This window comes from Hylobates moloch, unplaced genomic scaffold (genome assembly GCF_009828535.3).
Source record: "Hylobates moloch isolate HMO894 unplaced genomic scaffold, HMol_V3 SCAFFOLD_21, whole genome shotgun sequence".
In the NCBI taxonomy this organism is placed as follows: Eukaryota; Metazoa; Chordata; class Mammalia; order Primates; family Hylobatidae; genus Hylobates; species Hylobates moloch.
Window position 1 is genome coordinate 20543534 of NW_026652296.1, and position 144179 is coordinate 20687712.

The following is a 144179-nucleotide window of genomic DNA, read 5'->3' on the forward strand; positions in this document are numbered from 1 at the left end:
GTACTTATATGTCATTGACCAGAACTGAGTCACATACCAGATTAATCTCAGTCAAAGGGAGACAGAATTTTCATATTTGATTTTGACAAGTTATAGTTCTGTTAGCAAGAAAGAGAAGAGTGAGTGGTCAGTGATAACTAACCAAAAGATTATGCTTTAACGACAATAATAATGCCAGATATTATTTACAGATTACTCCTGTATGTCAGGCAGTCCTGTAAGCATGCAACACTCAGAGTCATTTAATTCTCATAACACCATACAAGATCAGTCTCCCTACTTAATGGAAGAGGAATTTCAGGCTCTGAGAGGCTAAAGTACCACAGGCAGAAAGTGGCAGAGTGATTTGAATCCAAGTCATTGACCTGATTTATTAAGCATTAACTATGCACTATTAATTATTCCAGACACCGGGATACATAATCTCTTTCCTCCAGCAGTCCAGAGTTCAATTAGCCAGAGAGAATCAAAAGCTGATGGCCCTTTGAAAAAGTAACTATATGTCCTTTGAAGCATATGTTATAAGCTTCTCTTGGCCTTATGGGAGTATTTCCCAATGATTCCCGTTGTCCTGACTTTGTCAAGGTAAATTTCCACTATATGAACTCCCAAATGTAAATACCTCCTAGGTATCTGTACCCTTCATCTGATAAGAAAAGGTTTTTGGTGTGGAGAGCTTTCCCAAGGAAAGGACATTGCTCTTTGTGTTTACAGGTTCTGTCTGCCTCTTTGGAATTACTGATACAGTATTAGGTTGGCCTTAAAAATACAAATATATACTTTTTTATTTCTTATAGCATTGCACTGGGTCCAGATCACTGTAAGCCCATAGCCTTTAATTTCTTTTTTTAGTTATTATTTGAGGATTTACTTTGTTCCTAATATTTCACTGTGCATTCTATAAATGTCATTTTACTTAACACAATCCTGGGAACTATGTTTATTACCTGCCCACTTGTATGGATGTAAAAATTTTTCAAAACTTTGGAAAAAGTTTTGTGGCATCCAGCCTTGCTCGGTTACGAGCAGATTAATGAATTATCTAGATCAGAAATATAAGGAGGAGACAGGTCTAGAAAGATTCACATCTGCATAAAGTAGTCTAATGAATCTGATTGTATACTCACTGACTGTGTAGACTCTGACTGTATAGTCACTAAAGACAAATTTCTCCAAGAAGCTCTGAGATAAAGCTTTGCCATCTCTAGCCTGAAGAACCCAGTGAAGAGCTCATGGCTTTAAATCTGACATAACTGGGGTCTTTTTTAATGCCATGGTGGACAATGGGGCCCTAGTTCTCGGTGGGGCACCATTTCTTCTTTGTGGCTATTTATTCTGGTCCATTTTAAAATTTCTGCTACCTTTCACTGAGGACCCTGCTAGGCTGGGTTCATCCTTAGACAGAGGAAATGTGCAACAAATAGCTCTTCCCTTGGCCCATGTGTTCTCCACCTCCTGGTTTATTTAACCGTGGCTACTCTCTTCATTAATAGCTGTTTACAGTTCACAGAGATACTTGTTGGGCTTGGCAAAAAACCGTCAGCTCTATTCATATTCGGTCTCTGACCCAAGGCAAAGTTTCATATTTGACAATATTTTGCTTTGTAAGAATAACTAGTGAAAAACAGTTAATTAAATAGTCTAGGTTGTTCCATTGAGAATAGATAAAAGCATGTGGGCACCTTGTTAACCTATTGCTTCTTGAAGGACAGTAGCTTGCGGAAGAGGGTCAACCCAGATACAGATAAATATAGAAGGAAAGTGGGAAAACATGGGAATGTAGATTCTCCCATGGCTGTCTTCATCCTCAAATAAATATTTTCATGAAAAAGAGGAAGACACCACCACTAAATACCATGCCCTATCTTCAAGTTTCTAAGATTTTGTTTGTTTGTTTGTTTTTGTTTTGTTTTTGTTTTTGACAAAGACTCACTTTGTCGCCCAGGCTGGAGTGCAGTGGTGCAATCTTGGCTCACTGCAACCTCCACCTCCTGGATTCAAGCGATTCTCATGCCTCAGCCTCCAGAGTAACTGGGATTACAGGTGCACTACCACGGCCAGCTAATTTTTGTATTAGATGGGGTTTCGCCATGTTGGCCAGACTGGTCTCGAACTCCTGACCTCAAGTGATCTACCTGCCTAGGCCTCCCAAAGTGCTGGGATTACAGGCGTGAGCCACTGCGCCGGGCCTAGTTTCTCAGGCTTATAGGCATATTATAGCCACCTCGGCTGCTTCCCTGACCCTGGGGAGGAATGGTCAAATCCAGACTTGGATTAACTTTGTCTTAATCCTGTTTAGCTACAAGTCTTAAAAGGAAGGCCAGCCCTTGCGAGGGCAGCATAAATAAGCCTCATGCCTTCAATCAGACAGCATGGTACAGTTATTTGCAAGTCTTGAAAGGGCCACTTAATAGGACCTTCGTGTCCTTTTGAGCCAGCTGAAGAGAAAGTGCTGCTAAACTGCTGGATTGGCAGAGCTAAGTTTATACAGATGGAAGAGTTAGCAGAGACCACAGAACAAATACCAGCAACCAACCCATTTCACACTTCTGAAAAAAGAGAGAAAGGAATGGCAGAGGCTGGCCAAAGCAAACAGGCTTTGGAAAGCTTGAAACTGTGGGCTGGAATTTTCAGTTGTTCCTCGTCTTTTCACACTCATTTTGGGGAACTTTCTCCACTCAGAAGAGCAGAAACTTTTTGCATTTACACTTCTTGGGTTTTGCCTCCTGCGGAAAAAGGGAATTTAGTTCCCAATAGCACAACAAGCTTTTCCAACATCATCAGCACAGTTTTTCTGGAGTCTGAGCCTTTTGTGGGGGACAGGGAAGGTGCCATTCTTTCCAGAATTTCTGTTGTTGGGGTTCCCTTAGCTTGTCTTTTTGTGTATGCACTGGCTCTTAGTCTTTTTTATTTTCTTTTTATTTTTCTTTTCTTCCAGGAAAGAAAGCTATTTTCTTTTATTTTCCCCAGAGTGTGCTGAGACATAAAACCTCCCCACAATCTGCTACCTCACACAAATACCCTTCAGTTTCCACTGAAGCACTTGGGTGCTTATCAAAATGTATGCTAAAGTAAACACGAATGTTGTTGCTGCCTTGGGGATGTGTGATGTTTCTAGCTCCAACCCCAGAAGAACTGAGGACAATATTTGGAGACAAGAATTAAAGAGAGATTTAGCTTGAGTGGCTGTGAAATGGGCAGCTGCCATCTCTGGTGTGGTTGCATAGAATTTATGGATAGTGGTTGGGAGAAACTTTCCTGTGGGCTGGCATTAGAAAAACCAGTGGAACAGCTTCAGCTAAAATGCTTGGTTTGAGAAAGTAAGAAAACTCTGTGCACATAGGACAGACCATACTATAATCATCTTAGCTCTGGATCAGTTGGAAAATGGCTGTCAGAGAAGCTTTTAACGGGTTAAGCAGGTTACCCAACTAGTTTACCAGAATGTGTAGATACGTGTCTGCAAGGAAAAATTCTGCAACTGTGTTTAAAAACAGTTCCATCTGTTCCTATGTATTAAAATACTTACATGGGGAAAAAAAAAGAGTAAGTGCAAAGATAAGGATTAGACCCTTTACACAGCAGATTGTTTTAATTCAAGTTGGTAATAGTGGATGACCCAGAAGCCAATAAACAAAGGGCCAGTGGAAATTAGGTACCACCAAAGGAGAAAAAAAGAGCAGCCTGAGGGAAGCCTGGGGATATTTCCTGCTGAGCTGCTTCCAACTAGATGATACCTACCAAGGCTGGTACACACAAATGTGTACATGGCTTTTTGTGTATGAGACATGGGGATGGACCAAGGCAAAGTCCATTAGAGAAAGTACTGACATCTCGATGACTTTGAACACAAAGAAAGAAAACTTTTCCTTGGAGGTAGCAGAGTAAAGAGATAATAAAAATCATCTAGGTGGCTGAAATCAGAGTGAAGGAGGAGTCCAAAGCAGTACATTTGAATGAACACATGGCGTTCAAAGGTTTGGAAACCCTTTGAGCAAGCGAGCAAAATAACAACATATGCCAGGATTTTAACTGACCAGGATTCAGAGCAGAGGGGATGTATCAAGGTAGGATAGATGCGATATCCTACCTTGGCCTTAAGAGTTAATTCCAATGAGTTAAGTCCCTATTGGTTTTCCCTTGTGAGAAAGTTTCCCAGTGAGATACATGTAGGTTCCATTGCCAGGTAAGGAATTGTAATGCCAATGTCAAATGGGGCAAATGAGCCTTGGCCTGAGTCACACTCTCCTGCCTACTAAGGGAAACGAGGCCTGGAACACCTTTATCTGTAGTAAGAAATCTTAGAATGGCTGTTGTTTTATAATTGACTGAGATCAGGAAAAGTAGGCATGATTCATAATTCTTTTTTTTCCTTTTTTTTATTATTATTATACTTTAAGTTTTAGGGTACATGTGCACAATGTGCAGGTTTGTTACATATGTATCCATGTGCCATGTTGGTGTACTGCACCCATTAACTCGTCATTTAGCATTAGGTATATCTCCTAATGCTGTCCCTCCCCCCTCCTTCTATGCTTAGCTTTTCCTCAACGTGCGCTCTTGATCAAGTCAGCTAATTCTGATAAATCTCAGTTTCTTAATCTGAAAGCTAAAGTTGTTAGAGAATTCCATTAGAGCTATTCTGGAGCAGGACAACTTTGCAAAACACAGCTTCCTGTGGCATCTCCCCAAATGCAGCTGATGGTAAGTCACAATGTGCTAGAGGGACAGGTTGTGGTAAGGCAGCCAGAGTCTTGCCAGCCTGTCCTCACTCACCAGTTGTGATGTCTTAGGCTACATAGAACAAAGTTTTAATGCCACTGGACTCTACCATTCTACAGCATTGCAGTGCTAATCTCTGATATCAGATTACCAGATTTCAACATAAAGTGAAACCTTGTTAATAAAATCTGAATCAATCTTAGATATTTTCCTCTTGGGGTAGCTCTCATCTCATTCTAATCTTTCCTAGCTCACAGATAAGGGAGCTAAGAGAGGGGGTCTATGGGCTACTGTCTCTCACTTTCCATCAGTTCTTCTAGCATGACCACCTGAAATCACCATGTTATATATTTACATGTTACATATATATTTTTGTATATATATAATATAAACAAAATGCAGGATTTGGGATAGTATAATATAAACATAATATAAAGATAAATACAAATATGAAATATTTACTTGTTTTTTCTTTCCTTTCTTCACTGGAATGCCCGTTCCATGAGAAGAGCCATTTTGCCTATTTTGTTCACACCTAAATTGCCAGTCTTCAGAATAGTATCTGCACGTAGCAGATGTTACATCAATGACTATGGAGTGCATGGACGGATATCTGATTCTGGTTTCCAGAAAGTCTTTCACTGACCTTTCTTTTGCCATCTTACAATGTAAGATTCTACCTGGGATTCAAACCTGAATCTTCCCCACACAATTCTTAATTTCCTTCTCACATATTGAAATTCTACTTTTGGTCAGTATTATTCAAGCCAGTGGCCATTCTCTACCATGCCTAGTGACATTCCTAGGGGTATTTGCACAGCCAGATGAAGTCTGAGGTTCCTTAAAAGGCATTTGACCTCCATCTATTAACAGCATCCTCTGTGTGTGTGTGTGTGTGTGTGTGTGTGTGTGTGTGTGTTTTTTTTAGACAGAGTCTCACTCTGTCACCCAGGCTGGAGTGCAGTGGCAGGATCTCGGCTAATTGCAACCTCTGCCTCCCAGGTTCAAGTGATTCTCGTTCTCAGCCTCCCGAGTAGCTGGGACTACAGGTGCACACCACCATGCCTGGCTAATTTTTTGTATTTTTAGTACAGATGGGGTTTCACCATGTTGGTCAGGCTGGTCTCGAGCTCCTGACCTGAGGTGACCTGCCCGCCTCAGCCTCTCAAAGAGCTGAGATTACAGGGGTGAGCTACCGTGCCTGGCCAGTGGTTTTTATCTTTCATTTCTTTTTTAATATGGTGCATCACATTGATTGATTTGCATATGTGAAACCAACATTGAATCTTAGGGATAAATCCCACTTGGTCATCGTGTATAATTTTTTTTATGTATTACTGAATTCAGTTTGGTAATATTTGAGGATATTCATCAGAGATATTGGCTGGTTCTTAGCACTCACACACAATGGTCACTACTTGAGGAATGGATATGTTAATTTGTTTGACTGCATAAATACATTTATGTATCTCTTATATATTTAATTTGTATATCTTATATATGTAATTTGCTTCACTATTGTATGCATATCAAAACATGATTTGTATACTTTAAATATATGCAATTTTTATTTTAGAAAGGGCACATGATCTGGTTAGCATGAATCCCATCCAGGTGCTGAACACAGGTCGGCCTCAAGAAAGGGACTCAGATCTGTTAAGCCCTTCCTCTTCCCCTCCTATTCCCTGGGCTAGGCCAGCCACTTTCTTCCCTTCTGCTGTCAGTCATCCTCTCACTGGGTGTCATGTTCACTAATGATTGATGCCACTCCCAATGATCTATGGCCTTTCATACAGCATTCCATACATTTTGAGCATCTACTCTATAATCACTGTGTTAGGGGTTACATGTACAACAAATGAGTCAAACAGTCCCTCAGTCCAAGGAGCTTAGAGAGGGTTTCAAGTTTTTATAATCATGGTCCACAGTAAATATATGTAGACAATCCAGTATACATGGACACACACATAGACATACTGTTTCAAAGTTATATGAAACTATACTTGCCTGGTGATATTTTCCATTCTATTCTAGAGTGGTTTATTTCATTTTATTTAATTAAAAGACCTGGTTATGACCCACTAAATTGACCTCACTACCCTGTTATGATTTTCAGTTAGTACAATTTATTAGGTGCAATTAGAAAACCTTTGCTCTAGAAAAGGAGCTTCCTAGAGTCATTATAATAGAGTAAGAAGCATGAACAAGGAAATGGAAACCAGAAAAGAAGTGTGACTCCTTCTAGAAAGATATCTTCTAGGGCTATGCTTCTAAAACTCGAACATGCACATGAAGCCCCCTGAGACTTATTTAAAATGAAGACTCTTATTCAGGAGCTGGGGAGTAATGCCTTATATCCTGTTTCTTAATACACTTTCAAGAGATGCTCGTGATGCTAGAGCATGGACCACATTGGGAAAAACGGGTTTAGGAAGTAATGTTAAAAGGATGATCAGGAATTATCCAGAGGATAGAGGGAGACAGGAAGGGCAACGTGGTAGAAAGCACGTTAGCAATGTTTCCATGGGTTACATGAGGAATAGCGAGCAACCACATGGTCTTAAAATTACCAATGTGTGGCCGGTCGCGGTGGCTTACGCCTGTTATCCCAGCACTTTGGGAGGCCAAGGCGGGCGGATCACGAGGTCAGGAGATCGAGACCATCCTGGCTAACACGTGAAACCCCGTCTCTACTAAAAATACAAAAAATTAGCCGGGCGCGGTGGCGGGCACCTGTAGTCCCAGCTACTGGGGAGGCTGAGGCAGGAGAATGGCACGAACCAGGGAGGCGGAGCTTGCAGTGAGCCGAGATCGAGCCACTGCACTCCAGCCTGGGCGACAGTAAGAGACCCCGTATCAAAAAAAAAAAAAAAATACCTATGTGTGTGTTACCGTGAAAGATAGGGCCTGTGTCTAGCAGTAAGGAGTTAACTAGGGGAGCAACAAACCACACTTTTTGCACAAGGGCAAATTGAGGAAAAGGGAAGCAAAATTTACAGGTCATCCTTTAAAAATAAATTATATTTTCATTTTTATTATGAAACACAATATCAGCAACTGCAATTAGAACTCTTATATTTCTCTTTCATGGGTAGGAGGTGGGTAGGGCTGGAGATGAGAAGAACCCTAAACTCAGCAGCAGGTGCTGCACTGTCTGACCACAATGCTGAGACTTGGAGCACATTTTATGTGAGATGAAACCTGGGTGGGCTTGGAGGGAGCTGTGGGTTGAGCAGTTTGAGGTTGGAGGTGGCAAATTTTGTGTCAAGATAAAAAAAATAGCCTCCTATCCTGTGATTCCTAGGTACCAGGGAACAGATTTTAGAGAGGGGAGGTTCTGAGTGAGTCACAAAGTATGAGGTGGGAACAGGGATGTGGAAGCAAAATACTAAGGGAATATTTGAATTTCCCTCTTTACCCCCACCTGTACGAGAATTAAGGGCTGGACTCCTCACGCCCCCTTTTCCAATCAGTGGTTTTCTTTGTCTTACCATCCCCTTCTCCCAGGTCACTCAAAGAAACTCTTATAAGCTTGGTAAGCACCAGTTTAAATGCCACATTCCCAGTGTCAGCCTGGGTTTGTGACTCAGCCTTGTGGTGAGGACAGAAACTGAAGTCCCATCTGGCAGGGACGATGGGAGAACTGATTGAAGTTCATGGCTGCAGACAGATTTCTCAGCGCAACAACTTGAATATGTAGAGCCCGGTAACTTAGATGTTCCTGTGTTCTTTATTTAGTCCATGCTCGTTTACTCACTACTGTCGTTGGAAAGGCCTTGCTTTAGGGGCAGTGATTATGATGTTCCCTCCAACAAACCCAGTTCCAGCTACCAGTGAGCTTATGGATTCTTGCAACTGTGGTATATTTTGGGCTGAATCCTAACATAAAGTGCTCCAAATGTGGTGTGTATTTTACTTTTTACTCCTAACTGGATTGGGAAGTTCATTAAACAGAGCTTTCCTGTTCTCCCTTTGTTCATAAAGAATGATTGAAGAAGTCGAGCTTGTATAAAAAGAATTTGTCCTCATGAAGATGAAGAAAACATGTTTGCGATCCTAACCCAGATCCCGAAGCCCGGCCAGCATGTGCTCACACGGACACTGACTCCTGGCGTATTTATCCATTGTTTGAGTTGGCTGGGCTACAATGAAGAGAGCCCAGCACTTGGAGTTTGAAATATTATTTTCTTCCTTAAAATGTGGCTGGAACATACCACAACAGAGTTATCTCCTCGAATGTGGTCCCACTCTGTCATATAAGTGAGTTCAAAAGACTCACAGTGCCAAACCCAGAGTTTTACACATCTAATTATTTTTTAAAGCCCAAATAAGTAGATTTTTAAAAGCTATTTAGAGCCTACCTGCTTTGCGTGACCCAAGAAAACTCATGTAATTGCTCACACCTTGATAAAATGGGGACCGGTAATTACAAGGTCCCCCAAACCATTATTGCCTTTTGGTTTTCTGTCCCAGAGGCTCACCACTGTGCTGCTGAGCGACACAACTTAGACACGTAAGCCCCTCTCTGATATCCCCTCTTCATGTAGTTCCCTGTCCCTCCTTTCTTCTGGGTGATGGCCCCTTCCCTATAAGCCTCTCTGATAGTCTAGTGCTATGAGGCACTTCCCCTCTCATGTGATCCTGGGCAAGTGCCACCAAAAAAACTTGTATGTTACTGCCTCTCATGGTCATACCTTTTCCCCTCATCAGCCCTCAGATCTCTTGATCCTCTTACAGACTCCTATCCCAGATCCACTGAGTCAAAATATTTGGGAGGGGTGCCTGGAAATGTGCAGTTTTTAAGAACCTCCCCAGGAGATGTGTGTTTCTGTCTGTGTGTACATGCATGTGTCCGCATGAGCACTAAAATTTGAGAACCATCGGTTAGAAGATTTGGCTTGCATCCTGCCTCTGGCACTTGTTATTTGACTTTTGGGAAATTCGCATTCACTCCCTGAACATCAATTTTCTTTGCCTGTATAAGGTTAAGATGATGATGTGTATATCAGAGACATCTGTAGAGACAAAACGTGATGGGGTGCGTGAAGTGATTAGAGAATGGTCCACGCATAGGTGTGGTATCTGCATCTTTCTTCCTGTTCCTGCTTCCTTCTGATGCTCTTTGGACCTAGCCCTTGTCATCCTAAAATAATCTCTTTCTTACATGAATTTTTGATTCATCTAGGCCTTGTCAGTGTACCAGTTCTCTTGTAAGTTTATTTGACATCCTGCTATGCCTACCTGACTTTAAATCTTTTAATTTTCCTGTTCCTCTGCTATTAGATCTCTCACGTAACTGCATTATCTAATGCTATAAAGTGTCCGAGAGCCAGAGTCAGATGACAAATGCTGCACAAGGTACATATTTGTATTGTATTGTTACAGTCCTTATCACTAAATTCAGATGGGACCCAAATGCTATTTTTATATAAGATTTTGTTCAGTTCTACTCCAGCGTCTACTGGAGATTTCTGGTTTTGCTAAGTACATTTTCTCCCTCCCTGCTTAGAATCATCTACTGAAATATAATTATTTTTAGCAACTTCGCTGAGTTGTTTGCAGTTTTGTATGTAAGTCTTTGTTCTCTGGGGACGTAATAAATACATGGCCCAGTGTCCCAGTGAATGCAAGGAGAGAAGTGTGAAGTCAAGGTGTGATTCCCTAGTGATGGTTGCTAAATGAGATCATTTACCAAAGGTGCCTTTGTTCACTGTAGAAATCTTTAACCCCTGATGCTTGGATCTTGTAACTTGTTTTTTGTTTTTTTGTTTTGTTTTGTTTTGTCTTTTTCTTAACATTGAACACTCTCGTCCAAAGAAGATGTCTCTGCCTTTATTTAATCTCTACTCCTCACTCTTCTCCAAATTTTATTAAAAGACACAGCAGGCACCAAATACACATGAAATATCAAGAATTGTTTTTCCTTCTAAGGTCAAGGCCAGAGACAGATGCAATGGAAAACCAAAAATAAAATTACATGTGAATTTGACTGTAACACAATGTGACTAGAGTGGGGAAAATGATAATGTAACTCTGGTTTCGTATGTTAACACTGATAGTGAGCAACTGGGAGATGACTCATATGAAAGTGTGCTGGCAGAAGTCAGTTTGTGTAGTTCCAGGGATATGGGTAAATAAAAAGATGAGTTTGAACTATAAAGTTGTTGAATGAGGATAGACAGATATAAAACACAAATAAGGGAATCTCGTTTAGAGAAACAAATTGGGTGGCCACTATGAAAAATGACCAGTAAAAAAAGGTTTTTAAGATGGGTAGTTCTAGAAACTTGACCGGCAAATAAAGAAACACTCCACATCAACTTTCTAAATGGAGACCAGATGGACCAGTAGCTTCCTAAAGAGTTGCCTAATTTGTACATCCAGAGCAAAGTCTCAAGAAATTAGAGAAGGAAAATTCTAACTTTTTAATGTCAATAAGGACAAAAATGGAAACAAACATGTACACAGTAGTGCACTCCTGTGAGTTTCTTTTCTTTTCTTTTCTTTTTTTTTTTTTTTTTTGAGACAGAGTCTCCTTCTGTCATCCAGGCTGGAGCGCAGTGGTATGATCTCTGCTCACTGCAACATCCGCCTCCTGGGTTCAGGCAATTCTCCTGCCTCAGCCAGCTAAGTACCTGGGGTTACAGGTGCCTGCCATCATACTCAGCTAATTTTTGTATTTTTAGTAGAGATGGGGTTTCGCCATGTTGGCCAGGCTGGTCTCAAACTCCTGACCTCAGGTGATCTCCCTGCCTCAGCCTCCCAGAGTGCTGAGATTACAGGCATGAGCCACCACACCCGGCAACATGTGGCTTTAGGGAAAACCAGTCTATTTTGGTCTTTAGTCTTCTCTGTGAAATGGGGATAAAAATAATTCTTTATATTTTCACGTTCAGCTGAGATGGAGTAACAGGGACTGGATTTATTCTTTTACCTGAAACAGTCAATAGTAAACAGATTTTAAAAACTATATAGATTATATAATCCAATAATTTGCAAGCCACTGGACATCCGACAGTGAAGGGCAGTGATCTCTGAGGGATGAGATCCTTCAAATTGTTTCTGCCATGAGAGAGATCCAAGGCCATACATAAGAAGGAAGAACCCAAACAGAGGGTAGTGGCCTCCCTGAGAAGAAGACATGGAGCACAGAATCCAAGGAGGCCAAGAGGGCTAGAATATCGGAGAAGAAAGAGCTGTTAAGAGAATAAGCACTCCAGAGATCTAGAAAGGCATCCCTCAGGTATTAAACTGAGTACAGATGAATGTGTGTGTGTGTGTAAACTACCTGAGGTCAGGAAAAGAACCACCGAAAGGGATTAGAAAGCTGATAGTGTTGACTATTCTTAGCAGCCCAACCAGAAACCTCAAGATTCATGAGGCATTTGGCAGAGTCCACAGAAATGTCTTGCCTCAGTGGTGGAGAGTAATTATCACTACAGTGAACACTGCTCTGGTCCCACATAATATATATTAAAAACCATACCCTCAAAGATTAAATAATTTCCAAGTAACTTAAAGCACCCCAGAGCAAAGTTCAAGAACATTTATGAGAATACAAAAAACATCTAGCATTCAGCAACATAAAACACACAATTCCTGGCATTCATTCAAAAATTATCAAGCATTCAAAGAGCAAGAACAAAATGAGAAAATACACTTATTAGAAACCAACCCAGAACTGACAAAATGCTAGTATTAGCAGAGAAATGGCAGCAAAACAGTTACTATAACTGTATTCCAGATGTTCAAAAACCTAAGAGGAGATATGGAAGATATTTAAAAAGACCTAAATAGAACTTGTATAGATAGATAGAGTTTTTTTCTTAAAACTTGAACTATTAAAAGATAATTGATTGTTTAAACAAAAATAAAAAGATTGTATTTGGGGATTTAATATCGTGCCACCGCACTCCAGCCTGGGCGACAGAGCGAGACACCATCTCAAAAAAAAAAAAAAATATATATATATATATATATACACACACACACACATATATATATGTAAAGTGTGTTATAGCAATATTCTAGAGAACATGAGAAGAGAAATTTAGATGTATTCTTGTAAGACTCATATCATACATGCAGTGATATGATATCACTTGAAGGTAGACTGTGATACATTAAAAGATGTATATCATAATCTGTAATGAAACCACTAAATAGCAAAAAAAAAAAGTTGTAGCTAATGGTAATCCAATAAAAGAGAGAAAAGAAAATAATAGAAAACATTCAATTCATTCAAAGAAAGTAGAAAAAGTGGACAAAAGAAAGAGGATATGAAACAACTATAAAACAACAATAGTTTTGAACCTAGTCATATTCATAATCAAATTAAATTTAAATCGTTTAAATATCCCAATTAAAACGTAGTTTTCACACTGGATAGACAAAAAGAACCCACTGTAATCTACTTACAAAGAAATATACTTTAAATATGAAGACAAATATTTAAAATAAAAAGGATGGAATGAGATATAACATGTGTTACTATTTACTAGTGTTAACATTTATTAGTGTTAACATGTTAACACTAATAAAAAGAAACCTGGAATGACTGTATTTGTATCAAAGTAGATTTCAGAACTAAGAATATTAACAGAAACAAAGTGTTCATTTTATAACAATATAGTGGCTGAATTATCAAGAGAATATGATTCTAAATGTTTATGCCCTTAAACATAGCTTCATCTAAATGTTTATGCCTTTAAACATAGCTTCAAAACACGTGAAATAAAAACTAATCAAGGACATCAATGAGAGATTTGTAAGTTGACAATGATAGTTGGGGATTTTAATGCTAATCTCTCAGAAATTGATATAATAAAATAGATAGGAAATTAGTAAGTATGTAGAAGATTTCAACAACACTATGAAGCCACTTGACCTCGTAGATATTTATAGAGCACTCTACTCAACAGCAGCATAATGCACATTCTTTTTAAGGTCATTCAGAATATGCAATAAGATAGAACATATCCTATGCCAAAACAAGTCTCAATACAGTTAAAGGATTTAGGTCATACAAAGTATGTTCTCAGAACACAATGAAAGTAAACTAAAATCAGTAACAGAAGGATTTTTTTAAAAATCTCTAAATATTTGTAGATAAAATTACACACTTCTAAAAAAGCTGAAAGAAGAAATCAAAAGGAAATTAAAATGTGTTTCAAACTAAATGAAAATGAAAACACAACATATCACAATTTTTTGGAATGCCACAATGGAAATACCGGGGGGGAATTAATAGAATTAAATTTCTATATTAGAAAAGAAGAAGGATATCAAATCAATACTTCAGCTTTCAACCTAAGAAAATGGCAAATGAAGATTTAAATGTAGAATAAATAGATGAATAAATAAACAAGTACACAAATAAATATGATAGCAGAAATAAACAAAATAGAGCATAGAAAAACAATAGAAAAATATCAGTGGAACCAAACCTTGATTCTTAGATATGATCAGTAAAATTTATAAAATTCTAGCCAGAGTAACCAGAAGAAAATATTGAAGACTTTCATTGCCAATATAAAAAATAAGATGAGCTTGCTGAAGATTCTACTGGTATTAAAAGGATGATAAGGAAATATTGTGAACAATCCTCTGCTAGTAAATTTGAAAAATTACAATAAATGTACAAATTCTTTGAAGAACACATATTATTAAAGTTATTCATAAATAATTAGATAATCCAAATTATCCCTATAGTTAGTAAAGTTATTTAAATTGTAGTTAAAATCCTCACAAAGAAAACTCGAGACCACAACGGTATTACTGGTGAATTCTGCCAAATATTGGAGAAAGAAACAATACCAATTCTATGCAAACTTTTCCATCATATTTAAAGGGAGAGAACATTTCCCAAATTATGCTATGAAGCAGCATGACTCTGACACGTGAAAACTACAGTACAAGAGGTGAAAACTGCAGACCAATATCCCTCATGAAGATACATTTAAAAATTCCAAACAGAAAGTCATTTGAAAAGAATAAGTAAAATTGTTTTTATTCACAATTACCATGATTATGTTGAAAATCCTATCTGCAGAAAGTAAATTGAACCAATAAATTAGTTCAGCAAGATTGTAGGAAACAAGAACAATGTCAGAATCAACTGTATGTCTATATACTAGAAACAATTAGAAATAAATAAAGTAAATAAAATAATATCAATAGTCACCTTCAACATATAACATACATGGGCTAAATCTGACAAAAAAATAGTGACATATTGTGTTCATATGTCAGAAATCTCAATACTGTTGAGATGTTGATTCTTCCCAAATTGAGCTATAGATTTTATGGAATCCTAATAAAATCCCAAGCAGGATCATTTTGTAAAAATTGACAAACTGATTCTAAAATTCATTCAGAGATGCCAAGCACCTAAAATATTCAAGACAACTCAGAAAAAGAATAAAGTTGAAGCACTAATACCATATGCTTTTAAGATATATTATGAAGCTACAATAGTCAACACAGTGTAGCAGTGGTGTAAAGACTGACAAATAAATCAACAGTACTGATTAGAGAGCCAGAAATAGACCATACAAAGATGGACAATTTACTTTTGGAAAATGTGCAAAGGCAATTTAGTGGAGATAAGATAGTATTTTCAGCAAGTGATACTGCAACTATTGAATGTTTATATACAAAACAATAACATTTTACTTATACCTCATGCCATATTAAAAAAAAAAACTCAAAATTGATTATAGATCTATATATGAAACTGATATGGTTTGAATCTGTGTCCCCACCCAAATCTCATTTGAATGTAATCCCCCAGAGGAGGGGTCTGGCGGGAGGTGATTGGATCATGTTGGTGGATTTCTCATGAATGGTTTTGTAGCAACCCTTGGTGCTGTTCTCATGATAGTGAGTGAGTTCTTAGGAGATCTGGTTGTTAAAAGTGTGTAACCCTTCTCTCTTGTCTCTCACTTGCTCCTCATCCTGCCATGTAAGATGTTTCTAAGGCTGCCATATATGTGCTGGTGATAATGTGGAAGGACTAGAACTTTCATACACTGCTGGAGGAAATAAAGAAGAGTATAACCATTTTGGAGAACAGCACAGTGTTTCTTAAGTTAAATATACATCCACTACATGATTCTGCCATACCACTCCTATTTGTCCAAGAAAAACGAAAGCATAGGTTTACACAAAGACTTGTATGCAAATGTTCATAGAAGCTTTATTTGTAGTAGGTTAAATATGAGAAAAAAATAATATGTGCATCAAGAAATAAGTGGATAAACAAACTGGAATCCATAAGGTGGAATACTACTTAGTAATAAAAAGAATGAACTACTAATACATTCTATATAACACAGATAGGTGTCAAAATAAATATGTATAGTGAAAGAAGCTAGACAATGTATGTGCTATATGATTCTATTTATATAACATTCAGGGAAACGTAAACTAACATATAGTTCTAGGAATCTATTGGTGGTTATTGGAGAGAGAACCAGAGGGAATGAATGTTTTCCCAGATACCAATCTGACAGCAGGCTGGCCACATGTCAGAATTACCTTTATAAATATACAGATTCCTAAGCCCTTCCTTCAGAGATTTGTACCCATTTGGTCTTGAGTGAGTTCTCATAATCTGTTTAAATAATATGTTCAGGTTACTCTGATATCAACCAGGTTTGGGCAACTCTATCTAAGTTGTACTTTATTCTCTTCCTTCCATTAGTATATGTCTTTCAGAGTCGAGAGTAGTTTAAACCCCATTAACTTTAGCAAATGGAGATTTGGATAAATCCCTCTCCTAAGGTCATCCATTTAAAGGAGATGTCTACAGAAGACCTCAAGGATCCTGACTCTTAACTGGAAACACCTGACCCCTTGGCCCAGGAATGTGAATCTAATTTGAGTGTTCCTAGGGTAACCCAAGTCACCAAAGTAGACCGACCAGGGACTCCCACCTTTCTGAGAGTTTTCTTGCAACTCTGCTCTGTATTTTATTTTTTCCAAATAAATATACTGCAATTCTTAATTCTTAACTTCTCATCGTAGGTGGTTAGTCAACCTTCATTTTTACACAAATTATGATTACAATGTAACTGAATTTGGCTTGGAAAATTCAACTGGAAATAAATAATTCTATTTGTTATTGCTTGCAAATTGAAATCAACAAGATTGTCTGGTACCTCTTTATTATCTTGCCTCATTGTTTCTTGGCAGGTCTTCTTTTTTTTTTTTTTTTTTTTCTTGAATGTGCTGTTTATTCCAGTGAACCTCAGTTATTCGTTGCAGTTTCCAGGGATAAAATGCAGCCCTTTTCCCCCAACTCCATGTCTAGAGTTTTTAGATCAGCAAAATGCCATAGGTTCTTTGAGAGACTTTAGTCTTGCATTTGGGTAGAGGTGTGTCTTGAACAAAAAGCCATGTGTGACCACATTACCAACATATTATTTAGGAGGAGCTGAGAAGCAGATCACAACTTCATCATGACTCCTCCCGTTCTGCCTCCAAGTCATGCTGGTTAAGGCAGTATCACCTTTCAGGCTGACACAAGCCACCAGCCTAACTTACATTTCTCTCTGTTTATGTAGTAGGTCTATCTTGTATTAAGAAAGTAAATTACTTTCTAGGGACATAAAAGATCCTGTTTTGAGCAGGAAAAACAAAAGTAAAAAAGTCCTGCCTCTCCCACTGGTCACTAGTCTACATTCAGAATCATGAGCCAACAGGTAAGGTCACATCTGTGAAAACCTAAGTGAATGAACCAACATGGTTCAGAGAACAAAATTCACTCTGATAGGCCAGTAAGAGGTAGATGGTACGGAAGAAAAATACAAAATGACTCTATTTAGTGCAGTGCTAATGGTGGGCATTACAATCACAGCATGTGCTTAGTGTGTTCGCTTTACTTGTTAATTACAATATCCCTGTCAACCCATAGCTTTGTCTAAAAAGACAAAGCTAGTTATCTCATCTGTCAACCCAAGCTGCAGAAAGTCACTCCTGGTCAGTGCTTGGAAAGGAGAGAGTTTGCACGTGAAAAAAATCCAGATGTCACAGCTAACTTGTGTGGCCACAAGCATAATATTAGTCATCAGAAAGTGGTAAGGGACCAGAGGTCCTTACCTCTCAGGAGGGATACAACTGTTTACCCATTCAGCAATATATGTGCTCCACATTTATAGAGTTTATAGAGTGCTCGCTGCATGCCAGGGCCTGTGATACAATGGGTAATAGGGTCTGGGATATGGAAAACTGAATCCCTGAATTTGGTTAACTGTGGGGGATTCCTTTCAGGAAAGGGTTATGCTGCTCAACTGAATCTCTGGATGGTTTATTTGTTTGTTTGTTTTAAAATATCAGGAAAATTTAGACAATCTGTGGTTGAGAAAATTATATTCTGTCAGCAAAAATAAATAATTATAAAAATAGTGTGCCTTTGTCATTTTAGCAGTAATAATAATACCAATAATAGCTAACATTTATTGAGCATGGATTATAAGTGGGAAATTATATCGATTGTTTCACTCTCAGGTAATCCTCAATACTCACCCTATGAGATGTTAAGTGCTATTGTTCTATCTATTTTTCAGATGAACAAATGGAAGTGGAGAGGAGTAGAGTGACCTGCCTAAGGTCACAGCGCTAATAAGGGTGGATGCAGACTCAAGCTGAAATCTGCCTCATAGTAAAGCCCCAGGTCAGTTGGGGGAAGGAGGAAAGGTTTCATTTCTTCCTTTTAAAGAGTGTACTGTGCTGTTTGTGACAAAGGCCAGTACAATCAAGTAAGGTCTGAACATGTGGGAGTGTCACATGGTTATAGTTTCATCACTGGCTCTCAGGGAATCCCATGGGTTAATAATCTATTCCATTTTGTGGCACTTTGGAACATTTGAGGAGAAAGTCTCTCTGTGAACATAAAACTAATCATTGCATATCTGAAAGCTCGCTGGAAAAACTTAAGCATTTCAACAAACCCCCTTCACTTTAAGTGCATTCAGCATTTTGCTCCTCAGAAATGACTTGTAAGTTTGTGCTTTTAATTATTATCATTCTCCCCTGAAATTACAGGCAAAGCACTCAGTGATATTTGAAACATCAATTACTGGCCTGCAGCCCTCTGCTACTGTTTCTCTGCCTGCTGCCAGGGCTGCAAATCCATTTTTTGCATTTCTTTCAGATTTTCTGAACAAAATTATGGAAAATCGCTGTTGGCACATGGCATTTTTCCACAATGGTCAGAGTTATTGTGCCGTTATGTGCTACTTTGAGAAGACATTCCAACTTAAAATGCCAGCTTCAAAACTATCGGGATGTTTTCTCCAATCTGGGCTTTATAAATTTTCCACAGGAAAAGGCTAAGAAGTTTGCCCTGGCTTTGCCTGGATCTCCTGCCGAGCGTAACTACCCACTTGTGATGGTTCGTGTTGCTGATTTTTAGCTCATCTCTGCTTTGAGTTCTCTTATCTGGATTTCCTTTCTGTTCTCTCATCGCAATTGCTCACCCTGCGTGGCCATGCATCCATGGCCTCTGGAACTCTGAGGCCTCCAGAGGGCAATCTATTGGCAACCATTTTGAATTTTTCTTCTCTGCCACTTCCTTTCAGGCCGCGGTCTCTGCAGTCATGTTCCAAAGGCAACTCGAACTCAAAATCCCCAACTAGGCTCCACCTTCTGTATCCCCCATGGAGGATCACACACAAATAGGAATTCTGGGAGTTGTTCTCAACTAGTTTCTCTCTCTGAGACCACACAGTCACGCTGTCTCCAAGACCTGTCAATTCTACCTCAAATATCTCTCCCATATCAACTTCTTTTCATATATATATATTTTATTATACTTTAAATTCTAGGGTACATGTACACAACCTGCAGGTTTGTTTCATATGTATACCTGGGACATGGATGAAGCTGGAAACCATCATTCTCAGCAAACTTCTTTTCTATCACTGACTTTTCTTTTAGATTTTACCACCTGGCTTATATCTTGCCACTAGTCTTTTCCTTCTTTAGTGTATCTTCCACATTGCTGACAATGGATTTAAAAATATATATTTATTAGTGGACAACAGTTATTAAAATCTACCCTGTACCAGATACTGAAATAGGCTCTAGGGAAATAGATTTGGTGAGTGTATAACCCCGTCTTCTAAATGCTATGAACCATTGTTATTCTATTGCTTAGAAAGAGCCAATGGTTCAGCCAGGCGCGGTGGCTCACGCCTGTATTCCCAGCACTCTGGGAGGCCAAGGCGGGTGGATCACCTGAGGTCTGGAGTTCCAGACCAACCTAACCAACAGGGAGAAACTCTGTCTCTACTAAAAATACAAAATTAGCTGGGGGTGGTGGTGGCGGCGCATGCCTGTAATCTCAGCTACATGGGAGGCTGAAGCAGAAGAATTGCTTGAACTCAGGAGGCGGAGGTTGCAGTAAGCTGAGATTGCGCCATTGCACTCTAACCTGGGTGACAAGAGTGAAACTCCGTCTCAAAAAAAAAAAAAAAGAAGAGCTGATGGATCATCTGTATGAAATAAAATCACCGGTCTTTAACAGAGTTGGTCCTCTGCGACAATGGTGACATGGTTCTGATGTGTTGCTCTAGTCACATCTCTCTCATTTCTTTCAACATACCCTATATTCCATCTGTGCTAACCCCTGTTTCTTAAACAAAGTGGACATTTTTTTGATCCCAAATCTTTACCGTACTATTTCATTGCAACCTGTACCCATCTTTCACAGCTTAGCAAACACAAATGCCAAGTTACTTTTTTAAAGCTTGATTCAGATTCTGCCCTCCTATGAAGACTTTCTATTCCTACTCATCTGGCTTCCAGATCCTCTGCACTCTAATTGTACTGCGTTCATAACTCTGGAAAATCAAAAGGGGGTGGAAATGGTGGGGTAATATAGGATGTCAATAGGGAGCACAAGCCTTGGGGTCAAATGGATCCAAGTTCCGTTACTGACCAGTAGGGATTTTATGGAGTTGCTTATTTTATCTAAGCCTCAGTTTCTCCATTTATACATTTGTAAATATGAATATGGACATCACAGAGTTTTTAATAGTATTTAATGAACTCATTCACATAAAATGTCTATCTTAGGTAAGTGCTAAATAAATTACAGCATTTATAATTGTTATCACCATTGCCATTTTTATTATTACAGTGTAGCTTACCCCATGTTATTACAATTAGTTTTGGGTCTCTCTTTCCTACTAGATTGTATGTTTTTACAGTACAGGAACCATCTCTTTACTCTTTTTACCTCTTTTTCTCCAGTGCCTAGAATAGTGCCTGATTCATTTTAGGTTCACAATTAGTGTGTGCTAAAATAGCAAATTAATCTTTATCTGGAAATCCGCAGGTACTTCGAATTCAACATGTAAGAAAGCCAGAGTCATTAGCTTACCCCAATGCATGCAAAGCATCTAGAACAGTGCCTGGCATCTAACAGTTGTTAACATATAAGTGAATTATATTATAATTTGAATTATTCAGCCAAAACATTGATGAGTTATTCTCTTGATGATGTGTAAGAATTACAAATATCAATTTCTGTGGAAGATAAGACATTTGATTAAACTGTTCAAATAAGAGTTTCCTTGAATATCCATTTTAAAAAAATTATCTAAACTGCATATTCTCCAGGTTTGGCTTCCAGGAAACTCTACTAGAACACTCCTATTACTTAAACTTAGCTATTGCTATCCGCTAGCTGGAAGATGGGAACATAGAGAGGCTGTGGGCTCTACCTTGTTCAAGAAAGCCCTGTGGTTGATTTATGTATGTTTTGAGATCTAGGCTAAACTATAATTCCTACATTTCATAAAACATAGCTGCAATCATATGCTATATGTCCTCTTGATCTTACCTCATCAAAGGTTACCCCCAAATTCTGCATTCCTAATCACAGCCTAGCAATACTTCTAGGTACCTCTTCATTTCACTGATTGATCTGCACACTGTACGCTATTATTTTCTGTGCCCTGCATGTACTAATTATATTTTCCTATGGTGCACTGCTGTAGGCATGCATCATCTTTCACTCTTGTATGGGCTGAGGACTGGCCCCTTCTGATGTATCCTGCCAATGTTTTTGAAAGAAGTTCTTTAATGTATAAGGCAGCTGGAATAAATGGTTTTTTTGGACTCAAGGAAAAAGGAAACATAGATCTATCTTGTTCCTGATATATAAGGAAGACAAAACTACTAGTTTTTCTGAAAGTATGTGAAATTCCTAGAACAGTGCCAAACAGGTAGCGGTTACTAGAATGAGCTGTATGTGTTTTTTTTTTTTTTTTTTTCCTTTTTAGTTCTACAAATTTATGGGGCACATGTGCAATCTTGTTACATGCATAGACTGTGTAGTGGTCAGGTCAGGGCTTTTAAGATAACCATCATCCAAATAATGTACATTGTACTACATTAACCTATCCTCCTCCCTCCCACCTCCTCACCCTTCTGAGTCTCCATTATTTATCTTTCCACTCTCTACATCCATGAAAACATATTGTTTTTTAGCAACCGCTTATGAGTGAGAACATGCAATATCTGTCTTTCTAGGCCTGGTTTGTTTTGCTTAAGATAATGACCCTCCAATTCCAGCCACGTTGCTGCAGAAGACACATTTTTATTCTTTTTTATGCCTGACTAGTATTCCATCATGTATATATACCATATTTTCTTTGCCCAGTTATTCATTGATGGAAACTTAGGTTGATGCCATTGATGCCATATCTTTGCTATTGTGAATATTGCTGTAATAAACATAGGAGTGCAGGTATCTTTCTTTTCCTTTGGGTAGATACCCACTAGTGGTATTGCTGGATTGAATGGTAGGTCTAATGAGTTCAAATGAGCTTGCATTTGGACTGAGAGAGAGGACAGATGGCAACACAATGTTTTCCACTTCCAGTCCTTCACATACACTGCCTTCTTTACCTGACAACAGAGGGAAAGCTGACTAGGACTTCTATTCCTACTGTCTAGTATATATATATGTACACACACACACACACACACATACACATATATATAAAATTTTAGTGGATATTTTCACTCTCTCCAGACTAAAATTTCTTTCAAAATAGTTTTTTTACTTGGTGAGACAGAGTCTCATTCTGTTGCTCAGGATGGAGTGCAGTGGTGTGATCTCTGCTCACTGCAACCTCCACCTCCAAGGTTCAAGCGATTCTTGTGCCTCAGCCTCCCGAGTAGCTGGGATTACAAACACGTGCCACCACACCCAGCTAATATTTTGCATATTTTGTAGAGATGGGTTTTCACTATGTTGGCCAGGCTGGTCTTGAACACCTGGCTTCAAGTGCTTCTCCAGCCCCAGCCTCCCAAAGTGCTGGGATTATAGGCGTGAGCCACCATGCCTGGTCCTAACATTTCTGAATAGGGAAATCAGTATTTAAATTTTGCTGTGTTAGAGGGAGCCTGAAAATGTCATATAGAAATAGTTTGACATGCTATGATTTTACTCATTCATTTATTATTGCAAAAATAGTTCTTGACTCTTCTATGGATCAGGCTCTCTGGTAGGCACCAGTGACAAAAACATGGTAAACAGAAGGCTACCTACTTCACAGGGATGAGGGTGAAGTGGGGCAACATGTGTACAGCACTTAGCACAGAGCCTGGCATGTAGGAAATACATGTCAGCGTTTTCCCTTGCTAATGTGCTCCTGTCTCAATGTGAGGAAAGATGACTATTTTTCTCAAAGGGAGGGCAGATACAATGGAGGCCACAGATGTTCAACAATGACCTGCCCAAGCCAGTGGCTATGATTTGCCAACTGGAGAATGCATCAGCTCATCCTTACATTTCTAGCAGCTCCACAGTACCTGGCCTAAATTATATATGTCTCTAATTATTGACCTAAACTAAACTAGATTCACAGATGAGAAAACCTCTGCTAGCTCCTGTTGACAGGAAAAACTGTAACATGGAGCTGCCGGTTTCTCATCCTTTAATGGAGTCGCTCCTTTTCTGGGAAGTAAAATAAAATACAACTCCAAGAGGAATACATCTATAGTTCTTAGAGAAGAGTATCAGTATGCTTTGCAGTATGCTGCAGTTCATAATATTCAAATTATTAGCAAATAAAGATTATTATAATTATTAACTGTGAGTGGAATTATTTGCATATTTTAAAACAATTCTTTTCATATTAAATCATAGAAACACCTTCTCTCCTCGCGAATCAAGAAGGATTATTGGGATGACAGGTTTTCACCTGGCTTTATGATGCCCATTTTGGGAAGGGAGCAGTTGTTGCCTGAGCTTGTATTGGGAGCCTGGCTTCCTGCCCTAGAGTCCTGTCTTCCTTGTGCATGGGTCTACATGCTCAAACCTGTGGCCTCAGACCTGCCCAGGCACACACTCCTGCTTTGGCCCTGAGCTGGGATTCTGGAAGGAGTTGGCTGATTCACATCCAGAAGAGCTTGGATCTCCCAGGGTCTGTTTGTGGTTCACCTCATTCCTTAGACCATCTGATTCTTCCCCAATTACGGTCTCACTTTGTGTCCTCCAACTTCAGTTCTATTGTACTGTGCTTATAAGTTTCTCCAGGTCCATATTCTAATCTGAGGCTTGTGCTGTGTTCCCCGGTTGTATGTCCTGAAGGTAATTTCTGATTCCCCTTGTTGCCCAGGCACTGAGTTTTTATATTTCCAACCTCTGACGCTTTATTTACCGTGACAGTCCCTGCAACTTGATCTCTCAGTGTCTGTCTCTTCATGCCTGAGCTTTCCAATAAGGTTGAATGGGAAAAGAAAGGGGTTTGCTCACCAGGGTAGTTTCTGGAAAGTGACTCTGCCTGAGTAGTTATTTGGGTGGTGGGGAATAAGTCAACAAGTGAGGCATTGACTTGATTCCCTGGCAACCTCTCTTTAAAAGGATGAATGCTTGGTTTGATACTTGACCTACAATATAAAGAAGGTCACAGCTCACATTTTTGCCCCTAAAAAGGAATTACTCTTCCAAAACCCCAGAGGAAAGTAGAGTCTGGCTTTCTGATTATACGTTTCATTGCAGTGCAGTGATGTAATGTCATCCATGATAAAACTAAGGAGCTGGGCTTGAATTGAAGTCAATTGAAGCTTACAGGCTTAATCCAGGTTTGGGTATTTCAAATTTGTCCAGCCATGATTTCTGGGGCAAGTATTTGAGGTTAGAATAGCTTATGAGTGACATGGACCATTGGTTGGTTTCTTTTGCAATTCAATGGGCCACTAAAAAGGAAACTTTGCTCATATGGTTTGAAAAGTGTCATTTTGAAGGGAAAACTGAGCTAATCCCTGCATCCTGACAGTCTTGGAAGGAAGGCTTTTTCACTACCATTTTATCAGAGCCTAAATGAATGTAAACAGGTAGAGACTGTCTTAAGGATTATGAAGGGCCTGGCAGGTTTGGTTTTGTGTGAGGGTTTTGGTAATCCCTGGTTTGTTTAACTGGGTGATTCTGGGTCAGGGAACAGTTGACACAAATTCATAAAGACACATTTACAAAGGAAGGTCCTGTGCTTTGGCCCCAACTCCAGGCAGACAGCTCTGTGTGTTCACTGTCCCCAGTCCATCCTGGCTCCTCCCTTAAAATGCACAGGCCTCTTTCCTCATGATAGCATCCAAGGTGGCTCACATTGGGAATGTATTTCCACTGCATTCCCCTGAAAGTGATGGGGAATTTATTCAAACCTAGAATAGTATTTGAGGATAGGAAATCCTCTTTGATTGAAAGAAAAACTGGATTTTATGGCTTGATATGAACTAAAATCCTTGTTGGGTCTTAAAAACATATATGTAATGATGAGACATTGTGTACTTTTTTGTTAATGAGTCTGATATTCACTAAACTAGATGGAAGTTTCCATTCATGCACATTCCATACATAGTAGATTTGGTCTTCGGAGCAGGGTAGAGACAATGGTAAGTAAACTCAAAATATCCTAGGTTGAAGGAATGGTACAACAAACAGTATAATGCTAGAGGCAACAGGTGTTGTCAGGGACTTTAAGGAAGCGTGGCTGTGGCAGAGATCCTATGGGGAGAGACCCTATAGAGAGAAACCTTTGAGGGAGAGAGTCTCTAGGAAGAAAGGCTGCAGTGAGAGAGCTTCTAGGGAGATAGTCTACAGGGAGAGACTCTATAGGGGGAGACTTTATAGAGAGATATCTAGGAAGAGAGTCTATAGGGAGAGAGTCTATAACGAGAGAACATATAGTGAAAGATCCTATCGGGAGACAGTCTATAGGGAGTGACCCTATAGGGGAAGGTTTTATAGAGAGAGACCTTCTAGGGAGAGAACCTATAGCAAGAAAACTTCTAGAGAGAGAGAGCCTACAGGGAGAGAGTCTATAGGGAGAGAGCCTATAGGGACTTAAAGCTGGAGAAATGAGCAGAGGTTAGATGATGGAAGCCTTTCATTTCACTGAGGACTTTCAAGGACTTTTCTTTTGCACCATCCCCCACCCCAAACTCCCAATCTTCCCATCTCTGATAAGTTAACATTATGTTAATATTATTTAACATGAAATGTCTTAGAAATTAGACACTTTCTAATCTTTAACTCCGTAATTGTTCCTGCTATACCTGGGGGCTTCTTATCCTAGGGCTACTCCTAGCTCCAAAAACCACTCATTCTTCCTGAATCTCCTCAAACACTGGAAATCCTGGGTCTATCACTTCTCGCCTTTGATGCTACCTACAGGAAAGTCTCGATCATCCAGCTTAAAAATATTCTATAGTATCTGGGTGTCTTTCTGTTTGTCCTTCTAAGACTCAGGTATTTCTGGACACTTAACGGCCAGGTGGCTTAAGGATGTCAGCGGTGCCTGTGGACACTGACCAGTGCTGACCGCTGAGAAGGGCCAGCTGTCCTTTGCAGGAAGACCCGGAACATTCCTCCTTCCAGCAAACTGCCTTCCTCTGAGCCCCACCAGCCTCCCACTGGCATTTCCTTCCCCTAATTATAACCTGAGTTGAGTCATCGGGTATAGCTGGTGGTGGTTACGGTTTAATGTCTGCTCTAATAGTTACTTAGTCCTTGGGAAAAGTAAGGAAAGTGGTTGGTTTGAAATAGCCTAATTCTCCTCAGGACTGAGGTCATTCACAGAGGTTCATTAAGAAGACACAGAATATCCTTAAAAGCCACTAAAGAAACAGTGCTCAGAGTTTCCATTTAGCCATCCCCCAAATATCCGTCTAATTTTAATTCAGATAAGTAATCGGAGCACAATAGAACCACTGAAAATGCTGCTTACCATTAGAATGGGGTTTATCTGTAATTCCTCGGTGTAAGCTTTGTCTGTTCTGCCAGAAAAAAAAAAAAAATCTAAATTAGAGATTCTAAAACTTCCATGTGTCCAACATTTATTTGGGATAGTTATAAAAATGCAGGTTCTTGGGCCACATTCTCTAGGCGTCTATGATTCATTTGGTTTGGTGGTTGGGCTTAGGAACCTGAATTTTTAATAATCCTCCAAAATGATTGTGATGCAAGAAGTTCATGGCCAGATTGAGAGCTAGGGTAGCAGCTGTCTTGGTCCTTGTATGGACTAGGAGCTGGCAAAGTGCTGCAGTTTAAATGTATAAATACTTATAATAAAATATATTCTAAATTATGAGGGGATAAAAGGGTCTAGGGTCTAATTAACAAACAATACAGAATCACAAAGGAAAGGAAACAAAATGCAAAACGGGCAAACACTAAAACGAAAACAAAGTCAGAAACCAATAACAACAAAAGGAAAAAAGTACTTTGGAAAAATATATACAAAGCAAATTACTGTTTTTCAACCTGGGGCGATATAAAACTGCAACTCTTTGCTATTTAAAAGAAACATAGCTAAAATAAAGATATTTCAGTACAGTAATTTACCAATATGTTTTGTATTCATTAACCCAGTGATTGTCCATTTTAGACATTTTTTCCTAAGAGAACAATTATTTGTGTACACAGATACAAATACATAAGAACACTCATTGCAGCATTATTTAAAATATTAAAAAATTAAAAACAATATATATTATATGTGCAGGATTAAAATGTCAACATCCATAATATAAAATGCACTGAAATGATTAAAAATATGTGATAAGAAATTTACTTAATATTCTGAATTTTTCTTGAGTCACTGTTAGTCAAATAGAGATAACTAGATTACAGAAGTATAAGTAGAGTTTATCCCAGATAGTAGTGGTATCAATGGGTGGGGACCATGGTGTTTTTAAAAAATTGTTTTAAATACTTGTGATATGGTTTGGCTGTGTCCTCAACCAAATTTCATCTTGAATTGTAGCTCCCATAATTCCCACATATCATGGGAGGGACCCCGTGGGAAGTAATTGAATCATGGGGATGGGTCTTTCCCGTGCTGTTCTAGTGATAATGAGTAAGTCTCACAAGATCTGATGGTTTTATAAAGGGCAGATTCCCTGCACACACGCTCTCTTGCCTGCTGCCATGTAAGATGTGATTTTGCCCCTCCTTTGCCTTCTGCCATGATTGTGAGGCCTCCCGAGGCTTGTGGAACTGTGAGTCCATAAAACTTCTTTTTTTAAAAGAAATTATCCAGTTTTTGGTATGTCTTTATAAGCAGCATGAAAACAGACTAATATAACTTGTAAAATTTTCTACAAATAGCATGCATAAATTTTGAAAAAAAAATTATCTAAAATAGTAAATAACAAGATGTTTGATTTCAATATACCAGACATATGCAAATTAAAATTTAAAAAGCAAATGCTTCCGCAACATAAATAACAAAGGTTTTAAATTTTTCAATTGAAAAAAGGAGGATTCTTTTATTTTTATTGTAGTTTAGGAATTTTGCTAATCATTTTTCTACTAATAAAGTACATTAAAAATTAGAGCATAGACAAGGAAAGAGGTTGTCTTGTAGGTTGATATACATATATTCACTTATAAGCATGAAGTATATTCATATGTAAATCTCCTGTGCAGTGAAAACAAAGAAATGTCTTATTTTCCATTGCACAAAGAACTTTTAGAACTTGCTTATCTATCACAGCACCTTCCAAAAAGCAAAAATTCATAATGATATAACATGAAAATTTATGGACATCAGCCATAGCTATTCTCCTAGGAATATTCATATATTCAAGTATTTAAATATAAACAAATAAATTTAGTACATAACTTAAATTCATGCACTAAACATTTAGTTCTAGTGTTTGGAAAAAGACATAGACACACATATTGAAATAATTAAAAAAAATTTAAGAAAACATAGTATTATTTCCTAAGCCAACAGTTTGAAAAAAAGATTTCAAGGTGGATGGTCTTCTAGGTAATATAGGTGGCCAAAAATAACATTAGATATAATGTTTATGCAAAAAAAACTGCGAAAAGAAATCTACTTCCAACAACGGTGACACAGCCAAGTGTGTTTTCGCCAGTGAATTACAAATTTTTGAGGAACAGATAATTTTAATTTATACAAACTGGTTCGCAACATAAAAGAAGAAGAAAAGCTTTCCAATTAATTTATCATAGACATTAAGATGTGGGAAAGATTGCACAAAATCAAAACTACAAGTCAAAACAACTTTTAAATATTGATACAAAAATCCTAAGTAAAAATTTTGAAAATAGAACCGAATAGTATATTAAAATAATTCTATAAAAAGGTTTATCTAGTGCTGCTAGAAAGAGAGGACATTTGCCAATAATAAATATAAGCACATTAGTAGAGCAATAGAAAGTGCCATTTCAGTGTTACTCAAAGTGTGATCTCTAGTGTGCAAGGGAGAACTTGATAAACACTGATTTCTGGGCCTCAGCCCCAAAGATCTCAATTATACTAGTAGGGAGGGGGAGAGTGTTGAAAACGTGCATGTCTAGCAAGTTCCCAGGTCATGTTGAAGCTGTCAGTCAGGGACCACACCTTGAGAAGGTCTCAACTTTGGCTGCAAGTTGAAATCACCTAGGGAGCTCATAAAAATACTCATGTCTGAGTTACAACACCAAATATTCTGATTTAATCATCTGGGCTGTGGTTTGGGTATTTGGAGGAGGTTGTTTGAAATCTCCCCAGGTGATCTAAATGTGCAGCCAAAGTTGAGACCCACTGCTCTAAAAGCATTAGCCAAACCAAAGGCTTTGCATGATCTTCACTACAAATGTATACTGGTGATTAAACATGTCATTCCCTTCCCTACACAATCCATCTTAAAATATGTCATAGACATAATCACGATTATTTTTTATGAAGCAATTGCTCTATACAAGGTGGTTTACATGTCCTATCTCAAATGCTTGAAGGGACTCTTCAAAGTCAACTTGGCTTTTCTTACCACTGGTTAAACAACAATGGAAACAGCATAGAATGACTAACCTTTTAGGTTTTCCCTGAACTGAGGGGTTTCCAAAGATGTGAGACTTTTAGTGCTTAAACTAGTAAAGGTCTACATAAACCAGGGTAAATTGATCACCCAAGGCTAACAACGTGCTCACAGTTATGTGCTACTAAGGGGCACAGACAGGAGTGGAAGGCAAGTTTGTCCTGTGTTCTGTCCACTATACAACACTACCCTGGGTAGCCCTGGGGGAGGGATTTAAGGCACTACTCAAACTGGAGTCATGGCGAATCTCCATTGCAATGCCAGGGTGAGTAATTGGTAATAGCACTTAGGTATAGATTTCAGATATTTTTCAGTATAGGAAGACAAAGTTCCCTGAACCAAATACATCATATCTTTGGCAGTGGTTCTAGAAGTGGGTCCTACGACCTGTAACCACAGATCCGTAAGCAAACTTGGTAAAAATGCAAATTCCCAGGCCCTACCCCAGATATACCAAATCACAAACTCTGGGGTTGGGGCCTGCAATCTGTATTTAAGAATCCCTCCAGATGATTCTGACACAAAGTATAAGAATCACTGACTTAGATGGAAGGGATGAGAATCGGGATGTTCCTCAGATTCCAATGTTTATCCAGGGATGAAAAACACAGTTCCAGACCTCAGAGCAGAGGTTATTAGGCTAGGCTGCACATTAAAAGCACCTGGAAAGCTGTTAAAGATGCCCAGCCTGCTAGACCAATTAAACAAGAATCTCTGGAGTGGTATCAATATTTTTCACATCTCTCTGGATGATACCAATTTAGAGCCCAGATTGGGAATCTCCGCCTTCTGCCCTTTAAAGCTGTAGAATTCCACAGTGAACCTAGCAGGTGTATTTTCTCATTGCTAAATGGCACAAACTTTTCTGAATATGGGATCCTAGACTTGTAACTGGGAAAAATGCTAACCTAACTACATTCGGAACCTGTCAGTTACCTAAATCTCCCTAGGTATATCTATTAAGAGTGAGTCCATGGAACTTTCTGGAAAATCAGGTAGGAATATATCCTTTGAGGCCATCAGATTCCTTTGGAAGATTTGGAATCCTTTCACATGGAAAGAAAAAGTCAATAAATATATAAGATCCAAAGGGGATTTTTCCATGAAAAGACACAGATTGTTAAGAGGGTATGCCCAGAGCTGCCCCTTTGCTGAGAATATTTCTGGGCTTGGATTGCTGATTTGAACACAGCCATGGGCCTCACCTCCTGGAGCCAGTCCTGCTGGACAGTGGACATTGCCTTTGTGGGCCAAAACCTCCCATTTAAATTTCCAGAAATAATGTTTAATGTTTCAAGACTAGTAAGCAGTGACAATAGGAAAAAATAACCTTTACTTTTTTGGGGGGGGTCAAGAAAACTCTCGAAAAGGAGAATTGTCTGAAATGAATTCTGCATTAGGCAATGTTGTGGTAGAGCCTGGAAAGTACTGGAACTGAAACTCTTTCATTTCTTTTACTATCCAAGCTGTGAATTTCAAAAATAACAAGTCATTATAAAAGTGAAATATAAGATTCATCACACCCACTGTTTTAATCATTTTTAAAACTTCTATAACTTTAAGTAACTAAAATATTTTTAGTAGTTAATGCTCACTGAATTTTTAGTGCTTCCTGAACATAAAATTGCATTAATATTACATTCTAGGTACAGTACTAGGTATTTTGCATTTATTCATTCAATATGGACTGTGTGCTAGAGACTGTAATGATTGCTGAAGAGCTGGAGATTAATTACATACTATTCCTGCTTTCAAAGAGCTTATAGTTTAATGATATAATTGATGTATGACGTAGTGTAAACATTGAGGAGGGGTTCACAGAAAAGGTGCTTTGTAGCTGGGCATGGTGGCATGTGGCTGTAATTCCAGCTACTCGGGAGGCTGAGGCAGGACAATTGTTTGAACACAGGAGGTGAAGGTTGAAGTGAGCTGAAACAGCATCACTGCACCACTGCGCTCCAGCCTGGGTGACAGAGTGAGACTCTGTCTCAAAAAAAATAAAAAAGAAAAGAAAAGGTGCTTTGTCCAGTTTGGCAGGGGCAAAAACCAAGATAAATTTATTGGAAGAGGTGATACTTTATCTGAATCATAATTATTAGTAGCAATCAGCCAGAAAAAAGTAATTTAAATACATTTATTTATCTTCATAACAACTCCAAGAAATAGGGGTTATTAGTCACATCTCACGTACCCTTTAAAGTAAAATGTCCAGGCAACAGAGTTAATGTCATGGAGCAAATTTTGTAGGAGGACATCCATCCTAGCTAGCCAAATAAGGATTAGTTATCTATCTATGTATCTATGTATCTATCTATGTATCTATGTATCTATCTATCTATCTATCTATCTATCTATCTATCTATCTATCTATCTATCTATCATGGATCGAATTGTTCCCCCCGCAGGCCCAAAAATTTATCAATTTGTGTGTTGAAGTCCTAACCCTCAATGTGACTGAAGGTAAGGTCTTTAAGGATGTAATTAAGGTTAAATTAAATCATAAAGGTGGAGCCCTAACCCAATAGGACTGGTAGCTTTGTAAGAAGAGGAAGAAATACCAGAGATCTCTCTCTCTTCACATGCAGAGAGGACAAGCCATCTGGGGACATAGAGGTGAAATGGTTGCCAACAAACCAGAAACAGTGGCCTCACAAGAAGTCAGCCTTGAGGGTAACTTGATCTTGGACTTTTATCCTCCAAAATTGTTTTTAAAAAAAGTTATTGTTTAAGCCACTTAGTCTGGTATTTTGTTATGGCAGCCCAAACAGATTAATACACTGTCTATATGGATAATATGGCTTAAACAGATTCTAAAAGGTGTAATTAATTTAAAAATATATAGTTTATTTATGCATAATAACCTAGTATTAGTGCATTATAGTTTAATATGTATATGATAAGAGATAGCATTGATCTCTAAGGATAAGAAATGTAGGAATGTGCGTTCCTGGTTTCTGATTCTGGGATCTACTTTCCCTCTACAGAAGGACCTTCCTTGTTTCTATCAGCATGCACAAAGGTGGACCTGGCACCAGATAGAAATAATCTCTTAGTTGATGTTCTTGACATTAACTAAATTGATCATTACATATGGCCAATCAATTTGAACATATTAATTCAAATGCTAGAAATGGAGCATCTGAGAGTGTTGGAGAAACCATGGGTACATGTGGGAAAGCCACACAAGATTTGAGAGTGACAGCATTTTAACTACCAGCTGAGTGCCGAACCCTTGCATAGGGGACCTGCGGATCACTGTATTTTCACATCATTTCACGTCCAGCCTGGAAACATACCTGATCCAGATGGAATATTCCAGTGTAACAAGTAAAGAAACTGATAAAAGGCTTTTGTACTTTCATGGATTTTAACCTCACATCTCTGATGAGGGTAGAGTGAATATATTTGTGCTAGGGCTAGTGAAAAATATCTCTTGATATTTTTGGAAGCTGAGGTCTCCCAAAGTTGACCATCTTCTTACAAAAGTGTCTTTGGAAAAGTCACTTAAGCTTTCTTAGCCTCACTTTCTTTAGGTAAAGGGTTATTTTTATCTATCTCAAAGCATTATTGTTAAGGATCACATAAATAATAAGAGAAATTAGGAGATACTTTTAAAATGTTAATTTCTCTCTCTTCCTTCCCATTATAGATCGTGATCATAAGCTCCTCAGGTTTAATCTTTCTAATGCTTTCATAAGTTTATTCTACCTAAAATAGTTCACCTAAAATATGCATTCTTCCTTATTAATGAGATTTGTATTTGGCCTTTGAATAAGCTGAATGTTGTGTAGCAAATGGGCCAGGTGGTAATCAAGCTTTCAGCCTTATTATTGAAATCAGTGAAATATTGACTTATTTGTAAAATCATCAATAACTTTCAGAAGTAAGATGCTTTTCTCAGATGCTCAAATTTGAATTTGGCATTGAAACAAAATGTAAAGCTTTTAAAGCAAAATAAATTTTTATAAAATGTTGTCTACCACGCCTCTTCCCAGAATGATGCAGAAGACCATATTGTATAACAGAAAGATGAAAAAAAAAAGCCTGAAATGATTGTTGGCCTTACTCAGAATTCTAAATATGTAGTTTGAGTTACTCTAATAATTCAGAATTTCAAAGGTCCATTTTATTTCAAAGAAAACCTCTTAGCCTAATTTGGGGTGGATGGAGAGGGCTGCTCTCTCTGGCCAGAAGTCTCCAAGTATGATTTATTCTAGCAGCATTTCTGTGAGATGTTTTCCCCTTCTTCCAAATTTTGTGGAAATGCCAAGACTCTTTCTTTTAAAACTCAATACAATTTGGCTCAGAAACATAAGGCATGGGGAATAGGATACCAGTTATTTAACTCTACACTCCTTCTCTCACCCCTGACTAACCTCTTATTTAAAAGATTTAAAATAATTTTCCATATAGAAAACATTTTACCTTTTGATTTTTTTTGGATATTCCTTAAAAACCACCTCTAAAGTACTGAAATGTAATATAGTATGCACAGGTGAAAACTACTTACTCTTTGAAAACAGCATTTCTTTTGGCTCAGCCAAAAATACAAAAATGTTTTCGCTTACTTCCCACTAAAGAAAAAAGCTATTTCATGAAGTAAGTTTCACCTTTGAGGAATAACCTTTAGCTGTGAGAAGTCACCAACTGTAAGTTAATATTTGTGCACAGCCCTGGCTCTGCATCATAAAACCTAGCTAAACACATCTGCCATGTAATATTTGTGGTGTAGCCAGGGGCATAGTACTACGGAAAGAGCTTCGATTTTGATCTCCTTGGAATAACTGTGAGTCTTGGAAATACCATGCAAACTCTCTCAATTTCAGTTTCCATATCTTAGACATGGGACTCCTCTCCCCACTTTACTTGAACTCTATGATGACAAAATAAGAAGCCAGGCAAAAGGCAAGTTCTCCACCAGTGCCAAGGGCTCTCTCTCCTTCATCTGCCTGCCTTATTTTCTACATCTAGATCCAGCCCATGATCTTACCTTAGCATTTGTAGCAATGCTGTCCTTCAATGATGTCCATGTCTCAGTCCCCAAAACCCGTCCCCAAAATATATCTGAGTATATTATCTTACATGGCCAAAGAGACACTGTAGAGGTGACTAAGAATCTTGAGATGAAAGATTTCCCTGGATTATCACAGTGGGTCCAACATATTCTCAAGGGTCCTTATAAGTGGAAGAAGGAGGTTACACAGCAGCACCTGGCGATGATGTTCTGTTGGCTTTGAAGATGAAGCCAGGGGTCTCAAGCCAAGGAATATAGGAGACCTCCAGATGCTGGAATAGGCAACGAAATCAATTCTCCCTTAAAACCTCTAGAAGAAATGCAGCACTACTGACACCGTGGTGTTAGCCCTGTGAGATCCATTTCAGGCTTGTGATCTCCAGAACAGTAAAATAATCAAGTTATTTTGCTTTAAGCCATGAAGTTTGCATTAATTTGTTGGAGCAGAAACAGGAAATGAATACAGCACCTTTGCAGGGCCAAAAGCTTTGAGTAGCTATGGAAGGTGCAAGCACTGGCTGTTTATCTACTTAGATAGGTAAGATGAGGTTGATGGGACAGTAAATGCAATAGACAAACGAAGGTTTCTCTTTCACAGGCAAGAAACCTGAGTTTTCCAGAGCAGAGCACATAGTTTGATGTAGACAAAACATGTAGGCACCTTTTATTTTTTCTTCAGCAATTTCATTAAAATGCCTATTGTGTTTTTGCAGATTTGAGCAAATATGACTTCTTTCTGAAAATATGATCCTACAGATAGCAATAGTACCTATCTTTCAGAAGTCCAGAGACACCCTCTAGTGAGGCAGAAATAGAGGGTGTCTCTGGACTTCTGAAAGATAGGTACTATTGCTATTTAAAAAAAGTTTAACCTTTTACAACACATTCTGACTGAACCCGACGTAAATCCACAAAACATGATCTTTGTAATTTTGTATCTCTCTGGGGAAGTGTTCAATCCAAGGAAAATTCAAGTGAAACTCTCTGGATTTGACACTTCGGCCCTGAACTATGGCTATTTCAAGAGGTTTCATGATTCTGAAGTACAGCAAAATCCGACTGTGTTCCCATTAAGGGGCAGGGAGACACACACACACACACACACACACACACACACACACACTGAGAGAAGGGGGTGGGGAGAGAAAATTACCCACCTGGGACTAGAGGAGAGAAAAATCCTTTGCTATTTTGTTGTAGGTATTTCCTCAGAACTAATCAGAGCAACCATCCAAAGACAAGCTTGTTTAGACATCTTATCACTTGGTCTTGAAACATTTTTTTATGAAATGCTACAGAAAGTGTTAGCATATCCAATTAGTGATGATATGGTAGAGTTGGAAAAGTGTCATTTGCCTGGGTGGTCCCGAAACTTTTTCTGGCCTTTTAGCCAATGATATTTATTTTAATAATAGCTCAGAGACCAAGAGGCTTCTCCTTTTCCCTCTTCATGAACAAATTGTGAAGAACTCCCCTATTTCTTATTAACATCTCTGGAATATGTGTGTGGTGGTTGCAGAAGAGTATTTCCTGCTGAGGGTGGATCTGAAACACTGAGAAGCGGCCTGCAGCTCTCTGAAGCAACCTCATGCAGGAGAACAATCAGACTATTTCTGTCTGGCTTTTAGGGCCACAAGAAAAGAAGTAGAAAGAAATAGATGATGACTCACTGAAAGACAGACTTCTCTAATATGAAGAGTACTCTGATTTTTTTTTTTTTTTTGTAATCTAGCTGGAGCTAAGGATTCTGTGGTCCTGTTTTGGTGCCCTTATCAATGCATGTAACTGCCATAGGTGTAGGGTTAGAAGATGGCTTCGCATGTCACACATTTGGTAAACCCACTATAAATGCAATTGAAGTAGTTTTAAGTTTCTGGAGACTGTGGGTATTCAGACATAGGTCTGAAGACTGCTTGTCAATGATGTTCTAGATAAAACTGAAAACTCTGAGGGGTGTATGGACTGTTTTATTTATTCAACTTGTCATCAAATGTTCATTAATTTACTATGCGCAATGCTCTGTGTTGGATATTGCACTGGTTTAAAGATCTACCTTAAAAGTTCATCATTTTATTATTCTATTAATTTTGGTATGGGTGGGAAAGGAGAATGATCATATAGAAGTAGGAGTCAGTCACATCTTTCATGATGCTGAAAATAAAGTCTCATGAAGTAGTAGATAACAACAGTAATAATTGCCATATGGCCCAGGCATGTATATGCATCATATGATTTAATCTTTCAACAGAACTTTGCAGTAAATATAATAACTGTTATTCTTCATGTAAGAAAATTGAGGCTCAGAGACATTGGATAAATGCCCCAAGATCCAGTGCTAGTATCATCTGGAGCAAGTATTCTACCCAACATATATACACTCATAGGTACGAAGTTAGCATGTGGCCCTTTGGCTAGAGACTTACAGAATGATGGAAATGGAAATATAGCAATTACTCACAGCATATTTATTTGAAGGCAAATGAAATTCCCTCCCAAAATTAGTTAGCAGCAAGGTATTCATTTTATAAATAGAGATTTGCAAAGTCTTATCTGGGATGAGCTTAGTGATAAGTCAGTTGGCACTGGGGGCTCGCAAGACATTACTTATGGCAAATTGGTTGAAGCACAAAAAGTTGTTCTTAACACTGCCTTTTTGTTGGTGACTTCAGAAGCAGCTAGAGTTAAAGGTATGTATGACATTTCAGTACATTAGGAATTTTTGGAAACAACAGGGAAGTATACTTCAGGTACAATCCCCCAGCACTAGGCCAAGCACTTTCATGTACATCCACTGATTTAATTGCCTCAGTGGTTTCAGAGGGTTGATGTTACTAACCCCATTTTTGCGGAAGGAACATTAAAATTCAATATTTTGTTCTAGACCACAGGGATTATTAGACCTTCTGAAGCTGGCTGTTTGATTGCAGGCTTGCAGCTTATCCCTAGCTATGCACTTATAAAATATGGTAACTCAAACTGCTTTTCTGGGTTATACTGTGGTTCTAACCCCTCTTTTGTAATAGTGTAAATTTTATGGAAAGAGATGGTCTAAATTCCAAATAAAAATGTTGAAGGATGAAGACTTCTGGTATATGGCTAGAACCAACTTTGTTTTTGACCAAAGAGATTCAAACGCCAACCCAATGGAGAGGAATATCACCATTCATCACGCTACACTAAACCATTTGTCAGGGCATCTATGGAGGGAGCCCTGGGCACCACTGAGTAGTAATGGTATGCAGACCATCAGGCTGAGCTTTGGATACCAGGATATGGGAGCCCTTGACCTCACATCTGTGTTCCATCCCTACAGACTCTGTCTCAGGCCTTGGTAGGGAAGGAATCTGCAGGCAATAAAGAAATAAAAGCCCTAGATTAGCTCTGGTTCCATGCCACGCTCTTCTCCAGGGGTGGTATTGAGTAGCAGCTCCTGGGCCACACATGCAGGAGAGAAACTGATGTGAAGATGTGACTCTTTTGGCTGTGGCTGCCTAAGCAAAGCATCCCTGTTTGGTATGTGACATGCTTTCCACATTCCATTTTCTTCTAATGATTGAGCTCTGCTGGAAGAATAGGATTTGCGTTCTCATTGTAGTGTCTGCTTCCTCAGAAAGCCCGAGAAGCTACAGTTCCCCAGTGAGGCTACACATGGAAAAGAGATTAGGCTGGGCACAGCTTTAGGGCAAGGCCACATCAGGACTCTCGCCTTGACTGTAAATGTCTCTGCACTCATCTCTCTGCCTTTGGCTTCCATAGTCAGTCCTCACTCCCCAAGCACCCCTATTCAGAAGCAATATTTTAAAACAAGAAAATCAATGAACTTTAAAACCTCATGGAGAGCAAAATCAAAACAGGGCTTAAAAATCTAAGGAGACCAGACATTTGAGAAAAAAAAATTTCAAAGCACAAAGCCAGCTCAATCTCATTTGTAATGGGTCACAGTTTATTAGGAAGCCAATATGAAACCACAAGCAGGGACTAGCCCTGTCCTACTTTAAATGGACTTTCCATTTCCCTTGTAATGGTCAAAATGCAACTAGGTTAAAATGGACTTATTTGTGGAATTTCTCCTTTCACAATTAAAAAAAGCAGCAAAGTATTTTACACATTTTAGTTTAAGTATTCAACCTTAAATACTTGTTTCTTTTGCTTTACATTAATTTATTATCAGTATTAAATACATTTATTGTTTTAAATTTATTGCTGTTACTTTATTAGTAGTAGTATAAATAATAGTGCTAGTAGTGGTAGGTGCTTGTTCTAGCTTTGGGCCCAAATCCGTATCTGATTTCATACACACACACACACACACACACACACACACACATATTCTAGCCCAGCTCACTATGATATATTTCGGAGATAATCTGCTGATTCAGAGTCACCTATCTCAGCCTCCTTACCCTTAGGTCCTACCCTAATCCCATTAAAAAAAAATAAAAAACTAATATGTACACATGGAAAATAAATAAAATAATAGAACATAATATGGGGTAAAAAGCAAAAGTTTGTGTCATTCCTTTAATTTTTACTCCACTTAGGTAACTATTTTTTATCATTTTCTCACATATTATTACATATTAAGTACCTATCCACTCTAGCATATGTAGACAAATGTTCTCATTATGATCATTTGGATAATTTATTCACACACACACACACACACACACACACACACACACACACACACTGAGAGAGAGAGAGAGAAAGAGAGAGAGAGGTTATTTTGCATCTTGCCTTTTCTCTCTTCTGAACACTATATTTTGAAGAAATTTATCAATCCATATGCATGTTTTATTTTTAAAATATCTTCCCAGTATTTAATTACAAAGATGTACCTTAACTTATTTAACCAGTATACTATTGATGGAAACTTAGGTAGCTTCCTTTTTAAAAAAATAAATTAGAAATTATGGGACCATAAAAATGTATCTGTATTATTATTATTTTGCTGTGCAAATAAATGTATAGAATAATTTCTGCTTTTCTTAAAAAAGTAGGCTATGAGCGATCCTTGCTTCCCAGATGAAAGACTGTCTAGATCCTTCTTAATGTAGCGGACAAGGAGAGTAGCAACAGAAATACGTACATGCATTGAAGAGGAAAACGCCAAGCAAGCAACTGATTCTAAAAGAGGGATCAAAGACTATACACAGAAAGGAGCAGGAGAAAAGGCCCAGGGAAGATGTGCTTCAGTTCCGTTCTATTCATAATACCTTCAAGTCCTCCATGGCCGCCCAGCCCTGGGAACCTCACCATGCCTCAGGCTCCTGGAGACCTCCTCTATCTTCCCGGGGGTGGATAGAAGAGGCTTGAGTAGGGGAAGCCTTGAGCTCCCCCTAGAGGCTGGAGAGCATAAGCCAGGCCAGAAAATACACACCATAGCAAATTAAAGGACATGTTTCAAAGAAAAAATACGCCAGTATAGAACAGCTGGTCACATGCATGCCTCTTCCCCTGGTGTCTTAATTTACGTGCATACATTTTCCATAACTGCATTGATGGCCTAGCTTCAATTTTGTATTCAACTTCCCCCACGCCCTTAATATTACATAGTAAATGTTTTTCCATGTGGCTACATAATCTTTCTAATTACCATTTTAATGACTTTATAATACTCCTTCCAGTTCACATATTGTAATTTATTTAACCACTCCCTATTGGTGGACATTTTAGATTGTTTTCAGACTTTTAATAATATAGAAAATGGTCCATATAATATCTGCTGTTTTCCCCTTTTTAAATGAGTTTCTTAGATTAAATAGTGTGTCACGGGGTAGGGATGATATCATAGCTCTTAATACTCTTTGATCTTCTGATTCCATAAGCAGGAATGCTTCTGATAAGGTACCAAGATACTAATTTGGGTATCTGTTTATTGTTATTATTGTTGTTGTTATTCTTGTTATTGTTTTACTTCTGCAAGTGTCATAATGTAACCTACATTATGCCTTAAGTACATTATACATGAGCCTTTCACATTCTACTAATATTTCTCTACTTTCCACACAGCCAAACTCATACATTTAGCCATGGGTTGATCATTTTTTCATTTAATATCTTTTGAGAACCTAATATTTATCAGGAATTTGCTCTAGAATCTTGTTTCCTTGGTAACATTGCAATTCTTATAGAAAACAGGAACAAAGGATGAGAATGCATCATATTAGCGAACTCATTTTGTAAAACTCAAAAAAAAATACTTTGCAAAGTTCTAGTTATCAAACTTAAGGAAAATGTGGGTTGGAGAAAATTTGCTAACACGCCCCAGCTCTGTGCAATGCATAAGGGCCAAATAAAAAGAGAACTGAGGCTGGGCGTGGTGGCTCATGCCTGTAATCCCAATACTTTGGGAGGCTGAGGTGGGTGGATCACCTGAGGAAAGGAGTTCGAGATCAGCCTGGCCAACATGGTGAAACTCCGTCTCTACTAAAAATGCAAAAATTTAGTTTGGCGTGGTGGCACAAAAAAATTAGTTTGGCATGGTAGTGTGCACCTGTAGTCCAGCTACTCGAGAGACTGAAGCAGGAGAATCGCTTGAACCTGGGAGATGGAGTGAGCTGAGATCATGCCACTGTGCTCCAGCCTGGGCAACAGAGCGAGACTCTGTAGCAAAATAAATAAATAAACAAATAAATAAATAAATAACAACTGATAAAGAGTGTGGAGCTGGTTGAAGCAAAGCATTGTTGGGTGGGTAGGAATTTACCAGCAGATAAGGGATAACAGTGGGGTCCTAGAATCAAACCGTTTGTGTTGAAATCCTAGCTCTGCCCCTTAAAAACTGTGAGGTCTTAGTAATTTATCTTTTCTCTCACCCTCCCTCTTTGTTTTCTTACCATTTCTCTTAGGTTTGTATTCAACTTTTAAAACTCAAAGAAAATATCACCTATAAATTTATGTTCCTCAACTTCTTCAGGAAAAATAAAACTCCCTCTACCCAGTGTTCCCAATCCATTCATTGATATATCTCTATCATAGCCCTTATCACATGATCACTGGAATGCACAGTCTTTGCAGGGAAGAGGTCACATCTTCCTCCTCTTGGTGTCTCCAGCATCTAGCATAGTACCTGCCACGTGTTAAGTACTTAGAAATGTTTGTTGAATTTAATGACTTGAATTGAATGTTTAGGTAATTATAGAACACAAACAGGAAGAAATATTATGTAGCAATTAAAAGGATAATTAGGAAAACTGAGTAGCTTGGTGGGAATATGTTTATGATATGTTTAGTGTTAACATGCAAAATGATACCTGCATTATAATTCTCACTCTCGGAAACTTCTCAGGCTAGATACTAAGGAGACAAAGAAAAATGTGAAAAAAATATTTATCTCTGAGAAGCTCCTGCTATACTGAGGGAGGCAGGTGTGTGTAAAAATGATCACGGGGTAGGGCCAATAATAGCAGTGTGCATGAAGTACTGACAAGGAAGGGAGCTGAGTTTGTCTGGGGAAGTTTGGTGAGGTTGACAGGACATTCACTGTAGGCTTTGGAGATTAAGTAGTTGTTAACAGACAAGAAATCAGAGTAGGATTTTCCTTAAAATGGGAAAAATACAAGAGAATAAACATGCATTGCATTTCAGAGGAATAATTAGACATTTCCATGGGGGCTGGTAAGAGATGAGACAAGAGCATAATGTTGAGTTATATTGCAGGTGACTTGCTAAGGTGTTTGATCTTCAACATGTAGACAGAAGGGAGTCCTCAAAGGTTTTGAAGCAGCGGAGGAGTGGCACAATGATTACATTTGTTTTTATGACAATAAACTTGGCCAAACCAAAAGGATGGGCCAGAGTGATAAATACCAGGACAAGGACACCAGAGAGGAGGCTACAGCTACCTGCTTCAAGTGGGATATAAATCGACTTAATAGTGAAGCTGGAGCTGGAGCTGGTGGGGTGGACTTGACATATCTTCAAAGGAATATTAGATAAGACTTAGTGACTTGTGTGATGATGGGAGGTGAGTTGAAGAAGGAGTCTAGAGTGATGCATGGGGAAAGACAATGATTTGGAAAAAAGTGTAAAAGGAGCAGATCTCTGGGAAGAGAGATCATGGAAATGACAGAGTGGGCAGATGTTGGGTTTAGTTTTGGAAATGTTGAGTGCATGGTGCTAGTGGGATTTGCATCCACAGAAGCCTGACATACAGTCAAACAAATGATTCTAGATTCTTAGGAAAATAACTCTGGAAAGAGATGTCCATAAACTGGGGCGAAAAAATAATCCCACATCTTCAATATCCATGTAAAACAGGATGTGTGTTATAAATGAAAGTATTCTGGATGTCTGACTGCAAGTCGAGGCTCTCCTTCAGCAGATGTGAGCAAATTACTTAACCTTGTTAAGCCTCAAATTCCTCATCTACAAATTGGGATAATAAATCTTGTCCCAGAGGGCAGTGTGAAAATCGGATGAGATAAAGCAAGAAAACATCTGCAGGAGGACCTGATACGTGTCACTTCCACCCCCACTTGCACTTTGCCCTTTCTCTCCCACAGATGATCTCAGAACAAGAGTAAAGGGCTTGAAACAGAAACCAACACAGTTGTCTTTAAAATAAGCATCAAATAGATCTATGTCCAATGATGACTGATTTTTCTAGTGCTGGTCTACTTCCTAATGTCAGATATTAGTAAGGTTCAGGGACCAGATCTTCTCTTGAGTGGTACCTACACTATTTTCCAATTTAAGATTTCTCTGAGATGAAATACAGAGTTTCTCAATATGATCACCATCTAGATATAATCCGTATCAACTTTCCTATATAGTAGCTTTATTTCTCTCTCTTCTCTGCTGAGAGTAAGACCTTGGGTTTCTCTTGCTGATTTGAAGTGAGTCATCTCTATGTATTTTCATACAATATGATAATACCAATAAAATGATAATAACTTTCATTTTGAGAACTTGCTTTATGTTAGTACTTTAGGTGCACCAGTTCTTTTAACCTATGCAAAAAGCCTTCATGATTTTATGTTTTACTCATTATGAATGATGAGGCTGGGGTCTAGAAAGGTGAAGTGACTTGTCCGCAATTGCACAGAAAGTGAGTGAAGAACCTAGGATTTGGAAAGAAACCATGGGAATCCACTGTGTAACCACTACCTCTCAATCAAGATGGCATTTTCTGTCCCTCAGGGAGGGAGAAGGAGTGATAAGAGATGCAAGAAGTAAGGAAGTGTTGTATGTATATGTGTTTTAATTGCTGTTCCTCATGAATCATAAGTCACTCTTGTTTATCAAGGAAGGCACAAGGACGAGCAAACAGAACGGCATTTATCTATGATTAAAAAATTATGACCATTTATATGCAAATGAAGTTTGGACCTATGCTTCTGGAAGACTGAAGGGGATTATGCATAGTCATAAATTTGGGGCTTTCCTTCTTTTCCACACACTCCCAGGGCATGTGTTAAGGTTCAGCAGTGTTCTCCAGGGAGACGGGGAACACGATTGATGATCTTGGTTCGTTTCACAAGATACAGTCACAATTAGTAGCTATGATCCTGCCCCTTCATGCATTTGCCACAGAACCCTTGCCAGTCTCCCTGATCAAATGGTCTCTGCTCTGTGAAGTTTTCTACAGGAATACTTTGGTTTCAGCAGAGTTAGTTGCGTTTTTTTTCCAGGGCGCTGTAATGGCACAAATCAGGTTAACTAATTCATTCATAGACTCATTCATTCAACACATGCCCATTGAACACCTTCTTGTACCAGATACTGTCCTAGATACTGAAGATAAAGTTCACATCTGATTCTAGAGCAAACTAGAGAGATGAGGTCACTGTTCTTCCATGAAGCATACTTGACTGAAGGAGACAAATAAACAGGTAAACAAAAACAATACACACAGCAGAATTACAGGAAATGATTTGTGCAATGAAGAAATAAAAGCAGGTGGGTGGTCACGGAAACTCTTCTGAAGAAGGTTTTATGAATAATAGCCTGAATGAAGCTAGAGAACAAGCCATGGAAAGATCTAGGATCAGAGACCGAGGCAGTGGAATTGTAATTTGTGCCAATGTGCATGCCATGTGAGGGCAGAAACTTTGGTCAGTAATAATGGAAATGGTGATGACCATGATGATCTTCAGTATTACTCTTGAGCATCTATCAGGGTTTAGTTACCTTGCAGGTGATTTGTACTCATTTATTCTTCACAATAGCCCGTGGGAGGTGGGTATTGCTGTATATGATTTGCAGATGAAGCAAAACCCTTAGAAAAATAAGGTGACTTGCTCACGGTCACACAAGCAGTAAGGGGAATTAGCTGAAACTCAAACTCCAACCTGTTTCCAAAGCCTATAACCTTCAATGGCCCCTTGTTTTTATATTCCCAGAACCTAACCCTGGGGTCTGACACTGTAGAGACACAACAATACGATGTTTGAGTGAATGGGTGATTTCGTTATCCTCAATGCCGCATAAATGCCATCTCATATGACTATTTAAATTTCGGGCAGGCCTGAGGCTGTGGTGCATTTAGACATTTGACAAGTATTGCACCTGTGAGAGGATGGTGGGATAAAGCCTAAGGCCCTCAAAGGTAAGTAACTTTAATGTTGAAAGTCAAGTATAGATATGAAATGAAGCATGATGACTCTGTCTCTACTTCCTCTATTGTACGTACATCTCTTTAGGAAGAGGAGAATTTTCTTGTTCCAAATTACCATACACACACACACACACACGTGTCAGAGACACAGTCCTATTCTCACAAACACAAAATATAACTAACAAATAGATGCAGTTGTACACAAAGATGCACGTGGTCATGAAGGATGCAGAAACTCAGGCACACAAACATGAAGCTGACTTTATGACCACCAGTTTGGCTCTAAGTTCCAGGGTCAGTTCACAGCAGCTGGGAGAAATTTCCATGTCTCTATTTTTGTTGCTTCAGCAACAGCCAAGTTCTCCAAAGTTCTTTTCTCTTGGGGCCACCCAACCTCCAACTGCTTCTTCCCCTTTCTCAGCTTCTTTCAGAGGGGATGACTTTCTGAGCCCTTTCTGATCTCCCCGGTAGAGTCAGGTGGCACAGCTTTCCTGAAATCCCTGCTCCTGTCTTAGGGCCTTGACACTGAGTGGTCCCATGCCTGGGATGCACACCCTACACCCCATGGCTCCCTCATCATTTTCCAGTTTTGCTCAAATGGCCCCTTCTAAATGAGGTCTGATTTTCCCAATTATTATTGCAACCTCATGATGATAATGATGACGATGATATAACTATTACTATTGAGCATCTATAAAGGTCTAGGTACAATTTTAGGTGACTTGCACTCACTTATTCTGCACAATAGCCTTGCGAGGTAGGTATTGTTGTGTTTGACTTACACGTGAAGCAAAACCTTCAGGCAAATAAAATGACTTGTTCAAGGTCACTCCTGCTGCCCTTTCCTCTACTTTGCTTGACTTTTCCTTCATTTTATAGCAATTACTATTTTCTAACAAACTAAATAATTTACATACTATGCCTTATTGAATGTTGTCTTTCTTCCATCCTCCCCTACATACACATGTTAGAATAAAGCTCTACTTAGGTGAAAATATTTCTCTGTTTTGTTCCCAAGCACCAAGCACAGTGTCTGGCATGTAGAAGAAATCAATAAGTATGTTATGAATGAATGATTGAATGAATAATTACTGAGCATCTAATATTGACCAGACCTTGTATTGTCATTTCACCTATGCTTTGCTCTGTGAAATAGAGATCATCACCAGTTTGCAGATGTAAAAACAATTAGTCTTAGAAAGGAAAAGCAACTTGCTTAAAGTCAGAGAGCTGGTCTGAAATGAGATTTTAAAAATATATACTGCTGGGTGGAGCGCAGTGGCTCACACCTGTAATCCCAGCACTATGGGAGGCCAAGGCAGGCAGATCATCTGAGGTCAGGAGTTCAAGACCATCCTGGCCAATATAGTGAAACCCCGTCTCTACTAAAAACACAAAAAATTAGCTGGGTGTGGTGGCGGGCACCTGTAATCCCAGCTACTCAGGAGGCTGAGGCAGGAGAATCACCTGAACCTAGAAGTGGAGGTTGCAGTGAGCTGAGATCGCACCATTGCACCTCCAGCCTAGGTAACTCCATCTCAAAAAAAAAAAAGGAAAAAAATACATATATACACACATATGTATAAAAACTGCTGACTCCAAAGTGCTACACAACATCCATTCTTTCCACCCAAGGACATTGTGGTCAGCTCAGTGACACTGAGATCCTTTAAGTGATCCTAGAGGAAGGTGTCATTCCTTGCTGTGCTCATGTCCTCAGGAATATGACGTTGGCTTGATGGTGAGGAATTTTCCCTCTTCCTATTCTTGTCTCTTGTAGCCAACTTCTGGATCTGACCGCTAGAACAGTAATCCACAGACTTCTCTAGAATTGTTTCTTGGATGTTTCCTGTGATTTCTGGAAACCTTGGGATCTCTGTGCTCTTGGTTGGCTGGTCACATGCCACGGCCACCTGACAGAAGGACTTCTGGACCAGAAGATTCTGAAAGTCAGAGAGACCGCATGCAGAATTTCCTCCTTTCACTGGAGCTTCTCCCTTCTGGGCAATCCTATTAGTCTCTGTGGCCACAGCTGGAGCTATCTCATCTAGAAGCTGCTTTTAACTCATCCTCATCAGTTATGCAAGCACCAGCATTCAGAGCCCCTCACACAGGCTGGAGCCCTGCAAAGAGACTGGTGTGGAGGGAGACAGAGATTGAGGAAGAGAAGGAGTGGCAGAAGGAATACTTGACACTATAATGATGATTTCTTGATTTTTTCCTTCTTTGCCTGAACCCATGTCCCTTCCTTTCTCCCAAGTTAGAAATCTGGAAGTCACCATTAACTTCCTCTCATCTTCAGCTCCATACCAAAGCAACCACTGATCCCCCTCTTTTCTTTCTCACATTTCTTCACCCGTCTCCTCATCTGCAATATAACAGCTACCCTCTTGCTCCCGGCCCAAAACATCTTTATCCTGGAACCCAATACTTCCTTCCTAATTGTTCTCCTGGCCTCCAGATGTGTCCCTGTCCAACCACAAATGAAGTATTCTGACCAGGTTCTTCTGCTACTAAAACTGTCAGTGGCTCTTTACTGTCCCAAGAATCACATCATTTTCACTGGGTTAAAAGGCCCTGTGTGAGCAAGCTTGCAGCGACGTTTCTAATTTCATCTCTCTCATGCCTTAGGCAGGCTGGTTTCTGGGGATTCCCATCATGTGCCCAGCCTGTTCTGTCATTCCCTCATATTTCTGCTTCATCTGAAATACTAATCCTCTATTTCTGCTTGGCCGACACTCATCATTGAATACTCAAGTCAGGGGTCGACTCGTCTATTGAAACATCCAGACATCTGCTGCCACTGTCCCCTCTGCTGGTACCTAAATAGTTACTCCTTTATGGCATCATTCAAATATCCTCCCTTACACCTTATACATAGTTCCAGTGTCACCCTCACTGGACCATGTGACCCACTGAGTCAGTACCTCCATTTATGCTGTGAGCTCTAGGGCAAGAGCTGTATTGATCTTGTCTTAACTTGGCCAGTTCTTGACTCGGGACATGGAGCAGGGGCTGGGTTCTTTCTAGCAGTGCTTGCTGTTCTAGAGGCTAGTGAGAGTGATAAGAGGGGCTCATAAAATAGCAGGCTAGGCCATGTGTGGTGGCTCATGCCCGTAATTCCAGCCCTTTGGGAGGCCGAGGCAGGTGGATCATGAGGTTAAGTGATTGAGACCATGCTGGCCAACATGGTGAAACCTCATCTCTACTAAAAATACAAAAATTAGCTGGGCGTGGTGGCACGCACCTGTAGTCCCAGCTATTCAGGAAGCTGAGGCAGGAGAATTGCTTGAACCTGGGAGGCAGAGGTTGCAGTGAGCTGAGATCATGTCACTGTACTCCAGCCTGGTGACAGAGCAGGACTCTGTCTCAAAAATAAATAAATAAATAGCACACTAAATCATTTTAATAAAACCCAAATTCTTCGGAGAAAGGATTCAGGTAGGGACTCAGGCATAGAATGGAAAGATTTCTCTTTTCAGTGTACCCTATCAGCTGACAGGTCAAGAGGTTTCCTTGATAATAGTTCTTTGAGTAAATCACTGACCTGAGTTTTCTGAGAAAAGGGAAACCTCTCCTTTCTCTAGTCCACATGTAGTAGAACTATGGCACAGTCTTGCTGGACTTACTTGTCTCCAATTACTTGTTCAGGTATAGAAAGAAGGGGAGGCTGAAATGTTTGGGTGCCACTCCAACACGTGTGCAGCAAGTCTTCAACAGCACCCTCTCTCAGGGTCCACTTCATTTGCATTATATTTGCATGTGGCTCTTCAAATACCCAAGGTCCAGCCTCCCCATGTTTGTCCCCCCAGGAGTCCACCTCTTTCTTCCTTTTCCCTTGCCAAAGGCATCTGGCAGGTTGGTACTCTTTTCCATAAAAATCAAGATACAGGAGAAGGAGGTTCTCTTAAATGCTAGAAATTTGGGGTGGCACTGCTGGGGAACAGGGGCTTGCTAACACTTGGTGGTGGTTTTCTGGAGTTGACTTTCTTTAATATGGGTACATCCCATGAGCTCAGTGAGTTCAGCATCCCTCCCAGCAGGGCTGGGGTGATATTTTCCCATTTCCTTCCCCCACATATATAAAATAGTAGATCCTGTGTGGGAAGAAGGCAGGTACCTCATGACTTTGTTCCAGTTGGGAATGCAGACTTTAACTTAGAAGTGTCTTCACTGCTGGGGAATGAGCCAGGGAAGGAGGTTCATTCAGCATGTGTCTGGAGGTTACTAGATCCTTTCCTAGATCCAGGTTTCCTGGAGTACTCTGTCCTGATTTTAGGGCAGCAGAAGGGAAACTGCTGAGGGAGAGTCTCAGACCTCACTCTAATCAAAGCAAGCAAGAAAATGTAAATGCTATTGCATTCCTCCCTTCTACTCTGGGGCTGACTTTGTCTCTTATTTATTTCTCTGCCCCAGGGTGGTACATGTCCCTCAAATTTTGTGGCTTCTGATCTCACCTGGATCTTCTTGCCCGGTAACCCTCTGTGTCTGATCATTCAGTAATAATCTTACTATTTGATCGAATTCTGACATCTGCGTAGCCTTCTCCAGGTGTGGCTGAGTAAGCTCTTTATTACTAGGGAGAACCTGGCCCTTCAAATTCCTCTGACATTTGTTGCATACTCAGTATTTCTGAAATCTCATTGGAAGCCATGCATTTCTCCAGAACGAGGCTGCAAAAATAATCTCCCCAAAAGTGTTTCTTTGCTCATCATTAAAATTAAAGCCTCTCATATATAGGCCAAGTGTGGTGGCTCACGCTTGTAATCCCAGCACTTTGGGAGGCCAAAGTGGGCAGATTATTTGAGGTCAGGAGTTCGAGACCAGCCTGGCCAACATGGTAAAACCCCCGTCTCTACTAAAAATACAAAAATTAGCTGAGCTTGGTGGTGCACACCTTTTATCCCAGCTACTTGGGAGGCTGAGGCAGGAGAATCGCTTGAACCAAGGATGCAGAGTTTACAGTGAGCCAAGATTCCATCACTGCACTGCAGCCTGTGTGACAGAGTAAGATTTCATGTCAAAAAAAAAGAAAGAAAGAAAAAACGTCGCTCATATTCAATCAGGGGTTGTTTCAGAAAGATCAGAAGCTAGTTTTGGGCATTTAAAAATCACTTCTGGGCCGCATCTGACAATGGTATAATAAATATGAAAGGAGAGGAATATTAAACTTGAGAGACTGGAACTGATTTTCCTGAAGTCACCTAGTGAGTCACAAACTGGAGGAGGAAGATTGAGGGCCAGGGACCGGCTGCTGACCAGGCAGAGGGTAGCAGTGAGATAACTTAGGTCAGGAATGGAATTGAAGTGCATAGAAGGGGAGAGACATCCTGGGCCTCCAATAAAGGAAGTGTCACAGAAGGAGACCAGTTCACCTGCATCTGTGACTAGCCCCAATACAGCATTTCCTGTCTATCGTGGGCTAAGTGCTGTTAATGCCCTGGCACATTAATCTTCAATATAATCCTTTAAGGTGGGAAGACTTGCCACTGGAATTTGAACTCAGGACTTTCTAACCCCTGAGACAGAACTCTTTACTGCATTGCCCTCTCTTTGGGCTGCAAAAATTTCAACCCAAGTGTTTAGGGTCTCATAAGCTCAGTGGTTTCTTTGTCTTCATTTTTATTGTTTCTGGTGTGTGTGTGTGTGTGTGTGTGTGAGATAAATGCTACAAATATGAACTCTCGTAATAGAGAGAAATCTGCTTTCACTCTATTAATGGCATCACTAACCATTTATTGATTTTTAAAAGGGAAATTAGAAAAAACATTGTTGAAAATTGTTGCTATTAAGTCATATTGGAGAGCTGATGCACGTGTCTCTATGAGGATGAGGGTGCGTGGAAATATGAGTCAGACACAGAGAATAAGAGATCTTGGTGTTTGCCACTGAAAGGTCACAATGATAGCTATAGCAAATTAAGGTCCACTCATTGAGCGTTTAAGCAATCTTTTCTTTCATATGTATCTAGACAAAGTATAATAGCATGATGCAGCGGAAAGAGCCGACGTTTAAAATCCCTTGTCTTTTACTAGCAAAATGTGTGACTTTGGGGAAGTTGCTTAATTCCTGTGACCTTCATTTTACTCAGCTCTGCTATTTGGATAATAGTACCAACTTTGTTGAGTTTTCCTGAAGGCAAAATTATCATATAAAGTACAGCACAGCCCGGAGCACACTGTGAGCAGTCATTACCTGCTGCATTCTTCTCCTTCTCCCTAACCCCTCTCCATTTATCAGAAGCTGAGTGTTTTCTTTCTCATTTTTGGCATAGGAATCCTGTGGCCCTACTTTTACCCTGAACTCCATGTTGTACACCCTGGAAAATGTGCCTCCTAATGCCTTGCTTTTATATATAAAAAGGAAAGTGAAATATTTGTCATCATCCTGCTGGCTCTGAGTTTCCCTGTGGAGGGGGACATTGGGAGATCCAGGACAGATTATTTGATATCTTGGTTTAGATGTGGAAGCTAAGACCTCAAGCAAGATGCTGAAAAAAGACTGTGATATACGTAAAAGGGTTAGAGTCCCTCGATGAGAAGTGAACAGGACTTTGGGAATCTCTGAGACAGGGGAATGGAGAGGGGAAAATGTAAGAGAAAAGAAGAGACCTAGGAAAAATTGCCAGGCATGAAGCAAAGTTCTTCTTGAAAATGTGACCCAAGTATCTAATATCCGATTTTAAGTGGTTTTCAGTGCTATTTAAATAAACGCAACAAACACCAGTTTGTTGAAAGTAAGTTGGTATGCAAAATCCTTGGAACAGTTCCTGGAATATATTATTACAATTATTATTACAGGCATACCTCATTTTATTGTGCTTCGTGTTATTACATTACAAATTGAAGTTTTGTAGCAACCCTACATTGAGCAAACATACCAGAGCCATTTTTACACAGCATACACTCATTTTGTGTCTCTGTGTCACATTTTGGTAATTCTTCCAATATTTCAAACTTTTTCATTATTATTATAACTGTTACGGTGATCTATGATCAGACATCTTTGATGTTACTATTGTAACTGTTTGGGGGCACAAATTACACCCATTTGAACTTAATGACCAATGTTGTGTGTATTCTGACTGCTCCACTAACTGACCATTGCCCCATCTCTCTCTCTTTCTCTCTCTCTCTCTCTCCTTTCTTTAGGCCTTCCTATTCCTGGAGGCACAATAATATTGAAATTAGGTCAATTGATAGCCCTAAATGGCCTCTAAGTGTTCAAATGAAAGGAAGGATCTCTTATTTTAAATCAAAAGCTAGAAATGATTTAACTGTTCAGTGCAGAAGTCCTGTCCAGAGCTGAATTAGGCTAAATGATAGGCCTCTTCACCAAATGGTTAGCCAAGTTGTGAATGCAAAGGAAAAGTTCCTGAAGGAAATTAGAAGTCCTACTCCGACGAACACAGAAATGATAAGAAAGCAAAACAGGCTTATTGCTGAAATGGAGAAAGTTGTGGTGGGCTGGATAGAAGATCAAACCAGCTACAACATTTCCTTAAGCCAAAGCCTAATCCAGAGCAAGACTCTAACTCTCTTCAATTCCAGGAAGACTAAGAGAGAGAGGGAAGCTTCAGAAGAAAAGACTGAAGCTAGCAGAAGGTGGCTCATGATGGTTAAGGAAAGAAACTGTCTTCACAACATGAAAGTGCAAGGCAAAGCAGCAAGAGCTGATGTAGAAGCTACATCAAGTGATTCAGAAAGTCTAGGAAATATAATTGATGAAGGTGGCTGCATTAAAAAACAGATTTTTCATGTAGATAAAATACATCAGAACAAAGTGCCATCTAGGACTTTCATTAATAGAGAGGAGAAGTCAATGCCTGGCTTCAGTGCTTCAGAGGACAGGCTGACTTTCCTGTAAGAGGCTAATGGAGCTGGTGACTTTAAGTTGAAGCCAAATGCTCATTACCATTCTGAAAATGCTAGAGGCCTTCAGAATTATGCTAAATCTGTTCTGCTTGTGTTCTATAATGGAAAAACAAAGCCTGGATGACAGCACAGCTGTTTACAGCATGATTTACTGAATATTTTAAGCCCACTCTTGAGACCTACTGTTCAGAAAAAAGAAAGATGCCTTTTAAAATCTCACTGCTCATTGACAATGTACTTAGTCACCCAAGAGCTTTGATGGAGATGCACAAGGCTAATGTTGTTTTCATGCCTTCATTCTTCAGCACACAGACCAAGGAGTAATTTTGACTTTGAAGTCTTATTATTCAAGAAATACATTTTGCAAAGCTGTAGCTGACACAGATAGTGATTTCTCTGATAGATCTGGGCAAAGTAATTTGAAAATCTTCTGGAGAGGATTCACTATGCTAGATCTCCATTCCTGATTGATGGCGGAGGTCAAAACATCAACATTAACGGAAGTTTGGAAGAAGTTGATCCTAACTTTCATAAAGACTTTGAGAGGTTCAAGGCTTCAATGGGGGAAAGTAACTGCAGATGTGGTAGAAAGAGCAAGATAACTAGAATATAAGCATGCCAATGTGACTTGAATTGCTGTAATATCATGATAAAACTTAAATGTGTAAGTTACTTCTTATGGATGAGCAAATAAAGTGATTTCTTGAAATGGAATCTACTTCTGGTATAGATGCTGTGAACATTGCTGAAATGACAAAAAAAGATTTAGAATATTACATACACTTCATTGATAAAGCAGCAGCAGGGTTTGAGAGAATTGACTCCATTTTTAAAAGAAGTTCTACTGTGAGTAAAATGTTATCAAACAGTGTCACATGTTATGGAGAAATCTTCCATGAAAGGAAGAGTCAATTCATGCAGCAAATTTCATTGTTTTCAGGAATTGCCACACTCACTCCGACCTTCAGCAACCATCACCCTGATGAGTCAGCAGAGGAGGAGGAGGAGAAGGAGCGGGAAGAGGAGGAGGAGGGAGGAGGAGGAGAATAACAAATGTTGGAGAAAATGTGGAGAAACTGGAACCCATTTGCACTGTTGGTAGGAATGTAAAATTGTGCAGCTGCTATGGAAAAACCATACAGTGGTTCCTCAAATGATTAAAAATAGAATTACCATATGATTCAGAAATTTCACTTCTGGGTATATATCCAAAAGATTTGAAAACAGAGTCTCAAAGATGTATGTGTTCAGCCATGTTCACATGTTCACAGCAGCATTACTCACAATAGCTAAAAGGTAGAAGCAACTCAATTGTCCATCAACAGATGAATGAGAAGCTCAAATTGGTCTACACTTGCAGTGGCATATTATTCAACTGAAAAATGAAAGGAAATTCCCCATTTGTGACAAAATGAATGACCCTGGAGGACATTATGCTAAGTGAAATTAGCCAGTCACGGAATGACAAAGACTGTATGACTTGTTTTTATTTTTATTTTTTTGAGACGGAGTCTCAGTCTGTCACCCAGGCTGGAGTGCAGTGGTGCGATCTCGGCTCACTGCAAGCTCATATGCAGTCATAGAATAGTCAAATTTATAGAGACAGAAAGTGAAATGGGGGTTCTCAGGGGCTGGGGGGAGAGGAAAATGGGAAACTGTCATTTTAACAGGTACAGAGTTTCAGTTTTGCAAGAGGAAAAATGTTCTGGAGCGTGATTGAACAACATTATGAATATACTTCACATTACTGAATTGTGCACTTGAAAAGGGCTAAGATGGTAAGCTTTTATGGTAATTTTTTATGTATATTTTACCACAATTTTTTAAAAGCAAAGTTGATTGTATTACAATTTTTAGAGGAAAACTGATAGATTGATTTAGTTCCTCTCCACTTTTTCTACTTTGAACAGGCTCCCTCTGAGACCATGGATCAGGCAGTATGGAGGGGCATAGAGGGGGCTGAGGCATTTAGGATGGTCACCTGCACTGGAGAAAACAGACAGGAATAGTTTTCCCCCATCAGACTTTCTATAGACAGACAGACTGTCCTGTCAGCCTCATGGAGTATAGTAATTGCCCCCACTCAGCAGGTGGTGCTCCCCCAGGAGATTGGCCAAGGAGTCATTGTGGGATCTGTCATGTCCTATAGCCCTGCACTGGGGCTGTACAAGTGTCCTCTCCTGCTTAAGTTATTTATATAGGTGGCTGAAAATGCTTTGCTTGTACAAACTAGAAACTATTAGATTAGGCCAGCAGAGACAGCCAGAGGCAATCTTTTAGCAAAGTGAGTGGGATTCAAAGTAGGCATGGAAAGCAAATATTATTTCACTGGGAGTCGATTAGAGGGAGCTCTGCGGATGAGCAGTAACTGCTTTGTTAATTTAGCTGGGGGAGGTGAGTAGGGCCAGGTAGGCACCAGCTGGGTTGGAAGGTAAGCAGCCTGGGTAGAGATGGTAATTCAGGGGTAGGTCAATGCATCAGGCACCCCTCCACACACACTCCCCCTCCTCCTTATTTAAAGTACATGATGGAGCTTAGCAGCTGAGAAGCCTGGTTTGCTCTAAAATTTCTCATTTTAATTCAGGCAAATACTCTATAAATCCAATGTATCGGAAAGCAAACACTGAGGCTAAGTAAGAAGGTCCATTAGATGGAGTGCTTAGTTATAGGGCCTGAGCGTGTAAGGGGGTGGACGGGGAGGCACAGAAGGAGAGGCTGAGCTGCAATGCAAGTGTGGAATGTGGGTACTGAAAAAGAGGATCTGAGGAAGGTGGGCCCTGCGAAGGGTGTGAGGTAGAGTGGAGAGAAAAGGGAGATTTGGGGATTACAGAGGGTAGGTCAGTTTGGAAAAGGCTGGGTTAGGAGACACTTGGAACTTCTAGTGAAAAGAGGATTGGAAATGAGGATTCAGATGAAGTTTGATATTTGGGGCTTAGGAGAGAGGGTCTCTGAGAGAATGAGGGAGGGCCAGAAGAAGACATTAATTTGCAAACTTCTGTGTGCATGTAGTACTGGCTACCTTGTCAGTCAAATTGTAAGGAGTGAGGGCCAGGGATAGACTGGGGAATTTGGATGATGGCTCATTTACACTGTTTTGCAGTAGGGCTACTGGGAATTTTATGAAAATGTCGAACTTATCCAAAGGTGGCTGAATTGCCACCAAAAATCCCGGGCATCAGAGCGTCCAAAATAAAAATGATACTCAGGAACTCCTAGGTGTTGTGTCTCCCAAGGAAGCCCACAGGAAAGAAGAGGGTCTTCACCCATGGAGGTGGTGTGCATGGTAGTTAAGGCTGTGGGTTCTGGAATGCGAACAATGTGGATTCAAGTTCCACCTTGATCATGTACTAGCTGGGTGACCTTGGAAAAGTCAACTATCCTCTTTGAGTCCAGTTTATTAACCTATAGAATGGGAATAATTATACTTCCTTGGAGGTAATGGTAATACCTCCTTCAAATGAAGACAGAATGTGATAATGCAGGTAAGTTTAGCATGATGTCTGGCACAAAGAGAGTGATAGATTAAAGATATATATTTTAAAATTGATGTTATGAGAATAATTCTCAAAAACAATGGCTCCAAATCACCCACAGGTGCTCTCTGTATTTGTGAGCAAAAGTTCTAAAGGAAGGTGAAAACTGTTCACAGTGTGGCTGGGCTGGAAATACGGACTTCCATGCTTTTTCTCCTTTTCACAGTAGTTCTGGGAATCTTTGACCATAAAGTCTTCATGGTTATTTGCTATTCAATGTTCTTCAAATGACTTTTACAAAAAGGGAAAGAGCCAGGTATAATGATCAGCCACTGGAGTCTCTCTTGGATCCTATTAATGTCAGCACTTTTGCTTTTCAGTAAAGTTAAAGATTCGTTAAGGTGATCTTCTCAACATCCCCTTCCAACTTTAAGGTTTTTGGAAGAGATATTGGAAGTGTCTTAAATCATTAGCACAAGAGAATGAGAAACACAATTGATAATGGCAATAACTACCATTTACTTAGCCTTTTTCATGTGTCAGATTGATAATTTTTAACTGTTTTACGAGGCTGTCCTCAGTTAGGGATCATCACAGCCCTTTAAGGTAGGGACTATTTTTATCACCGTACAATGGAAAAAGAAACTGAGCCAAATGGAAGATCATGCTTGGCTCAGGATTATATATCTGCTATGTGGCAGGGCTGAGATTTGAATATGTTCAACCAAATCTGAAGTCAGATTTCTTGATATTAACCACTCCATGAACCTGATGACTGCCATCCTCAAACTTCATAATTAGAGGCCAAAATGTAGACAAATCACAAAAGCCTTTATTGTTAGGTGAGAGCCTGGTTTCTTAGGAAAAGATGATAATTAATCTCCTGTGATAAAGGGAAAGGCAGATTTGATTTTTGCCCAAAATGAAGTTGTCCTAATTGTTACTAATATACACTGCTTTGGACCCTTAATCAATGATGTTAGCAGTTTTCAATGTTAATTTAATTAGTACAAGAGAACCTGCCGGTAGAAATATTGGATAATTAGTGTCTTAGGTAATGGCTTATGAAGTACCCTGTAAAAGAACTCCAATAATCACAAATTCTCAGCAGAACTTTTATCAAAGCACAATATTTAAGTGGTTAAATCCTTGATTGGATGTCAGTCTGATAAAACTCTGGTTAGGGCATCAAAATTACCATTCCTATTGCACTGCTCTGGTTTCTAAAAGATAAAAAGTGAAAGAGTCATATATCTGGTTGTTCTAGAAAAACATTTCCAGGGATGACCTTGGAAACGTAGAGATTTTTTTCAGAGGTGATGCTTGAATGACAGTGAAGATCTAAGGATAATTCACTCAGATTCCAGCTCCAGAGGAAATATAGAACTCATATCATTTGGTCTTGGATAACTCTATGGGAAGAAATTTTGCATGGAGAAACTTTCAGGTAAATTCTGATAAGCATACAGCCAATATAACTAAGAGGGGTCTGGGTAGCTCCCAGTGTATGAATGAGTAGGATTGATTTACAGAGTATGTTCCATGTCTTAGAGAGAATGGCTTGAGTTGTTCTAGTGACAATGGTTTATAGTCATTGCAGAGAATGTCAGAGTAGGAATATAAAATAATTCCTGGGCCATGTTTTGTGGGCCACACATAATTCCTAAGCAGATAGGTAAAGACACATTATGAAGCCTGATTATACTGGTCCAGGTAAAGTCCCTGCCTACACAAACACTTGATAAAGCATGTGCCACCTTAGACTCCGGTGTATGTAAAGGAAATGACCTTAAACTAGGCCATCTAAGCCAAATGAACTTCAATTTTTAGAGACCAGAGACTGTGAGAGAAAGAAAATACTGCATGTGTGTTGGCCAGCATGATGCTTCCCTCTTTACCCTGTGGATTCAGAGTTCAGAGAGGCTTGGCTTTGGATACTCTAGAGCCTTTTATGAGGTATATTATACCAAAAATTTAGAACCCCAATATTCTATTGGAATTATATGCTGTAGCTGTGCCCTAGGGTTAGCTTATATAAATGCCTTCCTGTGTTAGAAAGCTAAAGCTTGAAGATAGGCATTTCAGATTCAGTGACTTCAACTTTAATGACAACTGGCATCTAAAATCCAAAATATTCCAAAATAAACTCAGCTTTTTTTTTCTTTAAAACTGAATTTCCTCTTAAGTTCTTTTTGTTGATGGGGTAGTGGCTATACCATCTATCCAATACCAGAGCTAGAAATCAATGAATTATTTTTTGCTCCTTCTCTCCTTTACTCACCACTTATGTGATGAGTATGGCTGAAAAAAAAAAAAAACATCTGCAGAGTTTGTTTCTTATACTCTTCTTGTCCATCAATAACATCACTGATTCATTTAGTCTTCATCATCTCTTGCCTGGACTATAAAACAGTTTCAGAGCCAGATGGGACACCAGCTCTGCCTCTCCAACCCCCATCTGGCCTCTTCACACTCACTGGAATCAACAATCTGAAACATAAATATGACCTTGTCATTTTCATTTCATCTCCTTAATGAGTTTTCATGACCTACAAGATAAAGTCCAAAACATTTGGCAAAGCATTTATGACCCTTCATGACCTGGCCCATGCTTAAACCTCTAACATCTTATGACCTCAAATATATGCCCCACCTTCATGTTATTAATTAACTATACATGGCATTCAGATTTTTGTTACTGGGCCTTTTCTCTTTTCTTCCTTTTTTCTTTTTCTTCTCTCCATCCTTCCTCTTTAGGCATACGTTTTCCTCTTCTACTCACATGACCTCCAGGAAGCCAACCCTCACCAACCTTCCCCATCCTAAACCCACGTAGATGTTCCCATGGACGTTTTCTTAAGATACTATAAATAGATATCCCCGTTACAAAATCATCTTTTAACTTTCTGATTAATGTATCTGAATCTCCTTATAGACTGAACTCATTGTAGCCAGAAACCATGCCTTATGTTTTTAATCATGAACACCTAGGACAGAGCCAAGCAATTAGCAGATACACACCATATGTTTATTTCACACATAAATTAATGAATATTACTGAATAATTTATCCAAGGCCAAAAGAAGAACTTAAACCGTACCTCTGTCTTCATATTTAAAATTGCATTATTTTTATTGTACCTATTATCTTGTTTAAATATCAAGCTCTGCCTTGATTTTTGCCTTTAGAATTTGATCATGTGTGAGCATTTTCACCAGCCACTAATGAATATGAAATAAAGGCACTTTTAAGAACAAGCACACACATTAAACACGGCAGAGGAAGGTTAGTGCTGATAGGCTATCAATAAGGAGACTGATAAAGAATGTATTTTAGAAAAAAAAATATATTCCAGAGGATAGTCTGTGAAGTAAGAAGCAATACTGAACAAATAAAATTGTAAATATGCATGTCAGTATAAACCAATAAAATATATGCATGCAAATATGATTATTCCCATACAATAATTATAAAATAATGTTCAATTTGGAGGTTTAAAAAGACAAGGTTTAAACAGTGGGCAAGGATAGCATTTAATCTGAAAAAACTACAGCTGAACTGTAAGAGTTTTAATATTCTTTTATTAGTTACAGGATTTAATATATTGATTATCTTTAATATTTATATAGTTAAATATATCTAACTAAATATAATTTAAATATATTTGAAATGTAAAACTTCAAGGGTAACCATTAAAGCCCTAGAGGTAATGTTCATAAATTCTAAACCAGTAGCTAAAACATAGAAGGAAGAAAAAAATACAGTAAAATGCAAAAGACATAAAAGCCAATACAATGAAAAAGATGAAACATCAAAGGAAAATAGAAAAAGTGAATCAGTAAGAATCAAACTGGCAGAAAAAGTTCAAATATGACAAGAATTTCAATAAACTAAATATATAAGCATTTCTATTAAAATGGACATTTTTAGATTGGATTTTTAAGAAAAACTCCAATTATGTACTACTTCCAAGAGACACAACTGAAACTGGAGGACACATCATTGTTTCACGTAAAGTAGACTGACCCCCACCAAAAAAAACCCTAGAGTACTTATATTAATATAAGACAAAATAGAGTTTAAAACAAAACATATTATGAAAAATAGAGAAGTTTATACTATAATGAGAAATGATTCAAATCACTAGTAAGTATAATAATTCTAAACTAGTGCACACATAATAAAAGATCCCCAAATACATACAACAAAATTGATGAGATTTGATAAAGAAATGGTCAAATCAGTCACTGTAGTGGAAGATTTCAATTCAATTTTTGATAGGTAAAATCAATAAAAACCTTAATAAAAATATGGAATTAAAACAATTAGGACAATAAACTTCTGTTAGTGTTCACAGCTAACTAGGGAATAAGAATTTTTCTCAAGCCCCCAGGAAATATTTGTTAAAAGGTATTATACCATAAGACAATTCTAAAACATTTCAAGAAATTGATATCTAACATAATTTTTCGAGACAAAACAGAATCACATTAAAAGGTGATAATAAGATATAAACTTTAAAACACACTTATTAATGTATGTATCAATAAGAAAATTATTTTAAAAATATAAAACCACTTAGAATACTAAATATCAAAATTGTGAGATGTAGCAACATTTGCTAGGATTACATTTTTTATGAGAAAAATTTAACATAAATAACCTAAATATTTAGCTCAAGAAGTTAGAAAAGAAACAATAGAGTCAAATTAAATGAAGCAGAAGGAAGATGAACATACAGAAGAAATAAATGAAACTGAAAACAAATACAGAACTGAGAATATAAAAAAACCAAAGGTTTGCTTTATGACAAAGCTAGTTAAGAATTCAAATTTCTGGTGAAGAAAAAGAAAAAGAGAGATAAAACATAAATTAACACTATTAATAAATAGTAGAGGGGAGAACACTATAGATGCAAAAGAGATTAAAGAGAAGTAATAAAATACTGTAAGTAGCTTCATGCCAATACACCAAAAAACATAAAAAAGACAAATTCCTAGGAAAATATAACAACAAAATTGACTTCAGAAGAAATAAGAAATCTTTAATTAGACCATAACTATTAACATAAGACTATTAAAGTAATTGAAGAGAAGTTAAAAATCTTTTAATGATGAAAATACCTGACTCTGATGATTTTAGAGGTGATATTCACCGATCTTTCAAGGAACAGATAATTCCAATCTTATACAAAGTCTTAGAGAGAAACAGAGGAGGATTTCTTAGTTCATTTTTTAAAGCTGATATTACCTTTATACCAAAGCCAGTAGACGATAACCTCATTCATGCACAAGAATGCAGATTTTAGCAAACAGAATCTAGTAGCGGTTAAATAACATAGTTCATAGAAAAAAATGGCTGTTTTCTTATTCTAGGAATGTAAAACGGTTTAACATGTTAGCATATCAGTACATGTAATCCATGTAAGTACATGGATCAGTACCATGTACTTACATGTACCATCAGTACATGTAAGAAGAAACAACGTGTCATATAGCCATTTCAAAAGATACACAAATAATATATGAAAAAATTAAATGTGGATCCTTCATTTAAAAAAAAAAACCTTTATAAATAGGGATAGAACTTCCTCACCTTTATTTTAGAATAAAATAAAAATACTGAAAACCACCCAAGATGTATAGCTTAATGATCTTTTTTAATGAGGCAAACCTCCTTGTAATCAATCGCCACCCCTAGGTCAAGAAAGAGAACTTTGCTAGCCATCATGGAAGCCCCACCATGTGCCTTGTTTCTATAACAACCCTTGCTCTCCTCTCAATGATAACCCTTATTCTAATTTTTATCACTATTTACATCTTTACTTCTTGTTAAAGTTATCTAGTCCTGGACACTTTGGTTTAAAGAAAACATATAATACATCATTTAACTTTTTAAAATCTCTAGGTCCCCCTTCCTTTCCTTTCTTTATAACTTGTCTGTGGAAGAACCCAGGACATTTAACCTGTAGAATCCTTCATAGCCTGGATTTTGCTGAGGGCATCCTCATGGTGTAGCTCAACATTTTCCTTATCTTTTGCATTTCCTGTATATTGGCAGCTGGATACAGAGATTTAAGTCCAATCTCTTTGGCAGGACAGATTCTAGGGGGTTATATTTTTTTTTACCGGGAGCCACATAATGTCTGTTTTCTCTTTATTGTGATGCTAAAGGTCACAGATGTCCAATGCCTTTATTCATTACTTTATTACAGATTGAACAACAGAACTGTTCTACTTCCATCCTTGGGTTTTCTTTCGTTAGTTGAAGTAACTTTCTTAATGGTCAAGTGTGACAATCATTTCCTTTGGACTAGAAAAAGATGAGAAGTTCAATGTTTATATTCAACATGGCTCCAGGGTCCTAGCCAGGGCAGTAAGACAAGGAAGAGAAATTAAGACAAAAAAACTCAAAAGGAAGGTACCAAACTAGCATCACCTGCAGATGATATCATTGTTTACTTAGAAAATCAAAAGAATCTACAAATTATTAGAACTAATACGAGAGTTGATAAAAAGTTAGTTGGCTTTAAAATAAAAAATAAAAATTGTTTGCTTCTCTATACACCAACAAGAAACCGTTGGAATATGTAAGTTTTAAAACTGTCATTCACAATTAAAATTAGAAGTCAACTCAAAATATGTCACATAGAAATAAATAAAACAAATGTGTATACTATGTCTGGAAAAGTATAGGAATTTATTGAAATAACTAAAAATAGACAAGATAGAGAGTCATACTATGTCTCTAGATTGGAAGAGCCAGTGTCAGAAATATCAATTTTACTCAAAGTAAATCTATAAATATTCTCATTAAATCTAATGGGGTTTGTCATGGAATTTGGCAAACTATGAGATTTATTTTGAAGAGCAAAGGGTCAAAGCAAGGCAAATTCTTGAAGAAGAATAAGATAGGAGGGTTTGCTTTTTCAAATACAAATATGAAACCATAGTAATTAAGGTAGTATAATATTTGTTCAGGGACAGACAATTTGGCTGGTCGAACAAAACAAGATTCCAGAAACAGACCCACACACATATAGAAAGTTGATTTGTGAGAAAGGAAGTATCCTGTACCCTTGAGAAACAGAAGAGTAATTCAATAAGTGTGCTGAGACAATTACTATACCTGTCAGGATAGGATAGGTTATAATTAGGAAACAACCCTCACATCTTAGTGGCATAAAATAACAAAGTCTTACTCAGACTATATGTCCAACCTAAGTTAGTGGGAAGTGGATTGGATTCTATTCTTTGTCGATGTCACTCAGGGTCACAGGTTGATGGAAGATTTAACTTTTTTTTGACACTAACATCTCGACATAAGCCTTCAGGGTTCTCCATGCAGCAGAAAAACAAGGCTGGAGGGCTCAACACTGGCAATTATTATGTTCCTCCTTCCAGAAGTGACAACATCACTTTGCTTTAGTTTGCCATTGTGTAGAAAATAATTTCTTAAACAAAAATAGAACAGTAAGAAAAAAATTATGTTTATTAACAGACATATGGAAATATGTCACATACTTGGGATATTTTATCTTTAACAAAAGATTAATACTTATATTTCAAAAGCACAATACACATTAGTAAAAAAGTGATGAAGGCCGGGCGGGCTGGCTCACGCCTGTAATCTCAGCACTTTGGGAGGCCGAGGCGGGTGGATCACGAGGTCAGGAGATCGAGACCATCCTGGCTAACACGGTGAAACCCCATCTCTACTAAAAATACAAAAAAATAGCCAGGTGTGGTGGCGGGCGCCTGTACTCCCAGCTACTCGGGAGGCTGAGGCAGGAGAATGGCGTGAACCCGGGAGGCAGAGCTTGCAGTGAGCTGAGATCACACCACTGCACTCCAACCTGGGCAACAGAGCAACACTCCAACTAAAAAAAAAAAAAAAAAAAAGGTGATGAAATCAGGAACTTTCATTAACAGAGGCCACAAAGAAAGTGACAATACAGGACACAATCTTCAAGATTTGCTATCTAACAAAAAGTTAAAATCCAGGATATATTAAACAAATAAACAGATCTTAACTCATGACATTAATAAGAAAAAGACAGAGAAGGGGGGAAAAAAAAGCTCCTGAACAGATATTTGACAGAAGAAACACAAATTATCCATAAATCAATAAAAATGTGTCCAATCTAATTATTAATCTAGGGAATGCAAGTAAAGACCACAAGGAGATACAATTTTACATCCTCTGGATTGAGGTGGGGTGGAAAATGCATAAAAATCAAAAGTATTTGAGAGAAAGACACTGACAGGAAATCCCCTAAAACAATTGATGAGGGTGTAAATATACACAGTTATTCTGATAAACGAATTGGCATTATCTGGTAAGCTTGAGCATTCACAAATTCTAGCATATAACAATTCTACTCTGAAGTATGCATGTTAGAAGTCACCTTGTACATTTGAACCATGAAAATATTTGAGAATTTTCACAGTTAATCTGATTGGAAAAAGCCTGATCATATGAATAGTACCTGGAACAAAATTGGGTTGCATTTATGTAATGTAATACTTTACATCAGTGAAAATATATACAGCATTGCTATGTGCAAGATAATATGTATTACTTCTGAAAGTTCAGAAATAAGCAAAACTAAACTATATATTGTTTGAGAATAAGTATATAGTCTCAAACATATATACTTATGTGGTAAAATTATATGCACAAGTACATGTGTACATATGTGCTAAAATTGTATATTCGTATGCTTGTATACCTATGGATACCTCTGGTATACCTATGTGCCTACCTGTGGTGTACACCCATTATATACACACCCCCCCCCCACACACACACACACATATGCCAGCCAGCATGGGTATGTTAAACACAAAATTCAGGATAGGTGTTAATTCATGGATGGAAGTCAGTGGTGTGGGTGGGGACAAACATTTCAATAAATGCAGATTATTAGTAATATTCTAGTTCTTATTTTAGGTTAGTAAGTTAATAGATACTAGTTTTATGATTATGCTTAAGAACATAAAATATTAGTATATTAGTATTTCACATTAAACATTATATTAATATATTACATATAGTAAAAAGTCAAAAATAATTAAGTTTAAAATTTACAAACAAAATAAGAAAGATGGACTGTGGATTTGGTGAGTAGCAAGGTAGCAAAGGCCCTGCATCAGAGATGGCAAAGAGGGTTTACATTTCCTCTTGGGAGGAATTCAGGGTCTGAGATAGTTGTGGCAGGGAGGTGGATGTGGGATGGGGGTGGGGGAAAGTGCTATGCTTGATTAGTGATGTCTGCACGGGCACGGAGATGAGAGTGATAGACCTGTGCAGCAGGCTTATCATTCCTGCTCTAAGTGATTTATTCCAGTGGAATGAGGTTTTGTCTTTATTGAGGGCATGAGGAAGGCTTGAGCCTGTTGAAAACATAGAGCTGGATTTTTTTACTTTCCTTGGAAATCACGGCCCTGAACAGCTTTACTAAAGCTGGTACATTGGCAGTGGTTTTGTCTGCCCAGGAAGAAAAATTAGTCACGGATAAGCATGTCCCATGAGAAATAGAAATTCATGGCCAGGAACACATCTTCATTTGGGGCTTTCTCTGTGAAAACCTGGGACTCATGGACTTCTGTATCTCGGTCTCAAGCCCCTTGGTTTACAGATTCCTCCTAACTGCATCCGGGGAAAATAAGAAGGCAAAAAAAGAAACCTTGGGAGAAGAGGCAGAAAAGGAAGGGTAAGAAAAGGGAAAGGGAGTCAGATACTGAAAGGGCAAAAAAAAAAGAAGGGGGAGGGGATCTTGAAGTTTAAAATCTATATATAAAAATTAAAAAAATAACTGACTTGGGAGAAGGGTATAGGAAAGGAGAGCGTGCAGAGGAATTATTGATTAGATCCCTTGGGGTGACATAAATCAGCTCTTGATTAGGTGTGAAATGTTGACAGGCCTGAATTGCTTACAACGAATTAATGGCTGTGAGGGGCTCTGAAATCCTGGGATGAAAGCAAAAGGCTTTGTCTAGAAAAACAAATGGCATCCACGGTGTAAACTTTTTACTGTTCCTATGCACTCTAGATGCTACACAGAAGAGCCTGCCCTGTCCTTAACCTGGGACGCTATTTGTAGATCACTCCTAAGGGTGGTGATTGCTTTCCTCTTCTGTCCTTATGTCTGTGCAAACTCTAAGACTCCTAGGAAAGCTCAGCTCTGCCTGCCTCATTGAGGAGGCAGGAGTCCTCGGCAGGCAGGGGCATTGAGGCTCCAACATCAGATCTCAATCTATTGAGGATGTCTTATTTATTCTGGTTTCAATTTATTGTTTTTAGCTGTTATTGTTTCTAAGCTTAGATTCTCCCCTGTTCCGGTTGGAATACTATCTACTTTAGCCAGTGGAAAGTATTGTGGGTCTCAATGTATCTCTGGCACTTCAGCTAGTGGGTGGAACCTGCGCTGCCAACCTACTGCCAGGTTAATAGCCTGTGATTGCCTTTTCCAGAGAGCTTTTCCAGACCAATGGCTTAACTACCCCCTCTCCCTCCCAGTTCAGTGGCAGGGTGGGTAAGTGCTTTCTCCCCAAACCACTGAACAGAGGCATCCCAGACCCAGCCAGGACTTTCATTTTCCTCTTGTTGTGAGTTGCGACCAACCCAAACAGCTACAGAACAATGTGGAGGGGGTTCCCCTCCATTTCAGCGCTCCCCTTTCTGCTTTTGTGCACACCAATCTGAAAAGCACACCAATCTGAAAAGAGCATCCTCAGGGAAATTCAGAGGTGAATTGATCTGCAGTTGAGGCAGGGCAAGGCAATGTGTTAGCTTTTATTTTCTGGAGGAAATTAGTGAGTACTATAGCTATTTTCACAAAGGGCATGTACCAGGCAGGAAAACGCAGGTGTAGACAATAAAGCAAGGATAAAAGGGAACCCTTTGCATGGGTTCCTGAATCCAAGTGAGAGAAGCTCCTGATGAGGAAGAGACAGGCCAGCTGGGGGCCTATTCAGATGGTGGAGAACCTCACCCACATGTGGTGAAAACTGTACACATCTGTATGACTTTGCATACAACCAGGAAAATTTACACGTCTCTGTGTAACTTCGCATGTACTTGCAGAAACTTCAACACAGTTGGAGAAACTGTGTAAACCTGGAGAACTGTGAGTGCAGTTGGGTAATCTCTGTAGCCAAGGGCAGAAACACAGGGCTACTCAGCAAAGATATACCAAGTGCTGCTCAACAAAGGCAAAGATGCTTTTTCACAAATGACTGAAAGGAGGCACATGTCTGTGTGGATTATGAAAGAATTTGACACATGTATATTGCAGAATTCAAGACAGAGCCTCTTGAACTTTCTTGCACATTACTATCACCTGGGAAGGGTGTTTAACATACAGGTACCAGAATACCACCATGAACTACCAAAGCTGATCTTTCACTTTGGGGCCCAGAGAAGTGCCTTTATAATACAAGTCCTTCAGAGAAGCAAACGTACAACAAAATTTGATGAGCTAATTCGGGAATGGTGTTAGTTTTGAAGACAATAGCTTCTTCTCTTTTCTCCAAGTGATTCTGAACTTGCTAAAAGGATCATGATGATAAAATCAGAGGAAACTCTGTAGAGATTATATCTCTGATGGCCCTGCAGTTTGTTGTAGGGGGATCAGATCAGATTCCCTGGTCTCTCATCTGCTGATCTCTCCAAGCCCTCTCCCTAGGAAACGATCTCCTAGTGGATATAACAAAGGAAACCTCAAATCAAACATTCATATAACTAGACCATAATTGTTGGCTTACTCATTGTTTTCTTCCACTAGACATTGAGTTTGTATTGTCACTGGCTGGAGGAAGTACGCTGTCTTCATCCCTGTCTCCATAATGCTTGGCAAATAATGTATTGGTTGGAATAGTCTGACCACACTACCTTTTTAAACAGAAATTATTTCATTTCACTCTTATGACATCGTTTGAAAATCTATGGTTATTATTCTCATTTTATGTTAAAGAAAGTTTAGCTCTAACGTTGTTAGTCCATGTTCCCATTATCTTTCAAGAGATAGATCTGGGGTTTGATTCCCGGCCTGCTGGATGTCAATATTTACAATTGCTCCCCACTAACTCTTCAAGTCACTGACACATCAATGAAAAACATAATAAAACACTTCATTCTTGTTCATCTTCTTTTCATTTAGGAAGACAAAAAAGGGAAGCAAGTTTGATTCAATCTTTCTTTAAAGCTTCTCTGGCATCTCAGCAGTGAGCTTCAGATATTGTGGGGGGAGAAACTGATCAACACAACTAAACATTTAACTTCCCAGCATGTCATACCATTTCATTTCACGCTCTACTAATAGGGTGCCTCTATTCTGGGAATGAAAGATTTACAAAAATGAATATATAATTAAAAAATTGAATTTACAGTAACATCTAGCATTTGTTACCTTCCCAAAGTGCTTTTGCATACAGACTCTCATTTAGAGTATCCACTAAGCGGATTCAGATAATGCAGTTTGTCAATTCAAAAGTGAAGGGATGATTTTGTAAATATTCAAATACACTCAAGTTTCTGAAAAAAAAAAAAAAAAAAAAAAAGAAAAAGAGTGACATGCTTACTCCTTGACTCGTGATTTCACCATTGAGAGCCTTCTATGTGCAGGCCCTATAATTTCCACGAGTCTCATTTAATTTTTGCAACTACTTGGTGACGCAGGTATCGTTATGCAACCCTCAGGTCACCATCGCTGTGAGGTGTCAAACTTTAATTAGATCTTACTCTGAGCTTCTAGGAAAACATGCTTTACTTAAAAGGCAGAGACCCCCATCACTCACCATCAGCATCTACATGAGTCTTACATGCACATTTAAGATGGAGTCATAAAACCAGCTATAAATAAGGGAGGGAAACACAAACAGGGCTTTCAATTCAGGGTCTTGTCAAGTGTCCACTTGCATTGGGTGGACGAATATCTTTCAAAAACACAATAAAGGGAATGGAAATGAACATATTGCGAGTTTTTTGTTCTAGGAAAGGTTAGTTAAGTTGTACTCAGAGAGGTTAGTTAAGTTGCCAAAGGTCACACAAGTATAAAATAGAAAATTTGAAACTAACACCTTGAGCTTCTCATTGACTTCAGGGTGTATTCCCATAAGCAAAAGCTGCCTCATGGTAAGGGATTTTTAATATATCAGGGTGCTAAATCTAATTAAATTGGACTTTAAGCAAATCCCTTTCAGAGGAGGACTCTTAACAAATTATATGAAAGGGGTAGTGCCAGCGAGAAAGCCCTGTTTGTTTTTTTATGCATGACTTACAGAGAAAAGACACAATTACCAGGAGGTAAAAGAATAAAATGATGTAAAAAGAATAAAAAGATCACCAGACAGATCAATAAACAAGCAGCAGAAAGAGTAAGATGAAAAGAGAAAAACAGATCTTCATGCAGTATTTGTCTCTTATCACTACTGTAATAAATTACTGGGAATGTAGTGGCACAAACAACACAAATGAATTAGCTTACAGTTCTGGAGGTCAGAAGTCGGCAGGGGTCCTAATGGGCTGAAATAAAGTTATCATCGGGGCTACATTCCTTCTCCAGGCTGTCCAGGAGAATCTCTTTCCTTGCCTTTTCCAGCTACTTGAGGCTGCCCACATTCCTTGGCTTGTGGCCACTTCCTCACTCTTTCAAGCCAACAACAGAGCATTTTTTTTTAAAGGCAGCCAAGAAAATTCTGTCTTTAGGGTTTTGTGATTAGGTTGGGCCCACCTGAATAAGCCAAAATAATCCACCTCATCTTAAGATTCTTAACTTAATCATATCTGCAGTGTCTCTTTTGTCATGTAAGGTGACATATTCGGTTTCTGGGGATTAGGGTGTAGACATCTTTGAGAGTCCATTATTCTGCCTACCACTTACATAAACAAGACATAGGGAAGATAGCAAATGGGAATCGTAGGTACATTTGGACCCTGCAGAAGTGCACTAAAGAGTAATATAGAAAGATAAAGAGGCAGGTATGATCAAGGACAGAATACACAGATACATTTATTAGGAAGTCAAATGGGCCAAAGTAGTTGCAGATTCATTTTTTGTGAGTGGGGGAGTTGGGCTTAAGCACATCTTAAAAGCCCTCTGAGAAAGATACTATATCATTAATAAAATTTGCTAAAATCCTTCCCAAGGGCACTAGGAAGGAGTCACTGTACTATGAGGGTCCCTGAACCTTAATTTTCATGGGCATCATAGTAAAACCACCTCTGAGCCAGGGACTATAGGAGGCACTATGTAGGTGTCATTGTTACTTACCCTCTGCACAAGTCTGGGCAAGCTGATGCAGGACTTGATTTAGAAACTCTGGTAAGTGATGGAGAAGGAATCCAGAGCCAGGCTGGGTGATGCTGCAGCACATCCATCACACTCTCCCTGCTAAAAGTCGAATCCTAGACAGCTGCACCCCACTACTGAGCTAGCTCTGTGATGTTCAAACGAAGCAATAATTCTCTGTGGTCCCTTCTGAATTTTACAAATATCTTGAAACAAATATCCAAGCAACATTCCCTATGGCAGGGGTGATGATGAGACAGAGGTGAAGAACACAGCTGAGGAAGTGGGAAGATAAAATCAAGGCCAAAGATAGTTAGGGCTACCAGGAAGACCAGATGCCAGTGCAGCCTGAACAGCTGAAACCGTTCCTTTTTTTTTTTTAATCGAGGCAGAGTCTTCCTCTGTCACCCAGGCTGGAGTACAGTGGCGCAATCTCGGCTCACTGCAACCTCTGCCTCCCAGGTTCAACCATTGCCTCAGACTCCTGAGTAGCTGGGATTACAGGCGCCTGCCACCATGCCAGACTAATTTTTTTGTATTTTTAGTAGAGATGGGGTTTCACCATGTTGGCCAAGCTGTTCTCAAACTCCTGACCTCAAGTGATCCGCCCGCCTCGGCCTTCCAAAGTGCTGGGATTACAGGCATGAACCACCGTGCCTGGCTAGTCCAAACCATTCCTATTGGCTTTTTCATATTGCCTGGGGCCTTTCCTCAAGATTTCTCCTTTTATCTCTGCTTCTTCCTACCCATCATAAGGCCTATGAGCACATGGTATTTGTCTATCCTCACTCTGAAGCGTGGATATTTTGAAAGAACCTGATACATTATTAACTTAAAAAAAAAAATCAAACCTGACCCTGATGTTGAACTTCACCTTGCTGCCAAGTTTTACCCCAATCCTAAGTAATAATATTTCTTGCTTTGATCCTTACCCATGCTTCTGAAGCAGAATTAGGCTTCAGGATCAGACAGAAGGGAGGCATGAGATGTGGTTTAGAGATGCAATTTTACAAACAACACAATTCATTTAACTCAACATATCCAAAGTGTGAGCATTTTAACATACAATCATGATAATCATTGAGGTTTGGGGTTTTTTGTATGAAATCTTAGAAATCCAGTATGAATTTTACACTTATAGCATCTCTCAGAATTAACCACATTTCAAGTGACCAATAGCCACATGCGGCTGGGGTCTCCTGTAGAACAGCATAGATTTAGAGACTTGCAAGGTTCAGAGTTTTTGTGTGCTTTTTTGTTTTGATTTGGTTTGGTCAAGAAGCAGGGAATAGTTTGGTTTGGTTAGGAAGCAGGGAATGCCTTCTTGTATCTCCTTTTCTCTTTTTGGTGGTTTTGGCAGCCATTCCTGATCATTGTTCAGATGGATTAATTCATTAGGGTTCACAAAAGTGGTGATATTTTCTCGTCCTGCCTTCATTTATAATCTGTAAAACTTCTCTAAAGGGATATTTCTTATCCCCAACTATTTGGTTACCTGAAAAAGATTTTTTTACCAAAAATGTAGAATAAATATCATTTAATCATTTTCCTTTATTTCAGTTTTCAAAAGGCAGGAGCTATGCTTGCAGTTCTCCCAAATGTACAGGGTGCATATAAGGTCTGGGGAAGAGCCGAGGAAAAAGCGGGCAGTGGGGGGTGATTGGAGGCTCGGTGAGGATGGGATGGGCATAGGATGGAGGTGAGAGGTAGAGGAAGAGCTCAGTGACGGGGTCAGGGGTATGCTATGGCTCGAAGAGAACTGTTCCATGTATATCAGTGTTAAAGATGAGGAAAAAGTACCATGCATTCACCATGGCTGAATAAATCAGGTATTTTCTCCATCCCACTCCAGCAAACAGAGAGCTCATTACCCTCCACGCCCCAAATTCACAACTAGCAGAAAGGAAATAAGCAGAGTTCGTGCTTCAGGTTTACTTGAGGAGATTGTTTTGGATTGTCTCAAAGGGAAGGAATCTGGAGACTGGTGCTGAGAGGTGAGGATGGGAGGAACTGAAGCTTCAGGTTAAAGGACTGGTATGTGAATTAGGAAAAGATTGGTAATGAGGGGTTTTCATGTGAGTGGGAGATCCATACCCTAACTGCACATGGTGCCCTGGATGGAGGATTTCAATGGGATGCAAGGAAACCTGGACACCCACAGCCTTGAGGGAAGTGGGCCAAACCCCTGTGTTGAGCCTGTGATCAGGGGGAGGACCCATGAGGGGCCAGAGGCCATAAAAGCATTCAAGCACAGCAGCCACCCCATGGATCAGGAGACTAAGTTTAACTATGGCAGACACATTGGATTAAGGACAAGGCCCTTCTCCATTTTGCTAGGTGACCTCTAAGTGCTAGGATTGTTATTTTCCATAGTTATTAAATGCAGATATTCTAGAACAAGGCTTCTGGGTTCAAATGTCAGCTTCTGTGTGTACTCTGTGAGCTTGGACTGAAGATATTTGTGCCTCAACATCTTCATCTATAAAATGGGTAAAAATAATGGTAACTCCTAGGGTGGTTGAGGCGAAAAGTGAGTTTGTAAAGAAGAAACACTTAGATGGTATCTGAACCACAGTGTGCTATGTGTTAACCATGTTTAACTGACTATAATGAAATAGCTAAAATAATAATTATTATTCTTACTTCGTGACTTTGGGGAGATGAAAGGATCATTGAATATAATAGAAACTGATTTTTCTCTTAACCATGTTAGAATCAGATTTAATTTGTAGGGTGGGAGGAGGAAGAGGAGCAGAAAAAAATAACTATTGGGTACTAGGCTTAGTACCTCGGTGATAAAATAATCTGTTCGTCAAACCCCTGTAACGAGTTACTTGTATAACAAAGCTTCACATGTACCCCTAAATCTAAAATAAAAGTTTTTTGTTTTTTAAAAAAAAGGTTAAAGAAAGAAAAAATAATAAATGTAATACTTTTGTGTGCCTGGCTGCTGTGGATTAAATTCATAGTGCTACAACACATTACCCAGCAATATAATGCCATTTTATATATTTTTGCTTCCACATCAAAACTGCTGAATTAAAACTACTCCTTCAGAGCACTCTGAGCCGTGCACCAGAGTGTCTCAGTGAGTCTTAAAGGGGCCATTCATCAGTATCCCAGGGCAGGATACATCCCTGATGTTCTGAAAATGTGTGTAAAAAAAAAAGTATTTTGTGGAGGGAGGTAGTGAGGTTGGGATGGAGAGAGAGTGGGAGGATTTTATGTATAAAAATATGAAACGAGTAAGTGTGAAGCACATAGAATGTTAAAAAAAAAATAGTGCAGTTCTTTTAAGAATGGTTTCAAGCCCAGGAAGGATGCAGTAGAGGGTGTGAGGGGAGTAAGCTCTAGGCTTTTCTATCATGGGGCTGAAAAGCAAAACTGTGGGATGCAGAAATCACGACTCGGGAAGTGGCTCCTAGTCACAAGGCCACGCTCCTCTGTAACAGGGCCTCACAGCTGACTTTTATGAGATCTTTAGAGAATTCCATTTTTGACACTAGTTTTTAATAATATCTGGATAAAAGGGTAAAGGACCAAGACAGTGTCACGAGGGGGTATTAACAGTGATATTTAAAAAGGACAGAATGAAGGCCTTAACAAATGGAGGCAGCAGCCCCGTGATTCACAGGGATGATGGTTCCCCCCAGGGGTTATGCAGGAAGACAAGAAAGCCGGGGTACAGTAGGACGTAGACAGTGCCAACTCCATTTTCCCTGCCATTCCATTGCAGCCTCAGTTTGCCTCAGCTGGAGCCCATTCGGCTCAAAGCTAAGTGTCTCATTCACAGTCTCAGTTTGCTATTTGGAGCTTGGAATTGATGGATGATAATCAGTCCAGTTTGGAGTGAGTCTTAGGCATTGCTGGTAGACAAAGGTCCTGCTGGTTAAGTCCACAGGTCTGGGAATCTGCCCCATGTTGCTGTCTAGTAGGCTAGTCCTTTGTCATAGCTAGACCTCTGCAGGGGTCCTAACACCTTACCTAATCCTTTCCCATATTTTCCTTTAGCAGTGGCCTACTCTCAACATTCTTGGCTATTGACTTTAATCAGGGTGGGAATACGATACTCACCTGGAAGCAAATGCCACTATCTAGTGGACCTTGATCTCATATGCTTTTCTTTATAGGAGACACTTTTTAAAATCACTGGCATGGCTAAAATAGCTCCAAGAGGCTCTCTCCAGCTGAATGATTCTGCCCCTGGGACCTGGATATTTGGTCCCTGCCCAACCTCCCGCTTCAGATGTGATTCTTACTGGTTGTCTGTTACTCTGGACTGGAAAATTTTGACCTTCTTTTGCTTCATGATCTTTCTAAAACCCAGGATGCAAATGCAGTTTTTTCTTCCACACTCCACAGTCAAAGGGTCTTAAGACCTCACTCTACTTCATGCCTGTGACTCCTTTCCGACAACTAGGAAAGGATGTGGCATCTAATGAGTGTTTTCTGAGCAAATGAATGGATGAATGAATAATTGCATATGTAGTTTAGGAAGGTTAGGGGAGTTGATGAGAAATTCCTTTGTTTAACAGGTTAAAAAACGATGAAGTTTATATCAAAAATTAAAACATAATAATAAACAAACAAAAATCCCATGATTGAAATTATTTCCAGACTTTGAGTTGATCATATGTTACAGCCTCCTTCTGATACACCAAAGCCCTGAAAATTATGAAAAAATAAAACAATGGTTTTAACATCCCAGCAGTACCTCCTTTAGAATGAAGAGTGATCACAGCCCAAAGACCAGCCTCCAGAATACTGCAGCCAGCGACGCAGTCCTACTCTTCTTTCCCGAACTCATGGTCCAGAATTCACTGTATCTTTTCTGCGAACTTGTTCTTTCACCCATATCCCACACTTATATGGGTGGATAAAGGCCTTGAAGAAAAATCCAGTGAGCTATGAGACGTCACTCAGGGAATCTTGGCCTTGCCTAGGAAAGAATATTGAGCTATGAAATGAAAGGGATGGTAAGCCATAGGGAGAAAGTGTCCCCAGGTAAGTAGGAACACAGACTCTGGGATAAGAAAGTGCTTGACAGTGGGTCTGAGTGTAGGGAGTGGTGCTGGAAGAGGTTAAAGAAATACCTACAGGCCAGATCTTGCAGAAACCTCAACCTGTTTCCATGGAGGGATTTTAGGCCAGGAGGAGAGGAGGCAAGCATTTCTATGATTAAAATCTCACTCGCTGATGTTTAGAAAATGGATTGGACACAGCAGTGTGCAGTTAGAGAGAAGGATGTGTGGGTTGCTCAGGCCAGGGGTGAATGAGATTGGTAGCTGTAGAGATGCAGGTCAGTGAATAAATTGAGGGGAGGTATTTAGAAGGTAGAATGGACAGGATGATGAGAGGCAGGGGAAAGTGTTCAGAGGTTGTGCAGAGGGGGCTGCTGGAGAAGATGGAGAAAACAAGCCAGAGGGGAAGACAAGGTAAGATCTCAGAGTATCTCACATGTCATGCTAAGAAGTTTGAACTTTATTCTGTAGGCAACAGGGAGCCATTGAAAGGTTTTAAGACTAGGAGTGATTTGCATATTGGAAAGGTCACTCTGACAGGGTACAGAGGATAGAGAGGAAGAAAGGAGAACCAGGGAGACCCATGAGGAGAGTGTGGTAGTTGTATAAGTGTGGAATGACGAGTGTCTGAATTAAGGTGGTAGCATAAAAGATGGAGAGAAAGAGGCTAAAGATAACTTTATTTTATTTTATTTTTGATGGAGTCTCACTCTGTAGCCCATGCTGGAGTGCACTGGCATGATCTCAGCTCACTGCAAACTGCACCTCTCAAGTTCAAGCGATTCTCCTGCCTCAGCATTCCAAGTAGCTGAAACTACAGGCACAAGCCATCACACCAGCTAATTTTTATATTTTTAGTAGAGGCGGAATTTTGCCATGTTTGCCAGGCTGGTCTCGAACTCCTGACCTCTGGTGATCCACCCACCTTGGCATCCCAAAGTGCTGGGATTACAGGTGTGAGCCACTGTGCTGGGCCAGAATACAACAATTTGAAGACGATGGAATTGCATTCCCTGGGAGAGTGGATTGGACATGGCGGTGCCACCATGAAGTTTGATGGGGAGCCTGGAGAAGGGAGTTTGAATAGGAGTAAATTCATTGATTGAAAAATTATGGACAAGACACTGTGCTAGGCCCTATGAATATATGTTGCATAAGAAAAATGTTGTCTGCCCTTCTGGAACTTAGGGCCTAGTGGAGGAGACAGAAATTAAGTAAACAAACACATTCATTAATCATGAATTAGAAGTCTGATGAAATAAAGTAATAGACCTGTCATAAAAAATAGCAGGGTATGGAAGTATGTGGCCTGTTTTACATAGGGTGGTTGGAAAATGCTCCCAGAAGGGGTGATATTTAAGATAATACCTGATGGATGAGAAATAGGAGGGTTAAGTACATTGCAGGAAGAAAGAACAGCAAACACACAGGCATTGAAACTGGAATGTGCTTGACTTATTTGAGAAACAGGAAGATCACTGTGGCTGCAGAAGATTGAATGAGGAGAGGAGGAATATATGAGAGGTGGGCAAGGAGTAGATCACTCAAGGCAATATCCCTCACACCACGGCATATGGAGAGGTCGTGAGGTGTTATGCTCAATTGCAAAACAAGCAGGTTAGGATCTCTTGTCTTATACCTAAACAACTTCAATAATTTATTTTATTGGACAATCCCCAGCAGACATTTGATTTTGGGACCCCTGAAAAAAGTTAATGAGCATTATAAATATCATATTGAGTAGATATTGGGGACTCATTTATGAGAAAATCAAGAATTTAGAAGCTGGGAATTCAGTAGCTCAGAGTCACTGAAAACCTGAGAGAAAAACCTGGGAGTGAAAACAGACATGTACTCTCCAGGGTAGAAGCCTGTGCCCAGAGATCTGGGACACTGGGGTTTGAGTAGTACCAGCTGAAGCTGGATGCAATAATAATTCACCTGTGTACTGTTTGTATGTTCCTTGCTAGGGCCACACTGAGTTACAGATTCTAGGCTTTATCTGAATAAAGAAAAAGAATAAAATGGTTGTGTTGGTATCAGCAGTTTGCATCCAGAAGCAGACATCAAGATAAAGGGTAAGATACAAAATGTTTATTAGAAATCAACAATTATGAAAGAAAAGAAGTTGAGAAGGATTAAACAAGGGGAGAAGTCAAATGACTAGAGTGAATTGACAAAGTCAAGCCAATCCAGCAGAGAGCTCTGGAGTGTAACACTATGGATCCAAATGGTCAAATCTTTATTTTCCAACCTTGCTTAGTTACTGCATGTAGCTGCCTTGGCAAAAAGAGGGACCTTAGGCAAGGTGCCTTGCTTCAGGTGAGGCCGGCTCTGAAGAAGCAGACAGCTGGACACCATCCACCTCCACTGACTGTATTTTCTGCAGCTAGACAGCAAGTCTCTCCTTAAAGAGGTATGAGTGGGGCAATTCTGTGTCTACAGTAAACATGAAAAAAGTGGATGATAAAAAAACTTTATACAAGCCTTAGTAAGCTCTCTGAGCAATGTCTACATTCTTAAAATGAGGTATTGTAAAACTATATTTAGACACATATGTGAAAAATCTCTAGCTGGTACTTGTTCCTGTTAGAGAAGCAATAGGCTTAGATTATTGAAATCACCTAGCAGCCAGTGTAATAAAATATAAAAATGGCCCCCAATGCAAAGTTTAATATTAACTCTTCCAAATTCCTAGTGAAGTATCACAGAGCACTTCTCCACTAGCAGGGAAAGAGTATAGTTGAACAAGGACAAGGTTTTTGAGCTTCTTGGTGCTCCTGAGGCTCCTGGGTGCATGGAGGAGATGGAAATGATAGAGAAAAGATGTTAGCTTTTCTTTCCTACATTGGTAAAAGGCTTACTAAGAAAATGGCTTAGTGGTAAGAGAAGATAGTTTTTATAGCCTTAAGTTCTACAGTTCTAAGTAGGTGACAAGGTCCAAAAGTTAACAAAGATTTTGAATGCATTCTAGATGGTTAAATGTCAGCTTTCTCAATCTGGGACAAAGACTTACAATTGGAGTCCCATGAAATCCATCTTTCACTTAGTTTTTTTATTTTTACCCTTTGTTAATTTTTTTTTTTCTAGCAGACCTCAAATTTATATGGGCAAAGTCTGTGTGGGTAGATGTTACTGGGAACACCTACCCATATAGACACTTGTAAATTTCACATGGTCACAGCAAGTCAGCCCCACATTACTCACTGGCATTGATGTGATTCAGGTCTGCACTTTGTTGATTTTACTATCTTGTCAACCTTCCTTCTGATCCTTCTGCCAGGTTGGGTGTCTGGTGTAACAACAGAGGTGGTAAAAATGAGTTGAGTGTGGAATCACGTGGGTAATGCTAATGGTAATAAAAGGAGAGGATGATTATGAGGGATGTGGGTGTTATGTAATGGAAAACATTGTTGGAGGAATAGTCATTAATATTTCTGGAAAAATGGATGGGCAGAAGATAGTCTTTGGAAATGCTGGACACTTGCAGAGCCTTGTTAAAAATAATTTTGTTTTTCTTTTCTCCTCACATCCTTAAAGTACAGGGCATGAGATTGCAATTATTTCTACTGTACAGCTGTTGCAGAGAGTGATTGATATGAGTGACATCTGAACAATGATTTTTATTTAAATTTTTCCTCAGTAAACACATTCAGAATACTTATCAGAAAACTTTTAAAGTTGACAAAAAATTCTTTTGAGTTTAAGAAGTTAGGGAGAACACCAGCTTAAAGGCAAGAAGACAACAGCAGAAGCAGCAAGCCAAATGGTTTCTTTGGCTATTCTTTTTGCCGTGTGTTTGTTTTGCATACATTCAACATTTATCTAACACTTCATAAAAATAGAAAAATTTAAAAAATATTAGAAAGTGATATTTCTCTCTAAAGGAATGTAGTATTAAAGAAGATGGTAAAAAAATAACTTAGAAAAGGTTTGAAAGCAGTGTTCCTGAAGTTGACACCTGCATCTGTGCATGCAGTAGTAGAAGGGTGACATGAAAAACCTGGGTAGGCATTGCAAGTGTCCCTGGGTTATGGTCTTGAGTCTTCTTCTGAGATCCAGTAAGCACCTAGAAGAATGTTAAGTGGAAGTGAAGTGAGTAGACCCATTTCCTTGACAAGCTGAGGGCCTTAGTGAGCATCTCACATTACTTCCCTGACCTCCCGTCTGTAAAATGGGAGTATTGGGCTGCAGGAATCATATAAGTTCTTGGAGAGTTATCATTTGTGATTTCATGAGGCAGAATGAGCCTTTGGGGATGTTTTGGAGAGAGACAAAAATAGAGGAAGGAGAAAGGGTTTTGGAGCACAGAGAACAGAACTATAGAACTTGATTAGAACCTTACCTCTACTTCTCGCTGAGTAACTTGTGTTAGGCTCTTGGATCCTCAATCGCTCATCTTTAAAAGGGATAAAAGCACACCTACTTGAGAGAGTTGTCCATGAAATGCTACACATAGAGCAGCTGGCATGATGCCTGCAGCATAATGTAATAGTCACTTGATAAATGGTAGTCATGCCCAAAAGGACAGGCACAGCACTATTTTTTCACGATTCCTGCAACTCCTCTGAATAACCCAAATACTATATCCGTCTCTCTCTCTCTCGCTCTCTTTCTTTCTCTCTCTCCCCCCCCTTCATTCTGAATTCTCATGCCTTCACACTGCCTCCTTTTCTATTTTAAAAATGCCATTGTCATGCCTTCCATTTCTCCTCATGTGATAAATTATTTCCGTGGAAGCTAAACATCATATATGTTGGCTAAAGAGGTCATCTTTCTCAGACATTATTCAGTTAAGATAGACATGATAGGAAGAAAAGTAGGAAGAACAATAGATAGATAAAAGATAAAAGATCATTGGAAAGTAACAATACCCAAGGAGGTAGGAAATCCCAGATGCTAGTATATTCATTGGTAGGAACTTGAAAGTAAAAAATTCTGTTTTCACCTTGAAAGCACATGGCGTAGGTAATCCCCCACTGTGTTCTTGCATTGTATGGTCTTCCTTCAACACAATAGAGATAAACAGAGGACAAAAAATTCAGAAGGTGAAATTCCGGGAGGCACAGAAATAAAAGGGCCACGTCTGGGGTAATTGAATTCAGAACAGCCGAACAACAGTTTTCTCATGTGGGGCAGCTGAGGCCCCTACTACAACTACAGACCAACAGGGTGCTCTTTTTTTTGCTAAGGGCACATAGGGATTCAGAGTGAGTCTTGCTGCCTCTGTCCCAGGTGACAATATGTGGGCTCGTCTCTGACCCTTTCTATGACACCTCTTATTTTGACCTAAACCTTGCAGTTGGGCTTCCAAACATGTTTTCTGGTCAGCATTCCACTTTCCCTCTGAGATTCTGGGGCCAGACCTACTTAACCTCCTCCTGCTTCTCTGTTTGGTTCTTTCTAACTCTTTCCCAGAGAATCTGCATGTGTTTGTTTAGGCTTGAAACCATAGAATTATATCCTGGTGTCATAGATCTTTCCCCTATGCCTACTGAATTGTTCCCCAGCTAACTACAATTATGTATATCTTCCTATATCCTTCTTGACTTTTCTCTTCCATAGATTTGACCTTCTCTTTCAGTTCATGCAAGTCTGAACTAAGACTGAGTTTATTATACTGAGTTTATTATTTCTATTGTAAATTAATGCATAGTAAATTACTGGTTATGTTCTTTGGTAAATGAAGATTCTTCAATATTCTAGAGAGGTAGTATATTGACTTGGGGATAGCCTAGGACTATAAAGTTTAGGTTTTGACCCTAATGCAAATATTTATGAAGAGTATGATTTATTCTCTTCTATATAAAGTATGTACATGTAACTTAACTATACACTTCTCTTGGTTGTGTATTAGTCATTTTATTTTGCCAGTTTAATGTTTCCTCATTGGTGGCCATCAAAGATGGGTATTTTAAAAATATTTCTTTTTAAACAGAATCACCTATTGAATGATTTGTCTGTTCAACCTTTTTCTCCTGCCTATTATGCCCCAATTTGTGGTTTAGATCAGCTTCTCACGATGCAGCAATTGTGCCTGGTATTTAAAATGTGAGCCATTCTATACAAAGCCTATGTCAAGTGCTGAACCTTATAATAATAATGCATTCTCACTGAGGTTAAGTCAGCACTATAAACGTGTTTTCTTCCCCAAGAATCTTGAGCTCATTTTGGGGAATGGAATATAACATATACGGAAGTGTTTTTTTCTCTGTTAAATGGAAAAATTTGTCACCAATGTGAAAAGCATGACCTCCCACCCCTCACTCACACCAGGTTAAACAATTTCAGGACTTTCCATAACAAGTTTGGCTCATGTATCACACAATGTCAAGATCCCGAGGTCCACTGATCACTTTCTTTTACATCATCATCAATCATTTTAGGTTTTAATGCATTCTCTGATGAAATAACTGATTACTTGGCTCAATATTTCTTTTGACTTATATAAACATTTTATTACTTGCTCTTAGCTTATGAGGCTGGCAATTTAGTTTGTGTGTTTGTGTACGGGATGATTCTTGGCATAGATTGATTAAGGGATAATTCAATACTCTGTATCAAGAATATATATTAAGGTACATGGTGTTTGGTGTCCAGATCTCATATTTGTACTCCACCAGTTGTGTGACTTGAAGCGAGTAGAAAAATCTTCTGGTCATTTTTTTAAATCTGTAATTTAGGGATATTGATATCTGCTTCATAGATACCTTGTCAGGATGGAATGAGCTAATGCACACAAAAAGCCTAGTACAATATCTAGCACATGTTCAATAAATGTGATATTTTTCTTATGCACTCCCCTCCCACCTTTTTTTCTGAGTCAGTGCATTTTGAGTGAATTTCTGTTAGTGGCCTATTCAAATTGTGTTGCACCAAAATTCATTTGAGAGAAGGTTGCTGCTTTTAAAATAGGTAGAAGACTCACTGGACCTTCGAATCATAGTCATCCCTGTTGAGGTATAGAAGTATTTATAGGAAGACCACTTTATTGATTAGTTTTATGTCTTCTAGATAATTAGCCAAGTGTAATATACACATTGTCTTTTTCATGCCATTGACTTGTGTTATCCTTAAGCCTGAGAAGACACTATCTTCTTTAGGAGAATAACAGATTAAACTATATTCTAAAACCAGTTTTACTTGTTTTTAAACTAAAACTTTTATTTACTAAATTATTTTTATTTATTAAAAGTGCCCTTTTAGTCTTATTTATATACAGGTTTTGCCATATAACATACCTGTACACATATAAAAAGGCAAATAATAACACACAGTAAATTGGCTAAGGTGTCTTAAAATTTTAACACTTCAGACTGAATCTTGTTGTATTATTCTTTGACCCAGAGATTCCATTGTCCGGGTTTTGTCCCCAAACAATATTGTCCTGTAGCCTTTCAAGCGTATTGGTGAAGAAATGATTTTGCAAGAGGGCTCAACTTTTTTCTCTGGGATTTTCCTTCAAGCCACTGATGCTCACTCTGAAAATTTTGATGGTTGTGCATAGGCAGTAAAAAGCATACCATTTGCTGCCTGAATTCCTTGCACATCCAAATTTAGAGGTGTTTAAATGTGAAACAACCACACACAACAATTGTGTCTTAAGGTCAGTAAAATACAGTAATGATCAACATAGTTATGTTGAATTAATGGAAGATTGAAGATACATCTATTTTGAAGCCTACATCCCAGATTCTTCATAGGGTACCAGAATTACATTTACATTTACAGCATCCCAAATACCATGTGTCCTAATGATGGGAGGGCTTGGAAATATCCAGGATTGTGCTTCTTCACACATAATTGAATAGACTTCAGCCTCCTCTCCCGCAGCCCCAAGCCACAGCTAACTCTGTGCTAATAACAGATAATGTGCTCTGACTCCTGGTTGCCAGCAGTCTTCAGTGGCCTCTAGAGAGGGTAGAAGAGAGCAAAATATTTAATTTTGTTTAATATCTGACCTTTAGAGTGAATAATTGTGAAATGCTGGGAAGATATTTACTGGTGAATTTGGACCTTTCACTGAGGACTTTTCTGACATAGGAAAATCCCCTGCAGGAGACATCAAATGAGGGATGCAAATGTCCCCTTGCTTTAGAGGTTGAAGGACTCTGATGGACCTCTCTAGAATAGCAGACATCACAGCAATCAGCAAATGCCTTCATATATTTTTAACATATGTAGCAGTAGCAACGTTGGGCAAATCACAACATGCATGTTCTAATAATATTAGAACATTGTTACCTAGTAATAACAGCAATGAAAATTACAAGATGGGCCACTATGTGCCAGACACTGTACTAATTCCTCTGCACATGTTAATTTACTCTATGCAACATATTTTTGTTATGGGAACTAGCTAAAGATCACACCCAGCTCTCTCAAAACCATTCTACTGATAATAATTTAATTTTATACAATTAATGGTTTTTGATCCACTTTAAAAAATGTAAAGCCAATAAAACAGCAATACTTAATGATACTGATCCAGGGACAAAACATTTCCTTGTAATGTCTTAAACCTAAATTAATTATTTTCCTTTTTCTTTGCAAATTCCATACTAGTCTTGTTCACCTGCATCTATAGTTGAAATAATGAGATTCATATTGTAATTTTTCCCAACTTATTATAAGCATACTTTCCTGTTTTCAATTAAAATTTTGGACCAAAAGTCCAAAAATGCTTCCTAATGGCATTGACTTGTTGGTCTCTAATTCTTATTGTTGTAGATAAAGTCATTACATTCTTTTCCAGACTCTAGAATCCCATGGGGGCATATTCATTAAAGGTCAACACTGACAGGAAGTTTTGAGGAGTCTGACCTTCTTTTCTATGTCCCCTCATAGCCTAGAAGCCCCTTGTCCTACATAATCCCAGCCCTAGTATGGTGGGGGTGCTGAAGGGAAGATTTTGATTATGTTTAACCTCAGTTTTCAAAGTGGTGACTTACCAGAAGACCTGTGCTGGTCTTCCTTGAGAAGAGGATATCTGATATTAATTCAAATATTTCTTGCCCAAGCTTTTGATTGTTTTCTTAATTATTATTGAGCATTTTCACCAAGAATGTTGAATCATAAAATTTCAAGTCCCACAGTCTGTTGCACCTCTAATTATAAGTAAATGATTTCAACTTCTGCCCGTCCTGGGGCATTGGTTTTATAGATTAGTCAGCAGGCTTATCCAACCCTGACTTCTCCATTTCCTTTTCCAGGAGAAACCACTGGAATTAACACTTCTGAGAGGGGCACTGGCTTCCATGGGGACATGCCCACTCATTCTTTGTCCTTGAAAATCCCATTCTATGGCCTGTTGAAGAGCCTGAGCGGAAAGGGAGCTTTGCAGCAGCTTAGTTGAAAGCTGTCCAGTACTCTCTCCATCAAATAACACATGCTAAGCCATCTCAACCATTAGCAGCCCCTGACCAAACTCCATCTTCTCTCAGAGGTTGTTGGTGAAGTTTTGAACATGTTTTACTCTGTTGGTACAGGGTCCCTTACCTCATATTGACTCCTGATTCCTTAGAAAGGATGTGAGATTATAAGGGAACTGCTGTTTTGCTTTGATAAATCTTTCTCTCTCTCTTTTTCTTTTGAGTGGCATTACATATATTAGCAATTAAAATTGGAGGTAAGAAACAATTTGATTTGATGACAAATGACTGAAGAAAGAAAAAAAGGTTTTCCTACAAATGCATGTGAGGCAGGATTTTGCACGGCAGGTTATTAAGGTCATGTGCTTTGTTTCTAAATGTTTGGAGTGGTGGAGATTGGATCACATTGGAATAAATGTTATTCTTCAATTGCTAAATTTTTCATGTGTGTGTGTGTGTGTGTGTGTGTGTGCTGTCTCCATCACAATGCATCTGGATTTTCTGGGCGAATTAATTTTCTTAAAACTGAGGCCATTGGATTACTTGTGCACCATACACTGTCTGGGACTCTTATTGCCTATGATTCAAGCTCACAGTCTTCTTTCCAGTATTCATGAATTTCCACATATGGCGTCTGGCTTACTCTCTATGTCTCATTGATCATTGTTTCCTTATACCTTCTTTCCCCTCTCTCTGGCTTATCATTGACCCTGCTGTACACACTTTGTCTCAATTTCACATTCCAACCTATGGCTTTTCTGCCTTCTACCCTGCCACTAACTTCTGCTGTAAAGTCATGCACATCCTTTTAGGTCATACTTAAACCTCACCTCCTTGGGGAAATCTTGCATTAAGAAACATTAGCCTCAGAGTAGACAGATTCAGTTCTGCCACTGACTAGTTATATGTCATTTAACCTCTCTAAGCTTTGGTTTTCTCATTGGTAAATTAAGAATTATTCCTACCCCATAGAGATGTGAGTTTTAGAGAGGTCTTAAAGGAAATCCCAACAGGCATTTGTGCATGCATACAAACACACACACACACACACACACACACACACACATTATTGGGTATGGAGGGAGCCATCATTTAGTAAGCTAAAAGTACCTAAGCAGTGATTGCTCTAGACAGACACTTTGCCTTATGAAGATATAGAAGTGCTCAATAACTAATGGATATGATTACTTATATTATTAACTTATATATATATTTTATTATTATACTTCAAGTTCTAGGGTACATGTGCACAACATGCAGCTCTGTTAACTTTTTTACTTAATCGATTTAGATGCTATTTTGCTTTTCTTTCTTTCAACTATTAGCACCACTTTTTCTGTTTGTATCATTCGTTTTGATGTTTAATGTTATATATCCTTTAACAATTTTTCTCACTCTGTGTGTGTGTGGGTGGGTGGGTGTTCATTTAGGTGTGTGTATCAAACAAAAGTTGTGTGGAGGTGGAATTCTTTCTAATCATATTTGCAAGTTCCTACAAAGTATGTAGTTAACATACTATGTTTATTGAATAAAAGGAGAGAATTCGGGAAGGAAATAAGAAAGGAAGAAGGGGAGGAAGGAAGGAAGAGGAAGAAGGGAGGTTTGGAAAATAATAGCCAATATAGTCTTCTTTGTTTTTCTCCCTTCCTTACAGGGCTCAAAACATGTATTAATAAATATCCCTTCAGCTGCCCAGGAGAAGTCACTTCTTGATAATGAGGTTCTCAACAGGTCTAGGGCCACACTGATAAAAATTCCGAGAATAGCAGTAGAAAGTCAAATTAACACACAGCGTCTGGGCCATCCAGCAATGCAGCCAAGACCACTGGCAGACGAATAATCAGAAGTATCTGGAATCCCAAGCTGTCTGTCTATCATGGTTAAAGGCCAGGTAGTAGGTGACCATCATCTCTTGGGAGACTTATTTCAAGGTCAGGGCAGAAGACATAGAGGTTCTAGACGACTTGAACTTGAATGAAGTTCAAATGAAAATACAGGAACTCAATAATTTTGGAATTTGATTCGTCCCAGACCACATGCCTAGAATTGAGTGTTAGGGTACTTATTAGATCGGTATTATTAGAAGGATATTAGAAGATGTTGATTCACAAACCTGGGAACTGCATGTCCAGATTTACAAAGGCAAATGTGTCTCAGTCAATCACTGGCCAGACATGTTCCATTCATGGTAAAGTATCAGTCTGTGTGTGTGTGTGTGTGTGTGTGCATGTATATAGTAGGGTCCACTCTAAGACTTTCTCATGTTTATTAATACATGTGGGTACTTATAAACTGAGTGGTCATAGATTGGGGATGAATGAATCTTTTGTGATAGGAATTGGTGTTCCCAGAATCAAGAAGCAGATCTGAGAAAAGGGCACATGCAGACAGCGAAGATGGCAATTGAAAGTAGGTCATATTAAGAGGTTGAGGGTAGAAAATAAGTTAAAGCTATGAGCCACTAGCTGGAAATCATAGCTTTGGGTCCTGAGATTCAGAGACCTAAGCTAAGCTGAGATGAGCTAATAGGAAATACATTTATTTAAAGTCAGATATGAATACCAAATGGTTTGAGAGAAGGGAAGGAGCCGAAAGGAGGATATTCAAGTCTAGTTTCAGCTGTCTCTTCTATTGCAGGCTGATGGACTATGGTTCCTGCCCCAGAACATCTGAGAAAAGCCAAGATCTATCAGCCATTTATAGCAAGAAGAAATAACACCTTAGTCTTACAAAAAAAATTGCCCTCCATTATACAACCATAGGCAGGACTAAGTTACAGATGTGCAACTCTTAGCCATTTAGTGATAAAATACACTCACACACAAACACAAATATGGACAAAATCCCAAGAAATTAATGTCATTATTAGCTACCTTGTCCAGCGAAGACAATGTCTGTTAGGGAATTTCCAGTTTGTAATGAGCTCAGTACTTTAGCTAATTGTAAAATTGTCCAGTTTACATTAAATTTAACTTTTTTCCCATGGTGTTTTGAGTTTTTACTTACAGAGCTTAATATCAAACATCTCCAGGATTGAAACATAGTTCCACTTGTAAAAACGCACACTGCTGCACCTGTCATCTGGATGAAACTGCATTGGAACTGAAGACAGTGATGATGGAAAGAGAGGAAGTGATGCTAAGGTTAACACATGGGTGACATAGAGCTTGCTCATGCTGTAGGACCTATTTTCAAGCCTGGGCACTTATTTTAGAAACTGTGAAAGATTTCCTAGAGATTTACCACAAGAAATCGGTCCTGAGGCAGACGGGGTTCTGAAATGCTTTCTATCATGCCTTATGTAACTCAGGGAAAAAAATATTATTCCCCTGAATTGGGGGTGAGACAGGAGATGGATTTGTACAGTGACTAACTGCTTACATACTTCAAGCCTTGCTGCCTTCCCCCCTCTTTGAAGAACAGGAAATAATAAATCAGAAGAGTAGGGATTTACTTCCATTTCAAGGTGCCAATAGCCAAGCAGGTTAGCTGGCCCCATGCCTAAGCTTTTGCGTGCGGGAAGTGGAGCTGGAAGGAGACAGGCCTCCAGTGCTTCATGTGGGATTGAGGGCTCTGAAGTCTGATAATACAAAAGGGAATAATTCTCATTGGAGTTACTTATTTTGTGGAGGTCAATAAACTAGTGCAAAAAGAAGAAAACTAGAGGCTCACATCTCCAGGCCTGTGAGGTGAATCCCCCTTGAAATTAGAATATGTTTTCTAGATTACCTGGGTATCTGGGGAAACATCTCTTACATTAACCTGACTATTACCACAACAGGCAGTAAGGTTAGGACATTTGGGAAGGATTCACTGGGGTGCTCTCTGGTATGGAATGCCAACAGCATTTGCATTCCATTAGTTTATAAGTGAAATTCCATATTTCCTCTATTGGAAATCTATCTTTCACCCTCACTCCCTACCTGCTGCCCCTTACTGAGCCCATCATTGGATTCTGAGCTACAACATTCCCCTTTCTAAAGACAAGCCCAATCCATTGTGCAACAGTGGATGACTGAACCTGTTAAAAACAAAAGGAACAGTAGGTAAGCAGCTCAAATTAGTGAAATACTCTTACCAAGCTGTCACGGGTTCAGCAGGAATAAATCTTTCTGTGTCTACAAGCCAGAGCCCACCCTGTCCCCAGGGAGCTATCAACTCTCGCTGTCCCATTCCAGGGGCCAAATATTTGTGGGGGAAGGGGTGTGAGCAGAATTATGTAAGTGCATAAGGCAATCATCCTTTCCCTGGAGACAGGAAAGTATGGTGTGGTCTTAAGTTCCAAATCCTGGTTTTACAGACTGCCAATCTGGAGTGATTTTGAGCCAAGGCTCTGTGGCTTGAGATGCCTCTCTACTCCATCTTTGGGCCATTTTGTAGAGTGGCTTGCTCATCTGCACATCATTTTTCTTGGAGTTTATAAAAGCCCTTTTCTAAGTCAGGAATGTATCCAGTCCTGACTCCCACTGGCCTGCTCAGCTGCTGTTCTCTTGCTCCCCACAATAGCCTTTTGCTCTCAGTATTTCACAATCAGCTTCTCCCAAGCCCAGCTAGATCTTTCTCACCAGGGTATGGAACTTGGCCCACCACCACTATTCTCCCCACTTTGCACATCTGCTCTTTTTTCAATCCACTTGCAGATCTGGGTAAGAGAGGCTTCCCCTGACATCTCCCTCCCAGAACCTGCATCAGCAAGGCTTGACCCTTGTCCTCCTCGGTTGGAGTGCACTGATTGAAAGTTCAAGCCATAAAATCAAATCTCTTTGGCATTAGTGTACCACACACTGACGGATGAGCTTTGGAAAGTCTTCTCATCAGTGCTCTGAACCAGCACCTCACCAAGCTAGACTGAAGCCTGAGACAAAAGGAAAAAAAAAATCAGCAATACTGATCCTGTCTTCATTTAAAATTTTGATATTTTATTGTAATACTTTTTCATTACTTCTGATATTTAAAAATCTTGATTACTGAGATTTTGGTGTCTCCTTTAATTCTGCACCCAAGTCAAGTGTCTTACTTGCTTCATCTAGTTCCAGCACTGCTCTGAAACTTGCTTTATTTATCTATAGAGTGGGAATTAATAGTGTATACCTTGTACTTTTTTTGAAATAATTAAGGGAAATTGTGTGTCTAAAGTCTAACAATGTACCTGACCCATTGTAAGCACTCATATTTTTCCTCATTTTATTATTATATGTTAATATGCTGTATTTCCTTAGAATGTTCATCAAGTCCTTCAAGCTCCTTGAGGAAAGAGTTTGGATTACTACTGCTATATCTGTCTGCTGTTGGATAGTGTTCTGCACAGGAAAGTTTCTCCATCAAAGCTGTTGTCTATTAATTGTGGAATTAGAACAGATTATACTTAAGATCCATTTCTTCTACCGGTCCCTAGAAATCTGTCTGATTACTTCTGCATCATCCAGCTGACAAATATTTATGTGTAGTATTGCTGTTACCTGTTTTATAACATTTTTTTTTGTAACTTGAGACCTACTTTCAATAGTCACTATGTTGTCTCTATGCCTCTCTGGTTCATCATTACCACACATACATGGGATGACCCCTACATCTGGGAAAGAATTCCAGCTCCCAGATTATTCAACCCACTGTGCTGGCAGCACTCCATGAGCTCGTCTTGGGAAACGATAATTGATTACTCAGGAGGGAAAACTCCATCTCAACACCAGCTGGCAGCCAGACCCTGTCCTAGAGCCCCCAAATGAGTCTCCAGCGAAATTCTCGGCAGAGACAGTGTACCCGTGCATGGGGCTGACGTTATCTTCATGTCCAAATCGTTGCTAGGTGTGTGTGCTTTCTTAAACATACTCGAGTTCGGCATCAATAAACTCTCAGAGTGGTGAATTTTCCAGTGGCTACCCCAGAGAGTCCTGTAGCATTTTTTTTTTCTTGCAGATTTAAGCAAGCAGCATGTTTTTCCATCCAACCCCATTTGAACAAATAAGCCAGGTAATAAAGAAACAACCCTGAAATGCAACAGCCTTGCCCTGGTAGCAGAAAAGAAAGAAAGGACCACCTTGAAGAGACCAGGTTTGAGAAGCAGTGGGGTGAAAGTGGATATTTGTATTCTGGAACAGATGGACACGTTGTTCTCAGGGATGTGTTGACTGTTACCCATTAAGTCCATCAAGGCTACCATCCTAACTTCTGGGATTTGAAAAGGGAAACAAAAATGCTGATTATTCACTTCAAATGAAAGTGAGTAATTTTTTTTTTTTTTTTTTTTTTTAGAAAGTCTCACTCGGTTGCCCAGACTAGGGTGCAGTGGTGTGATCTTGGCTCACTGCCACCTCTGCCTCCTGGGTTCAAGCAATTCTCCCACCTCAGCCTCCCAAATAGGTGAGATTACAGACACACACCACCATGTCTGGCTAATTTGTGTATTTTTAGTAGAGACGGGGTTTCACCACGTTGGCCCAGATTTCACCATATTGGCCAGGAGTCAAACTCCTGACCTCAAGTGATCCACCTGCCTCGGCCTCCTGAGTGCTGGGATTACAGGTGTAAGCCAGTGTGCCCAGCCAAAAGTGAGTAAAATTTTAAAACATGAATGTGATTTCCATTCTCAGAAGTGGTTTCTGGATGCCAAAAACATATTTTGGAATAAATATGATTTTGCTGAATAAAGTTCTTGAGAGTTCTCCCACTATTTACACAGCACATTCATTCACATGAACACATGCCTGGATACTGTCATATCCATCAAGTTATGAGATGCCGAGACCTCATCCTCCACTAGACATGAACAGTGAGGAATAAAGAATAAGAGAATGAATACACTATGTGACCCCTACACAAAACTCTAATTTATGAATATCTCAAATCTTTAAAATTCAAAAATAAACTTTACCTATAATATCCAATAGTTTATTATATCTTGTATATTTGTGATTGTATCAGTTTAAGCTGATATTCCTAGCTCTGTTGATCTGGTCCCCAGTGCAGTAGCACAAAGGAAGAACTCACCTTCAGGTGCCTTATAAATAGATGTGCATTCTCTCTCCTTGGTCGTGATTACTGTCAAGGTTGCGTGTGGTTTCTATTTTAGGCCCAAATGGCAGAAAAACCACTTCTGCAGCCAAGAAGCAGCATTGTAGGATGCCAATGAATTCTGGGGGAAATTACATTTTAAAAAGGAAAACTTTGACATACATCTGGCAGTAGAACCATCCTGAACATATGGCAGCCTGGTAGGTAGGAAGTCGTTGGAACATGGTAACTCGAGCTGAGTGCTGCCCCATCGTGTTCTAGGGTGCATTTGGGAAAGATCCTGCAGTGAGACCATGTCTCTTCCAACCTGGTGTGGCACATTCACTGGGGAGGGAAGCTGGGTGAAACGCCATTCTTGAATGTATGACCTTCTCCTGGCAACCTCTGATCGACTCCAAAAAGCTAGTCTTAGTGGTGCAAGTGGGTGGGAGCAAGACCTCACCGTGGGAGCCAAACATGTAATCACGACTCAGCCTATACATAAGACACTGGGAAGCTAGAGAAACCAAGGGACTCAGAACCCCAGAATTCTGGTGCTAGAGAAGACAGGCACCCAAAGTCAAAGTCCTGCTAGTGGATGGGGGACACATGTCCATGGTTCAGTTTCTTCTTGATCATATCTGCTAATAGGAAGTTCAGCACCTCTTGTAAGGGTCAAGGAAAAACCAGGCTTTCATCAGAGGAAAGATGTATCTATCTTCATTGTAAATTCATGAGATTGTTCCCGGGACCCCAATAGTTGTATTTATTTATTAGAGGGTAACCCTCTCACCTCCTGGATTTCACACCTCCAGCCACACCACTTTCCACTCCCCCACATCTTATGTGTCTGGTTGTTGGGGCTGCATCACACATAGCAATGTTAGGATCACAATACCCTGAAGGATTGGCACTGCCACCCCTATTCTTCAGACAGGGGCATTAGGGTTCAGTGAACGAGCTTCTTGATCAAGATCACACAGGTGGTAAGTGACACAGTCCGGATGCAAGTCCAGATCTGTGTGACTTCAAATACTGCTGTTGCTATTAGACATAGACAGTCTCAAAAATGTTTGCTTTTTCTGTATCCCATGGACTGCAGACTAAACTATGAGGATGGTAATTTCTCACCTCTGATCCTTAAGCTTACTCTGGATGGGGCATGAGCCTTTTAAAGTTTCAGAAACTTGGTCTATGGGCCTTTATTCTCTTCTAATTAAGTAACTGAACACATTGTATAGCTTCTTAATGCAGCATGCACTTTCCCTCAGCACAGGCATTCATACATGCTCATGCGTATACTCTTAGCATGTCCTCACCACCTTACAATATAAACAGGCATGCCTTCACCCATCAACCCGTACATGTACTCACTCTCATTCTCAGAGACAGATTCCTACCTGCCTCCTTCAGAGCAGTTAAGTTTTCTGTTCCCATCCATGACTGAGGGAATCATTAACATGTAGATTCAGCAAATACAGGCTGTGTTGCAGATATCTGCATTTTTAACACAGCATCTAGGTGATCCTGATTAGGTAATCTGTACACCATTGCTTGGGAAACATTGTCTTGGCTGTGAGATCCTTAAAGAGAAAAGGCGTTTCTTTTTTCTTTATACATTTTTTTTTTTTTTTTTTTGAGACACAGTCTCACTCTGTTGCCCAGGTTGGAGTGCAGTGGCGCGATCTCAACTCACTGCAACCTCTGCCTCCAGGTTCAAGCTATTCTCCTGCCTCAGCCTCCTGAGTAGCTGGGACTACAGGCACGTGCCACCATGCCTGGCTAATTTTTTGTGTTTTTAGTAGAGGTGCAGTTTCACCATGTTACCCAGAATGGTCTTGATCTTTTGACCTTGCGATCCGCCCACCTCGGCCTCCCAAAGTGCTGGGATTACAGACATGAGACACCGTGCCCGGCCTGAGAAGAGGTGTTTCTTACACATTTCTATTTGCCCAGCACTAGTTACAGGCTAGGTGCAGGGTAGACAGATGTTTGGCAAGGGTGGGTTGAATGAATACCTCTGTCACAAATTCTTATTCACTCAGGGATGATTATTTCAAGAGAGGAAAGATGTCAAGAGTCCAGAGGGTACCAAGGTCTCACTTGACCTTCAGGGGTCCTGTTGTCTGAGCTACTCTTTAAAAAGGACTTTGAAAATTCATGAGGACTCTCATTATTTGCTCCTTGCTCTTGGGCAGACTATTCCTAAAGAACACTGAAGGGTTACTTCTACAGTATTAGAGTTTTTCCTTTCTTCCACGTGAAGCTCACCACAAACTGATATCCCTAGGAGATCAAAGACTCTGAGGGAAATTGTCTCTGCCACACTACCTGCCCAGCACAGAAGGGATCACTTCTTCTTTCTTTGTTCCTAGGTATCTCACCACCTTCATGTCTTCCCATAATTGACAATGAACCTGCTTATTTTTGCTGGTCCATATCAGCTCCAATGCACAGGTCTCGTAATGGGTAGCCCATTGTCCCAGGCTACTTGAGGCTTTTGCATTTCTCCAGAACTAGAATTCTCAGCCATCCTGTCCCTGAGGGTATGCCATCTGTAAGGTTCTGCAAGTATCAAAGTGAATCTTTAGGTGCACTGCCAATGACCCATGGCCAGTCAGACATTCATGTATTTGCTGGCATCCTCTAAGAGTGAGCTCAACCAAATAAAATTCCATCCTGCACTCGTAAGGGATTTTGTAAAACCTGTTTCTGAATTTCTGATCCCCTATGTTTATGGTCCTATCCTGGTTTTCTAGTCTGGCAACTGCACCAAGAAAGGAAATGTGGTTATTGAGGGTACTGAGGGATGGCGTCGTCTCGATGACCTCATGCTGGTTCCCTTTTTATTAAGTGTTCATGAGGCTTCATTTCACTTGCCTACTCTCCATTTTTTTTTTTTTTTTGATGTGGAGTCTCGCTCTTGTCGCCCAGGCTGGAGTGCAGTGGCACAATCTCAGCTCACTGCAACCTACCCCTCCCGGGTTCAAGCGATTCTCCTGCCTCAGCCTCCTGAGTAGCTGGGATTACAGGCACCCGCCACCACATCCGGCTAATTTTTGTACTTTTAGTAGACATAAAGTTTTGCCATGTTGGCCAGGCTGGTCTTGAATTCCTGACCTCAGGTGATCTGCCCACCTCAGCCTCCCAAAGTGCTGGGATTACAGGCATGAGCCACCACGCTCAGCCTCTCAAATTCTTTTGACAAACTATGGCAGGCTACTGGACTATGGTAAACAGTCTACCTCTTCTCTTTCCTTACAAACCTAGACACCACTTACCTGTTTTCAGCACTCTGGAAGTCCTACTACTGCCCACTGGAGATGTTTCCCCTGATACTCCCAACATGAACAGTGGCATCTAGGCCAGAGTAGATTTTGTGAGCAAACCAATGCTTGGCTATTCTGCCTAACAGCTTTTCAAACTTCAATAGGAACTTCCAATTGTGAGCTAGGAGATCCCCAGGTAGCATGGTGCCCGGGGTTGTATCTTTAGGAAGCCACAGTGTCCCTTGTTTGTTTGGTAGCTACATCAGCTATGCTAGAAGCTGTCCCTAGACCAAGGGGAAAATAATGTTTCCCTGATAGATCCCAAGGAAACATCAGACTGATTTGTAAGTGGGGGGAGAGCTTTGTCTATGCATCTGTGGTCTGTTAGGAATAATACTTCTATCTATAGGCATTCATCCTTATTTTGATGATGATAATAAAACATCCATTATAAATTTCTAGGTAACATAAAGAATGACATTACAGAATGGAAGGAAGAAGGAGGTGGGCATTTGGAAAGGATAAAAGTGATAGAAGTAGGTACTTGGAATCAAAAGTGATCATTTGGTCCAGGATACAATTTAAGTCAAAGGAACTAGTCGCCTTAGAATAAATATTGTATGATCATATTAGTGCAAACAAAATGTATTTCTAGCAACTACTTCCCATAAGTTTTTTTGCATATGCTTGAGACATTTCCAGAAGGACAGAGAAGAAAATAATAATTATGGTTACTTTCGGCGAGAGGGACTGAGGATAGAAAAGTACTTTAAAATTTTACCTTTCAAAACTGGTACTCATTGAAGTTTTTACCTTAAAAAACATATCCCCAAATACTAAGTATTGCATAAATCGAAAAGCAAATGACAATCGTTGCACTTAGGAAATGGAAAACCCTGAAAGTTTTGTACCCAGCAGCTGCATACTGTGGTTCTCGCTTTTCATAGTGAAGTTCAGAGGAAGTCCAGAGGTGTTCTTGTGTATCACAAACCCTACTGCTCTGGAAGGGGGCCTGGGCCACTATAAGATCAGTCTTTCCATGCTCATTTCCAAATCCACAAGGTTTAACTGAGTTCATTTAGCTCCCCTGTGCCCAACCACACAGTCTGGATAGGGGTAGTGCTTGATTTCCCAATAATCAGTACTCCTTCCTTCCCCTCCTGGTACTGGAGGAAATTTAGAAGCGTGTATTTTAACTGCTGGGCCTTGACACTCAAGCAGTGTTGCTGGTAGATCAGACTTAGGGTTAACTCAGTGATTCGTACCCCTCCTTTTCATCCATCTTCCAGCTGGGAATCTTCATAAGAAGGAGGATATGTGGAACTCTAGGGGCAGTGGACCCTAAAATTCATGTGCAGAGCAACCACCAGCAAAGTATATTTAAATGCTCATTCTCAGGGCCCACCTCTAGAAGTCAGGATTCAGCAAGTCTTGGGAGGAGTCCAGGAATTTGCATTTTCACAAGTTCCCTAGATAATTTGGATGCAAGAGACTCAAGAAAGCACTTACACAGAAAATCTGTTGGAAGGACTACAGAGAAATAGAACACTACAATGTAAGAAAGGGCTGATGCTACAGGTATTTTCCAAAACCGGGAGAAACAGGAAAAATTGGAACATGATAATAATAAAGACAAACACTTAGCACTTACTGCGTGGAAAACTCCATTTTGAATGCTTGACATGTGTTTACTCATTTAACCCCCAGCATTCCCATGACATCTTTACACCCTTTACATGAGGAAATGAAGATGGAAAGTTTAAACAACTTCCCCTGGGTCATCCAGCTACAAAGCGACAAATCAAGAATACAGACTCACATGCTGCAGCTCCAGAATCCATGCTCTTAACCTCCATACTCTGGGACAGGAGTTGACAAACTATAACCGCTGGACCAAATCCAGCCTGCTTCCTGTTTCTGTTAGGCTCTATGAGCCAGGAGGGCTTTTTACATTTCTAATGTAAAATGTAAGAAAGACCATTGGTCCTTCAGTGAGAACAGTTGTTGAACGAGTTGAAGACATTGACTCTTATTCCATGAAGCCTAAAATATAGGACTACAGGTTGAGTATCCCTAATTTGAAAATCCGAAATCCAAAATGTTCTAAAATCAAACTTTTTGAGCATCAACATGACACTCAAAAGAAATGCTCATTGGAGAATTTTGAATTAGGGACGCTGAATGAGTAAGGATAATGCAAACGTTCCAAAATCTGAAAAAAAATCTGAAATCTAAAACATTTCCAATACCAAGCATTTCTAAAAAGGGAACCTAACTCATATCAGATTCTTTACAGAAACAGTTTGCAGACTTCTGATTGAGTAGAGAATAAACTCAAGGCTTTTGTTTCTCTGAAAGTATTACAGGTTGATTCTAAATCATTTCACTTGGGGGGCTGTGTAGAAACTCATGAGATCAAAAGCCAGCTCAAGTACATCTATGCCCCTGGCACTCGTATCTTGTAACTGAAGTTGCCAAGTGTGATGCTGGCAGCCTTGGATCACTTAAGAATTGTTGTTTAGGACCAGTGTAACTAATGATAGACTTCCTCCACTTACATCAAATGCCTTAAAAATGGTAACATACAACTGGGGCATAATGAAGAATTCCTCACATAAGGAAAATAGTGAAAATATGTTCTTGACCTCATTTCAGTCATATTTATTCTGCTGATATTATTATAACAATGCCACCAGTTCTCTACTGCTGGTAAGAGTCACAGTAAAGCTGAAGGAACTGAGGCTAACAGATCAAATAACTTTCTCATGGTCAGTTACATAGTTAGTGAAGTGGATAAACCTCAGGCAGTCAGATTCTAGAACCTGTGTGCCTAACCACCACGATGCAGTACAGCTTCTCCAGAAGGTCTCTGTGAGCTAGTTAGCATGCCTTTCTCCATTTTACAAATAAGGAAACTGGCTGTCAGAATATTTAAAACAATTGAACAAGGTCATTCACCTCTTCAGCCTATTTGAGTGCAGATCTGACAGAGTCAGAATTCCAGGCACATTCCACTATTTCACTGGATCACAAAATGACCCTCCTGGTACAGCCCCAGTCTAGTGGCCAAGCCCTCCTTCCAATGTCTGAGATGTGCTGCATGTCCTTGAGAAGCACCACAGAGCATCATAAAGAGGTCCTATTGGCTCCATCCTTAACAAAGGAATTTTGGATAGTCTGGAGCCCTGATTTTCCACAACTCAGAGCAGGCATTAAAGGATACTACAATTCTACTGCTCCAGCCATGTAATCCTGCATAAGGAACTTAATGTGCCTGCCTCTCAATTTCCTCATCTGTAAAATGGTAATAATAATAACACCTATTTTATAGAGTTATTGAAAATATTTAATGAGATAATTCACATAAAGCACTTGGCAATTCACAGTATATAGTATGTGCTCAAAAAATGGCAGCTATTACTATAATTAGATAAAAGGACCTGAGGCTATTATTAGATTAGATGGGATAAAGAAATACTAAAATAAAATTTAATGAGTGTAGATGATGTGTCAGGCACTGCATTAAACTTTTAGGTTCAGTTTCCTTTGAAATCCTTTAAATTGTCTCTAATTATTCCTTTTCTATAGATGAGGAAACAAAAGCATGTTCAGAGAGGTAAAGTTACTCACTCTAGGTCACACAGAAGGGTTTGGACTGGAACCCAGGTCTATTTAATCCTGAGTTTACATTCTAACCCACAGTGCTATGCCAACTCTCTCAAATTTCTGCCCATTTTTAGAGCCCAAAAATATAGAGCAGAGCTCCTAAAACAAGTTTTAATAAAACGGGAAATCATGATATTTATGCTAAATTTTATTAGACTTTTATATTAAGAAGAAGGTGTATTCAATGAAAACCTACTTATTAAAAATGAGCTTGAATGATAATATACTTTATGAAATAAAAAATAGTGTCTACTACTGTCAAGCCAAAGATAGATTATGATGTGTTAGACGGGTACAAACGATTCTGTAGTCCTGATCCAGGAAAAGATTTGGAGGCAATTTTGCCTCTTAAGAAAGTATTGTACAACACTCACTTACAGAAGATTTATTAGAAATGAAATGGAAACTCTCTCAAGATTTTATTAAGAGATATAGTCTTCCTGCATAACTTCTTTCCCTCCTGGACATTTATGAATGTTTGGCTGGAAGGGTGGTCTGGGAGCTGGGTTTTGATATATGTGACTCCTACAAGGAGATGCCAAGGGAGACATTTTTCCATCAAAAGCCATACGCATGCAGGATCCCGGAAAGTCTTCCAGCAACTGTGGACACTGGCAATAAAGATGATCTAGGAAAAAAACAGGCCAGCCAGAACCAGTCACTGTGAATGCTGGGAGAACCAGTGGCAAAATACATAAATGCCTTCAGAACTTTGTATGAAAAACACTAAGGGTTGAATTCATTTTGCTACCTGATGGAGAGTTTTCCAGAAGATGGCCATAGCCAGAGAGTAGCAAAGTGCTTTGTTAATTCAACCACCAAGTACAGTATTCAAAACCACAAGAGAGTTGAAACGAGAAAGGCGTATGGCCTCATGGCTATGAGCCCCACTCACATTGGGGCCACTCCTTTGCTCTACATCCAAATGGAGCCTCCCACAGAGCCATGGACAGGACAATCTTAGGTTGTGACCAGGGCAGCCTTGTGGCCCTCAGTGTGTCTTCATGGTATATGTGGCTGGACACTAATCATGACAAAATACCTTAAAGTGGGAACAGAAATTTGGAATGCAATACTACACTACTACCACTGCTACCAAAAGCAACAACAGAGAAAAGCATGACTTTTGTATTTCTGTCACTTTTCTTCCTCTCCAAATCTGGAGCTCTACTCCCTTTTGATTTCTGAGCCCAGTACCCACTGATAATTTTAAGTTCCCTGATGTTGCCATTTGCCATAGGACTTTTGCACAAACTGTTGCCACTATTTGGAAAACTTTTTGATTTGCTTTCCCCATGCCTATGCAATGTCTATTTATCCTTCGGACATTAGTTTAAATGGCACCTTCTCAGGAAATTTGTGACACCTGCCTCCCTCCTTCCGGATTAGAACACACTCCCTGTCATCCACATTCATAGCTTTGTGGTCCCTACATTTTATATCACATATTATAGATATACTGTGTATTATTTGTGTGATCATTTGGGTAATAATTATTTGATTAATATCTGTCTATATGGCTACTAGCTTCCAAGGAAAATAACTGTGTCTGTTCTTCTTTATTATTTTATTCTTAGGGACTTCACCAGACTCTGGCAAGGAGTAAACACCTAATATTTGTTCATTAACTGGCTAAATATTAGTAATAATTATAATATAGAAGGGCCTAATGGCTGCTATGCCCTGTGCTAATCACTATTCCTAATTCTTACACAAACCAACATGGTTTACCCTCCATTTACAGACGAAACAATTGAATTTTAAATAAGATCTGTAAAATGGCCATATTCACAGTTAGGTAGTGGTGGAACTGGAATTCAAATTCAGATCAGCTTGACACTGCAGGTGATATGGTTTGCGTTTGTGTCCCCACCCAAATCTCATATCAAATTGTAATTTTCAGTGTTAGAGGTTGGGCCTGGTGGGAGGTGATTGAATCAATAGGTAAATTTTCCCTTGGTTCTGTTCTCATAATAGTGGGTGAGTTGTGGTGAGACCTGGTTGTTTGACTGTGTGTAGCACCTCCCCAACCCTGCCTCCTGCTCTGACCATGTGAAGTGCTGACCCCCTCTTCACTTTCTGCCATGATTGTAACTTTCCTAAGGCCTCCCCAGGATCACGCTTTCATTATAGCCTGTGGAACTGTGAGCCAAATAAACCTGTCTTCTTTATAAATTACCAAGTTTCAGGTATTTCCTTATAGCAGTGTGAGAATGGACTAATACAGAAAATTGGTACTGAGGAGTGGGGCATGGCTATAAGGATACCCGAAAATGTGGAAGCAACTTCAAAACTGTGTACTGAGCAGAGGTTGGAACATTTTGGAGGGCTCATAAGAAGACAAGAAGATGAGGGAAAGTTTAGAACTTCCTAGAGACTTGTTGAATGATTGTGACCAAAATGCTGATAGTGATGTGGACAGTAAAGTCTAGGCTGAGGAAGTCTCACATGGAAATGAGAAACTTATTGGAAACTAGAGCAAATGGCTCTTTCTTTTTTCTTTCTCTCTTTCTTTCTTTCTTTCTCTTTCTTTCTTTCTTTCTCTCTCTCTCCTTCCTTCCTTCCTTCTTTCTTGTTTTTCTTTCTTTCTTTCTTTCTTTTTCTTTCTTTCTTCTTTCTTTCTTTCTTTTCCTTCCTTCCTTCCTTCCTTCTTCCTTCCTTCCTTCCTTCCTTTCTTTTTGACACTGTCTCTCTGTGTTACTCAGGCTAGAGTGAAGTGGTGCAATCTCAGCTCACCTCCCAGATTCAGCCTTGACCTCCCAGATTCAGTGATTCTCCCACCTCAGCCTCCCAAGTAGCTGGGACTACAGGCATGCACCATCATGTTCAGCTAAGTTTTGTATTTTATGTAGAGATGGAGTTTTGCCATATTGCACAGGCTAATCTCTAACTCCTGAGCTCAAGTTATCTCCTTACCTTAGCCTCCCAAAGTGCTGGACTATAGGCGTGGGCCACCACACTGGGTCAAAGGTCACATTTGTTATGTGTTAGCAAAGAAGTTGGCTGCATCGTTCCCCTGCTCTAGGGATCTGTGGAAGTTTGAACTTAAGAGTGATGATTTGGGGTATGTGGCAGAAGAAATTTCCAAGTAGCAAAGCATTCAAGATACGACCTGGCTGCTTCTAAAAGCCTATGCTCATATGCATGAACAAATAAATAACCAGAAAATGAAACTTATATTTAAAAGGGAAGAAGAGGATAAAAGTTTGCAAAATTTGCAGCCTGGCAATATGGTAGGAAAGAAAAGCTCATTTTCAGGGGAGGAATTCAAGCAGGCTGCAGAAATTTGCATAACTAAAAGGAAGGCAAATGCTGATAGCCAAGACAATGGGCAAAAGGCCTCAAAGACATTTCAGAGACCTTCTTAGTAGTCCTCCCATTACAGGCCTGGAGCCCTAGGAGGGGAGAATGGTTTTGTGGGTCAGGCCCAGGGACCTGTCACCCTGCATAGCCTCAGGACACTGTTCCCTTGCTGCTCCAGCTCCAGCTGTGGTTCAAAGGGTCCCAGGTACAGCTCAGGCCACTACTTCAGAGGTTGCAATCCATAATCCTTGGCAGTTTCCATGTAGTGTTAAGCCTGCTGGCATGCAGAGTGTAAGAGTTGAGGCTTGGGAACCTCTACTTAGATTTCAGAGGATGTATAAAAAAGCCTGGATGTCTAGACAAAAGACTGTTACAAATGAGAAGTCCTCATGGAGAACATCTACTAGGACAGTACAGAGGGGAAATGTGGGACTGGAACCCTCCCACAGAGTCCCTACTGGGACACTGTCTAGTGGAGCTGTAAGAAGACAGCCACCATCCTCCAGATCCCAGAATGACAGATCAACTCACAGCTTGCACTCTGTACTTGGAAAAACCACAAGCACTCAACTTCAGCCCTTAAGAGCAGCTGGGGGGACCTGAGCCCTTCAGAACCACAGGGGTGATGCTGCTGAAGGCATTGGGAGCCCACCCTTTGCATGACAGTGCACATGCAAAGATGTGGAACATGGAGTCAAAGGAGATCATTTTGAAACTTTAAGATTTAGTGACTGCCCTCCTGGGTTTTTGAGTTACATGAGGCCTGTAGCCCCTTTCTTTTTGCCAATTTCTCCCTTCTGGAAGGGGAGTATTTGTCCAATGCCTGTACTTCCTTGTATCCTGCAAGTAACTTAATTGTTTTTTATTTCACAGGCACATAGGCAGAAGGGACTAGCCTTGTCTCAGATGAGACTTTGGACTGTGGACTTTAGAGTTAATTCTGGAATGAGTTAAGAATTTGGGGGACTATTGGTAATGCATGGCAGTATTTTGCTATGTGAGACGACCATGAGATCTGGTAGGTGCCAGGGGCAGAATGATATGGTTTGGATATGTGTTCCCCACCAAAATACGATCTCAAATTATAATCCCCAATATTGGAGGTAGGGCCTGTTGGAAGGTGATTTGGTCATGGGGGTAGAGTTACCATGAATGGTTTAGCACCATCCCTTCTTGGTACTGTATAGTGAGTAAGTGAGTTAGCATAAAATCTGTTACCCCCCATCTACTTCCATATTCTCTGACCATGTAAAGTGTGTCTGCTTCCCCTTCACCTTCCACTATGATTGAAAGTTTCTTGAGGCCTCCCCAGAAGCTGCTCTGCTTCCTGTACAGCCTAAAAGACTGTGAGACAATTAAACCTCTTTTCTTTATAAATTACCCAGTCTTGGGTATTTCTTTATAGCAATGTGGGAACAGACTAATATAACAGGTTAAACTTGTTCTACTGACCTGCTTCTTCTCCTTTAATGTGCTGTGTATTACCTGGCACATGAATCCCTGACTGTTGGAAGAAATGGCAAAGAAGATATGGTGAGTCACACTGTGATGCCAAAACCTCATTTCTGGATGCCCTGACGCACATCCACACCAAACCTTTGTTTTTCCCAGCAGAGGGCAATAGGGTTGTGTAGACTTCTCTCTGGCTTGACTGGTCCCTTCTGGAGTCACCCTCTGCAGGAACCGTGAGAACCCTCTACATCTTATACCCCAGAGGGTGCGACTCCTCTAGCATTCTCCAATGCTGCCAATGACTCCTCTTCTAATCTCTGCTGCCCTATTGTCACCTTTGTTGTGATACCCACTTTGCTCTTAGAGAAGAGACTTTATTTTTTATTGAACTGGCCTTGCACCGAAGTAGACATGTTTAAATCACACTCCCTAATATTGTCAAGGCAGCAGGAAACCCATCATCAGCTCCTCCACCTCTCCCTAGCTCCAAAGCATGGCCAGGACTCAAGCAGTTTCATCTACCTCTCATCTAATAGCAGCAAATTTCTCACAATGGCAAAAAACCATTTAATGGCTAAAATTGCCAAATCATCTCTCTAGATTAGAGGATCTTAAACCTAAGCATCCATCAGCATCACATAGAAGGTTTGTTAAAATATACTGGCTGTGGACAGTTCGATTCCAGAGGTCTGGAATGGAGCCTGTGAGTTTGCATATACAGCAATTTCACTGGTGATGCCAGTGCTGCTTATCTGGAAACAAGAGTTTGTGAACCAACAAACCGATTGCTGTCTACCTTAGCATACCTCATAGGATCACCTGGGGTGCTTCAGAAAATTCTGTTACCTACAACACACCTCAAATTCAATTAGTATCAATGGAGGTGAGGCACAAGCATCAGAATTTATAAAGCTTCCTAGGGATTTCAATGAGCAGCCAAAATTGAAAACCACTATGCTACATAGAATTGGTACGTGTGTGTACGTGTGTGTGATTGTGTGTGTGTTTGTGTGTGTGTGCATGTGTTCTACCTTCAAGAGTAAGTGAGAATACATAGGCCAGACAAAAGGCTTTTTAAGATATGGATGCTCAGAAGACATTACTAAAAATATGGCTCTCCCAGTATTTTGTACTGGCTTTATGCTCAGGCTTGTCTTTTCTTTAAGGCAGCATAAATAGGCCCAAGAAAGCAAACTGAAATATCAATTCTCTTTTCCAATAGTTCTAGCAACAGCCTTTTGGAAGAAAATAACTTTGATTTGGGTCTCGAATGATGACAGAAAGTCAGCCTCAGGAAAATTTGCAAGAAGAGAATTCCATGCCAAGAAGAGAACAATCCAAGGTTCTGAGCTGGAAAAGAAGAACAGTATGGCTTCTTCAAGCTGATATGGCAATAAATGTAGAGCAAGGACTTGAACCCAGACAAGCTCATTCTAATTCCAATATACTAACTTGCATTCCTAAAACAGTTAATCCCAACCGAAGATGGCTCCTGCAACCAGAGTCACTTCTCTTGCATTGAAGCTACAGCAATTTAGGTAGAGGGAGAAAAGATGAATCACTTGACCTTTTTTATCTGTCCTAAACATGGGCTGAAATTTGTTCTCAGTGTTTTTTTTCTTTTTACCCACTTTTTCCTTTCCAAAATCAGGTCTTATTTCTTATACTTTCAGGACCAAGAAAGGAAGCTAATTTTAGTCCAAATTTTGATTTTGGTTATAATTCACCTAGAAAGAATGCAAAGAAAGGTGTGGGGATCTGACTCCCTCACTGGAGTCCTAGTGAGAAATCGCAATCCTTGGCATGGTCTTTGCAGACCACCATAAAGTGTTGTGGGTCTGGAAACAATGCCTCTTGGGAAGAAGGTTTCCATGGATATCTGAGCTCCTATGGCCCAATGCCTCTGACGCCAAGAACTTAGACCCAGGAGTCTAAAATTTCCTATCTTCTAAAATGGTTTTCCTAGAATAGGTTAAGACTGTGGTGGGAGTATAATTTGATACAGTTTTTTAGGATGGCATTTTGACAATATCTATTAAATTTCATAATGTGCTTACCCTCTAACCCAGAATCTACATTTTATTCCCTAAAAAAATGCTCAAAGGCAAGTACAGAAAATTTCATTACAGAGCTGTTTATAGTAATGGAAAATGGGGGAAAAACAAAATCTACAGGGTTAAGGAAGTGGTAAAATAAATTATAACATTCCCATTTTACAGATAAGTATGCCACAGCGCAAAGAGAGCCAATAATTGCTTTTAACATTGAAACACTTAACATTTAAAGGCAAATTGCATAAGAATGCATAGTGTCTGTTACTGTATTAAGATACAAAACACAACTCTGTATTTCTCCATATAATATTTATGTATCTAAACACGTAGAAAAAGAAACAGGAGGATACACACTAAATTGATACTAGTTACTCCTGAATCTAGGAAGGGGACTATGAGGAGAGTAGGTAAAGGGAATGACGAAGATGTCAATGACATTTGACTTTTGACTCTGAAAATTCCACATATTTGAATTTTTACAAAATAATATAATAGTGCATTAGTTGAATAATAATATATACTTTTAAGCCTGGCAAACATACTCGATAGGGGTTAAGGTAAATGAGGTAGGAGCCTCAATGTTCCTGGAAGTCATGACTTACATTTCTTTTTAAGTTATATTTCTGCTAGCCAGGAAGGCTGGTCTACTCCTAGTATGGGGCCTTTTGGCGCTATCTGAAGACAAGTCTGAGGACACAATCCTTCCTAATTAAAGAAAAAAGAGAACAGTTGTGATCCAGAGGTTGAAAAGCCTTGTGAAATAGCCATCTGATGTTCCATGCCACACCTTCTCCTGGAATCTGTTTTCAGCACTTCCCCTAAATGTGGCTCTGACTCTTTACCCCAAGACCCAGCCTCCCACATGCCTGCTTGCCATCAGAGAAGCAGCAATTCTTTGAACTTTTAGACTCTTTCTTTCCAACTGTTTGTTCCATGCTTGGAATTCACTAGGCAAGTTAGCAACCTTCCATAGACTCTGTAGGTCTAGTGACATGGAGATGCCCTAATTTACACTATTCCATAAGCTTCTGCTGCATGGGAGGGAGCTGCCTACCCTGGAAAGGTTTCTTTGGGATACCTTTAGAGAAAATATCTAATTGCCTCATAACCCTTTAGCTGGAAAATGGAGAAGATGGAAGCCAGCTTAGCCATATGCTAAAGGAGAGAAGTGCCTTTGGTTCCCATTTGTGGGAATAATTTGAGATGCAGTGGCCTCTGTTATTTTCAATGATGAAAAGGTGATTATTCCCTTGATAAAGTCCTCACAAACAGTTGCTAGCTAAGAGCTTCTTGGAAAAGAAGCATAATTTTCCAAATGCAAGTTTTAATTTTCTCAGATGAAAATCTATAGCACATGTACTTAGAGTGAAATAAAAAAGCTATTGATACAATTATTTTTATGCAATAAGTATTTGCCCAAGATTTGTAATTCTTTGACCTTTTTATACAAAGTTTTCCTGACCAACAACATCTGCTCTGTTTTGAACAGCCATATTGAGATATAATTTGCATACCATCACGTTAGCTCGTTTTAAGTTATAATTCAATGATTTTTAATAGTTTCCTTTCTGTTTTTCAACCGGCTCCCACTCTATTCCAGTCCTCCAGGCCACATGCACTCTGATTTTTGCACAGTGAAGTATTTTGGGCTCTTAACTCTCCCTTTATTGTTAGGAAAAGCACTGTCTATGCCATTGGCATCCCCACACTTACACTCCACCATTTCTGCTTCCTCGGTAGAAAGTGATCATTTCCCATGGTGCTAAGGTGCTGACACATAGTACAGCACTTGCTGTCCTTCACCTTCCATGGGTAACAAAGCCTTGCCCATGAGATTATATGACTCTTGCTTGTAGTTTTCACTGCCTTTATTATACTATTTCCCTTAAGATACCCTTTCTGTGACTCCATCTTTCATCCCGGAATTGGCACAGGGCTTTAAAGTAGGAATAGTATTTTCATCTCTACAAACTCATTAGAAACTCAAACAAATACCTAAAGCAGAGTATGGCTTTCTCTTTCTTGAAAGGTTACAAAAACAAAAATGAAAAGTAAAGAGGGTGAATCTGGTCAAGTTAAAAATTATATCAAAAGGAATTTTTACAAAACAAAAGGAAACTTGCCCAAGATTTCTTACCTAGCAAATAGCAAATTGAATCCTGAATACACATCTTAGGACTGCTTTCTATCAACACGAGCCTTCAAGACCTAGGGAGAAGAAGGAAGACTGTAAAGTCAATTCAGCATGAGGGGATTCAAAGAGTACTTTTGGTGGGTGGGACTAGATCTTGGTGTAATATTACTGTATTATGAATGCTGACAAGAAAGTTCCCTTCTTTTTTCTTCAGCCACCAAAAGACATCATTGAAAAGTGGGGAGCACTTTGGGAGGCTGAGTCAGGAGGACTGTTTGAGGCCAGGAGTTCAAGACCAGCCTGGGAAATGTAGTGAGACCCCGTCTCCAATAAAAATAAACAAATTAGTTAGATGTAGTGATGTGCACCTATAGTTCCAGCTACATGGGAGGCTAAGGTGGGAGGATCACTTCAATCCATGAATTTGAGGCTGCAGTGAGCTACAATCATGCCACTGCGCTATAGTCTGGGCAACAGAGTAATATCCTGTTTTTCTAAAAAAAAAAAAAGAAGTGGAGAGACTATAGAGTGCCTCTGGAAGGCCATGTGTGTCCCTAATATGGATTGTTTGGGTTAAAGAATGCATAAGCTCAGGGCAGTATCTTCTGGGCTTCAAGATATGGAAGTCTTTATGGAAATTAACAAAGTGATATTGCTGACATCTCAAAACATCACAATGAAATGAATTAGCCTTTATAGTTAATTCACTGCTGTATATAAATCCCACGGAAAGCAATGTAAGTTTTTGCCCAGCAACATATATCATTCTGTGCAAAAGCCTTGATATCCAGCTTATTAACGTTGATAATGTTAAGTTTGCATGCATCGTGGCAGTATTCTACTTCATCTTTCTTGCTCCACTTCATCTAATAGAGTCACCTATGCCCCCATGCACCCCCTTTCTCCAACTGGTGACTTAGAAAATTGAGAAACTTACCTAAAACTATCTCTTGCTGCACAGGTATTGAAAATTGTTTACTATGTTGAATGATGAGGAAGTGAGGATTCTCATTCTTCCCATTGTGTTTGCTCCTTGTATCTCACACCTCTTACCTCCAAACTTTTGTTGTTTGTACCTTACTTTGTACACCTTTCGGATCGACTACATCTTTTTTATGTTTTGTAGCCACAGTTTAGTTTTTTGGGCATTGCCTGTGTATTGATTCTAAAAGTTGGGAAACAACAACCAGTGTATGTATTATCATGATGATACCGCAGAGACAACTATTGTGATCCCTAAGCTTCCAGTGTCACCACTCTGGGATACTCCAGAGGAAATGGAGTTTCCTTTTTTGTTGATATGGTCCTAGTTGCTCAAATCCATGTCATATTTAATTTTGACTCATATTGTTCTTTATGAAGTATTTTTCTTTTTCTTGAGTTGCTGATTATCTATTATTTCTTTCTTCCTCTTTCTTTTCTGTCACCATCTCTCCCTCTCTCCTTTCCTTCCCCTATTCAATCTTTCTTTTCTTCTTCCTCTCTCCATTCCTCTCTTCCTTCTTATTTCCTTGGTACTTTATTGTATTATTATTATTATTATTATTATTATTATTATTATAGCCAGAGTCTCACTCTGTCACCCAGGCTGGAGTGCAGTGGCACAATCTCGGCTCACTGCAAGCTCCGCCTCCTGGGTTCACACCATTCTTCTGCCTCAGCCTCCCTAGTAGCTAGGACTACAGGTGCCCACGACCACATCCCACTAATTTTTTGTATTTTTAGTAGAGACGGGGTTTCACCGTGTTAGCCAGGATGGTCTCAATCTCCTGACCTTGTAATCCGCCCACCTCAGCCTCCCAAAGTGCTGGGATTACAGGTGTGAGCCACCGTGCCCGGCTGGTATTATTATTATTATTATTATTATTATTATTATTATTAAGATGGAGTCTCACTCTGTGGCCCAGGCTGGAGTGCAGTGGTGCGGTCTTAGCTCATGCAGCCCCTGCCTTCTGGGTTCAAGCGATTCTCCTTCCTCAACCTCCTGAGTAGCTGGGATTACAGGCATGCACCACCACGCCCAGCTAATTTTTGTATTTTTAGTAGAGACGAGGTTTCACCATGTTGACCAGGATGGTCTCGAACTCCTGTCCTCAGGTGATCTGCTCACCTCGGTCTCCCAAAGTGCTGGGACTACAGGCATGAGCCACCGTGCCCGACCAGTGCTTTATTGCAGATCCATTAGCTTTTCTTAATTACACTGACTCTTCTGTCAAATCCTCCTTTCTTGAGCCCACCATCCATCTAGTCAATTCTAGGCAGGTTGTTTCCTAGGCACACTGCACATGAGCTATCCTTTCACTTCCAGACACTCCTCTTCTGGGTTGGAGCTACTCTTGAATAGACCTCATACCATGTTCAGTTTATGACTTCTTTCATCAGGCATACAATCTCAAGGGGTGATTGGGTGGGGGAATCTTCCTTGGCCTCAAATTTCCAAAAAAGGAAATAAACTTTCATTACTGCTCTATGACAGTGGTTCTCCAACACGATAGTGCATTACGATTACCTGCAGGGCTTATGGAAACACAGATCACTGAGTTCCTTCCCTTGTTTTTTTTTTTTTCTTAATTTTTTAATTTGCCCCCCAATTTTTTTTTTTTTTTTTTTTTTTTTTTTTTTTTTGCTAAGTTCCCAGGTGATATTGATGCTGCTGGTTTGAGGACAACCCTTGGAGCACCACTGCTCTGGGAGAAAAAGAGAAAACATGAATGGAAGAAATTCTTCTGGCTTGTCTCTTGTTTATTCCCTGTTCCCAGTGAAAAACATTTTACTTTTATGGTGAATAAGGCAGAAAGAACGTGTGGCTCAGCCCCTTCTGGGATTTCTGTTTCAAGGAGGCCTGCCCTAGCTGTTGGCATTCTGGATCTATTTCAAATAGTAAGCACATCTGGGTCAGGAACCAAGTCTTCCTTTAATGTCTAGCTCAAGGCCCTTTCTATACGCCATCCAGGCAAAGCAATGATTCTGGGAAGACTGACTGACTGCCCTTAAAATCCCTCAGATGATTGATCCTAAACTCCAGATTTAAGATCCATTGAGGGTTTAGTAAGGGATCCAACTGGCCATAGGTCCAGTTCAGTACTGTCAACGACATAAATCACTTTTAAATTGATCATTCAGCTTTTTGTATATATTTCTTAACTGGCTACTAACTTTGGAGAAAGATGAAAAATGGAATTAGTTATCAGCATTCAAATGCTAACAGAAACTTAAAATTAATTTAAAATGTCTGAGTCCTGTCCCACCTAAAAATGTTTTCATCATATCCTTATGCCTTGGTTGATAGTTTGGTTGGGTTTGCAAATCTAGAGGGGAGGGATACTTCCCTTGTAATTGTTAGGTTTGAGGGCCTAGAATTAGATTACTAGCAAGACTTCCAGAATTTTTGTTAATCCAATGTACTGTAAGTTTTGGAGTCCCACCTCTCACATGAAACATACTACAAAGTATTATAGTATAATATTATCTACATATATATTTAATAATTTCTCATACTTGATTTTATAGTATAGTATTATAGTTTTGAATCTCAATCTATATACATTTACACACATGTAATATGGATATAGTATCTCTATATATTATATATTTGGCTGTTTTTACTTACAGTACTTTAGCATCAAATATGTTTTTCCACACCAAAAATGAATTCTCCTAATCTCTGAACACCAGCTGGGTATTCTACTGTTCAAATCCACACTGACACTAACTACTCAGAGTTGACACGGACCCCACAGGTTAAGGTTTCAGTCCCGTAAGACAGAAACACATCAGACACCAGTTGCAAGTCTCAGGTTGCCATCTGTACTTCTGAACAATTGGCTATAAACCAGGGATTTCCATACCTCACCTCAGGTTCTATAATTTGCTAGGATGGTTCAGAGAACTCAGGGAAACACTTTACTTATATTTACTGGTTTATTATAAAGGATATAGGGTCATATCTGGAAGTGTCCTGAGCCCAGGGGATTCTGTACTGTGGAGCTGGGGTGTGCTGCCCTCCCTGCATGAGGATTCGTTCATCAACTTGGAAGCTCTCTGAACCCTGTCATTTAGGGAGTTTTAAGAAGGCTTCATTATATAAACATGACTGATTAAATTATTGAAAATTGATGATTAGCTAAATCTCCAGTCCTATCCCCAGAGGTTGGGGAGTGGAACTGAAAATCCCAACCCTCTAATCTTGCCTTAGTTTTTCTGGCCACCAGCCCCCATCCCGAAGCTCTCTAGAGGCCACCAGTCATGTCAATAGCACACGAAAGACGCTCTTACCACTCCGGAGATTCTGAGTTTTAGGAGTTATGTGCCAGGAATGAGGTACAAAGACTAAATATTAGAACAAAAGATGACTCTGTTGAAACTAAAGGCTAACCTGGTTAAGTCTACCAAACCACTTGTGTGGTTTTAATTGGTTACTTCCAGTTGATCTTAAAACCTATGTGGCTAAAAGTAACACAGCCAAACAATATATAACTATACTCCTACTAGCTTTCTTACAGATAACATCTCTGACATATATATCACTATAGTTAATGATTGCTTAAAGTTATTGTTCAGGAACTAGTCCAGTTTAAGCCAGTGGAGACCACTAATGTTCAACTGGGCAGGTGCAAATACCTGAGAGGTCACGTTTTGATGTTAGAGGGCCCAAACCTCCTCCCTCAGATCATGCTAATGCCACCATTTTCTGAATGCACATGTGTCCTGTGAAAAGCCATGAACTCTGACTACTCTTGCACAGAGCACTGATTACCTCATTTTTTCCCACTGCCAATCACCTTTCTCCATGACCAGCTTGCTTCTTTATCCTGTAAATTCACCTAAGCCCTATATTCAGGGAGGTGAATTTGAGATCTGGTTTCCCATCTGCTTGCTTGGCTACCTAGAGAAAAAAATCTTTACTGCAAAACTCATTGTCTCAGTGATTGTCATACTGCATGATGGGTAGAACAGGCCTAGCTTGGTAATACTATTGTAAAATTACAAGGGTTTCTGTAACTCTGTGTCGGAAACTGGGAACAAAGACCAAATTTATATAAACAATATATATTACATATATGTGTGTATGTATATGTGTGTATATATATTCTATTATATCACAATCATATATATTATATATCTATAGAAATATATTATATATAATTATATATAGATATATATCTAGAATAAAGTTTCTCTTCTATAAAATATTTCCATAGAACTTAAAAAACTCATAGGCCCCAGACACTGTGTCGCAATGTCTGAAAGATAAAATAGCCCTAAGCATACAACATTGCTAATGGAAAATTTGAGGTCCGATTAATTCTTACTCTTTTGTAGGCGACTATTTTGCATCTTGCAAGGTTTTTGGATCTCCTCTTTATTCTTAATCCTTGAAATTTTATAGTAATATCCCTAGGTTTGGCTCTTCCTTTCCTTTTACTCTAAACTCTTAATATATCCTTTCAATAGGAATACTTGTGACTTTATATCTCTAGGAAATTCTCATCTATTATAACTTTGATATTTTCACTCCTTCTAGTGTCTTTTATTTCTAGAGTTTTAAATATGGGGCAAAATTATTAATAGCTGCATGACCGTCTATTAAATAGATATGTCACATTCCTAATGTTATAAACTTAGGTTACTATAAGTAACATCTTTGCCTATGTATTCTTCTTTTGAATCATTTCCTTAGGAATAATATTTATTAGGTCAAACACTGAAATATTTTACACAGACTCACTTGAGACCTCTGATACCAGAAGCCATCCTTGAAAAATATCTTCTAAACGGAAGAAGCAAGTCTGAGGTCTGTGGCTGCTCCCTGCTGGAATTTAGGCCACAAAGACACAGTCCCAGGGGGTCTTCTGGAGAGGCCGACTTGCTTTCTTGGGGGAAGTTCATGTGCTATGCATATACCTGACACCTGGGAGGCTAATCTATCTTCTCATCTTCACTATAGCTGTCTGGCAGGTAACATGCCTGATTCAATGCCTGACCTAGGCCCAGGGGACCATATGTAAATGGCCTTGCCTTGTGATACACTATCTACTGGCTGGCATGGGCCGAACACATTCACAAGACCATTGACTGTGTGTGCCAGCCCCTCCCCAGCTTTCTTGATCCGTGAGGAATCTGTAGACAACTATGCCTTTGGAGCTAGAAAAAGCCTGCAGGCCCCATCCTAGCTCATTCCAGTGTCTGAAATTGTGGAGCCACACAACTGGCTTACAGCCAAGGTAGCCCTGGCTGTGGGACAGAACAGGGCGGCAAATTTTTGTTTGTTTTAATAAGGAAATAAACAAATCACATGGCTCATTTTGTATGCTACAAATGATTATTCAGTGAAAAAACAAATGGTGCTTTTTCGGTGAAGAGTTAGGGTGAGAGAGGGGTCCACAAGGCTTATGTCAAATATTTCCATGCAGCCCCATCCTCTGACTGTTCCAGATCCTGTGCTGCTTGGGCAGGTGGGTAAGTGAGTAAAGAGATGAACATACCTTTCACTTGGCCACAGTGACACTTACCTACCAAATGCATACATCCTCATGGGGTTTTGAAATAGTTCCACACCATCAGAACATAGGTATAAGCTCTTAGTGGCTTCCCACTCAGCTGTGTCCCAAGATTTGGGTCCCCAGAGGCATTTCTATTGGGCAACATTGGACAGATTTTTTATGCTTGAGAATTCCAGGTCATGTAATCACCTGTTCAGTAGCTATTTATTGTGTCCATATTATAGAGCAGCACAGTTTAGTGGGCAGAAGATAAAGCCTGAAATTTGGTTGACTTCATTTCATCAGTTCTTGGCTCTATGATTTTGAGTACTCATCTAACCTCCTTGAGCCTCAGTTTCTGCATCTATGAAATTCTTGTAATAATTGACTTATAGTGTTCATTCCACAGACAATCAAGAGAACCAGACTAAAATATCATCCAGACAATGAAACAACTGGAAATATAAAACAAATATTATCAACACAGCAAAGATTCCAGTGCAAAAATATGGACAACATGCATGAACACATGAGAAATTTCAGCACAGAGATGGACACTGTGAAAAAGAATCAAATAAATGCTAGAAATTTAAAATATGGGATCGGAGATAAAGAACATCTTTCATGAGTTTTTTAGTACACTTGACACAGCCAAGGAAAAATTCAGTCAACTTGAAGACAAATTAGAAGAAATTATAAACGTGAAATCAGATATAAATGAAAATGGACATAAAAAATAGCTTTTGAACAGTGTTCAAATTTACACATAATAAAACAGAAACAAGAGTGGAAAATAAAAAGAACAGATTATCCAAGAACCATGAGAAAATATCTTACTAACATATATGTAATTGGTGTAATTGGAATTGTGGAAGGTGACACTAGCCCAGAAATCCCAGGGACTCCATACACCAGGCAGGATCAATAAGGAAACACATATATTGTGCACACAGTGCATGTGTGCGTGCGTGCGCGCATACACACATACACACACACACACACTCTTCAACCAGCATATTCAACGTTTTGAAAATCATATATAAAGATAAAATATTGAAAGATACCAGGAAAAATATGGTATATACAAAGGAACATATACAAGAATTAAAACACATATTGTCAGAAACTACACAAGCAAGAAGAAAACCAAGTGACATCTTTAAAGTCCTGAAAGCAAAGCAAACAAAAAAAAACAAACCAAAACCACTTTCCACCTAGACTATTACACCCAGACCCACACTGAAAAAATTCAAAAACGAAGAATAAATATTTTTTTCAAACAAAAATTGAGACACTCTCTTATTGGCCAAACTGCAGCACAAGAAATGCTAAAAAGCGCTTCAGCGAGAAATACTAGACAGAAATTTTGATCCATACCAAAAAAAAAGAAAATTGACTGTCTAAAGCAAAAAGGAATAGCAAGATGTTAGATGTCCATAGCATTTATAGAAGTAAAATGGATGGCAATAATTGCATAAACTATGGAAAGGAGAATTTTGGAATATAATTTTGTAAGATTATGAAGAAAACTAAAATAAATTCCTTGCAACCTTGTGGTACACAGTGATTTCTGAAATAGAACACAAAAATTAAACAAATAAAAAATTAAAAATAATAAAGTAGACTTCATAAAATTCAAAGTTTTGCTCATTTTCATTAACAAAACGAGATAACAGGCCACAGTCTGGGAGAAAATATTTGGAAAAAACATATTTCATGAAGGACTCATAACTACACTCTATAAAGGACTCTCAAAAATAAATAATTAAAAAGTCTACTTTAAAAATGGACAAAAGAACTTAATAAACATTTCACCAATGGATAAATACCAATGACAAAGTGACATGAAATATCATCAGTAATTTAATTGCAAATTAAAACCACAATCATACAACTACATACTTGTTAGAAAGACTGAATAAACTAAGAAGAGCTGCACAGATGAGGATATCAAGCAATGGGAACCCTCATATATTGCAGACGAGAATGTAAGATATCACAGCTACTATGGAAAAATTTGGCAGTTTCCTTTTAAGTTGAATATACACTTAGACCCAGAGATTCTCTATATAAAGATTTATCTTGACTTTACTTATAATTGCCTTATACTGGGAATAAACTAAATGTCATTCAACCTGTAAATGGATAAACTGTGGCACATCCATACAATGGAATACTATTTAGCAATAAGAAGAAACACGCTACTGATCCACTCAACACATAGATGAACCTCAAATGCCTTATGCGAGATTTTAAGAAGCCAGATTTGAAATGCAAAATTCTAGGGACAGAAATCAGTTCAGTGGTTGCCAGAGGCTAGGGTCGTAGGGAGGAGTTGTCTATAATGAGACATAGGGGAACTTTGTGTGGGATTGATCTGTTCCATATCTTGATTATACTGGTGATTACATGCTTGTATGCATTTGCCAACACTGGCAAACTGCACACAGAAAAGGGTAAATTTTATTTTGTGTAAATTATACCTAAATTTTTAAAAATGCCTCTTTTCAAGCATTTTGGGAATTTTATTTATCCTCTTTGTTTAATTGATCCCTAACTGAATCCCTCTAGTCAGAGAACATGCTCGATGTGGTTTCAATAGTTTGCAATTTATTGAGACTTTTTTTATGGCCCAGCAGCTGGTCCATTTGAGTAAATGTTCCATTTGCACTTCAAATAAATGTTTATTCTGCGTTTATAAGATGCAGAATAACAACAACAAAATAACCCCAATTCTAAGTGGCTAGTAGTTACCTTCACTAGTAAATAGAGACTTTAACCCTTGAAATCCTCCACTTTCATCTTGTTTATGTACTCTTCACCTATCTGATTCCTTAATAATGAGTACTGGCTTTGGTAGAGCCAGCTCAGGTAAAATTGGAAATCCAATGATAGTTCTATGTTTCTTTACTGTTCCTTATTGTCCTCTTTTCCATTCCTGTCTCCTTTTGCACCTCAGAACAGTGTAACAAGAACTTACAAAGTAGAAGTTTTTCTGAATCCAATATATTATGGAAGATGAAAATGTGATAAATTAATAACCCCTGCCTGATTTGTCTTACAGCAAAGACATTCACATTTGGATAAAAGTTTATTGAAATGACAGTGCTTGACCCAGGGTTTATCTCATTTAAAGAAAGAGGCATTGTGTGGGATTGACCTAAACTCACAACCCAGCTGCCCTGTTTACACTGAGTGTCACCTGCAGTGATTTACTCAATCATCCTGCCATTCATTTTTTTCCTACTGTAAGATGGAGATAATAATCCAGCCTGAATTTACAAAGTCATTGGGAGGATCTTATGAGATAATACACATAGCACATTTATCTCCATTCAGCAGGAATGCTCACGATGAGCTAGGCTTAAAGTCAGAATTTCTAGGATGAGGTTTCAAGTAGATTTTGTTTGTCCGGGACATTGGCTGAGCTTGTAAGCTGACATACCTTGTGGGAGGGACCAGGAACCATCTTAAATGATCGACTGGAAGCTACAGGAAAGAGATTCCTCCAAAAAAGAGCTTATGTCTTTACTCTTCATTTGTGGCTGATTATTCATATGTGCTGTGCCAATTTGCAAAACCTCCACTGTGATGTTTGGAGATGGGGTCAGTAGCAGGAGATCCCCCAGTAGGAGATATTTTTCCATCCCCTCCTCTGAGAGCATCTAGAGAAAGGGGGACTTTTTTCTAAACAGACATTGAAAGGAAGTAATTCTAGAACCAAGCTCCCCTTGGAGTTGGCCATGTAAATTCTAATAAATGTGATTTGAGCTGTTATTGTTTGCAAGCCAGAGATAGGCCTTATCGCATGCTCGTGTCTCTTAGTGCTTGGAACACACATGAAAGGGGCTCTGTGAGATTTTGATAGATTTGCATTTTCTTTGGTTCACTGTGTGTTTGCTAAACTCTATGCTGTATCTCCAAGAAAAAGACTGACAGCTATATCCTCTGAAACAGGTGTTGGGAGGGGGGAAAGACACACGGATCAGTCTCTTCATCTTGAGTTCAAGTTAGAGATAAATACTGACAGTCCATTTTTGCCTATTTTCTGTCCTAAGCTTCTATATATTGAATGAATAAACAGCAGCGTTAAAGGAGCCTTTATTAAACTCCATCTAAGCCAGATGTGCAAGTTAGAAAAGGTAGGAAAGTAATTAAAGCACAGGCTACAAAAGCAGACCATCCAGGTCTGCATCCACTCTGAATCACTATCTAGCTGCTCAACTTAACCTCCCCATGCATCAATTTCCTCCTTTATTAATTGATGATGGTAGTGGTAGCTACCTGGTAGATATATTGTGAAGATCACATGAGTTATCATATGTAAAGCCCACAGAATAGTGCCTGGCATGTAATAAGCACTAGGGATGCTTTTGTCATATAATTTTACCCAAAGTTTTCAGTGACTATGAAAAGGAAATAATTTTCCTCAGATAGAAATGAAGAAACTGAGGCTCAGAGAATTGGAATGACTTTCCCAAAGCCGTATCATTAATAAACAGAAGAGCTCACTGAATTCAGTGCCCTTGACCCTCCTTCCTTCCCACAGTAGGACCTCCCTGGGTCCTACTAGGTTGGATTCACCACAAACTCTATCAAGGATGCTCTCAGGGAGAATGGGATGTCATAGTACAGGGCTGCAGTCTTTTGCTTCTGATACTAGCTACTTGGAGGGTCTTGGGTTGTCACCTGTCTTCTTTGACTCTGTTTTGTTATCTACTTAACATGAATGAGTGAAGAGTACATATTAGACACTCAAATTCCCTTTCCTTATGAGGAAGCTTGATTTTCTTCCTTCTTTCCTAGCTGTGGAGAGTTGGGAACTCACTCCAGCTCTCTATCCTTCAAAGCCAGCAGGACAGAAGGCACAATGAAGACACGGAATTTGACAGTATTCTGCAAATCAAACGTCTTTGAGGCAGTACCTTGTATCTTTGGGCTGCTCCTTGAGGCCAGTGGCATCTCTGAAGAGAATTCTATGTAGCAACCCTGCAGAGCTTGGAGTCTCCCATCTGCTTATCTTTCTTCCTACCTTGTCCTAACTTTGCCCCTACAAATTCTCTACCAGTTCCAACAAATAGCTTTCTTGACTCAACCCAGATCTAGCTAATTAGCTTGAATTTACTGGCTAATTGTCTTAAAGAAGATTAATGAGTTATTCGTCTCTGGCAACCACTATGTACACAATTGTTGAGATAAAACAGATTAAGGAGGGGTTTGTGTATGTGTGTGCATGCATGCATATACGCAAGACTCTGGTTACATTTTGCCGAAGTTAGATCCTAAAAACAAGATTTGAATTTTCCCCTTGTCCCCAACAAAGACATTAAGTTACCTTCTTTTGTCAAAAAGCAGTAACATTTCCCAGTGAAAGATAAAAATCAAGTTCAATTGCAGTAGAGAATTTGTTAGCATGTGCTAAAGTTCGGATACTTCCATTTAAGCATAACTAGTGGTTCTCGGGTGCTAATGAAATAGCCTGAGAAAGCCTTTCACCTTCTGTGCTAGAGGCAGGAAAGGATAAGCGTGTGTCCCAGGTCTTTGTAGAGAGACAGAGGTCTTTTAAGAGAAAGATGAAGGTAGCACTTTTCATGAGAGGAGCCTATGGCTCAGGGAAAAGAACACTGTAGAGAAGTTAGGTGATCTGAATTTGCAATATGAAGTTGATTACCTGTGCTACTTTGGATAAGCCCTTTATATCTAGGATAACCATATAATTTATCTTTCAAACCAGGGCACTCCTGAGAATAGTGCCTGGCATGTAATAAGCACTAGGGATGAGACTATACTCCTGAGAATAAAAGACAAACCTGTTAACAACTGCGTTATCTTCCCCCCTACATGTAAAATCTCACCACCCCTTTCCACTCTTTCTTACACCATAAGCATCTGGCTTGAATTGTAAATCCAGGAAAGCTAAATCTATGTAGGTTTTAATATAGCAGCCTGAGTACTGGGTATCCTAGGCAGGGGTAGCAGACCAGCTGTAATGCCAGGACATTTATAGCCCACATTTGTCCGTGACCTTTCAAAGAAAATTTAGGCACCCAGAGTGTTCACATTTCCTCTGAAGCACTTGGAATGTTGGCAGGCAGACCAGGGCGATTTACATGAACCACTTGCATGGTCTTTAGTGGGGAGGAGGGATTGGTGTTAAGCAGAGGAATGTAGGAGACCATCAGAGATTTCCTGGTCTTTACTGAAAACGGAAGGCCCCACTTGGGTTTCTGCAGCTCCAAGCCACATCTTAGGCATGCTATGCATAGTGGTTCCCTGGGGACCAGCAGTCTTGTGTTACCAGAGTTCAGCAGGCTGACCAGGAAAATCAACAACCCACTGTGAAAGGTTAAGAGTTTATCCAACTTGGGAAAAAAACAAAAAAAAACAGTGTTGGCTTTTTCTGCAGGCCTCCAAGGTGGATGGAGACAGGCTCCATCCTTTGTGGCTCCGCTCTTAGCGTCTTGGTGTGGCAGTATGCATGCACCAAAACCAAAACCACCAGGAACAAGCACTTACAATAAAATCAGAATCACATACTTATAAAGACTGGGGTTTTAAATTAACAATCAAATTCCTTTAATTGACAGATGAGAAAAATACTGAATCCCTGGAGTGTGAGTCTTTTACTGTTCAGTATGAAATGTGCTAGATTTCAGGAACAATCTCCCATAATGTATCTTTTTTTAAAAAAAATCTAAATATCTTATTAATTTCAAATTTAATTCCATTTTGGTCAGAAAACACTTTATAATATTTGGATCTTTTGAAATTTATTGAGACTTGTTATTTTACCCAGCATATGAGCCATCTTGATGAATGTTCCATGTATACCTGGGGAGAAAAATGTGTATTCAGCAGTTATTATGCCAATTCAGTCAAGAGAGTCAATAGTATCATTCAAATCTGTAACTTAACTGAATTTTAGTCTAATTATGCTATCAATTACTGAGAAACAGGTGATAAAATCTGAAACTATGATTGTGAATTTTTCTATTTATTTTGTTTTTTTTTTAACTTTTGTGTGTATGTATTATGGGGTATATATTTATGGGGTACATGAAACATTTTGATACAGGCATGCAAAGCATAATAATCATATCATGGAGAATGGGGTATCCATCCGCTCAAGCATTCATCCATTGTTTTACAAACAAACAATCCAATTATACTCATTTAATTATTTTTAAAGGTACAATTAAGTTGCTATTGACTATAGTCACCCTGTTATGCCATTGTATAGTAGGTCTTATTCATTCTTTGTATTTTTTTTGTACTCCTTAATCCTCCCAAATTCCTCTCTACCCCAACTTCACTACTTTCCCCAGCCTCTGGTAACCATACTTCTACTTTCTATGTCCATTGTTTTGACTTTTAAATCCTACAAATAAGTAAGAACATGCAATGTTTGTCTTTCTGTGCTTGGCTTATTTCACCTAATATAATGATATCTCTTTCCATCTATGTTGTTCCAAATGGCAGGATCTCATTCTTTTTCATGGATAAATAGTACTCCATTGTGTATATGTGCCACTTTTTCTTTGTCCATTCATCTGTTGATGGACACTTAGGTTGCTACCAAATCTTGGTTACTATGAATAGTGCCACAACAAACTTGGCAGTGCAAATATCTCTTTGATATACTGATTTCTTTTCTTTTGGGAATATACCTAGCAATGGGATTGCTGGATCATATGGTAGCTCTATTTTTAGTGTTTTGAGAAATCTTCAAACTCTTCTCCATAGTGGTTGTACTAACTTACGTTCCCACTATCAGTGTACATGGGTTTCTGTTTCTCCACATCTTTGGAAGCATTTGTTGTTGACTCTCGTTTGGATATAAGCCATTTTAACTGAGGTGAGATGATATCTCATTGCAGTTTTGATTAGCATTTTTCTGACGATCAATGATGTTGAGCACCTTTTCATAGGCTGGTTTTCCATTTGTATATCTTCTTTTAAGAAATGTCTATTCAAATCTTTTGCCCATTTTTGATAAGATTATTAGATTTTTTTTCTATAGAGTTGTTTGAGCTCCTTATATATTCTATTTATTAATCCTTTGTCAGATGGATAGTTTGTAAATACTTTCTCCCATTCTGTGGGTCATCTCTTCACTTTGTGGATTGCATCCTTTGCTGCGCAGAAGCTTTTTAACTTGCTGTGATCCCATTTGTCATTTTTGCTTAAGTTGCCTGTGCAACTTAATAGGGTATTACTATTACCCACAGGGTATTACTAAAAAAATTTTAGCTCAGGCTCATGTCCTAAAAATTTTCCCCAACGTTTTCTTACAATAGTTTCATGGTTTGGGGTCTTAAATTTAAGTCTTTAATCCATTTATATTTGATTTTTTATATAGTGAGAGATAGGGGTCTAGTTTCATTCTTCTGCATATGTATATCCAGTTTTCACAGCACCATTTATTGAAGAGACACTTTTCCCTAGTGTACGTTCTTGGCACCTTTGTCACAAATGAGTTCACTGTAGATGTGTAGATTTGCTTCTGGGTACTCTATTCTGTTTTATTGGTCTATGTGTCTGTTTTTAATGCCAGTACCATGCTGTTTTTGTTACTATAGCTCTGAAGTATAACTTGAAGTCATGTACTGTTATTCCTCTAGCTTTGTTCTTTTTCCTTAAGATAGCTTTGTCTATTCTGGGTCTTTGTGGTTCCATATAAATTTTAGGATTTTTTTTTCTATTTCTGTGTAGAATGTCATTAACATTTTGATAGGGATTGCCTCAAATCTGTAGATTGCCTTGAGTAGCATGGACATTTTAACAATATTGAGTCAGGCATGGTGGCTCATGCCTGTAGTCCCACCACTTTGGGAGGCCAAGGTGGGCAGTTTTTGAGCCCAGGAGTTTGAGACCAACCTGGGCAACATGGCAAAACCCCGTATCTACAAAAAAATACAAAAATTATCCAGGCATGGTGGCACATGACTGTAATCGCAGCTACTTGGGAGGCTTAGGTGGGAGGATCACTTGAGCCCAGGAGGTTGAGGTAGCAGTGAGCAGATTGTGCCACTGCACTCCAGCCTGGGTGACAGAGTGAGACACTGTTTCAAAAAAAAAAAAAATTATATATATATTAGATAGATAGATACTACCAATCCATAAACATGGACTATCTTTTAATTTTTTGGTGTTCTCTTCAATTTCTTTCATCAGTTTTTTTTATTTTTAGATGGAATTTCACCCTTGTTGCTCAAGCTGGAGTGCAATAGCGCATTATCAGCTAACGGCAACCTCCGCCTCTGGGGTTCAAGTGATTCTCCTGCCTCAGCCTCCCAAGTAGCTGGGATTACAGGCTTCTGTCACCACGTCTGGCCAATTTTTGTATTTTTAGTAGAGATGAGGTTTCACCATGTTGTCCAGACTGGTCACGAACTCCTGACCTCATGTGATCCACCTGCCTCAGCCTCCCAAAGTACTGGGATTATAGGCGTGAGCCACTGTGCCCGGCCTCATCAGTATTTTATAGTTTTTTTATTGCAGGGATCTTCCACTTCTTTGGTTAAGTTAATACCTAGCACATAATTTTATTTGTGGCTATTTTAAATGGGATTATCTTTTTATTTCTTTTTCAGATTATTCACTATTAGCATATAAAAATACTGCTGTTTTATGTATGTTGATTTTGTATCTGGCAACTTTACTAAATTCTTTTATCAGTTTTAGTAGTTTTATTTTGTGTGTGTGAAGCCTTTAAGTTCACACAAATTTAAGATTATATCACTTGCAAACAAGGATAATTTGACTTCTTTCATTCCAGTTTGGATGCCTTTATTTCTCTCTTTTGTCTGATTGCTCTAGCTAGGACTTCAGTATTGTGTTGAGTAACAGTGGTAAAAGTAGGCATCCTTGTCATGTTCCAGATCTTAGAGGAAAGGCTTTCAGTTTTTTCCCATTCAGTATGATACTAGTTGTGGATCTGTCATATATGGCTTTTATTATATAGAGGTATGTTCTTTCTATCCCCAGTTTTTGAGAGGTTTATCATTAAAAGATGTTGAATTTTATCAAATGCTTTTTCAGCATCAGTTGAAATGATCATATGGTTTTTGTTCTTCAGTGTGTTGATGCAATGTATAACACTGATTGACTTGCATATGTTGAACCATACTTGTATCCCAGGAATAAATCTCACTTGGACATGATGAATGATCTTTCTAATGTATTGTTGAATTTGGTTTCCTAGTATTTTATTGATAATTTTGCATCAATATTCATCAGTGATATTGGCTTGCAGTTTTCTTTTTTTGATGTGTCTTTGTCTGGTTGTGGTATCAGAGTAATACTGGCCTCGTACAATAAGTGTGGAAGTATTTCTCCTCCTCTATTTTTTAGAATAATTTGAGTGGGATTGGTATTAGTTCTTCTTTAAATGTTTGGTAGAATTCAGCACTGAAGCTATTGGGTCCTCAGTTTTCCTTTCCTGGGTGGCTTTTTGCTATGGCTTCAATCTTGCTATTTGTTATTGGTCTGTTCAGGTTTTGAATTTCTTCCTGGTACAATCATGTTAGGTTGCATGTGTCTAGGAATTTGTCTGTTTTTCTAGATTTTCCAATTTTTTGGCATATAGTTGCTCATTGTAGCCACTAATAATCCTTTCAATTTCTGCAGCATCAGTTGCAATGTCTCCTTTTTCATGTGTGCTTTTATTTATTTGGATCTTCTCTCTTTTTTTTCTTAGTCTAGCTAAAGATTTGTCAATTTTGTTTAAATTTTCAAAAAGCTGACTTTTTGTTTCATTGGTCTTGTGTATTGTTTTCTTTATTTCAAATTCATTTATTTCTGCTCTGATCTTTTTTTTTCTACTACTAATTTTGAGCTTGTTTGCTCTTGCTTTTCTGCTTCTTTAAAATGCACCATTCAGTTGTTTATTTGAACATTTTCTCCTTTTTTTGTAGACACTTACAGATTTAAACTTCTGTCTTAGTGTTGTTTTTGCTGTGTTCCATAGGGTTTGACATGTTGTGTTTCCATTATCATTTGTTTCAAGAAAATTTTCAATTTCCTTCTTGATTTCCTCATTGAACCACATGTCATTCAGGAGCATATTGTTTAATTTTTATGTATTTGAATAGTTTCCCAAATTCCTCGTTATTGATTTCTGGTTTTGTTCCATTGTGATCCAAGAAGTCACTCGATATTATTTCAATTTTTAAAAATGTTTTAAGACTTATTTTGTGAAGTAACATATGGTAAATCCTTGAGAATGATCCATGTGCTGGGGAAAAGAATGTGTATTCTGCAGCTGTTGAATGAAACGTTTGTAAATATCTATTAGATCTATTGGGTCTATAGTGCAGATTAAGTCAGACATTTCTTTGTCAATATTCTGTGTAGAAGATCCTGTCCAGTGCAGAAAGTGGGATATTGAAGTCTCCAGTTATTATTTATTGGATGCTATCTCTCTTTTTAGTGAACTTCTTTGTCTCTTCTTACAGTTTTTGCCTTAAAATATATTTGATCTTATATAAGTATAGCTACTCTTGCTATGTTTTGGTTTCCATTGGCATGGAGTATGTTTTTCCATCCCTTTATTTTCAGCCCTTGTGTGTCTTTTTAGGCAATGTATGTTTCTTGTAGGCAACAGATCAATGGGTCTTTTTCTTTTAAATCCATTCAGCCATTCTATGTCTTTTGATTGGAGAGTTTAGTCCATTTATATTCAACTTTCTTATTGATAAATGAGGACTTACTCCTGCCATTTTGTTATTTGTTTTCTGGTTGTTTTGTAGTCTTCTCTTCCTTCTTTCTTTCTTTCCTTTCTGTCTTCCTTTAGTGAAGGTGATTTTCCCTGGTGATATGATTTATTTTCTTGCTTTTTACTTGTTTATCTGTTGTTTGGTTTTTGGTTTGGGGTTACCATGAGGCTTGCAAATACTATCTTAAAATCCATTATTTTAAGCTGATAACAACTTAACACTGTTTGCACAAACAGACAAGCAAAAAGAAAACTAATAAAAACTATGCCTTAACTTCATCCCCGTGCTTTTTATCTTTTTGTTTACTTATTCTATTTATATCTTATTTGACTATGTATTAAAATCTTGTAGTTATTATTATTATTATTGGAGATGGAGTCTTGCTCTGTCCCCAGGCTGGAGTGCAATGGCACGGTCTTGGCTCACTGAAACCTTTGCCTACCAGGTTCAAGCAATTTTCCTGCCTCAGCCTCCCGAGTAGCTGGGATTACAGGCACACACCACCATGCCCTGCTAATTTTTGTATTTTTTTAGTAGAGACAGGGTTTCACCATGTTGGCCAAACTGATCTCAAACTCCTGATCTTGTGATCTGCCTGCCTCAGCCTCCCAAAATGCTGGGATTACAGGCATGAGCCACCACACCCAACTGTAGTTATTATTTTTAATGGGTTCATCATTTAGTCTTTTTACTTAGGATAAGAGTAGTTTACACACCACAGTACAGTATTATAATATTTTGTGTTTTTTCTGAGTACTTACAACAAGTGAGTTTTGTACCTTCATGTGATTTCTTATATCTCTTTAACATCCCTTTCTTCCTGATTGAAGTACTCCTCTTAGCATTTCTTGTAGGACAGGTTTAGTGTTAACGAAATCCCTCAGCCTTTCTTTGTCTGGGAAAGTCTTTATTTCTTCTTCATGTTTGAAGGATATTTTTGCCAAATATACTATTCTAGGGTAAAAAACTTTTTCCTTCAGCCCTTTAAATATGTCATGCCACTCTCTCCTGGCCTGTCAGGTTTCCACTGAAAAGTCTGCTACCAAATGTATTGGAGCTCCATTGTATGTTATTTGTTTATTTTATTTTGCTGCTTTTAGGATGTTTTATTTATTCTTGATCTTTGGCGGTTTAGTTATTAAATGCTTCTCAGGTATTTATTCAGGTATTTCTTCTTTGGGTTAAATCTCCTTGATGCTATATAACCTTCTTGTAGTTGCATATTGATATATCAAAGTATAAGATATTGGGGTTTGGGAAGTTCCCTGTTATTACTTCTTTGAATGATCTTTCTACTCCTATCTGTTTCTCTACCATCTCTTTAAGGCTAATAACTGTTAGATTTGCCCTTTTGAGACTATTTTTCTAGTTTCTGTAGGCATGCTTCATTATTTTTATTCTTTTCTATTTTGTCTTCTCTGTGTTTTCAACCAGATTGTCTTAAGCGCACTAATAGCTCACGGATTCTTTCTTCTGTTTGATCAATTCTGCTATTAAAAGACTTTAATGTATTCTTCAGCATGCCAATTGTGTTTTTCAGCTCCAGAATTTCTGCTTGATTTTTTAAAATTATTTCAATCTGTTTGTTAAATTTATTTAATTGAATTCTGAATTCCTTCTCTGTGTTATATTGAATTTCTTTGAGTTTCCTCAAAACAGCTATTTGGAATTCTCTGTCTGAAAGGTCAAATATCTCAGTTTTTCCAGGATTGGTCCTTGGTGCTTTATTTAGTTCATTTTGTGAGGTCATCTTTTGCCCGGAATGCCTTGATACTTGTAGATGTTCATATGTGTCTGGGCATTGAGGAGTTGATATTTATATTAGTCTTCACTGTCTGGGCTTATTTGTAGCCGTCTCTCTTGGTGAAGCTTTCCAGATATTTGAAATTACTTGACTATTGTGATCTGAGTTGCGCTGCTTTAGGGGGTACCCCAAGCCCAGTAATACTGTGATTGCTACACAGTCATACAGGAGCTGCCTTGATGGTCTTGGACAAGATCTAGAAGAATTCTCTGAATTATCTGAATTATCAGGCAGAGAATCTTGTTCTCTTTCCTTACTTTCTCCCAGATGAACAGAGTCTCTCTCTTTTTCTTCTCTGAGCCACTTGAAACTGGGGGTGGATTGACACAAGCCCCACTGTGGCCACCAGCACTATGACTGTACTGAGTCAGACCTGAATCCTGTACAGCACTGGGTGTTGCCCAAGGCCTGTGGTAACCGATTCCTGCTACTGTCTTTGTTTGCTCAAGGTCCCGGAGGTCTACAATCAGGAGGTGGTGAAGTCAGCCAGTCTTGTATTCTTCTTTTCAGGGCAAGGAGTTACCCTTGTCCCCTGGTGAGTCCAGAAGTGTCACCTGGGAGCCAGGGACTAGAGTTAAAAACCTTAGATGTCTACCTGGTATTCGTTTGTGCTGCAGCTTAACTGGCACTCAAACCAAAAGATGCATTTCTTCCAACTCTCCTCTTTCCTTTAGAAGGCAAAGGAGCCTCATCGTATTGCTATAACCACCACAGGTCCATGGGGAGTACTGCCAGATTACTGCTGATGTTCCCTGAAGGCCCAAGGGCTCTTGCATCAACTTTTGGAAGATGCTTGCTGGCCTGAGACTCACCCTTCAGGGCAGTGGGCTCCCCTCTGACCCACGGTAGGTCCAAAAGTGCTGTCCAAGAGCCAAATTCTGGAATTGGGTACTCTCAGAACCCACTTGGTGCTCTACTCTCCTGTGGCTGAGCTAGTACCTAAGTGCAAGGCAAAGTCCCCTTTACTTTGCCCTCTGTTTTTCTGAAACCCCATAGTCACCAAAGCTGGGAATATTTTGAGTCTCACCTGAAGCCAGCAATTCTCAGAGCCTCACCCAAGGCCCTCAACATAGTACCTGTGTATCACTGCTGGTTTTTCAGGGACCACGGACCCTTCAGTTAGCAGGTGATAAATTCTTCCAATTCTGGGTCCTTCCCTTCAAGGCAGTGGGTTGCCTTCTGGCACAGGGTGTGCCTAGAAATGTCCTCTGGGAGCTAGGACATGGAAAGAGGGCTTTACAACTTTAAACTGTGCCCTATCCTATTGTGACTGAGCTGGTATCCAGGATGAAGACAAAGTTCTCCCCACTCTACCCTCTTCTCTCCTCAAGTGGAATGAATAGGTCTCATTTGGAGCCATGAGCTGTGCAGCCTGGAGTTAGGGAAGGGTTCATGGTAGCACTCCTTCTGAAGCCCCAGCTGGTGTCTTGTTAGCTCATGTGCCCCACTAGTTCACTGTTTCTGGGCCCAGTTCAGCACTAAGACTTGGGTAAAAGTTGCAGTCTTTGTAGTATAGACTGCCTTTCAAGTTTATTAGGGCCCCATGGCACCTTAGCCTGCAGTGGTGAGGTTTATGGGAACTCAAGTTCTGACCACTGCAATTGGTGATTCCTTTCTGGCTAGAGCTGGTTTAAGTGCTCCCTCCATGGGAGGACATGAGCTGAGTCTGGTCTGGTTTTCCTTTCTGCTATACAACAGGACAGCCCTGAGTTCAATGCCTGCCAATTGCTGCTCTGTCCCTTTGACAGCACAAAAAAACACACTTTGCACCATGTTACCACTGTAGGGGAAGTAGGGTATGTGTGGTGAGTGATTCAAGACTGCTTTTCTATCTCTTCATTGTGTCTTTCAGCGATATGAAGTTAAAACGCAGTACTGTGAGTGCTCACCTGATGAAGGTGATTTTCTTGTGTAGATAGTTGTTAAATTGGTGTCCTTGTGAGGGGGACAATTAGGGGAGCCTTCTATTCCACCATGTTGCTCTGCCTCCCTCCTCCCATAACATGTTTAAGGAAGCACACCTTCCACTTGGCTGCTTTGTGTCCTTGTAAAATGAGCATAAATCTTTTTGTTGTGTGTAAATAAGATAAGTTTTTGGAACTTATGTTGGAAATTTGATAAAAGATAACTTATTTTCATCTTGGGGTAGCTGAGAGAATTGAATTGGAAGAGGTTGATAGACATCTTACCATCAATAAGATGCCAAAAGAGGGGAAAGCTGAGACTAAAGAGAGACTGAAATGAAATGATATCATTTGAGTTCTTGGGTACAGCCATATATGATTCACTAATCTTAAAATACTTTGTTCAACAACCAACATATTTCCTTTTTAGGTTAAATTATTTTGAGTTGGATTTTCTGTTACTTAACTACTGAAGTCCTGCAGATACCAAAAGATGGTGATGTGTCAAAAGTCACATAATAAGTAAAATTTCCAGTACTGAAGTTGAAACCTTTCATTCTCAAGTAGAATTCCTCCACCGTATACTTTCATCTAGCCTCAGGAAAACATGTGCAAATGGACAGCCCATCAGCTTACCCGAAGTTGACTGCCAGCACTAATATCTGAACCAGAGTACACACTTGGACAGAAGATCCTTTTCCCAAAGTGACAGTCCTTTTCTTCTTAAGCTCTTCTCAGAATGCTAGAGAGGGGTAAAAAGCAAGGATAACTGTGTTCTCTTCCAAATCCAAATTGGAGTATTTTGGCCAGTTTTAATATAAAATACTGTATTCTATGAGGATCTTGCAAAAGAATTCAATTTTCTTAGCTTGAAAGAGAGAAAGCCCAGGAATCATGTGCAATGACTACAAATTTCTTGAGCTCTGAAAATGGGATAAGGGTTGGCCATGTTTTATATATTCCTAGTGATAGGTTTAAGGTTAAGAGTGGGAAAAAATGGTGAGATAGATTTCGAATCAACATAAAAATCACTTAACAACTAGAACTGGTCAATACCATGATATAGTTAACTCATAGCTAGTTTTGTTCACAAGTAAATCCTAAATCAGATGGAAGTAAGATATGAATAATCTTTTTTTTAATTTCTTTACCATCTTTTAAATTTGTTTTTATTTAAAATAAAATTTATTTTTATTGAGGTAAAATATGCACACATAATTTACCATCTTTACCAATTCTAACTGTACAGTTCAGTGGTAATAAGTTCACTTTCCTAAAGTCTTATTTTAGAATTGGGTTAGGCTGGGCATGGTGGTTCACGCTTGTAATCCCAGCAATTTGGGAGACCAAGTTGGGTGGATTACTTGAGCTCAAGAGTCTGATACCAGCCTGGGCAACATGGTGGAACCCTGTCTCTACTAAAAATACAAAAGTTAGCTGGGCGTGATGGTGTGTTCTGTAGTCCCAGCTACTTGGGAGGCTGAGGTGGGAACATCACTTGAACCTGAGGGGCAGGTGCTGCAGTGAGCCAAGATCAGCAAGATTGGGCAACTGCACTCCAGACTGGGTGACAGAGCAAGACCCTGTCAAAAAACAAAATAAAACAAAACAAATAAACAAAAAAAAAGAGTTAGGTGGTAGAAATTTTAGGGAGTTTATTTGGATCTCTTGGGAATAGCATAGACCCCCACATGAGCATACACAAGAATATTTTTCAATGATGTTTTAAAGGTTTTATTATCTTGCTTCTTTTTACTAACATGTATTTACTTTTCTCAATACTTTATATTAAATATTTTCAAACACCCAGAAAAACTGAAATAATACAAATACATCCAACACTTAGATTTACCATTTATTATCATTTTGTCACATTTGTTTTCTCTCCCCCACCTTCTCTGTTTCTCTGTCTCTCCAAATATGGTACATTTTTATCTGTTGAATCATTTGGAGGTAAGCTGAAAGCATAACTTAACTTTTTCCGTAAATACTTCCACAGGTATATCCTAAGAATACAGTCACTCTCTTACATAATCACAACGTCATTGTAATATCTAGACTACACCCTGGTTTCTTTTCATATCATATAAATTGTCTACCTTTTATTATACCTAGACCTTTTAACATTCAGCAATATTATCTAACATTCAATCCATGTTTTATTTCCCCAGTCGTTCCAAAAATGTTCCAGTAGATACTATGCTTTTTAAATCCAGTATTCAATTGATTTTCATACAACTGGATTCAGTTATGTGTCTTTATTTCGTATCTATCTATCTATCTATCTATCTATCTATCTATCTATCTATCATCTATCTATCTTTCTATCTACCTATTCAAGCCTGATAATTGTCATGTTTCATATGGAGAGTTTCCTCCTTGTACATTTGTGGCTTCAATTTGATTTATTTTTTAATCTTTTGCTATCACTGCTATTTGTTCTGCTTATTCTTTTTAATTTCTTCTCCTTTTTGACTTTTGGAATTAATTTTTGTTTTGTCTTTTTCTCTTTCTATTTCCATTTTCTCATTCTCCAATAGTTTATTTTAGGTAATGTAATGTTCCATTGGAGAATTCAGTTTTTTAAGTAATTTTTACTCACTTGCTGAGACTCTCTAACTCTTTATTTATTATGAGCATACTTTACTTTATGTCTTCGGGCATAGTTAGAATAGCTGCTTTAAAATCTTTCCTATTTTCTGAGGTTTTCCTTCCTTGCTTTCCAGTTTCCCCGTGTATTCGTCTCTATTTAGTCTGCTATAAAGAACTACCTGAGAGTGGGTAAGTTATAAAGAAAAGAGGTTTAATTGACTCACAGCTTTGCATGACTGGGGAGGCCTCAGGAAACTTACAATCATGGCTGAAGGGGAAACAATGCATGTCATATATGTTGGCAAGAGAGAGAGAAAGCAAGGGAGGAAGTGCCACACTTTTAGACTATCAGATCTCATGATAACTCAGTCACTATCATGAGAACAGCTTGGGGAAAATCCACCCCCATGATTCAATCACCTCCCAACAGGTGTCTCCCTTGACACATGTGGATTATAACTCAAGATGAAATTTGGGTGGAGACACAGAGCCAAACCATATAATTCTGCCCAGCCCCTTCCAAATCTTATGTCATTCTCACATTTAAAAACCAATCATGCTTTCCCAACAGTCCCCCAAAGTCTTAACTTCTTCCAGCATTAACTCAAAAGTCCAAGTCCAAAGTCTCATCTGAGACAAGGTGATTCCCTTCCACCTATACGTCTATAAAATTAAAAGCACTTGGTACTTCCAAGATACAGTGGGGGCACAGGCATTGGGTAAATGCTCCTGTTCCAAATGGGAGAAATTGGCCAAAACAAAGGGGCTACAGGCCCCATGCAAATATGAAACTCATCAGGGCAGTGATTAAATCTTAAAGCTCCAAAATAATCTCCTTTCACTTCACGTCTCACATCCAGGACATGCTGGTGCAAGAGGTGGGCTCTCAAGGCCTTAGGAAGCTCTGTTCCTGTGATTTTGCAGAGTATAGCCCCCCTCTGGGCTGCTTTCACAGGCTGTCATTGACTGCCTGTGGCTTTTCTAGGTGTATGATGCAAGCTGTCAGTGTATCTAACATTCTGGGGTCTGGAGGATGGTGACCCTCTTCTCACAGTTCCACTAGGCAGTGCCCCAGTGGGGACTCTGTGTGGGAGCTCCAATTCCACATTTCCCCTCCGTACTCCCCTATTATAGGTTCTCCATTAGGGCTCCCCACCTGCAACAGACTTCTGCCTAGACATCCTGGTGTTTCAATACATCCTCTGAAATCTAGATGGAGGCTCCCAAAGCTCAACTCTTGTCTTCTACACACCTGCAGGCCCAATTTCTTATGGAAGTCACCAAGGCATGGGGCTTGCACCCTCAGAAGCCACGGCCCAAGTTGTACCTTACTCCCGCTGGCCATGGCTGGAGCCGAAGTGGCTGAGACACAGCAAACCATACCCTGAGACTGAGCAGAGCATCTGGGCCCTGGGCCAAGCCCATGAATTCTATTTTTCCCTCCTAGGCTTCTGGGTCTGTGATATGAGCGGGCTGCTATAAAGATTTCTGGAATGCCCTGGAGACATTTTCCCCATTGTCTTGGCTATTAACATTTGGCTTCTTGTCCTTGTTACTTATGCAAATTTCTGCAGCCTGCTTTGGCTTGAATTCCTTCCTGGAAAATGAGTTTTTGTTTTCTACCTGTATTTAGTCTGTTTTCTCACTGCTGATAAAAACATACCTTAGTAGTAATTTACAAAAGAAAGAGGTTTATTGGACTTACAGTTCCACGTGGCTGGGGAGGCCTCACAATCCTGGTAGAAGGCAAGGAGGAGCAAGTCATGTTTACATGGATGGCAGCAGGCAAAGAAAAAGAGCTTGTGCCAGGGAACTCCCCATTATAATACCATCAGATCTCATGAGTCCCATTCACTATCATGAGAACAGCATGGGAAAGACACACTCTCATGATTCAATGATCTCCCACCAGGTACCTCCCAGAACACATGGGAATTCAAGTTTAGATTTGGGTGGGGACAAAGCCAAACCATATCATACCACATGGTCAGGTTGCAAACTTTCCAAATTTTTATACTCTGCTTTCTCCTTCCCTTTTAAAAATAAGTTCCAATTTCACACCATCCTTTGTGAACACATATGACTGTAGGCTTTCATTAAAAGCCAGGTCACTTCTTCTTCTTTATTTTTTTCTTTTTTAAAGATGGAGTTTTGCTTTTGTTGCCCAGGCTGGAGTGCAATGGCATGATCTCGGCTCACTGCAACCTCTGCCTCCTGGGTTCAAGCCATTCTCCTGCCTCAGCCTCCCGAGTAGCTGAAACAGGTGCCCTCTACCACGCCCAGCTAATTTTTGTATTTTTAGTAGAGATGAGGTTTCATCATGTTGGCCAGGCTGGTCTCGAATTCCTGACCTCAGGTGATCCACCTGCCTCAGCCTCCCAAAGTGCTGGGATTACAGACCCGAGCCACTGCATCCAGCTCATGTCACTTCTTGAATGCTTTGCTGCTTAGAAATTTCCTCTCCCAGAGAGCCTAAATAATCTCTCTCAAGTTCAAAGTTCCACAGATCTCCAGGGCAGGGACAAATTGCCACCAGTCTCTTTCCTAAAGCATAGCAAGAGTGACCTTTACACCATTTCTCAGTAAGTCCCTCATCTACATGTGAGACAATCTCAGCCTGGACTTTATTGTCAATATCACTATTAGCATTTTGGTCAAAACCATTCAACAAGCCTCTAGAAAATTCCAAACTTTCCCATATCTTTCTATCTTCTCCTGATCCCTCCAAACTGCTCCAGCCTCTGCTCATTGCCCAGTTCCAAAATCATTTCCACATTTTCAGGTAAATTTATAGCAGTGCCCCAAACTCCCACTACCATTTTTCTGTATTAGTCCATTTTTATACTGCTATAAGGAACTACCTGAGACTGGGTAATTTATGAACAGAAGAGGTTTAATTGCTCACAGTTCCACATGGCTAGGGAGGCCTCAGGAAACTTACAATCATGGCAGAAGGGAAAGCAAGGCAAGTCTTACACAGCAGCAAGAGAGAGAGAGAGAAAGGGGAAAGTGCTACACTTTTAAACCAGCAGATCTCATGGGAACTCACTCACTAGCACCAGGACAGCATCAGAAAAATCCACGCCCATGATCCAATCACCTCCCACCAGGTCTCTCCTCTGACATGTGGGGATTACAATTCAAGATGAGATTTGGGTGGGGACACAGAGCCAAACCATATCACCCAATGACCTGTTCTCTGGTTCGTCAAGAAAGTAGGACTTTAGGTTTTCCATAAACGGCTGTAGCCCTATAGCACAATGCAGATTGAATTCTGCCAACAAAGAAAAGCTCTTAAAAGGGAAAACTCAACCATGCTCTTTTATTCTTGAAAATGTCTGCTAAGCTTCAGTATCTGCTTGCTTTAAGTCCTCTTCAATGCCATCAGATAGTTTTTTTTGCTTATTTATTTGCTTACTGACTGGCTGGCTTAATTTTTGTCCAGGTGATATGGTTTGGCTCTGTGTCCCCACCCAAATCTCAACTCGAATTGTAATCCCCACGTGTTGAGGTATCGAAGGAGGGAGCTGGTGGTAGGTGATTGGATCACGGGGGCAGTTTACCCCAGGCTGTTCCTGTGATAGTGAGGGAGTTCTCATAAGAGCTAATGGCTTTAAAATTTTGGGGGAGTTCCCCCTTTGCTCTCTCTCCCTCTCCTGCTACCATGTAAGATGTACCTTGCTTCCCCTTTGCCTTCTGCCATAATTATAAGTTTCCTGAGACCTCCTCAGCCATGCAGAACTGTGAGTGAATTAAACCTCTTTCGTTTATAAATTACACAGTCTAGGTAGTGTTTCACACTGCTTTATAGCAGTGTGAAAACAGATTAACACACCAGGAATTATAGTCATAATCTGTGGGAGGACTGGTCTGATAGGTATTATCAAGACTTTACTAGAAGTGAAACGTACATTGCTCTAGTTTCGAAGCTATATTTCCTATTCTATTCTTTTATTCATTATATTAAGTATTATACATTTTAATTTTATAGAATCTGATGTTAATCAACAAATTGATCTTTCTCTTGAATAGGAAAAAGTTATTTACTTTAAAATCTCATCGATCTCAAACCCCACCTTAGCCTTGTTAATCAGGACTTTAATTCTATTTTATTATTAGTTTGGATTTAATAGGTTTTATTTATGAAGTTAGTGTGTAATTTCATGAACATACATATAATTGCTCTTATAATTAATATTTTCATTGTATTATTTATCTTGTTTTTGACTAAATAATTTGATTTTATATTGGGTTATTTATATTTGTTTCTCATATTTAGGCTTTCTTATCTTAGTATATTTAGGTAATTTATATTTTTCATAAATTTAAACATTTTTTAAGATTCTGTATTTTCTGAATCATATCCTCAGTGAATAATGATAGAACTGTCTTCTTAATTATTATTAATTATTTTGTTTCTTATTGCCCTTGCTAGAACTTTACAAACAAGCTTAAAAAATAATAAAGCAACATTTCTCACCTTGTTCCTGACTTTAAAAGAATGGTTCTACTTTTATGCTAGATTGTGCTGCTTGAAAAAGTTATCTTTTATCATAAAAAAAATTATGTTTAAAGTAGAAATATTAACTTTTAATTGAATTATATAAAGTGTCATTTCTGCCACTAAAATAAATATAATATTTTCTCTTTTGGCCTACCAATATATCATATTAAAGCTATTGGATTGCTGCTATTGGTGCTGGTGTTTTTTGTTTTTGTTGTCTGTGTTTTTTTTTTTTTTCTTAAACAACAGACTTTTATTTCTCATAGTTCTGGAGGTTGACATGGTCAGGTTCTGGTGAGGGCCCTCTTCCTGGCTTGTAGACAGCTACTTTCTAGCTGTATCTTTGCATGGTGGAGAGAGCTTGGTTTTTTATATTCTAGTAAATTGTATTGCTGGGATAAAGCTTACCTGGTTTTGTTGGATTCAATTTTATTTGAATTCTTCCAGATGACTCAATTTAACTGGGATGCATTGCATAATATTTCATGGCATATACCTATTATTTTCTCATGGAAATTGTATTTTTCTAAAATTTCTAATAACTCATTGGAAAACACAATGGCCCTTGCTAAATTCTCTCACCCAGCTCTCTGCCATTTTCTCAGGTTATTTGTTTATTTAGACTATATTTTTTCTTGAGTATGTTTTGGTAATACACTTTTATTAAAAATATTCTTGTCTTTGACACTAACATTTGTTTGCCTCAATGGATGCATCAGATTCTTATCATTTATTTACTCTAACGTCTGATGTTATATAACTGATCAGTTCTATTTGTCTTTATGTTGTTCTCTTCCCACCTTTTATGTTTGCTTTGCTTTTATTTTAATTCATTAGTTTCTTCTTTTATATGCTTCATCCTTTTTTCTTTATGCTTAATTTGTTGTGCTTAATACTAACTTCTTGATATAAATTCTTAGATATTTTTTATTCTTTCTTGTTCAGTAAAACCATACATTGATGTGACTTTCCCTGATAAGAAAGCTTTACCTACAGATAATAACCTTAGATTAGTAGCATCCTCACTCTCATTATTTTCCAGTTTTTGCTTTCTCTTTCTTCAAAGAGTTATTTGGAATATTTTAGTGCCAACTTGTTCAAATTCTCATTGATGTGCATTTAGATTATAGGGTGATAAAATAATATCTTCTATGAGCTTTGGATAAATTATTTCACAAATAGATTGAACTGAAATTTATCAAACATGCCATAGTTTTTTGGTACTTTATGTAATCTTAATCTAGTAAAATAATCTTGCTCTCCAAATACAAGCCTCTTGAAGTCTCTCCCTGTGTGCGTTTGCATATGCTGGGTGAATTCCTCCAAGAGTGATAGTCCCTCTTGTTTCCCATTAAAAATCTACCCATCTATTTGGGAAAATTTAAAATGGTATTTCCTTCTTGAATTCTTTGCTGGTTATTTCAGTTGAATAAAATCTTCCTCACATCTGAGAAATTTGTTAACTATTTACTCTGATCATGGCACTTACCATGTCTTATTTTATAGTTTTTGACTTGGTTAATTTTAATATTTCTTCAGGGCACAATAAAATATAAAGAGAGGGAGGTGTTACATAATAAGCCCTCAGATATTTGTTGGGTCAGATTCAATTAAATTCAGGTTCCAAAATAGAAAATCATTGTTCCGAATAGGAATAATTTCCCCACAGTGGACTGCCTGGAATATAGGACCTGGGCTTATGGATTTAGCAAGTTAAATTGGATCAATACAAAATTGTTCTCCATACAAGTGGAAACTGTTGCTGTTAATAATGAATAGAACTACTGGGTAAAGAGAAATGGATGCCATCTGTTTCAAGTTACCTTCAACCTCCTCCTTTGCCTTTTTCTGGATCTTGAAAATCCCCATGTATCTCTGCTTTTTCTACAGTAAACCTTCCCTGGAGAGACTCCATTCTGAAGGCAATTTTCCAAGACCATTTTCAGAATTGGCTGGGCCTTCTGCTGAGACATAAAAGGGCATTTATTCTGGGAACCTAAAAATGGAGTTGGAGGAGACATTGCTGAACTTGTTTCAGAAATGTGTACTATATGCATCAGTTATATTGCTTCGTGTATAAATGTTTACCCTAATATGTTCCACTTAAAGAATATGCATTTGCATGTGTGCATGTGTACACTTTGAGTTTAGTGTTGTTTACATAAGTTTCTGGAGGTATTTTAAGACTTCCACGTACAAGCTAGGGATTTAGTGCTATGTTCTCAGTCACATAGTGACTGTAGAAGCAGATATTTGTGTTCTAATGCTAGATTGTATGCCAAAATCATAATACCCTGCACTCTAGAAACATACAATGTAATAGAATTATGAGCCATATGGTGAAAAATTTAGAAGTTATTCTCTATATGTATATACCACGTTTAACATCAGTGAATTTGATTTTTTTTCAACTTTTGACAAGGCCAGGCAATTTTATTTGAGCCCTAGGAGGGTTACTATAATTTAGAAAGGCTCTTACCTTCCACTCTATAATTTTAAGTCTTGGACTTACGATGTAGTAGAACTAATCTCATAGGCTGACCATCTTACGTACTGTCCAAATTGGAACAAATCTGAGAGTGAAAGGAGGTGCTGTCACTCAAGATCTACAAGTGTAAATCCATCCATCATGGGGAAAAGTGACATATGATCATGCTATATTTTAAGTAATAAAGAAAATACACTTTATTTCTGAACATATGTAGGTGTTGGTCACATTTCTGATGCATCCATGGAAGCTTGTATTCTAGGCATGAAATAACAAATATTTGGCATTCATGGTAACTTTTCCCCTATTCATAGCATATTTAATTAATCAAATCATCATTTCACATTGATCTTTGGTATGGTATCAGATTCCTTCTCAACACAGCTCTTCAGATGGCCAATAACTCTTATCAAGCTTGACTCATATTAGGTTGGTGCAAAAGTAATTGTGTTTTTGCCATTACTTTCAACCACAATTACTTTTGCACCAACCTTTATAAAATTGAACTGATTACTTCTGTGCTCAAATGAATTTGCATGGCTACTTTTTATTTATTTTTATTTTTGCGGAAAGGGGCAAATGTAGAGATTAACAAAACCTCTTTCTTTGCTAGTTAGAGCTTGGTGGTCCAGAGAATGTTTGCAGTGATTCAATAACATCAGCTGTAAGTTATCATTATGGTAACTTACTAGACAACAGCCAAGTAAGTCAATGAGAAGGGCTACAGCAAGCAGCCCAGTATTTTGGCCTATACTCGATTATGGGTTTGAGAACACCCTTGAGTAGGCCAGAGTAAGTTTAGGGGACTATTAGCTTGGTGCAAAAGTAATTGCGATTTTTGCCATTAAAAGCAATGGCAAAAACCGCAATTATTTTTGCACCAACCTAACAGAATGGTTCCAATTGCCCCTTCTCTCTTCTTTGGTTCCCTTCCATGAGGGCTATACTTAGACAAGGATCAAAAGCAAAACAGTGACCAAATTAAAGTTTATCAAAATTTGATAAATGCTTGAAAACATCCCCTCTTAAAATGCAACTTTTTTGTTTAAAAAATTAGGAGCTTTCTTTAGGCCATATGGCAGAACTAGGGCCTCTTACTTCCCTCTATGAAATCCTAAATGGCAAGCATACATGTCAGTACCAATCCTGCCCAATCACAGGGAAAGCAGAGAGCTGGGCATGCAGGTAGGGCCTGTCAGGCCTATTTACTACATAAAAAGACACAAAGATGAAGCTTTCCCTTGCCTTTGGATCTATAAGGCACAGGATAAGCATCTACTGGAAGATGCAGGCCCAAGAATATCCTAGGCTCTGAATGCCCAGTTTAAAGGATTTTCTTCTTCTGGAGATAGAGAGGAGTTAATAAAAAATAAGAAAGAGGGACAGAATTAATGTGAGTGTGTCTAATCTCAAGGATAGAGTTGTAATTATGAAGAAAAGAGTATAATTGTCCCTCTTCTCCAAAAAAGGCAATGACTTTATTCCAATGACAAATGTTGGGGGCATGATTGCTGGTCTATGCCCTGCCTGATCAATCTTGGCTCAGGATCTCATGAGTGTCTACTGGTTGGAGCAGTAGCGACTCCAGCTCTAAAAAGTTGGGAGCAAAAGATCCTGGGGAAATTAGGTAGGACTCACATAAACAAACATTGCAAGTTTACAATTAGATCCACTTGGCCATTATTAATGTGGCATTAAAGCAATCCTGTTTGAATCTCAGTTTCTTTTCTCCATGATAAAGGAGAGCCACATCTTAAGCTTGGCAAAATGCTTCTTTGAGAGGTACTATAGGTCTTTGATAAGCTGTGCTCACCATCATGACTAAGATTAGTGCCATGCTGTGTGTTCCATACTCAACAGGAAGTGTTGAGAAACCTCCCAATATATTCATTTGTGGCTCCTTATATTGCTCTACTGAGACTTCCCATATTTGGATCAATCTGTTCTCTGCTTCTCTGACCCTGGACTGCTGAGCCAGGATTGCTGAAGAATTGAGTGTGGCCAAAACCAAGAATTTGAGTGTCATTGGGCCATTTAGAGATTCTGCTCCTAGTTATCCTTCAATGTGATTCAGTTTCTATCTCTCTCTAGTCAGCTCCCTGTCTCATGCTTCCAGTGATGTTGTCTCTACCCAAAAACTCATATTCGGAGTCAACTTGTGGTGCCTTCTCTCCTAAGCACTTGCGTTAGCAGCAAGCTTTCCACTAGGGATAGAATGTGGGTTTTGTTTAACTGATATCTCTGGGAATTAGCTGTGTAAAATAATAAAGTGAGGAAAACCATGTGACCATGTCTGGCCTGGGTGTGGAAGTGCACACTAATTGATTAAAAAGTCTTTGTCAATCCCTGTTCAGAAACAAGGAGTAGTGTCAGAAGTGCCAGGGATTTAACATCCTTATCCTGGGACCATCAAATGACTCTATCACCCTGTCATAGAGAGCTCTGGCATAAACATGTTGGACTGAGACTCCAGGTGTGTTGAAACCTGAAAAACAAGGGCAGTCAAGAGATCTGAGCCACTGGTCTGCAGGAATTATCCCATCATGGGCAGCTGGTTAGTCCCATACAGACAGATTAGAGACTGAGAACCTGGCTTGTAGAGGTTTCAAAAGCTGGGAAAGACTATGAGTATGAAGACTCTGGTGTACTGAGAATATATTCCAGGGACATGTAGACATCAGAAAGACTCCAGATGCCAGCACTGACATCTAGGTAAGTTGCTTATTCATGAGGAAGTTAGGGGTGTGGAGAGAACCTAAATGTTGGAGAAACTGTCTGGCAAGGTAAAGGCAGAAGAGCTACTGTTCAGACCAGGGTTTCAGATCCACAGAGGAACGGGATAATTTGGTTGGAAAACAAAGTCTCAGACCTGTTCTACAGGCTGGCCTAGCACAGTGGATGATACAGGTACTGAGATTCGGAGTGGTCTTAACAGATTTAAGGAAAATGTGTGTCTGACACCAGTATCCTGTAACAGTCAGACTGTCTCACCTGGCTTAAGACAAAATCAGGCCAACTCTACAGGTGAAGACATTTGCTTAGAAGAGTAACCCTTGCAATCTAGGTTCTAGAAGATTCCACAAAAACGGCACCTCAACCCTTACTCTTAACCTTGAAGATCATATACAATGTCTTGAAGATATACAGCCGTCTCCTTATTCAGTTGGTCATTTTAAACCTTATTAATTTGGCTATGTATTAAAATGGAATCTTTGGATAAACCGATGAGATCTCTAGTCTCTGTTTGTTTGTTTTTTCCTCCAGAAAAATTAAGAAGTGAGCATTAGAGAAAAGTAGAATGGATGATTTTCCTCTGCACAATTTCCCATTGGCCCCACTGCCTCGCTTATAGTTTCACCTTGTACAGTGGTCATAAAGTCAAACAGTCCCCATGGCACCCTGAAAACGATCGTTCTTTTCCTATCAGACCTAGATCCTATTGACACTCAGATCCTTAGATTCATCCCTGAATTACCATCTTTGAACTGAGGACTTCTTAGACAACCTAGAGGTTTCCTGGGGGTTTTCATCCCTTTTTTAAATATCGATTTTGGAATTTTAAACTAGGTTTGTGCCTCTGATCTTTTATCAGCACTGTAAAATCCTTTATTTCCCACAAGTTTGACAGAAGCTGACTGTCGGAGATATAAAAGGATCAGGACAGAAGGCCTTAAAACAAGTTAGCCAGAAGTTTATCTCCGGAGAAGTCTGAGGCAGATATCTAAAGTGTTACAATGCATGGGAACCAGATGGAATTTGGCTCACGGTGTCTTATAGAAAGTACGGAAAGAAATAACTGCAGAAAGCGTGTGTAAAAAACTCATTCCTGATTTCTCCTTTACCCTCATAGTTGTCACGACTTGATAATATCTGGCTTTCCAGAAGCCACACTATGAAAAAGAGGGAGCTGGAATATACCCCAGTGGCAGATCTAAGAGGTGTTTACATTTGACTGTGAAATATTTTCTTGAACTGATGTCTGAATATGTCAAATAGCCTAAGAATATAATTTATAATTAAAAGAGCCAAAAAAGGATACCATTATCCTAACTATTTGAATCACTATTCACCTCCTGTCTGTTCTACAAAGCAAACTGAATAATATGTTATCAAACTATGCAAAGGATGAATTCAAGAAGTTTGA